General features: G+C 50.5%; 3 protein-coding genes and 1 pseudogene across 30 annotated transcripts; 2 read left to right on the top strand and 2 right to left on the bottom strand.

Annotated features, from left to right (window-relative positions):
* The first annotated feature begins 24,908 nt into the window (after positions 1-24,908).
* Positions 24,909-26,534, top strand: LOC101599261 (annotated as a pseudogene).
* Positions 26,535-43,005: 16,471 nt separating this feature from the next.
* Plec (plectin) lies at positions 43,006-121,997 on the bottom strand. 22 transcript variants are annotated; one of them, XM_012948231.2, is made up of 35 exons: positions 121,979-121,997; positions 120,375-120,573; positions 66,899-66,960; positions 66,703-66,717; positions 66,474-66,563; positions 66,103-66,138; positions 65,500-65,577; positions 65,318-65,410; positions 64,350-64,516; positions 63,193-63,308; positions 63,013-63,119; positions 62,799-62,918; positions 62,630-62,725; positions 62,247-62,374; positions 61,885-61,978; positions 61,002-61,156; positions 60,614-60,923; positions 60,453-60,530; positions 60,217-60,378; positions 59,910-60,014; positions 59,713-59,808; positions 59,368-59,493; positions 58,467-58,619; positions 58,218-58,372; positions 58,002-58,128; positions 57,712-57,895; positions 57,473-57,630; positions 57,176-57,354; positions 55,857-55,995; positions 55,413-55,769; positions 55,255-55,338; positions 54,991-55,095; positions 54,790-54,888; positions 50,463-53,843; positions 43,006-50,337 (listed from the first exon to the last, which is right to left on the bottom strand). In XM_012948231.2, the coding sequence occupies exons 2-35, from the start codon at positions 120,565-120,567 to the stop codon at positions 44,110-44,112; spliced, it is 13,776 nt and encodes a 4,591-aa protein (XP_012803685.2). In that variant the 5' UTR covers positions 120,568-120,573; positions 121,979-121,997; the 3' UTR covers positions 43,006-44,109. The 22 variants fall into 22 exon arrangements, with proteins under 22 accessions (XP_012803685.2, XP_044999095.1, XP_044999094.1 ...); XM_045143160.1 differs by lacking the exon at positions 121,979-121,997 and adding an exon at positions 121,726-121,778; XM_045143159.1 differs by lacking the exon at positions 121,979-121,997 and adding an exon at positions 121,570-121,688.
* Positions 121,998-122,184: 187 nt separating this feature from the next.
* Positions 122,185-136,632, bottom strand: Parp10 (poly(ADP-ribose) polymerase family member 10). 7 transcript variants are annotated; one of them, XM_045143172.1, is made up of 13 exons: positions 136,528-136,605; positions 136,159-136,284; positions 133,845-134,007; positions 133,188-133,366; positions 132,857-133,111; positions 132,549-132,785; positions 131,849-132,465; positions 131,528-131,749; positions 131,374-131,437; positions 130,512-131,165; positions 130,281-130,414; positions 122,829-123,003; positions 122,185-122,749 (listed from the first exon to the last, which is right to left on the bottom strand). In XM_045143172.1, exons 4-13 carry the CDS (start codon positions 133,357-133,359, stop codon positions 122,406-122,408), a joined length of 2,874 nt encoding a protein of 957 aa, XP_044999107.1. In that variant the 5' UTR covers positions 133,360-133,366; positions 133,845-134,007; positions 136,159-136,284; positions 136,528-136,605; the 3' UTR covers positions 122,185-122,405. The 7 variants fall into 7 exon arrangements, with proteins under 7 accessions (XP_044999107.1, XP_044999109.1, XP_044999108.1 ...); XM_045143174.1 differs by lacking the exon at positions 136,159-136,284 and having other exon boundaries at positions 133,923-134,007; positions 136,528-136,550; XM_045143173.1 differs by lacking the exon at positions 136,528-136,605 and having other exon boundaries at positions 133,923-134,007; positions 136,159-136,326.
* Positions 135,638-138,768, top strand: Grina (glutamate ionotropic receptor NMDA type subunit associated protein 1). Its single transcript, XM_045143179.1, has 7 exons — positions 135,638-135,760; positions 136,677-137,019; positions 137,099-137,211; positions 137,284-137,484; positions 137,608-137,736; positions 137,840-137,983; positions 138,073-138,768. Exons 2-7 carry the CDS (start codon positions 136,701-136,703, stop codon positions 138,220-138,222), a joined length of 1,056 nt encoding a protein of 351 aa, XP_044999114.1. The 5' UTR covers positions 135,638-135,760; positions 136,677-136,700; the 3' UTR covers positions 138,223-138,768.
* The last annotated feature ends 2,768 nt before the right edge of the window (positions 138,769-141,536 follow it).

The raw sequence follows: 141,536 nt of genomic DNA, 5'->3' as shown, positions 1-141,536 counted from the left end.
ACACTTCCTAGAAGCAGTGTATTGTTGGGAGCCAGCATATGGGCATTATAGCCAGTTTCCTCTTGCTAATGTTTGGCACACTGTCTTGTTCCTGTTGTCCACCTGATGTTTACCAGGGGGTGATGTCCACCCTCTGCTCATGCCATCATTTCTCCCTGCCATCATGGGAAGCCCCTCAGGTCGGTAAGCCAAAATAAACCCTTTTCCCACAAAATAAAATAAAACAAAACAAAAGTAAAAAGTGACACAAGCAGCTGGTATTCATTTGCAGCAGCAAGAGACCTAGGCAAATCCCCCCCACCCCACCCCCTCTCTCTCTCACACACATACACACACATTAAAAAACAAGAATTAGGGGCTGGAGAGATGGCTCACTGGTTGAAGGCACTTGCCTAATGGTCCAAGTTCAACTTCCCAGTGCCCATGTAAAGCCAGATGCACAAAGTGATACATGTGCCTAGAGTCTGTTTCTTTTGGGGAGGTTTTTTCAAGGTAGGGTCTCATTCTTGCCCAGGCTGACTTGGAATTCACTATGTAGTCTTAGGGTGGCCTTGAACTCATGGCGATCCTTCTACCCCTGTTTCCCAAGTGCTGGGATTAAAGGTGTATGTCACCACACCCAGCTAGAGTGCCCTACCCCTCCCCCACCTACCCAAGGTAGGGTCTCATTCTAGCCCTGGCTGACCTGGAATTCATTATGTAGTCTGAAGGTGGCCTCAAACTCATGGTGATCCTCCTACCTCTGCTTCCCAAGTTCTGGGATTAAAGGTGTGCGCCACCACACCCAGCTCCAGCTAGAGTTTGTTTCCAGTGGCAGGAGGCCCTGGTGCATCCATACTCCATTCTCTCAAAGTATACTTATTAGAGAGAGAGAGAGCACATGGGTGCATCAGCCACTGCAAATGAACTCCAGACACACGTGTCACTGTGGACGTCTGGCTCACGTGGGTTCTGGAGAGCTGAGCCAAGGTTCTTATGGTTCACAGTCAAGCGCCTTAACCACTAAGCCATCTCTCCAACTTTCCCCCAATAAAAAACCAAGATGGAACTCAATTTTTTCTTAAAAATGAATAAATAGGCCAGGAGATGGTCTAGTGGTTAAAGGCATTCACTTGCAAAAGTCTTCCAGCCTAGGTTCCCAGTACCCATGAAAGTCAAGACCTAACATTTTTGCAGTGGCAAAAAGTCCTGGTGCACCTATGCATGCACGCATGCATTTACACACAAAAATAAATAAATAAATCCAGGCATAGTGTCACATGCCCTCTTTTTTTTATTTTGGGTTTTCAAGGTAGGGTCTCACTCTAGTCCAAGCTGACCTAGAATTCACTATGTAATCTCAGGGTGGCTTCAAACTCATGGTGATCTTCCTACGTCTGCCTCCCAAGTGCTGGGATTAAAGGTGTGTGCCACCACACCAGGCATGGCTCACACCTTTAATCCCAGGAGGTTGAGGTCAGAGAATCACCATGAGTTTGAGCCTTGCCTAAGGTACAGAACGAATTTCAGGTCAGCTTGGGCTAGAGTGAGACCCTGACTCCAAAAACAAAAAATAAAGAAGGGAAAAGGTAGTTATAAGCAAAAATAATGGTTATGCTATCTTATATTTACTTATATGCATAACTATACTAGTGCTCTATATTTATTTTTTAATATTTTATTTATTTTAGATACAGTGAGAACAAGAAAGAGTTGGTGCACCAGGGACTCAGCCACTGCACTAGAACTCCAGATGCTTGTGCCACCTAATGGGCATTGCGACCTTGTACTTGCCTCACCTTTGTGTGTCTGACTTAGATGGGATCTGGAGAGAGATTGAACATGAGTCCTTAGGCTTTGCAGGCAAGTGCCTTAACCACTAAGCCATCTCTGCAGCCCCTACTTACTTTTAATTTTATTATTATTATTATTATTTTTTTGAGGTAGGGTCTCACTCTAGCTCAGGCTGACCTGCAATTCACTATGTAGTCTCAGGGTGGCCTCAAACTCATGGAGATCCTCCTACCTCTGCCTCCTGAGTGCTGGGATTAAAGGCGTGTGCCACCACGCCCAGCACCCTTAATTTTTTTTAAATATTTTATTCATATTTATTTGAAAGAGAGAGAATGAATGGGTATGCCAGGGCCTCCAGCCACTGCAAACAAACTCCAAACACATGTGTCACCTTGTGCATCTGGCTTACATGGGTTCTGGGGAATTGAACCTGGGTCCTTTGCTTTGCAGGCAAGCACCTTAAATGCCAAGCCATCTCTCCAGCTCAATTTATTATTTTATTTTATTCGTTTATTCATTCATTTATTTATTTGAGGGAGGGAAAGAGAAAGAGTGAGAGACATATCAATATTTAAGATAACACAGCAACTTTAGCAGTGAGAGTCCACTCTGTCCCTCAGGCTTGTCCCTGTTGCTTTTTGCTGTAAGTGGGCACAGCTCCCTCAGCTAGTGTCCTGCCCAGGACACGAACACTTTCTCCATGACATGGCTGTCCTGTTATCTTGGATAGTAGCTCTGCCAAATATTTTGCATAACATGGACTGTGTCTTCCTGACCACTGATAGCAGGTACCTGGCAGTGAGTCCCGACCTTAACACCGTCAGTGTCACACTCTGCACACCAAGCTCCACCTCACGAGGATAGGGTTAGCATCGCGTTGGCTGAGGTGCAGCTCTGCCTTCCTCATTCCAAGCAGATGGAAGAGCTGATCATCTGGCTCTTCCTGACTAAAGAGAGAGAGTGGTGGGGTGCGGGGGGAGGAGGCAGACCTAGCTCTGGCATTATGCTGCATAAACATTTCCTCTCTACCACACTGGCCAAGATGGGTCATATGGCCTTGATGACCACAAGGGGGTGAGGCACTGCCATCCTGCCCCATGTGCCTGGGGATGCAGGAATGTTGTTGAGCAATGCTTGTGACCACCCCTCGCCTCATACCAGCCATCACCTTTCCCCATCTGCCAGCACTAATCATAGCAACAGTAAGGGGTGTGTAGATGGTGGATCCTGCAGGAGAGATCTGCTGCCATGTGTTTAGTTCTGCTAGATTTCTGTCAAGTGAAAAATATTCTCCCTGCCTCATAGCTTTGGTTGGTTGGTCTCTTGAATCCTGGATGTCAACTCTCCAAAAGCTGAGCCTGGCACAGGTGCGGCCCATGAGCACTTTCCAGGAATGCTTTTGCTGCTGGGCTGTTCTGGGGTTTCAATGCCAGACATTCAGAGAACATATGTATCTCTCAGTACCCGTTTGGCAAAATTCATATAGGAACATTTATATTAAATCTGCACAAATCAATAAAAGAAATTTTTTGAGAAAGGATCTCACTCTACAGTTGAGGATGACCTTGAACTCCTAATCTTCCTGCCACTGCCCTAGTGCCAAGATTAAAGATATGTGTCGCCACACTTGGTTTATATGGTGCTGCGGATCAAACCCGGGGCTTCGTGCTTGCTAGGCAAGCACTCTACCCCGCTGAGCTCCATCAGGGCTGTGCTCAAACCCACAGCCACATGCACGCATGGGAGCGTTTTAACCACTGAGCTACAGCCCCAACCCCAAAGAGAATTTTAACAAAACCAAGTGTGGGGAAAGCTTTGCATCCTCATCCAGAAGCAGGAAGTCTGCTGTCATCTTCAATACTAGGAGATAGGATCTTCAATAGGAGATGCTGAGGGGCACTACACCGCAGCATGGCGTGGACACTGCTTGAAGTGCTGGCCACCCCAAAGCACAGCTGCTGTCTCCCCCACATGAGCTCCCCTTTCTACTCAGTCTTGCTGCGATGTGCACATCCAGCTGCACACTGGCTGAGACCACAGGCATCTGTCCATACTACCAAGGTTTCCCTCGGCCTCGCTCACCAACTAGTTTCCCCATATCCAAAAGAGTGTAATAAAAACAAAATATACAATCCATTATATATTATGAAGGAGCCGAGATATACATTTAAAAAAACTCCAATTAGAATAACCTGCACTCAATGGATTTCCTACAACTGGGACTACAGTTCTGGTTGTCAGAAATCTCTGTTTGAGGAGGATAAATTTCCAGGCCACTGTCCCGTGATGTCCCCAGAAGGCGATGTGTCTCAAGAGGCCCTGTCAACTGTGTGCCCAAGTGTCGAGGGCACGAGTTGTTTGAGATGATGTTAGGCCCCGAGGCCTTTGGTTCCAGGCCCATCACTCTTCAGAGGGTGCCACCTCACAGATCAAACACAATACCCTCTTTCTTCTGTTGGAAATCCAGACTAAACACCAATTGGTTGGAACAAGGCTCTCTTCTGCCATCTGCTGGACAACATGCATAATTGTTTGTTCTTCACTGTTGGCCTTGCTGACCTTTGTTAAAACATGGGATAGTGGAAATATGAAACAACTGCCTAGACTAAGGGAGACGCTGGCACGAGGGTGCCCTAGAGGTAGCTCCTGCAGCTTCTCCACTGTCCCTCCCTGACTTGGCCCGAACTGGCCTCCCCATCACAGGAGACCAGAGGGGAACAATCATGGCTCTGGCCGACCAGCTCCATCAAGAAGCGACAGGCAGGGCCTCAATTCAGGAGGAGCTGAGGGTGAAGACAGGGGCACGGTCCCCTCCATCCCATGCCCCAACATCCTCAGATCAGCTCCAAGGGAGAAGCCCATCCTGGCAGATCCAGGCATGGGATGTGGGCACGACTTGGGCACCCACGCCCAGAACGGAGAGCAAGAGTCCCAGCAATTCCTAACCATTCTGCCCTGACCCCACCTAGTTTATCCCTTAAATGGCGGTCCCACAGGGGTGGGGTGGCCTTGGGCTCAGGACCAGCAAACAGCAGCTCTGCCTGCTGCACAGACCCTCCCTGGCAGGCAGGCTGCGCAGCACTTGTGACCAGTGCTCCCAGCGAGGGGGTGGGGGCTTTGTCCAGTTCTGCCATGTGCCCAGCATCCCCACTCTGCCACCTTTCCATGAAGGGAAACCCCTGTCTGAGTGTTTGGGTACCCAGAGGTCCAGTTTGTACCAGAAAAGTTGGACATGAGCCAGATGTGGTGGTGCCTGTCTATAATCCCAGCACTTGAGAAGTTGAAGCAGGAAGATTAAGTTCAAGGCCAGCTTGTTCATACTCAGACCTTCTCAGGACAAAGACACACACACACACACACACACACACACACACACACAGAGAGAGAGAGAGAGAGAGAGAGAGAGAGAGAGAGAGAATGAATGAATGAATGGTTTGTTGTTTTTCCTCTGTTGATCGGCTTAAACATTTAGGTTGTATATTAGTTACGTTCTCCTTGCTGTGATCATCAAATACCAGACAATAGGCAACTTCTGGAAAGAAGGGAGGGAGGATTTCAGATTATAGTTTGAGGTTACAGTCAATAAGTCATGGCAGATGCTGCTCAACTCATTTTCTCCTTCATTTTTTTTTCCTCAGTGTAATCCAAGCTAATCTGGAGCTCAACCTCGTAGTCCACGATGGTCTTGAACTGATGATAATTCTCTTATCTCAGCCCCCAGAGTGTTGGAATTACAGGTGTGAACCACCACACTCAGTTTAAGACACCAGCCCATGGACTGGCACCATTCAGTTAGTGTGGGTCATCCTGAAAGAGACTCAGGAGAAAGCCATCTTCTCTCAGGCAGTTTCAGTTAGGGACAAAAGCCCAAAGAGGGAACCAGAAGATGCCACCCTCTCTTAGCAAGAATGGAACTCGTGTCTGATCCAAATTCACCCACAACAGCTGCAGCGACCCCTGCCATCTAGCATACTACCTAGGTGGGCTGGCCTTTGGGGGTCTGCCCTTTGAATCTACAAATCAATCCCCAAGTCGTCCCCTTACATTCCTGAATCTGAAACCCTTGTCAATGGACTATGAAGGCTCTCTCTCTCCTTCTCTCTGCCTTACATCTCTTGCTGGATACATGGAAATCTGGCTCACCCACCCACCCACCTGGCCTGGGGGCGGTTTCATGGCCTAGGTAATTTTCGGCCTGCCTCTGCTTTATGCATGGGGGTGACTTCTCACTTTAATTACATGTATGATTTTCCTCTGATCTCTGAGTCTACCAAGTGTTTCTTTTGCACTCCAGATCCACCACGTGGGTATCACCTCTAAACTCTGGGCTTGATACCTGTGTAAATTCTCTAAAGTCAGGGTAACCATGAGTATAGCTCTTTTTTTCTTTAAGATTTTATTTTCATTTATTTATTATAGTCAGAGAAAGAGAGGGAGAGAGAGAGAGAGAGAGACAGAGAGAGGAGCATAGCTGTCTTTACTACCGTTTTCTCATTGCCTGGCACTCTCTTTCCTACTTACTCGTAACTTTCTTCCATGGGGCGGCTCAGGGTAGATACTGTTCTTTCCACTCGAGTGTGTGTTTCTTCAAATTTCCCTACATCAGCTCCTAGGTCCTGTCTTCCATGTGCTGTTCCAGCCTCTTCCTAAACCTCCATTTCTCTTGACTGAACCTCATAAACTATGCTGTACCTTCCAAATGACAGCATGGTTCTTACCTTCCATGTGCTTGGACTCTGCTCCAGATTTTTCCTAGATCCCAGTTTCCCTTAAATAAACCCCCAAACTTGCGATTTCTCCCAAAATAATCTCAATAATTGATAAAAATAGACTCAAGAAGGATAAATTATCAATTATTTTGTTAAAAATAGAGTAAGAACTCAATATTGGGGTTCATAAATTTGGGGGGCCCTTCCTGAGCCACAAAATTCTGCATCAATCCCACTTCAATTAACCTAATTTAGAAACTTCTCGAGATTGCTCATTCAGCTGAGCTCCATGGCTTTGCTCTGCCTCTTTGCTGGGCCCCAGGGACACATGTGAGTCTGTCTTCTCACTCATGTGGGGAGAACAGCACTGTTTCATGATCTGGGGGAACTTTTCTGCTTGTCTCTGCTTTGTAGTTTGGGGTCACTTTCCACTTTGATCATGTGCATGATTTTCCTCTGGTTTCTGAATGTATCATGTGTGTATTTTCCATATACTCCAGATCCACCACATGGGTGCTCTCACCAACTCTAGGCTTGCTACCTGTGTGATTTCTTTAAACTCGGGGTAACCATGAGTATAACTCTCTTTACTACTTATTTCTCCCCAGAACTTCTTGGTCTCTGCTTTGATATCTGCCCTCTCACTTTTCCTTGAGCCTCACCCTTTGTCTTCTGAACTTCTCTAAATCATGTGGTAGATGCCATGCTGGAATTCATAATTTATCCTTTTTGAGTCCGTCTTTATTAATTCTTTATTAAAGGTAGGACAGAACCCAAAGCTTGGGGTTCATAAGTTCTGGGAGATTCCTCCTGAATTCCAAAATCCTGTATCAGTATGAAGTGGGGAAGAGAATGAATAAGGATAAAGTAATGACAGTTATGTATGATAATATAATTGAAATAGGAATTTTGGGGTTTGACCAACACACCAACAAATTTAGAGTACCCTGTAGGTTCTTGACTTATGAATTTAAAAAATTAAAATCTGTCCTAGACGTGGTGGTGCATGCCTTTAATTCCAACACTGGGAAGGTAGAGGTAGGAGGATTGCCATGAGATCAATCAAGGCCACCCTGAGACTACATAATGAATTCTAGGTCAGCCTGAACTAGAGCGAGACCCTACCGCAAAAAGGGAAGGGAGGAAGGAAGGGAGAAAGGAAGGAAAAAAGGAAGGAAGGAAGGAGAAACTTCTCCACAGATAAACCCAGAGATCTATTTCCATGGTGACTCTGAATCCTGTCCGGCTGACGACCAGAGATTAGCAGTCACAAATTAGTTTCCAGAGTCTTCTAAAGATGAGCAATTACTTAAAAAAAATTTTTTGTTTATTTTTATTGATTTATTTGAGAGTGACAGAGAAAGAGGGAGAGAGAGAGAGAGAGAATGGGTGTGCCAGGGCTTCCAGCCACTGCAAACAAATTCCAGATGCATGCCCTTTGTGTCCTGGGGAATTGAGCCTCAAACCAGGGTCCTTAGGCTTCACAGGCAAGCACTTAACTGCTAAGCTATCTCTCCAGCCCAGCAATTACTTTTTTTTTGAACTCATGAATTTAAGTAATTGAGAAACAGGTAGGGAGCTGTCCCATCTTGCAAGCACGGTTCCAACATGCAAAGTTTCTCATTCTAAGAGAAGACCAGAGCAAGCAGTGACTTCCTGACAAATGACAGATGCCCTCCTTCTGGGGATGGACTCACTGGAAACCAACTGCAGGTCATGTGGCTCTGAGGCAGCCCTGGGCCTACCTTGTGGGTAAGTTACCTGAGTCCTGAGTCCTTTGCATCTGGGAGCAGTGTCTCCGGCCACCCTGCTACAGCAGATGCTAGATACCCTTGAGGCCTGGGGCCCAGTGGTTCCTCCTCAGACCCCTGGAAGCTAATGACTTCTCTGCCCACAGGCTAGCCTCTGTTCCTTCCTCATCTCACACGTTGTTCTGGGGCCTAAAGCACAGTTGACTATGGAAAACATGGTTTCAGTGGGGTTCACGGGACTGTGGGACAGCCAGCAGGGACCAGAAGGGCCCCAGGACCAAGATCAGACCATCCAAGCCTGGGATCAATGAGAACTACTGGGAACAGAGAATTGGCTCTAGTGCATGGGAGCAAGTGTGCCTACAGAGCTGCGGGAGAACCCACCACACATGGTGGGCGGACCCTTCAGGGACAAGGCTGGTACGGTGTAACACAGTAAGCTGCCTCCTGCCCACGGTGGACACAGTCCCTGGTAGACTAGAGCAGGTGGACTCAGCCACATGCTAGCAGACTGTCCCTGAACCATGCATGTGTCCGTTTCTGGGGCACAGCATGTGCCTCTGCTCTCTGCTCCACTTGCTCCTAACAGTAAAGTATTCATTACCTGCCCCACAGTTCAGAGAGCCCAAAGGCCTGGGGCAGTCCCCTCTCTGTCAGACCCAGACCCAGACCCACAGCACATGGGAGACTATCATGTGCTGCTGGGACTTCCAGGTACCATAAGTTTTATGACTGGGGCCAATTGCTTAGACAGTAACTTTTGAACTATTCAATTGTCACCTGGGGCCTTTTTCCAACCAGAAAAATAAACAGTTGATAAAACGCCTTTGGAAACTGGAAAGAGAGAAAGGCCATCTTCACCCTGACAGAGGCAGCAGTTCCCACAGGGTCTGTGTGATGTAACCATTACAAGCTCTGGCAGGTCTGGAACTGCAGGCCATCCTTGCTGGAGCTTGTCTGCCCTGCCCAGGGCTCTGTAAATGCTGCCTTTGTTAAGCTCAACCAGCAGCTTCCTGTCAGTACAGACATGCTGTCCTTCCATTCTTTTAAAAGTTATTCACACTTTTCACATGAATATTTAATAAAATCCAGAGGCAAGCTAGAATCTGCTGCCTCTCTTTTGAAGATCAGACCCAGGCACTTGCGGGTTTTAACTTCGGTGTCTGTCTTGTCACTGTAACCCCTGCTTGTTCCTGTGTGAACAGCTCACCTGCAGAAAGTCACCAGGCTGCGTGGGTGCACAGAGTTCATTCCAACTTACCCCATATCCAAGAATATGGCAAGTGTGGACACATCTAGTGCATGTTTGTTTGTAACATCTCCTCAGAGTAGAGACATTTGTGCAATGCCAGCTACAGGGGTTATCTTTAAATAGGGTTTCTTTTTTTTTTTTTAGTAAGCTTTTTCTCTTACAAAAAGTCACTTCAAACAAATAAATATCAAATATACAAGTCATATTTAGCAGTCACCAAATCTACTTTTTCATTCCTCACAGGAATAAGTCATGAATTTCCAGAAGCTCACTCACCCGATACTACCCACATTCTTTTCTTTTAAAAAGCTATTTTAAAATAACTTAAAAAGGGGTGGAGAGGTGGTTTAGCGGTTAAGGCACTTGCCTATGAAGCCTAAGGATCCAGGTTCGATTCTTCAGGTCCCACGTAAGCCAAATGCACAAAGTGGCACATGCATCTGGAGTTCATTTGCAATGGTTAGAGGCCCTGGTGTGCCCATTCTCTCCCTCCCTCCCTCCCTCTCTCTCTCTCTATCTCTGTCTGTCCCTAATAAATAAATAAAATAAAAATAAATCCTTTAAAAAAACAACTTAAAAAGGCCAGGCGTGGTGGTGCATGCCTTTAATCCCAGCACTCGGGAGGCAGAAATAAGAGGATCACTGTGAGTTTGAGGCCACCCCGAGACTACATAGTAAGATCCAGGTCAGCCCGGACTTGAGTGAAACCCTACCTTAAAAAAAAAAAAACTTAAAAAGGGCTGGAGAAGCCCCTGACCTTTTTAATTTCTTTCTTTGTTTGTTTATTTGTTTTTTCAAGGTAGGGTCTCACTCTAGCCCAGGCTGACCTGGAATTCATTGTGTAGCCTCAGGGTGGCCTCGAACTCACAGTGATCCTCCTACTTCTGCCTCCCAAGTGCTGGGACCAAAGATGGCACCGCCACCACGCCTGGCCTTCTAATTCCTTACTATAGGCACTTAAAAGCTATAAATTTCCCTCTTAGTACTGCCTTCATTGTGTCTCAAAGATTTTGTTATGTTGTATTCTCATTATTATTTGATGTATGAATTTTTAAATTTCCTTCTTGATTTTACACTGACCTATTTGTCTTTTGGTAGTGTATTATTTAGTTTCCATGATTTTGTGTATGCTCTATGGTTTTTCTTGCTATTGTTTTGTAGTTTAACCCCATTGTGATCAAATAGAATTCAAGGAATTATTTCAATTTTCCTTAAAAAGTGGGGGGCTGCAGAGATGGCTCAGTGGCTAAGGCACTTGCCTGTAAAGCCTAAAGACCCAGGTCTGATTCCCCAGTACCCACATAGGCCAGATGTACAAGGTGGTGCATGTACCTGGAGTTCATGTGCAGTGGCTAGAGGTCCTGGCATGCCCGTTCTCTCTACCTGCCTCTCTTTCTGTCTCCAATAAATAAATAAAATATTTTTAAAAATAACTTAAAAGTTAGCTGATGTGGTATCACATACCTTTAATACCAGAACTCAAGAGGTAGGAAGATCACTATGAATTCAAGTCCACCCTGAGATTACATAGTGAATTCCAGGTTAGCCTGCACTAGAGCAAGACCCTCAGAAAAAAAAAAAAAAAAAAAAAAAACCTTAAAAATTATTTTAATTCTCTACTATGTTTATTTTGTAATTTATAATTTATTTGCAAGCAAAGAGAGAAGAGACAGAGAGAGCCAGGGCCTCCAGCCAGTAGAAACAAACTCCAGACTCAATCACCACCCTATGCATCTGACTTTATATGGGTACCGGGGAATCAAACCTGGGTCCTTAGTTTTTGCAAACAAGCACCTTAGCTATTAAGCTATCTTCCCAGCCCCTCTACTATTTTTAGCACTGGATTTTCAAAATTAGTAATCTGAGAAGATTCAAGGACCATGGCATCTAGCAATCCATCCATCCATCTATACATTTTCCTGCCCTAAGAAAACAGCATTATTAAACACAGGTATATTTAATATACAGTGACTATAACATATTTTCATTTTCCTTCTTTCTTTCTTTATTTTTATTTATTTATTTAGTTAGTTTTTCAAGGTAGTGTCTTGCTCTAGCCCAGGATGACCTGGAATTCACTATGTAGTCTCAGGGTGGCTTTAAACTCATGGTGATCCTCTTACCTCTGCCTCCCAAGTGGTTAAAGGCATGCTCCACCATGCCTGGCCCATATATATATACATATATATTTTTCAATTTTTTTTTTTGAGGCAAGCCCAACAGACTGGCCTTTATTTTATGTGAGACAGCAAGAGTGACAGAAAGAGAACTGGCACACCAGGGACTACAGCCATCGCAATCCAACTCCAGCCGCATGCGCCCCCTTGTGTGCATGGGCAACCTTGGGCTCTTGTGTCACCTTGTGCATCTGGCTTATGTGGAACCTAGAGAGTTGAACATGGGTCCTTAGGCTTTGCAGGCAAGTGCCTTAACTGCTAAGTCATCTCTCCAGCCCGCATATATTTTCTTAAAGACAACCAAACTCTGGATGTCATAATTCATGGCTATAATCCCAGCACTAGGGAGGCTGAAGTAGGACTGTCATGAGTTCAAGGCCAGCCTGGGCTACAGAGGGATTTCCAGATCAGCCTGCTCTAGAATGAAACCCTGCCTTAAAAAAAAAGGCAGGGCTGGAGAGATGGCTCAGCAGTTAAGGCTCTTGCCTGCAGAGCCTAGCCACCTGGGTTCAATTCCCCAGTACCCACATAATGCCAGATGCACAAAGTGGATCATGCATCTGGAGTTTATTGGCAGTAACAAGACACTTATTTTTTCTCTCTCTCTGTATAAATAAATATAAAACTGTTAAAACAGTCAACAAAACTCTAATATATGACAGTTATGCAGAAGGCCGACAGAGCCAGTGACCAGATTCAGCTAACTTGCCTGTTTGTCTCGCCACGTGAGGTCTGAGAAATGAAGAACATCCAAGTATCTGCCTCATTGTAATCCATCCTCAGGAGGACACCTGGAGCTTTGCCACTTCATTCTTTCCTGTGCTGGAGCTCAAACTTGAGGCCCTGCGCGTGCTGGGTAAACACTCTGCCACTGAGTTACAACCCCAGGCTGTTTCTTTTGTGAATTTTGAGACAGGATCTTGCTAAATTGCCCAGGCTGGCCTTCAACTTGAGATTGTCATATTGCTGCCTTTAAAGTAACTAGATAGGTTTATGACACCACATCTAGAATTTACTAAAGCTTCAACCATTATTCTCATTATTTTTTTATTATTTATTTGAGAGAGAGAGAATAGGCATGCCAGGGCCTCTAGACACTGCCAATGAACTCCAGGTGCCTGTGCTACCTTGCGCATCTGTTTTATGTGGGTATTGGGGAATTGAACCTGGGTCCTTAGGCTTTGCAGGCAAACACTTTCACTGGTAAGCCATCCCTCCAGCCCCTTATTATCATTATTTTGTAGTAGTACTTGGGGTTGAATCCAGAGCCTCACACATGTTAGTCAAGGGTACTACCACTGACATATATTCCCAGCCTTTTCCTATACTTTAAAAATTTTTTAATTAATTAACTAATTTATTTATTTATTTTACAGAGCAATAGAGGGAAAGAGGCACACACAGAGAGAGAGAGAGAGAACGCCAGGGCTTCCAGCCACTACAAACAAACTCCAGACACATACACCTCCTTGTACACTTGGCTTACATGGGTCCTGGAGAGTCAAACCTGGGTCCTTTGGCTTTGCAGGCAAATGCCTTAAACACTAAGCCATCTCTCCAGCCCTCCTATACTTATTTTTGAGACAGGGCCTCATTAGGTTGCTTAGGCTAGCCTTGAAATCACTGTAATCCAGGTAGGGCTTGCATTTGAGGTCCTCTTGACACCACTTCCTAAGTATTTGGGATTACAAACCTGCACCATCAAACCCAGCTCAATAAAACATTCTTATTTAACAATTTTCTGTGCAGTAGGAATACAAACCGCAGTTATTTCCAGCCAGAACAAAAGGTCATTTTCCCTCCTGCTGCCCTTTAAAAACATTTTTAAAAATCTACTTCAAGCCATTCCTGAGCTGGTGCTTTGTACTTCGTGCCAACATTCCACTTTACTAAGGCAGAAGGAAATATTAACTGTTCACAGGGTCATCCCCCAAATGACTAAGTGGATCAGAAGTTTGCCCTGTTGTGTTTTCTGGGCTACCCAGTATGTTCTGGGCTGACAGTGCTAAGAAGGTTGAAGGCCAACTCCCAGCATTTCTGGGCCCATGATCTATATTCCCATGTGCATAGAGCTCGAATTCTCTGAAACACAGGGTTATTTTGGTTCTATGTGTAAAACGTTCTTTAAATTTTGAAACTAATTTAAAAGTAGAAGTGAGGGGGCTGGAGAGATATCTTAGTGGTTAAGGCTGTGCCTGTGAAGCCTAAGGACCCTGGTTCATTTCCCCAGGTCCCATGTAAACCAGATGCACATGGTGGTGCATGCATCTGGAGTTCATTTGTAGTGGCTAGAGGCCCTGGTGCACCCATTCTCTCTCTCCCTCTCCATCACTCTGTCTCTAATAAATAAATAAATGAAAATAAAATCTTAAATATATAAAGCCAAGCGTGGTGGCACACGCCTTTAATCTGAGCACTCAGAAGGCAGAGGTAGGAGGATCGCCATGAGTTCGAGGCCACCCTGAGACTTCATAGTGAATTCCAGGTCAGCCTGAGCTAAAGTGAGACCCTTCCTGGAATCCCCCCAAATAAAAGTAGAGGTAGGGTTGGGGAGATGGCTCAGCAGTTCAAGGCACTTGTTTGTAAAGCGTTCCAGCACCCACATAAAGCAGGATGCAAAGTAGGGCACACATGTGTGACCCCCCCCCCAGACCACAGGGAGGTGAAACCAGGAGAATCAGAAGCTGGGGTCCAGCTAATCTCACATTCATCTATAGTCTAGCAGAACATTTGCTGCAGCAAGAGACCCTGTCTCAAAGAAGGTGGAGCAGATACTCAAAGTTGTCTCTGACCACCATCTGTGTGCCTACCATGCACATATGAATGAATGAATGAATAAATAAATAGGGGGCTGAAGATATGGCTTCATGCTTAAAGGTTTGCTTGCAAAACCTGCAGGGCTTGGTTCAAATCCCCAGAACCCAGATAAAGCCAGAAGCACAAAGTGGTGCATGTATCTGGAGTTTGTTTGCAGTAGTAAGAGACCCTGGTGTGCCCATTCTCTCATAAATTTTTTTGTTGTTGTTTTGTTTTTGTTTTTTTTTGTTTTTCGAGGTAGGGTCTCACTCTACCTCAGGCTATCTGGAATTCACTATGTAGTCTCAGGGTGGCCTTGAACTCATCTCAGTTCTCCTACCTCTGCCTCCCAAGTGCTGGGATTAAAGGTACATGCCACCATGCCCAGCATAAATTAAATCTTTAAAAATAAATAAATAAGGGCTGGAGAGATGGCTTAGTGGTTAAGGCACTTGCTTATGAAGCCTAAGGACCCAGGTTCGATTCTCCAGGTCCCACATTAGCCAGATGCACATTGTGGCACATGCGTTTGAAGGTTTGCACTGGCTAGAGGCCCTGGCGCATTCATTCTCTCTCTCTGCCTCTGTATCTAATAAATAAGTAAAACAATAAAAAGTATTAAAAATAAATAAATAAAAATGTAGGAACAGAATAGAAGACCCAGATAGAAGTCCAAGTAGCTACAGCCACCTGATATTCGATAAAAAGGCCAAAAGTATTCATTGGAGAAAAGACAGCCTCTTCAGCAAATGGTGAAATGGATATGTATCTGTAGAAAGATGAAAATAGATTCTTCTCTCTCTCCATGCACAAGATTTAAGTCCAAATGGATTCAAGACCTTAACATCAGACCTGAAAGTCTGAAACTGCTAGAGGAAAAGGAGGGGAAACCCTTCAACATATTGGTCTTGGCAAAGACTTTCTGAATATAAGCCCAATTGCTCAGGCAATAAAACCACAGATTAATCACTGGGACCTCATGAAATTACAAAGATTCTGTATAGCAAAGCACACTGTGAATAAAGCAAAGAGGTAATCTACAGAATGGGAAAAAATCTTTGCCAGCTATACATCTGATAGGGGATTAATACCAAGGATATACAAAGAACTCAAAAAATTAAATAATAAGAAATCAAACAAGCCAATTAAAAAATGGGCTATGGAACTAAATAGAGAGTTCTCAAAAGAAGAAATATGAATGGCGTATAAGCATCTTAAAAAATGTTCTACATCAGTAGTCATCAGGGAAATGCAGATTAAAACTATGCTGAGATTCCATCTCACTCCTATCATATTAGCTACCATCATGAAAACAAATGACCATAAATGCTGATGAGGATGTAGAAAAAGAGGAACCCTCCTACACTGTTGGTGGGAATGCAATCTGGTCCAGCCATTGTGGAAATCAGTGTGGAGGTTCCTAAGACAGCTAAAAATTTATCTACCATGTGACCCAGCTATAGCACTCCTAGGCATATATCCTAAGGTCACATCTCATTTCCTTAGAAGTACATGCTCTACCATGTTTATTGCTGTGCAATTCACAATAGCTGGGAAATGGAACCTGCCTAGATGTCCCTCAACTGATGAATGGATAATGAAGATGTGGCACATTTATACAATGGAGTTCTACTCAGCGGTAAAGAAAAATGAAGTTATGATATTTGCAGAAAAATGGATGGATCTGGAAAGGATTATACTAAGTGAGGTAACCCTGACCCAGAAAGCCAAGTGTCAAATGTTCTCTCTCATATGTGGATCTTAGCTACAGATGACTGGGCTTCTGTGTGAGAAGGAAAAATCTCAGTAGCTGAGGCCAGTAAGCTAGAAAAGAGATAGAAAGGGAAGAGAAAGGAAGGGAGGGGGTACTTAATAGGATAGTATCGTATATATGTAAATAGAAGAATAGATTAATGGGGGTGAAAAGGCCTAAAATGAGGTCTGGGGAAGAGATTGAGTAAAGGAAAGATGGAGGGACAGCTAATCAAAATCTAAGAGGATATAAATAAAACATATGTAATCCTACTTTTTTGGACAATGGAACACTGAGGAGCTGTAGATTGTTGCTAGAAAATTTTCAGTGCCAGGGATGGGATACCTTCCAGTGAGTTGTTGGCCAGGGAAATCTCTGATGACCCCAAAACATTATAGGCCATTACCAAGGCCCTTGGTTTCCCACTAGGAATAGATGTTAAGACCCTATTGCTGAAGACATATACTTGGGCTGCAAGGACAATGAGAAATCTTGCTGGAACTGAGCTGATAACCTCCTCCATGTAGACCAGCTGACAGAAAGCTGGAAGAAGCCATTCTGCATGCAGTTCGATGGGAGAAAGAGAAATCACCAGTGAAGATACTCATCAGTGGACACTGCAAACCTTATAATTGGCCAGCCAGGCCAAATGAGCCAATGGGTGCATTAGTGGCACATCTGTTATGGAGGAAACCAACTGCTCTCTAATTGGACTGGAGGCCCACTCCAAGGGAAGGGAATACATCCCTGATACTGAAAACTTAAAACAGGGGTAGTCATGAGCCCAAGGGATGTAACGTCTGCTGTTGTCTGGCCAAATGTATATACTATGTTTATCAAACTGCCCAGTAAGCACTTTTGTTAATGTTCATACCCTTATATTAATGCTACTCTCACTTTTGGTTGAGAATCTTCTCTTTTGATACTCAAAAGGTATCATGGTGATAGAAAGAAATGACCTCAGTGCTCAGTACGGCAATATCTGTATCACACCTTCCAAGGCTCAGGATCTAATGCGGAAGAGGTAGCGGAAAGAATATAAGAGCCAAAGGAAGGGCAGAACTCCATACAACATGTTCCCTCCAGACACAAAATGCCTGGATATCCATGGCTTCACAGTGTCTGACACTACCTGCATAAGACCATCATAAGAGGAGGAATAGATCAAGACATCAAAAAGTAAAAGAGAGACTGATTGAGATGGGAGGGGGTATGATGGAGAGTGTAGTTTCAAAGGGGTAAGTGGGGGGAGGGAGGGTATCACCATGGGTATTTTTTATAATCATGGAAGTTGTTAATAAAAAAATTTTTTTAAATGTAAAGAAGCTGGGTGTGGTGGTCACACCTTTACTCTTAGCACTCGGGAGGCAGAGACAGGAGGATTGCTGTGAGTTTGAGGTTGGCCTGCGATACATGGTCAATTCCTGGGCAGCATGGGCTAGAGTGAGACCCTACCTTGAAAAACAAACAAACAAAAAAACCCTCAAAGACTACAGAAAATCTGCATGGAACTAAGACAGTTAATTCTCAGAGTAGAAACAATGCCTGCAAATGGCCAAGGCACTCACAAGGCAAGTCCGTCCTCACAGCCAGCACATAGTCTCCACACGTGCGATCCCTGAGCACCACACCAAGTCCTCCGGGACATCCCAGCTTTTCCCACGCTGCTTTCTTCTCTGTAGTCACTGCAGCGCTTCGCTGGGTTCCTCAAAACATGAGGACAGTGACAAGTACACCGAGTTAGCAGTTTTGCTTTGGAGATATAAATTCTGCTGTGTGGTGTGGCTTCCTAGTACAGCTTTGAGTCATTCATTCTGGAAAACACCCTATGGAGGGTCAAGAAACCTGCAGGAGAACCTGGAAGGCATGACTCGTGTTCACACCCCGGCTTGGCGCTCCACAGTCCTAGATCACAGTCGTTTTCTGTTGTTTGACACAGGCCTCAGAGAAATCTTTATGAGAGGCAGCTGCGATGGCTCATGAGCGACCTCAGGGACTGGCTCTACTATGTTCCTGGGTAGGAGAAGCAGGGTGGGGAGGATGTCAGACCCTCACCTGACATCTCAGGTTCCCTGTGCCAGCAACATGCTCAGGGAGAAAGAGTATACATAGAGTGGAAGGTCAAGAGATCATCTACAGGGGGATTATCACCGTGCTGTGACATCTTCAATGCTACTCTGGGCCTAGAGCTCACTAATTAGGCTAGACGAGTTGGCCAGTAAGTTCTGTTATTCTAGCCAGGTCCTCATTGCTGGCAGAAATCACCCGAACAAGAGCAGCTTATGGGGAGAAAGGTTAATGTTGGCTTACAGGCTCAAGGGGAAGCTCTGTGATAGCAGGGGAAAACTATGGCATGAGCAGAGGGTGGACATCACCTCACCAACACCAGGTGGACAGTAACAGCAGGAGAGGGTGCCAAACACTGGCAAGAAGAAACTGGCTGTAATACCCATAAGCCTGCCCCCAACATTACACTGCCTCCAGGAGGCGTTAATCTATGAGCTGGGAACCTAGCATTCAGAACACCTATTTATGGGGGATGCCTGAATCAAACCACCACAACTATGGAGCCTCCTGTCTCCACCTCCCCAGTGCTAGGGTGACAAATGTATACTCAGCATTTTACATGGGTTTAGGGGATTGAACTCACACCCTTAGATCTGCAAGGCAAGCACTTTACCTACTGAATCATCTCACTAGCTCCTTGGCAGTATATTTGAAGAACATTGTCAATTTTAAATTATTATTTGAGTGTGTGTGTGCGTGTGTGTGGAGGAGGGTGGCGCACCAGGCTCTCTTGCTACTGCAAATGAATGAACAGCTGTCCAGCTTTATATAGGTGGCTGGGGAATTGAACTCAGGCTGGCAGGCTTTGCAAGCAAGTGCCTTTAACTGCTGAGCCATCACCTCAGCCCCAAGTTCCTAATTTTGGTGAAATCTGATTGATCCATAATCTTGTATAGACCACACTTTCAATGTTCAAACAGAAGGGGTTTCTGTTTTCCCTTTGGTTCCAATTATGATCCATTTTGAGATAATTTCAGACATTTCTTACACATAAACATCCAGATATTCTAGCATCGTTTGTTGCAAAGATCGTTGTCACCTCACTGGGTTGCCTTGTACCCTATTTAAAACCAGATGGCAGCGCTGCACAGGCCACTGCTGGATGTTGTGGACATACGTGTCTTTGTATGACCACACTAAGGATCTCCTCAGTGAAAATTTGTGCTGCCTTCCAGTTGATGGTAGAAGTTCTCTGAATTTACTCTTCTCCTTCAAGGTTGTTTTGTCTGTTCTTGGCACTTTACGTTTCCATGTTCTATCTTTTTCAAAAATATTCAGCCGGGCATGGTAGCACACGCCTTTAAACTCAGCAGAGGTAGGAGGATTGCCATGAGTTCAAGGCCACCCTGAGACTACATAGTGAATTCCAGGTCAGCCTAAGCTAGAGCAAGACCCTGCCTCAAAAAAACAAAACAAAAAAAATTATTTATTTGTGAGATAGAGGGAGAGGGAGGGAGAGAATGGGCACACCAGGGCCTGCTCTCACTGCAAGGGAATTCCAAATGCATGTGCCACTTTGTGCATCTGGCTTTACATGGGTACTGGGAAATCAAATCCAGGTTGGCAGGCTTTGCAAGCAAGCACTTTTAATAGCGCAGCCATCTTTACAGTTCAACATTTTAAATTGTGCTGATAGTACAGACAGGAGTCCCTATACCTGGCAGGGTTATAATTGAGCTTGGTATTTTAATCTTGCATCCCACAATTTTGCAAAACTCAACAATTCCAGTAACTGTTTTATAGATAGTATCACATTTTTTACATAGCTAATCATGTCACTGGTGAATAGTTTTACCTCTTTCTTTTCAATATGTATGCCTTTTATTTATCTTTTCTTTCTTCCACTGACTAGAACTCCTATGCAGTGCGGCCTTGGCATTTCATGGTGTTAGCTATAATTTTTCAAAGATGTCCTTTATCTGGTGAGGAAGTCCTGTCCTCTCCAACATCCTGAAAGAGTTTGTATGGAATTGGCACTTTTTTTTCAAGGTAGGGTCTCCCTCTATCCCAGGCTGACCTGGAATTCACTATGTAGTCTCAGGGTGGGCTTGAACCCATGGCAATCCTTCTCCCTTGAATTCCCAAGTGCTGGGATTAAAGGTGTGTGCCACCACACCTGGCAGCATTATTCTTTCTTAAATATTTATTCATGTTCTCCAGAGAAGCCATCTGGGCTGGATCTTGTTTTGTGGAAAGGGTTTTAGACCACATAGACCTAGAAGAATATTCAGGTTATCTACTTTTCCTTGGGTGAGCTTTGATAATGTCATTTAATAATCTTTTCCTTCCAGGTATGGTGACACTACCCTGTATTCTCAGCACTTGGAAGGTAGGAGAAGGAGGATCAGGGCTTCAAGCTCATCTTCAGCTACATAGCAAGTTTGAGGCCAGCCTGGGCTACATAACCCCTGTCTTGAACAGAGTGATGTCTTGACTTTCATCTAGGTTGCTGAGCTATCACAGAAGTGGGGACAATGCCATGCCATGAGGCCCTCAGATCAATCCCCAGAACTGAAAAAAGGTGTTCATGACATCTGTTTTGTTTTCTAATATCTGAGGGATATGCACAGATGGTGACTCTCTTCCTGATACTGGCTTTTTTGCTGATTTACTAATGTCTCAAAATTACTTTTCAGTTTACTGATCTTTTCCCCATTGCTTTTCTGATTCCTGTTTCATGTTACCTGTGCTGATCTTTGTTATATCTTCTTTTAGTTTCTTCTTTTTCTAGCTTATTTTTTATAGAGGGGTGGGAAGAGGCAGGGTCTCACTCTAGGCCAGTCTGACCTGGAATTCACTTTGTAGTTCAGAGACACCTCAAACTCATGGTGAAACTCTTACCTCACCTCCTGAGTGCTGGGAATAAAGGGGAGAGCCACCTACTCAGCTCTGTTTTGTTTGTTGATACAGGATCTCACATCTCACTCACTATGTGGTTGTGTATGACTTTGAACTGGCTTCTCTGCCTCTGCCTCCCAAGTGCTGGGGTTACAAGCATGGACCACTATGCTCAGCCCCAAACTGTAGCCCAGGCTGGCTTCAAATTCATGTTCTCCTTACCTCATCCTCTTTAGCTTCTTAAGATAAAGTCAAGATCATTGCTTCAAGACCTTTCTTCCTTCATTTTATTAAATGCTACAAAATTCTAAGCACTGTCTCTAACTTCAATGTGTTGTACTTTTATCTTAATTCACTTTGAAATCCTCTTTGAGTTCCTTTTGATTTCTTCTCTCACCAGAATTACATAGAAATATTCTACTTAGTTTCCAGATACTGGAAGATTTCCCAAGTATTTTTCTATCTATTTATAACTTAATCCAACACATCAGATAACAAACATTTTGTTTTTTAAATATATTTTATTTATTTGAGAGAGAGAAAGAGGCAGAGAGAGAGTGGGGGGTCATGCCAGGGCTGCCAGCTACTGCAAATGAACTCCAGATACATACACCACCTTGTGCATCTAGCTTATGTGGGCCCTAGAGAATCAAATCAGGATCCTTCAGTTAAGGCAAACACCTTAACCGCTAAGCCATCCCTCCAGCTCACAACAAACCACTTGTGACCTGCATTTTTTTTGCTTTTTTTCAAAGTAGGGTCTCACTCTAGGCCAGGCTGACTTGGACTTCACTATGTAGTCTCAGGGTGTCCTTGAACTCTTGGCGATCCCCCTACCTCTGCCTCCCAAGTGCTGGGATTAAAGGTGTGTGCCACCATGCCTGTTGTGACCTGTGTTTTAAAAGTTGCCGAGACTTATTTTACAACCTAAATTATGGTCTGGCTTAGTACATGTTTTATTTCCTTTCAGGTACACAAGTACAAAAGAATACATAAGACATGATCAGGACTTCCATGTCCTAACTTAGTAACTGTCTACTTAGTAGTTGAAGGGCTCTTCCACATTGTGTTTTATCCATTTGACTTTGAAGTCATAGCATTTTTGCTTTGTGTGTAGCTTTCTGAAGCACTACTTTATTCATAAAACATTTAGTTTTGATGACTATCTGCTTTGCAATTATGAAATAATATTCTTTATCCCTGACAAATTTTGTTTGCTTGTATTTTATAAGATATTAATTAATTTATTTGGCCACACTAATGCCTCTTGCCACTGCAAATGGACACCGGACACTTGGACCACATTTCTGGGTCAGCTTCTGGGTGGCTGGGGATTGAACCCAGGCCAACAGGCTTTGCAAGCAGGCACCTTTAACTGCTAAGCCATTTCCCCAGCCCCTTTACTTATTTTTTAAATATTTTATTTTTATTTATTTATTTGGGATATATATATATATATGTATATGTATGTATATATATATACATATATATATCCCAAATAAATGTGTATATATATATACACATACATACATACATACATATACATACACATACAGAAATAGGAGAGAGACAGAATAGGCACACCAGGGCCTCCAGCCACTGCAAACGAACTCCAGATGTCTGCAGCCCCTTGTGCATCTGGCTTATGTGGGTCCTGAGGAGTCAAACCTAGGTCCTTTGGCTTTGCAGGCAGGTGCCTTAACCACTAAGCCATCTTTCCAGCCCCTACTTATTTTTTTTAAATAGTCTCATGTAGCCAAGGATGGCCTCAAACTTGCCATATAGCCAAGTTATTCTTCAATTTCTGATCTTCCTGACTCCACCTCCTGATGACTGCTGCAATTACAGTTGTGTGTCAGAGCTCTCGACTTGGTAATATTCTTTACTCTAATATCTCTATTGTCCAATATTAACCAGAACAAGCCAAAGCAATCTTGAGGGAAAAAAACTCAAACAGTAGGCATCACACTGACTTCAAAACACAATACTAAGTTATAGTCATCAAAATGGAGTGATAACGACATAAAAATAGTCATACAACCCAATGGGAAAAAAACAGACAGCCTAAAAGCCAACACACACTCTACAGCCAACTGATTTTTGACAAAGGTGTGAGGAGTACCCATTGGGAAAAGAACAGTATTTTCAATAAATGATGCTGAGGACACTGGGCACATACACAGAAAAACAAAACTAGACCCTCCCTCATCTCACCTGTTACAAAAATAAAGTGAAAGTAGATTGAGGACTTACACGTGGGGCTGGGGAGATGGCTCAGTGGGTAACGTGTTTGCCACGGAAGCATGGGACCTGAGTTCTGATCGCAGGACCACGTAAATGGCAGGTGTGGTGATTTCCTCTAGTGATCCCAGCACCAGGGAGTCAGAGACAGGTATCCCCAGGGTACGCTGGCTAGCCAGTCTGGACAAATTAGGCTCTCCAGGTTCAGTAAGAATATCTGTCCCAAATACTAAGGTAGAGGGCTGGGGAGGTGACCCAGCAGCTAAGGGCACTTGCCTGCAAAGCCAAAGGACCCAGGTTTGATTCCGCAGTACCCAGGTAAAACCAAAGGTGGTACATGCATCTGGAGTTCATTTGGGGCAGCAAGAGGCCCTGGTATGCCTATACTCTGTCTCTCCCTCCCTGTCAGTCTTTCAAATAAATAAATAAAAATATTTTAAAATGAAAAAATAAAGCAGAAAGTATCTGAGAAAGACATTTGGCCTCCACATACACAAGCACACATGTGCACATACATATGTAGCCACACACAAACATGCATACAGACAATAACACATACTACACATATATATACCTGAAATAAAACAATAAATAAATATTTAGAAAAAGGCATGATGTACACACATTTAATCCCAGAACTTGGGTGGCTGAGATAGAAGGATCATTGTGACTTTGAGGCCAGCCTGAGACTACAAAGTAAATACTAGGCCAGCCTGGACTAGCACAAAAACCTACCTCAAAAAAAAAAAAAAGACTTAAAATGGAGCCAGGCAAGATGGTACACACTTATAATCACAGTACTTGGGAGGCTGAGGCAAGAGAACTGCTGTGAGTTCAAGGCCAACCAAAGCTACATGATGAGACTCTGTCTCAAACCAAAAAAAACCCAAAAAACAAAAAGCTTATTGCCATCACCACCAACAACAAAAAAAGAGATTTGCCAGGCATGGTGGCACACACCTTTCATCCCAACACCTGGGAGGCAGAAGTAGGAGGACTGCCATGAGTTCGAGGCTACCCTGAGAGTACATAGTGAATCCCAGGTCAGCTTGGGCTAGAGCGAAACCCTACCTCAAAAAAAAAAAAAAAAAAAAAAGAAAAGAAAAAAGAAAGAAAGAAAAAAAGAGATTTAAATGTTAAATGTAGGACAAAGCCAAAGGACCCAGGTTCAGTTCCCCAGGACCCACATAGGCCAGATGCATAAGGTGGCTCATGTATCTGGAGTTTGTTTGCAGCAGCTGAAAGCCCTGGTGTGCACAATCTCTCTCTCTCTCTCAAATAAATAAAATAATAAATTTGAAAAAACTTAAAAATTAAATGTAGACCCAAAAGAAACTGGGTACAGAGGTGCTTGCCTGTAATCCCCCCTAAGAAGGCTGAGGTAAAAGGATCACTTGAGCCAAGAGTTCAAGGCTAGCCTGGGCAACACAAGGAGACCTCCATCTCATAAAAGGAAGAAGACCCGGACGATGTGCAGGAGGAAGAGCACCCTCGGCCGCCGCTGCCGCCGCGACCCATGAGCGCGCGGCCGGAGAGAGACCAGATTTGATAATGGGCTGCATAAAAAGTAAAGAAAATAAAAGTCCAGCCATCAGGTACACGACTGAAAACCCTCCAGAGCCCATCAGTCCAAGCGTCAGCCGTTACGCAGCAGAGCCCTCCGCAGCCTCTCCATCGTCTGCCACCGAGGGAGCACCCGCTACCTTCAGCAGTCTGTCCATGAGGCCATTTGGAGGATCCTCGGGAATGACTCCTTTTGGAGGAACATCTTCCATGTTCTCAGTGGTGCCAAGTTCATATCCACCTGGTTTAACAGGTGGTGGTACTATATTTGTGGCCTTATATGATTATGAAGCTAGAACTACAGAAGACCTTTCATTCGACAAGGGTGAAAGATTTCAAATAATTAACAATACGGAAGGAGACTGGTGGGAAGCAAGATTGATCACTACGGGAAAGAACGGTTATATCACCAGCAACTATGTAGTGCCTGCTGATTCCATTCAGGCAGAAGAGTAGTATTTTGGCAAAATGGGGAGAAAAGATGCTGAAAGACTACTTCTGAATCCTGGGAATCAGCACGGTATATTCTTAGTAAGAGAAAGCGAAACTACTAAAGGTGCTTATTCCCTCTCTATTCGTGATTGGGATGAGGTAAGGGGGGACAATGTGAAACACTACAAAATCAGGAAACTCGACAACAGTGGATATTATATCACAACCAGAGCACAATTCGATACGCTGCAGAAATTGGTGAAGCACTACACAGAACATGCTGATGGTTTGTGTCACAAGTTAACAACTGTGTGTCCAACTGTGAAACCCCAGACTCAAGGTCTAGCCAAAGATGCTTGGGAAATCCCTCGAGAGTCGTTGCGGCTAGAGGTTAAACTAGGCCAAGGATGTTCTGGTGAAGTATGGATGGGAACATGGAATGGAACTACGAAGGTGGCCATCAAAACACTCAAACCAGGTACAATGATGCCCAAAGCTTTTCTTCAAGAAGCTCAGATAATGAAAAAGTTAAGACATGATAAGCTTGTTCTGCTGTATGCTGTTGTTTCTGAAGAGCCAATTTACATTGTCACTGAATTTATGTCCAAAGGAAGCTTGCTAGATTTCCTTAAGGAAGGAGATAGAAAATACTTGAAGCTTCCACAGCTGGTCGATATGGCTGCTCAGATTGCTGATGGTATGGCATATATTGAAAGAATGAACTATATTCACCGAGATCTTCGGGCTGCTAATATTCTTGTAGGAGAAAACCTTATATGCAAAATAGCAGATTTTGGCTTAGCAAGATTAATAGAAGACAATGAACACACGGCAAGACAAGGTGCAAAGTTCCCAATCAAATGGACAGCTCCTGAGGCTGCACTGTATGGTCAATTTACAATAAAGTCAGATGTCTAGTCATTTGGAATTCTGCAGACAGAACTGGTAACAAAGGGGAGAGTGCCGTATCCAGGGATGATGAACCGTGAAGTGCTGGAACAGGTGGAATGAGGCTACAGGATGCCCTGCCCTCAGGGCTGTCCAGAGTCCCTCCACGAGTTAATGAATCTTTGTTGGAAGAAGGACCCCGATGAAAGACCAACATTTGAATATATTCAGTCCTCCTTGGAAGACTACTTCACTGCGACAGAGCCACAGTACCAACCAGGAGAAAACTTATAAGCCAAGTAGCCTGTTGTGTGCACAAATCTGCTAAAACATACTGAACGTGTGTGGGGTTCCTCACAGACAGGAATCAGGAGAAGATAATCTTCACTCTGCATGTTTTTAATGGTAAACTGGAATTACAGACATGGTTGCACAAAACCACTTTCCCCCCAAGTGTTAAACTCTATAAAGTACCAGTGAGGCATTTTCCAACTTCTTTCAGGGTCCAAAGACAACAGAGGTAAGACTCTGCTGGTGTGGTTGCGAGCATGGCAAGGACGAACAAGACCACTGTTGGTTGACAAGCCACTTACTTCTCTTCTTCCCCAAACTCAGAATCCTTACAGAAAACTGTTCATTGTTAGTGACAAAATTTAGGAGGTTATACCACAGTAAAATCTAAAATTAGGATTCTTGATGGGACCAAATAATTCCATTCCAGGTTTTTAAAATGTCTTGCATCGATCTTGAAGGTTTTTCTGTGTTGAACAGTCAACATGCAATCTTAGCATATGCCTCCTTCTGTGTGGAAATGGGCCAGGCCTTTCTAAAGCAAAACATGGATTATAAACAGCATTTAAATGTGATTAAATGTTAGACCACAGCTGTGGTATTTGAAAGTATAATGCACTGTTCATACTCATATTAATAGAACTGGAAAGTAGAAAAAGAAATTTTTTTCACTTCAGTGAAATTGTTCAATTTATTGTTAAATTAATTGTTCAATGTAAAATAATGAAGGCAACTAGTAAGTGAGTTAATCTCTTGTAAGGTTGCATTGATTTTCCTAAAGGCAGTATGTAATTGAAAATATACTATCTAGGGCTGGAGAGATGGCTTAGCGGTTAAGCGCTTGCCTGTGAAGCCTAAGGACTCCGGTTCGAGGCTCGGTTCCCCAGGTCCCACGTTAGCCAGATGCACAAGGGGGCGCACGCGTCTGGAGTTCGTTTGCAGAGGCTGGAAGCCCTGGCGTGCCCATTCCCTCTCTCTCCCTCTATCTGTCTTTCTCTCTGTGTCTGTCGCTCTCAAATAAATAAATAAAAATTTTTTTAAAAAAAATATACTATCTAATCTGAGGACATCTCTTAATTTTTAGATAGCATGAAAGATAAAACCCAGCATTTAAGCAGTCCATTAAAAAAAATAGACTTGGTACTGTGAGATGTTGCTGATAGGTTCTTCTGGTGATGGGTGCCACACATAGAAAGTGTCACTAGATCAGGGACTTGAATGCACTTTGAGCTTGTTTTTGAATATAGAGTAGGAGAAAGGAAAATGTATTTAAAAGAATTATGAGAAAAGAAAATGTGAAAGTTTTACAGGCAGAGGGATGGGTGGAATACAATGTTTGGTGTTGATATGGACAGGCAGCATGGCCTTGCTGGCACGCAAAGCTCCCTCCTCACATGGCGGTTTGCTTAGACTTTAAGAGCTATCAGGTACGACTGCCACACTAAGTTTTGTTAACATACAAACTACATGAATGTTACATCCTCAAAATAGTGAAGAGAAGTCTTTACTAATTCCAGTTGACCCAGCTTTTATACAGAACCTTCTTTGAACTCCACTTTTCAAAACCCCATTTGAGTCTTCCCTTCTATCTTAATGGTTGTCATTTTTCCCTTTTGGAATGGAGTTGATGTGAGGAGGTAACCGTACTCTGAGAAACTAACTTAGAAGGGGGAAGTATTGGCCAATTTAAAATTCACAAGTAAAACATACAAAAAAAAAAAAACTGGTTTTTCAGACTAAAATTCTGAAATGAATTTGAATAGCAGCATTAGTGTTTTAAGATTTTAGCAAAGTACAAAATCAAGTCTAGTATTTATGTTTAAATGCAGTGTTTATAGCCACACTTAAAAACATTGTGTAAAGTGCCTGTGTTCTCAACATATGATTTTTCTAAAATTTTTATTTTTTTAAATTTTTTTTAATTTATTTATTTGAGAGTGACAGACACAGAGAGAAAGACAGATAGAGGGAGAGAGAGAGAATGGGCACGCCAGGGCCTCCGGCCTCTGCAAACGAATTCCAGATGCATGCAGCCCCTTGTGCATCTGGCTAACATGGGACCTGGGGAACGGAGCCTCGAACCGCAGTCCTTAGGCTTCACAGGCAAGCACTTAACCGCTAAGCCATCTCTCCAGCCCACAACATATGATTTTTAACTACCATCACTTTAATCCTTAAATTTAAAATAGCTGTGCCATGGTATATATGTTCAAATTTAAACCTTTTTAAAAGTGTGACACAAGCCGGGCGTGGTGGCGCATGCCTTTAATCCCAGCACTCGGGAGGCAGAGGTAGGAGGATCGCCATGAGTTCAAGGCCACCCTGAGATGACAGAGTTAATTCCAGGTCAGCCTGGACCAGAGTGAGACCCTACCTCGAAAAACCAAAAAAAAAAAAAAAAAAAAAAATTTGTTTGCAGTGGGTGGAGGCCCTGGCATGCCTATTTCTCTCTCTCTGCCTCTTTCTCTGTCTGTCACTCTCAAACAAATAAGCAAATAATAATAATAACAATAATCAATAAATAAATTACTTTAAAATTTAAAATAAAACAAAGTGTGACACATGAACTTCATCCAAGTTGGCAAAAGTTCTGGTACTAAAGATTATACTTGTTTCTTCTTTTTACGTAACGTGTTTAGTATTGCATCCTCTACCAGGAGAGGCTTCCTAAGGTGAGTGACGTCATTATTTGTCCTAATGTCTACAACCTGTGATAGGAGTTTTTTAAAGGGCTTCATGTGAACTATATTGTAGTGTTTTTCTAAGTATTTTTAAAAAGGTAACAAAGTTATGTTTATGTACTAATTGTGATCAGAAAAGCCAGGAAAAGTTGATGGTATTCATTAGGTTTTGATGAAATTGATCAGTTCCTTTTAACCATTGTATACTAAGGATAAAACACTAACTTGTGTATTCAATTTAAATTGTTACGTATTTTTTAATTGCCAAGAAAATAAACAGTTTTTGTACATTTGAGGATTTTTTTTTCCCCAGCAGCCTCCATCTGTATTATTTTACTGTGGAGCTTTCCTGTACCAAAAAGAATGTTGGCAAAAGCAGCTTTCAGCACAAACACTTTTTTAAATGAATAATGGTAGCCTAAAACTTAATATTTTTATAAAGTGTTATAATATTGTGGATAATTGAAATAAAAATCTCATTGAATGCAAAAAGAAAAAGAAGAAGAGGATACTCAAAACAATGAAACTACTAGAAGAGAAAGAGAGAGAAAGAAGGGAAGAGAAAGAAAAGGGCAATAGATCAAAGTAGACATCTCTCAAAAGAAGGCATATGGGCTGGAGAGATGGCTTAGCGGTTAAGCGCTTGCCTGTGAAGCCTAAGGACCCTGGTTCGAGGCTCAGTTCCCCAGGTCCCACGTTAGCCAGATGCACAAGGGGGCGCACGCGTCTGGAGTTCGTTTGCAGAGGCTGGAGGCCCTGGCGCGCCCATTCTCTCTCTCTCCCTCTATCTGTCTTTCTCTCTGTGTCTGTTGCTCTCAAATAAATAAATAAATAATTTAAAAAAAAAATTAAAAAAGAAGGCATATAACTGGCCAATGGGTGTTTGAGAAAAGGATCAGAAGAGTACATCAGGCAGACAGACTCAGCTTCCAGCAGCCTAGCAGCTAGTACCATCAATACCAGGCCTGCTGGGAAGATGCTTGTTACTAATGACCCTAATGTGCCACCATTACAAAAAAATACAGGCTTGAACTTCTGGTTAAGATGACGGCTTAGGTACCACACCAAAGCAGCCTAGGGGGAAAAAAGACCAAAAAAACTCAGCAAAATACACACTTTTACTAAAAAGTGAGGTGTATAGGAAATCAAAATGGCAGTGGAGAAGTAGAAGAGATCCAGAGCCCGCACAGGCCAGCAGAAGCGGCCCTGGCAGGTCCGCCGACTGTGGTGGTGGCAGTGCACCAGGAAGCCGCCAGACTCGGCTCCAGCCGCAGGAAAAGCCAGGTGTGGGAGCTTCCACTCACACCGCGCTCTCCACAACTCAGGAAACGTGAAGGGAGAGCGGCAGTGAGCAACGGAGGAGCAGACCACGAGGTAAAAGAACATGTGGAACAGCGAGAGAACTAGAGCAGCTGTGGCTCCCTCCCCTACCCCACCACCTGTGCCCAGCTCCAGCGAACAGCGGTCCCGACCTGGCCACACCAACTTGAGCAAACAGCGGGACCCAAGCAGGAGCAGGGTCCCGCAGCAACATCAGCGGCTCTGGCCCCAGCAGTGGCAGATCCAGCAGCAGCAGCTTCAGAGGCACCAGGTGCAGATCCAGCAGCAGCAGCAGTGGAGGATCCAGCAGTGGCAGCTAAAGCAGCAGCAGCAGGAGCAGCAGCAGTGGTGGACCCAGCAGAGGTGACAGACCCAGCAGCGGCAGCATTAGCAGCAGTTTAGCGGTTCCAGCAGCAGGGGTGCCGATCTGCAGGGCCACAGCTTCCAGGCTTGGTTTGCACTGCAGGAAAAGCCAGTGCCCAGCTCCAGAAATCAGAACAGCAGCCCAACAACCCAGCCAGCAACTTGACTGAGGCCAAAATCATCCAAAAAGGTAACTGGGACTGATTGTACCAGGGAAGGGTCTCACTTGGTCACAAGCTGACTTGGATCCCTCAACAGACCAGAAATCTTAACCTCTTTGTTGCTAGAGGATCTGGTTGTTATAATAACTACTCTTGCATAAATATTCAGTGCTGTTTTTGATTGAATGCGTACAGTGTTTAGTTAAATTTTAGAATCTACCTATATTTTATTCCACTCAGCCTACTTGAATACTCCCATAGCAGGGAAACTCAACCCCTAGGAACACCTTTGTAGATACTCTGAGAGCCTTAAGAGCCACACCTAACACCTTAAGCTCCTATCCTGAAGATATATAACATCAAATCCATTGATACAGCTAAGAATACCTATCTAGCTAGAAAATCCAAGCATTAACTTAATCCCAGAAGCAAATATATATACACATTATAACACAAGAAACACTAAAAAGCAAGACAATATAAATCCACCTAACAGTATTAATGCATCAGAAATGACCTCCAGTGAGAACAAGTTAGAGGAAATGCCTGAGAAAGATTTCAAAAGAATGATTACCATGGGATATATTTTATAATCATGGAAAATGTTAATAAAAATTAAAAAAATAAATAAATAAAAAGAATGATTATAAATATATTCAAAGAGGTCAGAGAACAAATCAAAGGAGTCAAAGAGGAATTCAAAGAGGAAATCAAAGGAATCAAAGAAAAAAATTCAAAGAGGAAATCAAAGGAATCAAAGAGGAAATCAAAGAAGACGCAGGACACCAATTTCATGAAATAAAGAAGGCAATACAAGACATAAATAAGGAAATAGAAATAATAAAGAAAAACCAGTCAGAATTACTAGCAATGAAGAACACAGTTAATGAAAGAAAAAACTCTGTAGAAAATCTCACCAGTAGAATGGATGAAGGAGAGGACAGAATATCTAAGCTAGAAGACCAGGTGGCAGATCTAATACAGTCCAACAAAGAGAAAGACAAACTTATAGAAAAGTATGAGTGGGAATTTCAAGATATTTAGGACACTATGAAAAGATCAAATATAAGAATTCAGGGAATAGTAGAAGGAGAAGAATTCTACTCCAAAGGCATAGTAGGCATCTGCAACAAAATCACAGAAGAAAACTTACCCCAAATTGGGAAAGAGGTGCCAATGCAGATACAGGAAGCCTTGAGAACCCCAGCCAGACAAAGCCTGGAAAGAACCTCTCTTGTCATATTATAATCAAACTACCAAACACACAAACCAAGGAACAAATATTGAAAGCAGTTAGAGAGAAAAATCAAGTTACCTACAAAAGCAAGCCCATCAGGATTACAGCAGATTATTCAACACAAACAAAAGCCAGAAGGACTTGGAGTGATGTATTCCAAGTTCTGAAAGATAACAACTGTCAACCACGGTTACTTTATCCTGCAAAGCTATCCATTCAAATAGACAGAGAAATAAGGACATTCCATGACAAAAGCAGGTTAAAGGAGTACTTGAAGACAAAACCAGCTCTACAGAAAATACTTGATAGGATCCTCCATGCTAAAGAAAAGGAAAAGCACACATATAAGGAACCTGGAAAAAACAAGCAATACTCAAAAACTAGTTAACACAAGAAAGCAAAGGTAGAACCAGAACCACAAAAAAAAAAAAAAAAAACACATAAATATGCACCTTTCAATAATATCTCTTAATATCAACGGCCTCAATGCCCCAACCAAAAGACATAGGTTTGCAGACTGGGTTAAAAAGCAGGATCCTACAATTTGTTGTCTCCAAGAAACTCACCTTTCTACAAAGAATAGACATTATCTTAGGGTGAAAGGTTGGAAAACGGTGTTTCAAGAAAATGGGCCTAGAAAACAAGCAGGGGATACTATCCTAATATCTGACAGGGTAGAGTTCAGTCCAACGTTGGTCAAGAAAGATAAGGAAGGTCACTTTATATTGATTAAGGGTACACTCCAACAGGAGGACATTACAATCCTAAACATATATGCATCTAACATGGGGGCTCCCAAATTCGTCAAACAAACACTATTAGAACTAAGGTCACAGATAACACCAAACACAGTGGTGGTGGGTGACTTTAACACCCCACTCTCATCAATTGACAGGTCATCCCGGGAAAAAATAAATAGAGAGGCATCTGGACTAAATGAGGTCATAGAAGGAATGGACCTAACAGATATATACAGGACATTTCATCCAAATGCTGCAGAATATACATTCTTTTCAGCAGCACATGGAACATTCTCTAAAATAGACCATATATCAGGACATAAAGCAAATCTTAACAAATTCAGGAAAATTGAAATAATTCCTTGCATTCTCTATGACCACAGTGGAATTAAACTACAAATCAGTAGCAAGAAAGGCTATAGAGCATACACAAAATCATGGAAACTAAACAATACACTATTAAATGATGAATGGGTCAATGAAGAAATCAAGAAGGAAATCAAAAAATTTATAGAGTCAAACGATAATGAGAACACAACATACCAAAATCTCTGGGACACAATGAAGGCAGTTCTAAGAGGTAAATTGATAGCCTTAAGTGCCTATATTAAGAAATTAGAGGGCTGGAGAGATGGCTTAGCGGTTAAGCGCTTGCCTGTGAAGCCTAAGGACCCCAGTTCGAGGCTCAGCTCCCCAGGACCCACGTTAGCCAGATGCACAAGGGGGCACATGTGTCTGGAGTTTGTTTGGAGTGGCTGGAGGCCCTGGCACGCCCATTCTCTCTCTCTCTTTCCCCCTCTTTCTCTCTCTGTCGCTCTCAAATAAAAAGTAACAAAAAAGATTAAAAAAAAAAAAGAAATTAGAAAGGTCGCAAGTAAACAACCTAATGCTTCACCTTAAAGCTTTGGAAAAAGAAGAACAAGGCAAACCAAAAATCAGTAGATGGGAAGAAATAACAAAGATTAGGGCAGAAATTAATGAAATAGAAACAACAACAACAAAAAAAAGCAATCCAAAGAATTAATGAAACAAAGAGTTGGTTCTTTGAAAGGATAAACAAGATTGATAAACCCTTAGCAAACCTGACCGAAAGAGAGAAGAGACACAAATTAATAAAATCAGAGATGAAAAAGGTAACATCACAACAGATTCCAGAGAAATTCAAAAAATCATAGGGACATACTATAAAAGCATATACTCCACAAAGTATGAAAATCTGAAAGAAATGGATGATTTCCTTGATTTATATGACCTACCTAAATTAAATCAAGAAGAGATTAATCAAATAGACCTATAACAAACATGGAGATCTGAACAGTTATCAATAATCTCCCAACTAAAAAAAGCCCAGGCCCAGATGGATTCACTGCTGAATTTTACCAGACCTTTAAGGAAGAACTAACACCATTGTTTCTTAAGCTTTTCCAGGAAACAGAAAAAGAAGGAATTCTATCAAACTCCTTCTCTGAGGCCAGCATCACCCTGATACCAAAACTAGGCAAAGATAGAAAAAAAAAAAGAAAATTACAGACCAATCTCCCTTATGAGCATAGTTGCAAACATTCTCAACAAAATATTGGCAAACAGAATACAAGAGTATATCAGAAAGATCATTCACCCTGACCAAGTAGGCTTTATCCCAGAGATGCAGGGATGGTTCAATATACACAAATCTATAAATGTAATACATTATATAAATGGGTTGAAGGACAAAAATCACATGATCATCTCATTGGATGCAGAGAAAGAATTTCACAAAATCTAACATCCCTTCATGATAAAAGTCCTACAGAGACTGGGAATAGAAGGAACATATCTCAATATAATAAAAGCTATGTATGACAAGCCTACAGCCAACATATTACTAAGTGGGGAAAAACTGGAAGCTTTTCCACTAAAATCAGGAACAAGACAAGGGTGTCCACTGTCCCCACTTTTATTTAACATAGTTTTGGAAGTCTTAGCCATAGCAAGAAGGCAAGAGACACACATAAAAGGGATACAAATTGGAAAGGAAGAGATCAAGTTATCATTATTTGCAGATGACATGATTCTATATATAAAGGACCCTAAAGACTCTACTAGCAAACTGTTAGAGCTGACAAAAACCTACAGCCATGTAACAGGATATAAAATAAATACACAGAAATCAGTAGCCTTCATATATGCTAACAACAAACACACAGAGGATGAAATCAGAGATTCACTCCCATTCACAATTGCATCAAAAAAATAAAGTACCTTGGAATAAGCCTAACCAAGGAAGTAAAGATTCTCTACAATGAAAACTTTAAAACACTCAAGCGAGAAATTGCAGAAGACACTAGGAAATGGAAAAGCATCCCTTGTTCCTGGATTGGAAGAATCAATATTTTGAAAATGGCAATCTTACCAAAAGCAATCTACACATTTAATGCAATCCCTATCAAAATTCCAAAGGCATTCTTCACGGAAATAGAAAAAACAATCCAAATATTTATTTGGAATCACAAAAAACCTTGAATATCTAAAATAATACTGAGCAACAAAAATAAGGCTGGTGGTATCACCTACCTGATTTTAACCTATACTACAGAGCTATAGTAACAAAAACAGCATGGTACTGGCACAAAAACAGACATGTAGATCAGTGGAACAGAATAGAGGACCCAGATGTAAGTTCAGGTAGCTATAGCCACCTGACATTCGATAAAAATGCCAAAAATACTCATTGGAGAAAAGACAGCCTCTTCAGCAAATGGTGTTGGGAAAACTGGATATATATCTGCAGAAGGATGAAAATAGATTCTTCTCTCTCGCCATGCACAAGAATTAAGTCCAAATGGATTAAAGACCTTAACATCACACCTGAAAGTCTGAAACTGCTAGAGGAAAAAGTAGGGGAAACCCTTCAACATACTGGTCTCGGCAAAGACTTTCTGAATACAACCCCGATTGCTCAGGTAATAAAACCACAGATTAATCACTGGGACCTCATGAAATTACAAAGATTTTGCACTGCAAAGGACACAGTGAAAAAGGCAAAGAGGCAACCTACAGAATGGGAAAAAATCTTTGCCAGCTATATATCTGATAGAGGATTAATATCTAGGATATACATAGAACTCAAAAAGTTAAATAAGGAATCAAACAAGCCAATCAAAAAATGGACTTTGGAGCTAAATAGAGCATTCTCAAAGGAAGAAATACGAATGGCATATAAGCACCTAAAAAAATGTTCTACGTCACTAGTCATCAGGGAAATGCAGATTAAAACTACATTGAGATTCCATCTCACTCCTGTCAGATTGGCTACCAGCATGAAAACAAATGATCATAAATGTTGGCAGGGATGTGGAAAAAGAGGAACCCTTCTACACTGCTGGTGGGAATGCAATCTGGTCCAGCCATTGTGGAAATCAGTGTGGAGGTTCCTAAAACAGCTAAAGATTGACCTACCATATGACCCAGCTATAGCACTCCTAGGCATATATCCTAAGGACTCATCTCATTTCCTTAGAAGTACATGCTCAACCATTTTTATTGCTGCTCAATTTATAATAGCTGGGAAATGGAACCAGCCTAGATGTCCCTCAACTGATGAGTGGATAATGAAGATGTGGCACATTTATACAATGGAGTTCTACTCAGCAGTAAAGAAAAATGAAGTTATGAAATTTGCAGAAAAATGGATGGATCTGGAAAGGAGTATACTAAGTGAGGTAACCCAGTCCCAGAAAGCCAAGCACCACATGTTCTCCCTCATATGTGGATCCTAGCTACAGATGATTGGGCTTCTGCGTGAGAAGGAAAATACTTCGTAGCAGAGGCCAGTAAGTTAAAAAGGAGATATAAAGGGAAGAGAAAGGAAGGGAGGAGGACACTTAATAGGTTGATATTGTATATATGTAAGCACAATGATTGAGATGGGGAGGTAATATGATGAAGAATGGAATGTCAAGGGGAAAGTGGGGGGAAGGGTATTGCCATGGGATTTTTTTATAATCATGGAAGATGTTAATAAAAATTAAATAAAATTTTAAAAAGATTAAAAAATACAGGCTTGTCATCACGGTAATATTTACAACGGTAATATTTCCAAAAAGCCTTCCAGCCCCAAGCGGTATGAAAGAAAATGAAAATAGATCATTTTACAAATGTTAAACATTCGTTTAAACCACTTAACTCAGAATCTCACTGTCTCCAAAGACAGCTCCCCTGCTAAACTCTAACTACAAGACATATCAAGCAGGGAGAAGGCAGCCTTGGCCAGCCTGTGTTCGTGCCCTGCCCGTTCTTCTTCACTGATCATGGCTGAGCGGCCAGGGAAGGAGCAGATGGGGATGGGGCAGGGAGAAGAGAGCTGATTTCCCCCAGGGGAAGCCTGGTAGGACAGCAGAACTGGTGACTTGAGGGGAGGGTCCAGGCCCCAAATCCAGTCACTGCTGGAGGAGGAGGAGAAGGAAACGGGGGTACTTGCTGTCCATGTGGTGCTTATTTATCTTGAAGAACTTTCCTCCTTTTCTTCTTCTTGTCTATCATCCTTCTTGGGCCTACCATGTCAGGAGCAGGCACAGGGGCCATGGGGGAGGTGGTGGGTATGGGGGAGTGTAGGGCTCTAAAGGTTGGCATCCTGCCAGCTGCGGCACAGGATAAGGGGCCTAGCTGGAGGGAAACCTGGACCCCTCCCCCACTGCCAGAGCTCCTGAGTGATTCACAGGTGGTAGACAGGCATGACTGGAATCTCCCAGGCACCTGACATGGGGGCACGGTGTGAATTTGGCCCTGGATGTTTGGCATTGGGATTCCATATTTGGATGTTTACCAAAGTCCTTCAAAGACCACCTGGGGTTGGTCTGTCCTTACAATATATTCCTTTTTAAAAAATATTTATTTCCAAGCAGAAAGAGACAGAGAAGAGAGACATAAGAGAATGAACGTGCCAGGGCCTCCAGCCACTGCAAAAGAACTCCAGATGTGTGTGCTACTTTGTGCATCTGGCTTTATGTGGGCACTGGGAAATTGAACTTGGGTACTCAGGCTTTTTAGGAAAGCACCTTAACCACTCGGTTGTCTCCAGCCCCCACAGTATATTCTTTATTGAATAGTCCTAGAACCCTAGGTCCTTGTGGTCAAATTCGGCTTCTGTCCTTTGTAATGCTTGTGAAGCTTGTTTTCCAGTGTGTGGTGAATGAGAATCTTGAGAGGGGGCTGGAGAGATGGCTTAGAGGTTAAGGCGCTTGCCTGCGAAGCCTGAGGACCCACATTCCACTCTCCAGATCCCACATAAGCCAGATGCATGAAGGTGAGGCTAGCACAAGGTCGCATATGCCCACTAGGTGGCGTAAATGTATGGAGTTCAATTGCAATGGCTGAGGTCCTAGCACGCCAACTCGCTCTATCTTCTGTAAAATAAAGAGGGGGGGGAGAGGGTCCTGGAGGTATTGGTTGGGGGTAAGACCTCCAGATAACACTGATGGTTCATGCCATCAACCAATATCAATGTGGGACCATGTGAACTCAATTTCACTGAAGACAGTGCTCTGTCCCCCTTGCTGCCTGTCAATCAGTGGTGGTTTGATCCTAGGCGCCTCTAAGCAGGGTGCTCTCCAGAGCCACACCTGAGATTATAAATGCTCAAGGGAGGCAAAGCCCACGCAGTACACTTCCTTCCTGGCACCAATGCCTGCCACTGAGTAGTTTCTGTGGACCCACATTCCATGTAGCATCTTCCTACTCAGCTCCAAGTCCTCACTTGCAGCTCCCAAGGATCTGTTAAAAATCCAAGGTTTGGCCAGGCATGGTGGCACATACCTTTAATCCCAACACTTGGGAGGCAGAGGTAGGAGGATCGCTGCAAGTTCGAGGCCACCTTGAGACTACATAGTGAATTCCAGGTCAGCCTGGGCAAGAGTGAGACCCTACCTCAAAAAACAAGAACAAACAAAACCCACAAATTTTCCGGATTTTTTAAAAATTGAATTCTTTTTTGTAAAATTTATTTATTTCAGAGGGGAGAGAAGAGAGAGAATAGGCACATCAGAGCCTTCAGCCACTGTAACTGAACTCCAGATGCATGTGCCACCTTGTGCAGCTGGCTTACATGGGTCCTGGGGAACCAAACCTGGGTCCTTTGGCTTGTCAGGCAAATGCCCTAACCACTAAGCCATCTCTCCAGCCAAATTTTCAGTATTTTTGTTTGCTTATTTATTTATTTATTTGCAAACAGAGAATTAGAGAAGGAATGTGCATGCCAGGGCCTCTTGACACTGCAAGCAAATGCACTCCAGATGCATGTGCCACTTTCTTTTTTTGTGTGTGAAAATGAAAAATATTTAATGCACAAGAGCATGTGCCACTTTCTGTATCTGGCTTTATGTGGGTACTGGGGACTTGAACCCAGGCGGTCAGGCTTGTTTGCAAGCAAGTGCCTTTAACCACTGAGGTATCTCCTTAACCCTAATTTAACAGATTTTTAAAGGGTGCCTATAGGATTCCAGGTTCTGTGCTAAGGACTTTGTATACATAATCATGTTTAAGATGTTGTGAAGGAATGAAGTTGTAGCTCAAAAGCGACACTCTTGCCAGGTGTGGTAGTGCACACCTTTAATCTCAGCCCTCAGGAGGCAGAGAGGCCACCCTGAGAATACATAGTGAATTCCAGCTTGGGCCAGAGTGAGACCCTACCTCGGGGCAGGGGGGAGGGAGTGACACTTTTGCCTAACAATCACAATGTCATAGGTTCAGTTCTAGACAATGGGAATTAAAAACACTGGAGAGAGCTGGGCATGGTGGCTCATGCCTTTCATCTCAGCACTGAGGAGAGACAGGAGAGTCGCTGTGAGTTGCAGGCTAGCCTGAGACTACATAGTGAATTCTACATCAGCCAGGGCTAAAGTGAGACCTGACCTCAGGGAAAACAAACAAACAAACAAAACCACCAAGGTTTGGGGCTGGAGAGAAGACTTAGCAATTTAGGCACTTGCCTGCAAAGTCTAAGGACCCAGGTTAGATTCCCCAGTACCCACAAAAGCCAGTTGTACAAGGTAGCATATGTGTCTGGAGTTCAATTGCAAGTAGTTAGAGACCCTGATGTGTCCATTTTATCTGCCTCTTTCTCTCCCAAAATAAATGTGTGTGTGTGTGTGTGTGTGTGTGTTGTTTTCCAAGGTAGGGTTTCACTCTAGTCCAGGCTGACCTGGAATTCACTATGTCGTCTCAGGGTGGCCTTGGAACTCATGGCGATCCTCCTACCTCTGCCTCCCAAGTGCTGGGATTAAAGGCGTGTGCCACCATGCCTGGCTAATAAATATATTTTTAAAATCCAAGGTCTCAGCATCTTCCTCAGGGACAAGTCAGCCACTGCACTCAAAGATTTCCTTTTCCTTTGTGACACAGGTAAGCTTCTGAGAAGGCACCTTTCTTAGGGTGTGCTCAGGTTATCTGGAGCTGTCATTTGGTTATCACAGAGCTGTCACTAGGGAAAGTGTGGCTGAGGATCCACCTGCTGCAGAGGTGGGACTCCTTTCCCTGGCTGCTTACTGGACACTCACCTTGCCCTTCTCCAGACAACTGCCCTGGACTGGCAAGTGTGGCTTCATCCACAGATGCCTGGGAGCCACTTGTATGGCCCCACATCAGCCAGTGGACACTTGCTGGCTGATGTAGAGGTGTTAGCCCAGATGCCTTTTTTTGTTCTTTTGGTAACTTTTTGATTTTTTTTTTTTTTTTTTTTTGGTTTTCTAAGGTAGGGTCTCACTCTAGCTCAGGCTGACCTGGAATTCACTATATATTCTCAGGGTGGCCTCGAACTCTCGGCAATCCTCCTACCTCTGCCTCCCGAGTGCTGGGATTAAAGGCGTGCACCACCACACCCAGCTTGGTAACTTTTTGAGAGTGAGCAAGTGAGAGAGATTGAAAGGGAGAAAATTGGTGCACCAGGGCCTCCAGCCACTAAAATCAAACTCCAAACATGTGTGCCACTTTGTGCACATGTGACATTGCACGCTTGCATCACTTTGTGAATCTGGCTAACGTGGTACCTGGAGAGTTGAACATGGATCCTTAGGCTTCGCAGGCAAGCGCCTTAACCACTAGGCAATCTCTCCAGGCCCCAGGTGCCATTTCTGCATAGGACCGCCTGGGGAGCAGCCCACTCCTGCGGGCTATGGAGTCTGTCTACAAGAAACTACATCTTGAGGGCTGGAGAGATGGTTTGCCTTACCAGTTAAGGTGCTTGCCTATGAATCCAGGTTCAAGTACTCAGTGCCCACATAAGCCAGATGCATAAGGTAGTGCATGCATATGGACTTCATTTGCAGTGGAAGCCCTGATTCACCCTTTCTATTTGCCTTTGCCTCTTTCTCTCCCCCTCTCTCAAATAAAGAAAAATTTAAAAGAAGGAAAAAAAAGAAAGAAACCAACCACATCTTGAGCTGGGTGCAGTGGCACACACCTTTAGTACCAGCTCTTGGGAGGCTGAGGTAGGAAGATCAATATGAGTCTGAGGCCAACTTGCGCTACAGAGAAAGTTCCAGGCTAGCCTGGGCTACAGTGAGACCATGCCTCAAAAAAAAAAAAAATTGTGGCAGACTTTTTGCCCTCACCTTCCTCACATGAGCACCTCCTCAGTTCCACCTCTAGGGGCCTGGCTTGAGTAAAGTTAGATCCAGTATCACCCTGGAGAGCCCAGTCCTTAGGAGGGGGACTGGGGTCAGGATGCATTCTGGTTGGCAGGTAGTAAAGAATTCACCTCTGGAGCCATCTAAGACAATGCAATGACAGTAATGCAGACTGGGAAGAGGGTGGGGCCCACAGGGACTAGATGGACCAGTGTTCTGCTCCAGCAAAGGGATTCTTTTTTGGTTTAATTTATTTGACAGAGAAAAGGGAGGGAGGGAAAGAGGGAGAGGGGGAGCGGGGGAGAGAATGGGCATGCCAGGGCCTCCAGCCACTGCAAACAAACTCCAAATGCATGCGCCATCACTGGGAGTCAAACCTGGGTCCTTTGGCTTTGGCCAAAGGCAAACGCCTTAAGTGCTAAGCCATCTCTCCAGCCCAAAGGGATTCTTGAAACTGTGGTTCTCAACCTCTAGCATTGGCAAGTACCTAAGGGGCTTCTTAAATATGAACTGCTGCCCAAAGGCTGGGCTAGTACATGCTGGCAACTCAGAGGCTGACAACCGAGGCTTTCCCTAGGTAGGTCCAGTCCTCAAGGCAGCACACCCTGCAATGGCCTCCAAACAGAGGGTAAGGCAGCTGGCAGGAGTGACCCTAAGCACCAAGAGCGTATAGATTCTAACAAGCACATGCTAACTAGAACTCGGCTGCCCAGGCTGGATAGGCATGCCCCAGACGAAGGAGGGCTCCACCCAGTAATGTTCCTGGAGCCAGGGGCTGCAGCAGGTTTTCCCACTCCTGCAAGTATTCCCAGACAGTACTACCAACGCAAATCCTGGCACAGTTGAATCCAGAACCCACTGACCTTTGCCTGTGAAGCAGGTGGCCTGAAGGAGAGACAGATGCAGTAGAGGCTGGCAGTGCTTGGCCCCTGGCTGCTACAGGTGCTGGCTGCTGAGGCTCCCTTCCTGTGGCCAATGGGCACCAACTTGCTCTGCTCCTTCCCCTGGGGACATAGCCACTGACTAACATGGAAGTATGTAAGTACCCACCTGCGAGAACCACGAGTGCCAATCACGTGACTTAGTGACGGACAGGTTATCTCCTGGAGCACAGGCATGCCTCAGCTGGCCCACCTCAGTGCAGGTTGCCCATCTTCCACTGCATCCTCTGCCTGGGGCAGCTCCAGTCAGCACCTCGGTTTTCTAACTTGTGATGTCCACCCTTAGGCCAGTGTCATAGGGTACCATGCCTCCACCCTACCCAGGACCCAGTTGCTGAGCTCAGAGCCTGGAGTCTGTGGTGGCTGCAGCCTCTACACTTGCGTGAACACACAGAAGACCTCGAACCAAAAGACTAGCCAAGACCCACAAGAAGGTTGGAATTGCTTTTATTGAGGGGCGGACACTGCAGGGCCCCGCCCATGGTCAGGTTAGTGTTCTGCCTGGTGCCCCTACTGCCGCCAGCCCAAGGTTAGTGGGACATGCAAAGCTCATCAGAGGGTGGAGGTGGGGTGGGAGCCACCATGGCCGGGGGAGGCCAGACTGGAGGGGTGCTTTCAGCAGTCCCTGGGCCATGGAGGGGTAGGAGCTCCCTGGCAGCGAAGTGAGCAGTAGCATCCATGGAAGGGTTCCACAGGCTTGAGGGGCCACTGGGCCCATGGAGAAGGAGAGATCTGAGACACCCCCCCAAGCCCTACCCAACCAGATGTCCATCTCCCACCCTGGGTCTGGGTCCTTAGGGCCGGAGCACAAGGAAGGACACAGAAGGCACTTACAAGGGGAGCTGAGGCTGAAGGCTGAAGCCAGAGGCTGGGGTCTTGGGAGAGTGTCAGGGGCAGTAAGCCATGAAGCTGAGCTCCAACAACTACAGGAGCTGGGCAGGAGGCTGGGTCAGGCCCGGGCCTCATCTTCCCATGGGGAAGGGGCTTCTCTGGGCAGGCTGGAAAAGATGGTTGGCCCGGGACCCTACCCTTGCCAGCAAGACTGAGCAGGCCATTCAGGGAAACACTATGGGAAGAAGCCAGCCCAGGCCCCAAGAGGACTGAGGACTGAGAACTGTCTGATGGGACTGACCCCAGCTGCCCTCAGTGGCCATCCAATGGGATTGGCTTGAGGAACTGAGGCCTTTCCCAGATAGAACCCTCTTAGGGGAATCAGGGGCAGTAGGCTGGGTACCCAGCTCTGGACCCTCCAAGGCACCTGGCTATGGTGAGTAGCAAGTAGAAGGGAGTGGGGAATCTGAAGGAAGTGAGGTGGTCAGTGGAGCTGGGCCAACCCCATTAAGACACAGGCTATCTAGACAATAGATATAGATATGTAGATATAGATATATATTAATGTGTTAGTCTGGTCTTTTTGGTTAAACTTTAGGCACCGCTTGGGAGGAAGACACCTTTACACTTTAGAGAAAGACCCCAGCGCCATGGTGGGGAGCCTGGCCACATGCAGAGCGGGAAGACAGGGTGCAGGTAGGGGGTCAGGCCACCGCAGATTCAGGGCCCCCCAGGGAGGCTGAGGGTCCTGAGGCATAACGACGGCCATAACCCGAGGAAGAGTAGGAGGAAGAAGAGAAGGTCATGGAGAAGCCAGAGCCAGTGGCGTCAAAGCTGCCACGCCGAGATCCGGCCCGGGAGCCGGTGCGTGAGCCAGTGCGTGAGCCAGTGGTGGAACCCGAGCCACTGACACTGTAAGGGCTATAGTATCCCTTGCTGGACTGGGCAGAAGCCTCTAGCAGCCGTAGCCCGGTGCCCTCCTCCACCATGCTGCGGTCCAGCGCATCCTTGTAGGAGATCTTGAGCTTGGTCTTGGGACATGTGAGGTATTTGGAATAGGCGCTGACATCACGCAGCTTCTGGGCTGTGCGGGCATCCACAGTGCCACGCTGCAGAGCCTCATCAAGGGTCACACGGCCAGGCGTGTCAGGCTCTATCAGGCCACCAGTCAGGTACTGCACCTCCAGGAAGCGCTGGCCCGCCTCATAGTACAGCCAGCCCTTCTTCAGGGCCTGGGCAGCCGACATCTTGGTTTTGGTGCGTGGGTCCTCAAACCCACAGAAGGCCTTCTGGGCCAGGTTGATGCGGTCTACCATGATCTTGTCCACCAGCCCCTTGTTGACAGCCTCGGTGACTGGGAAGCGCTCGCCAGTGCTGGGGTCAATGATACCCCCGGTGCAGGCCTGTGCCTCCAGCAGCCGCTGCCCCGTGATGTTGTCCACCAGGTTGCGGTGCATGGCCTCTGTGATGGACACCTTCTCTAGCGTCTCTGTGTCCAGGATGCCAGCCACTGGGCCTGTCTCCTCAGTGGGGTCAGACCATGAGGTCAGCTGGGTCCTGGAGACAGCAGGGCTGATGGGGTAAGAGGAAGAAGACCCCACCGAGGAGGAACGGGAGCGGAAGCCGCCAGCATTGCCAGACAGCATGTCAGCAAACTCGGTGATGGAAAGCGTGCCGGCACGGTACTGATCCAGTGCCGAGCGGTCAATGAGGTTCTTGGTGATGGCATCGTCGATGTCATACTGGCGGCCTGAGCGGCGGTCGATGATCATGGACTTGACCACGCCGTCCGAGGAGGAGATGGTGATCTCCTCCCACTCGCACTCCTGCTCCGACAGCTCCAGGTACGTCTGGTGGTCAATGAGGCCCTTGCGGTAGGCCTCGTACACGGACATTTCCTTGCCTGTCTCCGGGTCCACAATGACCACTCGGCGCTTACGCACCGATGACTTGGAGGATGTCTTCCGCTCCCGCTTCTTCTCTTTCAGTGGCAGGAGGCACAAGCCAGTCTGGGGGTCAGTGACACAGCGCTCCATCAACTGCAGGTAGGTGAGGTTCTCTTCGGTGTTGGGGTCAAAGAAGCCCTTGGTGTCATCTGAGGGGTCAGTCAGGATTTCGTTCATCTCTTCATCGAAAAGGCCACGCTTATAGGCCACCTCCACAGGGAGCCGGTGGCTCTCCTCAGGGTCGATGATGCCACCTGTGGCGATCTGAGCCTCCAGCAGGCGGATACCATGGTCCTTCAGGATTAGGCCCTTCTTCATGGCCTGGAAGAGGGAAATGAGCTTCCCTGAGTAGGGATCCTTATAGCCAGTGACGGCACGCTCAGCTGACAGCAGCTTGTCCTTGAACTCAGGGCCCACAATACCCATCCGCACAGCCTCCTCCACAGTCAGTTTGAGCCCTTTAATGGGATCGATGACATAGCCAGTGGCTGCCTGGGCTTCTAGGAGCTCAAAGGCTGTACCAGGGCGGATGATGCCCTTCTTCATGGCCTGGTACACTGAGAGCCGCTCCTTGGTGGCATCAACAAAGACACCAGCGATGCAACTGGTGCCCTCAAGGAACTTCTGCAGGTTCTTAGTGACTTCCTCAACGGAGGTCAGGCCCTCCTGCAGCTGCAGCGCCGTGGCCTCGTCCAGGACCTGTGAGCGCACTAGTTCCTCCACAGTGATCTGCTTGCGCAGGCCACGGAAAGTCAGTTTGCGGGTGTCCGAGAGTGGCAGGAGCATCTGGCCACTCTTCTCATCACGGCGGCACCGCTTGAGCAGCTGAGTATAGCTGAGACGCTCGTCAGTGGAGGGGTCCACATAACTGCGCACCTCACTGGGCTCTGAAAGCTGGTCATGAGTGTCCTTGTTGAGGTAGCCCCGCTGGTAGGCCACCTCCAGAGGGAGGTGGAAGCCCAGGCGGGGATCCACAATGCCCCCTGTGGCCAGCTGGGCATCCAGCAGCCGAAGGGCCTCCTCAGCAGGAATTAGCTCCTTCTTCATGGCCTGGAAGAGAGAAATGGTCTGCTCGGTGTAGGGGTCTCGATAGCCAGTAACAGCCCGTTCTGCAGAGAGCAGCCGGTCATGCAGCTCAGGACCCACCAGGCCCTTCCTCACAGCCTCATCCACAGTCAGTCGTTCACCCTTCACCGGGTCCAGCAGGAAGCCTGTGGCTGCCTGTGCCTCCAGCAACAAGCGGGCCACCTCAGCATTCAGAAGCCCCTTCTTGAGGGCTTGGTAGATAGTCAGTGTCTGCCTGGAGCCAGGCAGGTAGACACCAGCCACTGAACCTGTGCCATAAAGGTAGCGCCAGGCAGACTCCATCTCCAAAACCTCACGGAGGTTCTTGGTGCCCTCCCGGAGCAGGTTGTACATCTCCAGGGAGATGATCCGGGCCTCGTACAGGTCCTCGGCAGTGAGGCGGCGGCGCACGTAGTCGTAGGAGGCCACGTTCTGCTGGCGGATGATCTCCGTCTTCTCAATGATCTCGATGATGATGATGATCATGCGTTCCTTTGTCACACGGCCAGCCTGGAAGTCAGCCATGAGGCGGGACCGCTGGTCCTCAGGGATCAAGTTTGACTGCATCACCTCCCAGAGGGACATGGTGGAGCCTCCGTGGCTGCCACCACCAGGGATCTCGATCTGCGTCTCCTCAAATGCCTTCCGGGTCTCCTCCTCAGTATACACCTGTGTCGTCGCCACCACCTCTGCCTTTTCCTCCTCCTCTGCTCCTTTTAGCGGCAGGAGGCGCAGACCCGTCTCAGGGTCCTCCACACAGCGCCGCAACAGCTCAAGGTAGGTGAGGTTCTCGTGCGTGTTGGGGTCAAAGAAGCCCTTGGTGTCATCGCTTGGATCTGCCAGGACACGGCTCATCTCCTCATCAAAGTAGCCACGCTGGTAGGCCACATCCACGGGAAGGCGGTGGCTATGTACAGGGTCAATGATGCCACCTGTGGCGATCTGGGCCTCCAGCAGGCGGATGGCATGCTCCCTGAGAACCAGGCCTTTCTTCATGGCCTGGAAGAGCGAGACGGTGGTACCTGAGTAGGGGTCCTTATAGCCAGTGACTGCCTTTTCAGCTGACAACAGCTTCTCATGGAGCTCAGGACCTACCACTCCTGCCTTCACGGCCTCATGGACGTACAGGCGTTGATTACGCACAGGGTCCACCAGAAAACCAGTGGCAGCCTGAGCTTCCAGAAGGAGTGTGGCTGTGCTGGGTCTGAGCAGGCCCCGGCGCATGGCCTCATAAATGGTCACTTTCTCCTTGGAGTCCTCCAGGTAGATGCCAGCCAGGCAGCCACTCCCCTGCAGCAGCGTCCGCACCGAGGCCACCTCGGAGAGATCCTTGACTGATGTCTTTCCATCCCTGAGCTGATCAAACTGGGCTCTGCTGAGGATTTTAGCATCTAGGAGCTCACTGGCAGGCACAGGGGCACGGAGGCCACTGAAGGACAGCCGCTCCTGCCGTTTGGTCTCCACTTCCTCCACAATAGTGATGAGGATCTTGATGACCTTCTCCACAGTGACTTTACCAGTTCGGAACTGCCTCAGCAGCTCTTGCCGCTGCTCCTCTGTGAAATACTCAGAGCTGATGAGCTCCCACACAGTCATTGTCCTGCCCTTAAAGCCACCCACGGGGACCTCAACTGTGGCCTGCTCAAAGGTCTCACGGGCCTGCAGCTCAGAGTAGACCTCCTCCTGCCGGGCCCTGGCAGCCTGCTCTGAGAGTGGCAGCAGATGTAACCCGGTCAGCTGGTCAGGCCGGCACTGCTGCTGGAGCTGGCTATAGGTGACTGGTGCCCGTGTGCTGGGGTCGAGGTAGGCTCTAGCATCGTCCTTGGGGGCTGACAAGGCCCTACTAGTCTCTTTGTCCAGATAGCCCCGGGCACAGGCAACGTCCAATGGCACACGATGGCTCTTGCTAGGGTCCACAATGCCACCAGTGGACACCTGGGCATCTAGCAGGCGCAGGCCCTGCTCTCGAGGAATGAGACCCTTCTTCAGGGCCTGGAACAAGGAGACGCTTTGTCCTGAGTACGGGTCCCTGTAGCCTGTTACAGCTTTCTCAGCTGACAGGAGCTTCTCGTGCAGCTCAGGGCCCACCAGACCAGCACACACAGCCTCGTCCACAGTCAGTCGGGCACTAGTGGTGGGATCAATGATGTGTCCAGTACCAGCCTGGGCCTCCAGCAGGGCCACAGCCACGTCTGGTTGGAGCAGGTCTTTCTTCAAAGCCTCATAGATGCTCAACCTCTGACATGCTTCCTCCAGCCACACACCTGCAATGACGTTGGCACCCCTCAGAGACCGTCGCACACTGTCTGCCTCAGCCACCTCCTGCACAGAGCACTCACCCCGCTGCAACTTCTGGTAGAGGTCATGGTTGATGACCCCACTCTCCAGAAGCTCAACAGCAGGCACGAGGGCACGAAGGCCCTCAAAGCAGAGCTGGCCCTTGCGCTCATGCTCCTCCACCACGGTGATAACGATCTTAATGATCTTCTCCACTGTGATTCGGCCTGTACGGAACTGCCGTAGCAGGTCCCGCCGCTGCTCTGCTGTGAAGTACTCTGAGTTGATGATCTCCCAGATGGTCACAGTCTTGCCCTGGAACTTGCCAAATGGTGCAGACACAGTAGCCTTCTCAAAGACATCACGGGCTTCCGAGTCAGTGTAGACCAGCTCACCACCTCTGGCTGCCTTGTCTGTGAGCGGCAGGAGGCGCAGGCCCGTCTCAGGGTCCTCCACACAGCGCTCCAGCAGCTGCAGGTAGGTGAGGTTCTCGTGCGTGTTGGGGTCAAAGAAACCCTTGGTGTCATCACTTGGGTCGGCCAACACATGGTTCATTTCCTCATCAAAGTACCCACGTTGGTAGGCCACATCCACGGGCACACGGTGACTATGCACAGGGTCGATGATGCCGCCCGTGGCGATCTGCGCCTCTAGCAGGCGAATGCCGTGGTCCCGGACGATGAGGTCCTTCTTCATGGCCTGGAAGAGCGAGATCTGCTCCCCAGTGTAGGGGTCCTTATAGCCAGTGACGGCACGCTCGGCCGCCAGCAATTTGTGGTGCAGCTCAGGGCCCACAACGCCCTCCTTCACCGCTTCATTGACAGTCAGCCGCCGGTTCCGCACAGGGTCCAGCAGGAAGCCGGAAGCTGCCTGGGCCTCCAGCAAGATGACAGCTGTGCCAGGGCTCAGCAGCTGTCTCTGAAGGGCTGTGTAGATACTCAGCTTCTCATTGGTGGGCTTCAATAGAAGCCCTGCAATGCTACTGTGGCCTTTCAGATACTGACGCACATCTTCCCGCCGTGTGAGTTCAGCCACTGTCGTGTGGCCCTGTGCCAGCCGCTGCAGTTCCTCTGTACTTAGGATGCCTGCCTCCTGCAGCCTCTGGGCTGGGACCCTCTGACGTATGCCCTCAAAGGTATGCTCGGGCTCCACCTCTGCAGCTGGGCCATCAGGTGCATCACGCCCGTTAGGCAGGGCCTTTGTGGCAGCAGCCTGAGTGGTGGCAAGCTCCTCTGAGTGTGCCAGTGCAGCCCGGTGCTCTTCCTCCAGGCGCTGCAGCCGCTCCCGCAGCCTCTGGTTCTCCTCAGCCAGTAGCTTCTCTTGCTGTTGCCGCTGCTGTTCCAAACGCTGCAGTTCCTCTTGCTTGCGCCGCACACCCTCTTCTGCCTCATGCTGCCGTCGCCGGGCCTCCTCCATGCTGGCCACCAGTTCCTGCTTCTCCCGCTCCATCTGCTGCTGCCGCCGCTGCTGTTCTTCACGCAGCTGCTGCGCCTTAGCCACCTCATCCTGGAAAAGCTGCTCCAGCTTGGCCTTTTCCTGCTCAATGAAGCGCTCCCGCTGTAGCAGGCTGTCCTTCTCAGAGAGGAAGCTCTGCTGCAGGGCCTGTGTCTCCTGCAGCATCTGCTCCTGCTGCACTGTCTGCATCTGTGGGAGGTAGGGAAGGAGAGCAGCCGTCAAAGAGGGTGGAAACCCTGAAGTACCCAGCACCCCACCCGAGGGAAGATTCCCCCAACCCAGGCCTGCCCGCCTGCGAGGACGGAGGGCGGTACCTCCTCAGACTTGAGCTGTAGCAACTTGGCCTCCTGCTTGAGCTTCTCCTTCTCACGCTCCAGTTCTGCAATGGCCTCCCTCAGGCGCTCAGCATCATGGTCGCTCTGCTGCCGCTGTATCTCCAGCGTCTGCACCAATGTCACCTTCTCCTGGGTGGCGAGTTCAGTACGGTGCAGCTTCTCACCAATCTCCTCCGCCTGCTTCCGGAAGCGCTGGGCATCCTCCTCGGCACGGGCCTGTGCTCTGCTCATCTCGGCCATACGCAGCTTGAGGCGCTCGGCCTCGGCGCTCATCTCCAGCTGTCGCTGCCGCTCAGCCTCCAGTGTCCGCTGGAAACCCTGAGTCTCCTGTGCCAACTGCTGTGCCATTTGCTCTCGGTCCTCCTGCAGCCTCCGGGCCTGCTCCTGTGCAAGCTCCTTCTGCTGCTGCAGCAGCTCAGCCTCGGCCTTGAGCCGTGTGGCCTCCTGGACTGCCTGCATCTTTTCCTTGAGCATCTTCTCAGCCAGAGCCCGCTGCTGTGCCAGGCCCTCCTCAGCCAGCTGCCGCTGCCGCGCTGCCTCCTGAGCGGCCACACTCAGCCGGGCGGCCTCCTCCGCCACCTGTTTCATCTTCTCAGCTTCTTCCTCCAGGAAACGCTGTGTGTTGTCCTTGTCACGCAAGATGAGGGCACGGTTCTCAGCCTCAATGCGTGCTTTCAGCTTGCCCAGCTCTTCCATTTGCACACGCACAGAGAAGAGCTCCTCCTCTACCTGGCTGCGCTGCCGGGCTGCCTCGGTCACCTCGGCTTTTAGCCGCTGCAGCTCCTCGTCCAGGATGCTCTTCTGATGGTCAGTCTCCTCCAGCTTCAGCCTCAGTGTTGTCAGCTCCTGCTCTACCTGGGCCTTTTGCCGCAACGTTTGCTCGGCGAACTTCTTGTGTTTTTCCATCTCTGCATCAGCGGCTTGCTTCTGCTTCAATGCAGCCTGCTCAGCTTGCGCCCGTCGTGCTGCCTCCTGCTCGGCATCCTTGCGCAGCTTCTCGGCGGCAGCCTGTGCCTGAGCCCTGGCCTGTGCCTGCTCCTCCGCAGACTGCTTCAGCCGCTCAGCCTCTTCCACTTGGCGCCGAGACTGTGCCGCCTCACGCTCAGCCTGCTCCCGAGCCTCCTCGGCCTCCTCGGCAGCCCGCCGCGCTGCCTCTGCCTCACCGCGCAAGCGCTCTAGCATGCTCTGCTCCTGCTGCAGTGTCTGCTGCAGCTCCTCCTCCCGCTGCTGCACCGCGAAGGCATGTGCCTTCTCCTCCGCCTGCAGCCGCTTCTGGGCAGCCTCCTGTGCCAGCTGCAGCTGCCGTGCCGACTCCTGCTCGGCTCGCTCCCGCAGGCGCCGTGCCTCCTCTACTTTGGCCTTGAGCCTCTCAACCTCCTCCAGTGCAGCCTTGCGCTGCCTTGCGGCTTCCTCCTCAGCTGCCAGGCTCTTCTGCACGCGTTCCTCAGCCTCGCGGCGCCGCTGCTCCTCCTCAGCCGCAAGCTGCCGCTGCCGCGCCGCCTCAAGCTCAGCCTGCTCCTTGCTGCGCAGGGTGTCCTCGGCATCGCTACGAATGCGCCCCAGCTCCAGCTCCAGCTCCGCCTTGCCGGCCGCAGCCTTCTCAAAGCTCACCTTCAGCGCCATGATCTCTTCCTCCACCTGGCGCCGCTGCCGCAGTGTGTCTTCCACCAGCCCCTTCTGCCGCTCCAGCTCAGTCTCCGATGCCTTGCGGAGCTGAGCCAAGCGCTCCTCGATGTCAGCCTTGTGCAAAGCAGCCTGCTCCTCAAGCCGCCGCCGCTGGAAGGCCTCGTCCTCAGCCAGCCGCCGCAGGCGCTCATTCTCCGCCTCCTTCTCTTTGAGGGCGATCTCCGCCTCAGTCTTGAGCCTTGTGGCCTCACTGATGGCAGCCAGCTTCTCAGTGAGCACCCGTTCCGCCTCAGCCCGCTGGCGGGCCGCATCCTCCTCGGCCAGCTGCCGCTGCCGCTTGGCCTCCTCAGCCAGGGCACGCAGACGGGCAGCTTCCTCAGCCAGCTCACGAAAACGGCCCGCCTCAGCCTCCAGCCTCTGCTTGGACTTCTCGCTGGTGGAGCGAGACTCTTCCTCAGCTCGCGCCTTGCTGGCCAGCAGCACCTCCATCTCGGCCCGCACCTTGGCCAACTCCGCCTCCAGTTCCTGGCGCTTCTGCGTGGCTGCAGTGGCCTCACGCTGTAGCCGGGCCAGCTCCTCCTCCAGCAGCTGTCGCTGCTGTTCCCCCTGCTCTGTCTCGGCCCGCAGGCGGATCAGCTCCTGCTCTGCTGCCAGGCGCTGCTGTGCAGTGCCTTCCGCCAGCTGCCGCTGCCTCTCGAGCTCCTGCTCGGCCAGCTCTCGCTGCCGCACAGCCTGCTCCTCGGCCTTGCCGCGGCGCCGGGCCTCGCGCTCGGCCTCTTCCTTCTGTTTCTCGGCCTCGGCCTGAGCCAGGCTCTTCTGCTGTGCCACCTCTTCTGCCTGCAGCCGCAGGCGCAGCGCCTCGTTGGCCTTTAGCTGCCAGCGCTCCAGCTCTCGCTCGGCCTCCTCCCGAGCACGCTCCGCCTCGGCTTGCTGCTGCGCCCGCCGCTCGGCCTCCTCTCGCAGCTGGGCCACGGCCACATGTTCCTCCTGCAGGGTGCGCTCCAACTGGGCGGTCTTCTCCGCGAAGGAGGCACGCTTGCTCTGCAGCTCTACCTCTGCACTGCGCTGAGCTGTCTCCAGAGCCACCTGCACTTGGCGCGCCCGCTCAGCCTCAGCCTGTCGCAGCCGCCGTTCAGCCTCCTCGGCTTGCAGCTTCAGCTCCTCCAGAGCCTGTAGGGCCCGCTGCTTCTCACGAGCCGCCTCAGCCTCGGCCTTCACGCGCAGGGCCAGCTCTGCTTCAGCCTGCCGTTTGCGCTGGCTCTCGTCCTGCACCTGCCTCCGCAAGCGCTCAGCTTCCTCCTGAGCCTGCCGCTTCTGTGCTTCCGCCTCCTCAGCCCGGGCTCGGAGAGCCTGCAGCTCGCCCTCAGCCCCACCACGCTGACGCTCAGTGGTCTCCAGCTGCAGCCGCACCACACGGATCTCCTCTTCGATGCGCAGCCGGCTGCGCTCGGCTGCCTCCACCTGCTGGGCCTTGGCCTGGATCTCTGCCTCGGAGCTCTGCCGCAGTTGCTGCAGCTCCTCCTGAATGCTGCGCTTCTGCTGCTGTGCATCCACTGCTGCTTCCTCACGACGCGCCACCTCCTCCTGCATACGTCGCTGCAGCTCCTGTGCCTCTAGCTCTGCCTGTGCCTTGGCCTGGGCATGCGCCTCAGCTAGCTGCCGCTGCTTCTCAAGCGCAGCTTCCACCTCAGCCAGTCGTTCCCGCTCCTCTGCCCGCTGTTGCTCAGCCAGCCTCTGCGGCCACGGCAGAGAGAGGAAGAGAACCAGAGACAGTGTGAGCATGGGGCAGGTGCCAAGTGCTCACATGACATGGTACCACCACAGTTCACTTGGACGGCACAGTTTGGGGGACAAGGGAGAACAGAGGTCCCAGCCCGGCCAAGGAGCGTGCACCCGCCCAGGGCAGCGAGCAGAGCCAGACCCAGTGTGCTCACCAGCCTGGGGAAGGAGGCCCAGACATCCTCCCCTCTTCCCACAGACAGGCAGTGGAGACGATAGACCAGGAGGAAGAGAGCACAAAGCAGGAGGCTTGTAGGCCCTGACCACCACCATCCTGCCTGGGTTCTGTAGACCCCACATGGCCCAGTCCCCGACGAGGAACCCCTCTTCTCCCACAGGGGGCTGTTCCCAAAGCCCAGTGGGGTGGGGCAAGGTGAGACAGCCAGAGTGGTGATAGCAGTGGAGACCCCAGCCAACTCAGAAGGTCTCTCAAGCTGGCAATCCCTAGCAGAAAGGAGGCAGGGTGGCAGACGAACCAGTAACATGACCAAGGAGGCAGAGAGGAACTAGACAGGTGGCATCTTGCCTGGCAGAGGTATCCCGGAATGTCTCTCTGTAGCCCCTGTAACCCAACATCCCAATTCTTCCCAGAGCAAGAGGCCAAGTGACACCAACATAGAATCCCCAGGAGGAACACATGTGAGAGCCAGGGGGACGCAGGTATGGACGCTCGCCAACAGGACAGGGGGCACCAGCCACCATGGGGAGAGCAGTGCAGTGCCAGGTCAAGGTGGGGGCCACAGCATTGTGCAGACAGCTCGGGCAGCCGTGCTGGGGGGCAGCACCAGGCAGGAGGAAGTGGGGTGAATCACAACAAGTGGTCTCACACAGGTTCCTAGGAGCTGCATTTGGGGTGGGGTGGGAGGAGCTCCCTCACCCAGCCCACATGGCCCAGCCATACCTCCTCCTCCTCCATGCGGCGCAGCGTCTCGCTGATGAACTTGATGTACTGACTGGTGAGCGTGGTCAGCTCACTGTAGCGTGTACGCAGGTCCACGTACTAGTGGGGGAAAGGAAGCTGGTCAGTCCTTCCATAAGCTGAAGCCCAGTGTGGCCCACCCAGCCCCACATCTTCTTTAGGATTGGCCCAGTCTCACCCTACCTCCTGGATGACACTCTCCGACCCAGACTGGACCTTGGGCTTCTTAGCTGGGGAGGCCACGGGCTCCAGCTGCGCCTTGTAAGTGACCAGCTGGAGCTCATAATCCTGTGGGCAAACTCTCGTTAGCTACTGGCTCCACCCTCTGCATGCCCAGGCCTGCCCCAGGCTCACTTACAGGCTTTTCCTGGCCCAATCCCAGACTCCAATGCCACCACACTGGGCAAGTGTGCCTAGGTTATTGTGTTGGCAGCAGGGAAGCCTCACCTTGATGGCATTGATGTACTGCTTGGCAAACCTCTGGCACTCCTCAACCTTCTCACCATGGCGCTCGATCTCCTCCAGTAGAGCCTGAGAGGGGAGAGTGGTCAGCACAGGACTACAGGGCCACACCATGACACCTGCCCTACCTACCCCAGGCCTACCTTCTCTTCCCGCAGTTGCTCCCGCGCAGCCTGGCTGTTGGCCATGGGCACAGCCTGGATCTTCTCCTGCCGCTGCTTGGCATCCTGGAGCCAGGCACTCAGTGGGTCTGCGCTTTCACGGTAGTAGCGCAATTGGCGGCCCAGCTGATCGAGCTCACGCTGCCGCAAGTCGGCCTGGGCCAGCACGGCTTGCCAGCGCTCCAGCAGCTGGGTGATGCGCTCTCGCCAGCGGTCGACTTCCACATCCCTCTCTCCATGTCGCTGTTGCAGCCGCTCACCCACCTCCTGCGCACCCCGCAGCTCATCTCTCAGAGTGTCGAACACAGACTGCTGAGCCTCTGCCTGGGCCCGCAGCTTCTGTTGGGTGCAGTAAGGTGGGTGCCATTTCAGTAGGGGCCCCTACTGCCCGCAGCCCTCGGTGAGGCACAAGCCCCGTTACAGTACCTTCAGTGAAGCCTTGGTGGCCTCGAGCTCTGGGAGGGTGGCCGGCACAGTCTGGGCTTCTTTGAGATGGTCTTCATGGGCCTTCAGTACTTCCTCAGCCCCCTGAGTGCTACGGATCACCAGGCTGATGGTCTTGAGCCTGTGGGGGAGAGCAAAGCTTAGGGCCAGGGTGCATGGGAGCTCAAGCAGCAGCCCTTGGTCACGAAACTAGAGCCACTGAGTGACTCATACCAAGTCCAGACCCGCCCTGGCCAGAATCGCAATGGGCAGCTGGCCCCCATGATCACAGGAGTCAGGTGGAATGTCAGACTTGAAAAGGTGGTCAGAGCCTCTTGGGGTGCTTAGGCTCTGGCTTGAAGACTTGGAAGGAGCATGCTCCAAGCAGGAACAACTACCCCAAAGCCCTGGGGCAGAGTGGAGCTCTCAGAGTTCCAGGTCAAGACCAACCAAGCAAACCCCAGGCAGAAGGACACCATGTGCCCGACAGTGGTGCTTCTCTCAAATGGTGAGTGGCATTTGTGAACAAAGAGGTGGATATACTATTTGTGACAAATAGAAAAATGCCAGAAATAAATGCTAGGGGTCTTGGAGCCAACACCAAGTCAGGAATGGCTCAACAACTCAGGGAGACTCTTCAATATGCTCTGAAAATCAGCTCTCTGACTACAATAAAACCAGCACAACTTTGCCCCTCAAATCACTGAAGCTGGGCACGGGCAGAAAGGATTGTGCCCTGGAAGAGACCTCATACCACCAACACTCAGGTGAGGGAAGAGTCTAGGTGGGGGGAAGCCTGGAGAGCCTCTTCTGACCCCGTCCCTCCATGATCTCACTCACCGCTGCCCCCCTGCCTGCTCTTTGCAGGTCTTTGTCATTCCCCCACCCAGAAGCTCCTCTAAGGCTCTCTGAACCTACTGGGCTGGTTACTGCCTCCTGACATCCCTGCCATATCTGTGCTCCCTTCTGCCCACAGCCACCTTCTGCTCCAACCCATGCTCTTCCCTGGCTCCTCACTGGGATGGCTGTCTGCTGGGACCCTCAAGTCCATGGCTCCTAAGTCTTGGCTCGCAGAGAGCAGCACCCACGTCTCCCTACTTACCACACCTCACATTCCCATCATTTGGATGCTCTCCAGACATGACCTTCCAAACACACCAGCTTAGAGATGCCCATAGGTCCGAGCCTATTCTCTCTTGGCCAGATCACTCAACAGCCCCCAACTCCCTCAGCAACCCTCCTCAGCTCAGAACGTGCCGAAGATCAATCCCTTCTCCATAGCCTGGCCTACACAGGCCCTTACCCTGCACAGAGGCACTCACTTCTCCAGGTAGATGGCAGACAAGCTGCGGACTTGCTCCAGCTTGCCCAGGGTCAGTTCCAGCTCCGAGCGAAGAGTGGGAGCAGCAAGTGACGGTTCAGGAAGGGCCAGGACCTTCTCAGCCTCTGTAGAAAGCCGGGCAACGCCCTTGCCCAGTCCCTCCACCTCAGCTTGCGCTTTCTGAAGAGAGACCAAGCAGGAACACACTGAGTACCAGTGCCCAACATCCAGCAGCCCTTGAAGAAGAGGGGGGTGAGGGTGCATGGAGGACTGAGATGGGAACGGGGATGGCGCCTGCCTGCTGCTCAGCAATGCGCTGGGCGCACTCCCGCGCAGGCTCTTTGTCCAGTGGCAGACGCAGACGGTGCACAGTGCGAGTCTCACAGGCCTCCAGCTGAAGCCGGATGTCTTTGAGTTCTGAGATGCAGCGCTGACAACGAGACTCTTCCTGCTCACCTACAGGAATAGCCCAGTCATTCAGCTGTTTGCCTACAGCATGCTCACCTGCCACCCCACCAGACCCTGCCTGCCCCATACCCTGCTCCAGGCTTTGCAGAAGCTGCTGGTAGTGGCGGCTACAGGATCCGTACTCGCGCTCTGCTGCCAAGCGGTCCTCTGGCCCAAAGCCACCAGCATCCTGGCTATCGCGGAGGAAGGCCTGGTAGTGCAGCTCCAGGTTGCGCAGGGCCTGACGCTGCTCCTCCGGCTTCAGAGTCCGGAACTGGGGGTGGCATACAGACCTCAGACTGGGCCAGGCCATCTGGTGGCCACAAAACATCACCTTCCCTCCTTCCCCAGTGCCTATGGCAAGCAGCACACAGTCTTACCGTGACCAGGGACCAGGAGCGGATTAGCTGCACGTCACGGGTGAGGCTCTGCCAAGCCAAAAGACTCTTCATGTCCACATGCAGCTGGTGCCACAGAGCAACCAAGGCCTGGTGCTGGGCCTCCAGCCTGGTATGTAAAAGCCACAGTCAGGGTGTCTAAAGCACTCCCCACTGTCTGCAGATCCCTTCCAACCATGAATCCCTTGAGCCATCTACCTGGTGACGGCTTCCTGGGCTTCCTGGTTGGGCGGTGGCACAAGAAAGCACACAGAAGGCACGGCGGCCTCACTGCCGGAGCTGCTGAGCACCTTCCAGTTGGATGGCTGTGCACGACCCACCAGCTGGCACTGGTCACCCTTGTGCACGGTCACCTGAGATAGCCAGAGCAGGTGTTGATGTGGCCATGCCTATACCCTTACCTAGCCAGCCCCCACCTGCTTGAGTGCAGCCTGGCTCAGCCCTTACCTCCACCTGCTTGTAGTCACACACAGCCTGCAGGGGCACATGGCCTCGAACAGGGTGGGTGGGGTTACGGGGCTTTAACTGCACAATGGCCTTGGCTCGCTTGGCCAGGCCTGAGAGGTGTCCCTTGTACTCGTTGAGCTGCTCCTTCTCGTCCTGTGAGGGGAGAGGCTCAGGGCTAGCTCATCCAGGTGTCCAGTGATGCCCGGCCCAGCCAGCAGCAGCACCCCTAGCTCCCAGGACAGGTGGGGGGTCCTAACTAATAGTGGGAGTGGAAGGGCACTTGAAGGCAGGTGTGACTGGGACAGGGCACAGGGCTCTACCACAAGGAGGGCTCACCTTCCTATCCACCCCACAGCCTCTAGAGAAGGGGTTAGGGCACCTATCTCTCCCCTAACTACAGAAGACTGTCCTCCTCCACTTGGCACAGGGCCAGTCCCCACCAAGGACTGTGGAAGGCAAGGTGGTCAAAGTCCACCCTGGGGCACCAGCCTCTCCAGCAGGTGCTATAGCTGAGGAACCTGCCTTTGCCAACCACAGACCCAACTTCCTCTCCCTTAGTGACTTCTGCAACCCTCCTGGGTGCCCCTTAGTTCTGCCCCAGGGCATATTAACATCACATCTAGCTGCCAATCTGCCCCTAGAGTGCTGGAGTCTGTGCCTTCTATAGACTTTAGGAAGGAAGCCAATGCCCGTCCACAACCAAAGGGCTGGTAACTCCAGCTGACTCAGGCAGGCTCCAAGGTTGGGGATCATGCCAGCCAAGGACCTGCTGTCAGCCTGTTTGCCACTTATCCCAATGTGCCTTCCTAGCCCCTGCTGGCCCTCCGTCCCACCCACTGGCACCAGCCCACCCCATGCTCTAGCCAGTCTGCCCCCACGCTCCTGCTCACGTTTGCCTCACCTGGGCATCCTGCAGCAGGTCCTCAAGCCGGGTGACAGTGATAGAGCGGTCACAGCTGTACTTCCTGCGCAGCGTCTCCTGCAGCTTCTGCAAATGTTCCTCCGCCTCCCGGACATCTGAGAAGAACTGGGGAATGGGAGGGGGGCGTGGTTACACAGGGCTGACTAGGCTGGACGTCTAGGCTAGTGCCCCAGGAGAGGTCTGAGGGTGTGGTGGAGCCCCAACACACAGAGTACTGGGAAGGCCCAGTGCCTGGCGATCAGGGCCACACATCTGCCAGGCCCACTGGGGGTTCTTCCAGGGTGCTTTAGCTGAGTACAGGGGAGGAGAGGCCTCAGCCCTCACCTGGAAGTAGGCTGTGTTCTCCTTCAGGTGAGCCTCGATGCAGCAACACAGCTGCAGCATCCAACTCCACTGGGTCTGCAAGGCGGCCTGGAAGGACTGCAGGACAGCACCATCCTCAGGTGCCAAGCCCACCCTCAATGGTCCCCGAGGCCTCACCCGTACTGTGGCCCACAGTGGCTCTCCAGGCCTTGCCTCACCTCTACCGTGGGCCGTGCAGGGTGGTCTTCCCGCAGCAGCCGGTCCCCAGTGCTCTGGATCTCCTTGATTCTCCTTTCCTTCAGCTCCAGCTCCCGCATCAGGGCCTGACACGGGGCAGAGAGCTTCAGGAGTGGTGTCATAGAGCTGGCACATGCAACCCAAATACTGTGCCAGTCTCCATGGAACCTGGAGCAGGACCTGACCAGCCACCCAAGGGGCTCCCAAGAGTGGGGGACAATAGAGAAATGGTGGAAAGGGCAGGGGGTCCAGGCTATGAGAGTACTATAATGGGGCAGGCTAGCTCACCGAGTAGCTCTCCTTCTTGGCAGCCATGTTGGTATTGCGGTCACTCCAGTCGAAACCCACCTCCTCCTCCTCTTTCTCATTCAGCCACATCAGCTCCTTGGTGGCAGCTGCCACAAAACCATGCAGGCTCTCCAGGGACCGGAGACGGGCCTTGGAGGAGTTCTGTGGGCAGGCAGGAAACCAGTCAGCAGGCTACTGCCACCCACCTTTCCTACCCCCTCCAGGTCCCAACTCACCAACAGCTTAGCATACTGCAGGTCAAGTCGACCCAGGCAGTCCCGATAGGCACCCCGGGTGGCAGGAGAAAGCTGGCCCTTCAACAAATGAAGAGGAGTGAGACCTATAGTAGCCATGGCTGAGCCCACAACGCACTGAAAATCCCACAGGTGCTGCCCACCTCATCACTCCGTGCCCGCTCAATCTTGGCCCGAAATTCCTCAATGGACTGGTGCAAGCCTCGGTGGCTGCCCAGCTGTGCCTCCACACTGGGCAAGTCCACGCCCCACTCAGCGCTGTCCACCCGGCGCTGATTCTCCTCCACCCAGGCCAACAGGTCCTGCAGGTAGCGTAGAGTGGAGTCCTCTAGCTCTGGGCGCCTCTGTGTGCTTTGCAGAGTCACTTGGGTCACAGTGGTGGTCACTCCAGCCTTTAGCCTCAGGTTATATTCAGTGCGGATGGCTACCAGGCGCTCATGTAGACGATACACCCTGAGGCAGCAGAGCAATCAAAGGGGTGAGACAGGCACCAGGCGTGTAGGCCCAGACTGCTCAAGGTATGATACATACCTCCGGTACATCTGCTCACCCTGCGGGTGCCGCCCATCCTTAAGGGTCTGAACATCATTGAACAGCAGCCGGATCATCCCATCTGCCTTGTCTAGGTCTCGCTCCACTTCCCCAGCCCGCTGTGCCACCTTGCCTGAGGCCAGCAGCCGAATATCCTGGAAGACAGTAATGTGTGACTGGGCCAGGCTGAACCTCCTGCTTACCACTCAGGGTCCTCCAGCAAGGCTGCTTCACATCCACTGCCCTGGTCTGAGAACACGGCTGGCTTGCAGCTTTGGGTTTGTCTTTCCCTTTTCTCCTTGAAAACCTTGAGAGTCTTCCTGGCATGCTTCTGGATAAATCTGTAACAGGTAGCTCTGGAGGACCAGGATCCCATCCACAGGAATCCCACAAGGTCCGAGAACAGAGATCTTCAAAAACATGTCACTGGGGACCCGGGTCCTCACCTTCCATCATCTATCCTACAACTTCTTCCCTCAGCAAGCTCTTGTCCAAACCTACACAGCCCCGTGTATTTTGCCCTCTGGGCCCCACCAATAGCACTCAGCCAGCAGCAGGTCACCCACTCCCCAGTGAGTGAGGATCTTTGGAGAAGAATGCCATGCTGGGATGAGGGAGGGGAAGCAGGGAGTCCTGCCAGGTGCCCAAAGGCCAGCTCAGGCCACATCAGGAGGTCAGAATTGGCAGCACAGCAGAGAGGAGGCACCCCTGCCAGATTTTCCAAACCACAGTGCCACACACTGCCCACTAGCAGGCCACACCCCTGGCCACTGAGTAAGCAACTCAGGGCTCCTCCCACCTCCCTCAAGCCTGGAGGGGGGCCCATTCCAGCCCCTTGTCCTGCTACCCCGCCCCTCGCCCCGCCTCTCCCCCTCCCCCTCACCGACTGCAGCAGGGCGTCGGCCTGGTTCAGCTGCTCCTCACACAGCCCAGACTCCATCTGCAGCTTGCTCACAATGCGCTGAAGACACTCCAGCCTATGGCCCCCAGCACCCAAGAGACGCGTAGTGAGCAGCTGAGCTCATCACCCTACAGGACCTGAGAGTGGTTTCCTCTGCTCCACTCTCACTGCCTGACTGGGGCCCACTGTCCTGCTGGCTGAGCACTAAAGCTTGGGTTCCTCAGCCTGAAGGAGGGGGGATTTCCTCCTCAGCAGTGACTCACCCTCGGGTGGCTCCCCTGCCACCACAGGGCCCCACCCGTCTGCTGCCTCCCACACCGCCTGCTACCCTTTACACTGCCCACCTCTCAAACTCGCTCCGGAGCTGCTTCTCCCGCTCCAGGATGGCCACGTGCAACTTGCCCCATTCCTTCTCCACATCCAGAGGGTGGTAGCCAGGAGGAACCTTGAGCTGGCCTGCTTGTACTGGCCCCTGTAGGGGTGAAGTCAGGTGCAGGCCACTGGGAGTCCCCAGTTCTCCCCTACCTGAAATAATCCTGGCCCCTGAGCTTTAGGCAGGGAAAGTCATACTCTGGAGGAGGGATCCTGGAACTCAGGAGGCCTAACTCACCTGCCCAGGCGAAACCAGAGAACCCCCCCTCTGGAAGACAGCCCACAAACCTCCCCAGGGACACCCCACTTGCTTTGCTAAGGAACACCTTATTTCCCTAGGGCACACTCCACTGACCTCCAGGGACTGGTAGATGCCCTTAGACCGGTTCTTGTCTGCCTCCTTGGCAGGAAGCTCTGTCTCCTTGAACTTCAAGAATTGGCACCATAGAATCTACAGGGACAAGCAGTATGAGCAACCACACCGGGGCAGGCAGAGGACGGACGGCCTGAGCGGGGAGGCCCACCTCAATCTCTTCAAAGCTGGAGGGGAACTTGCGCTCCTCGAAGGCAGCTGTGTGGTGCCGGATCCACTGCAGCAACAGCAGCACAAGCTCCCGGTACTCCTGCCAGCGAAGCTGCAGCTCCTAGGACATGAGTGAGAGTCAGCCAACAGCCCTGAAAGGCCAGGCCAGGGCCAAGGCCAAGACCGCTATCCACCCTCCTCAGGCCACCACTCACATTGGCTCTCACCCCATCCTGCGCGCCGGGCACCCGGGGCATGGCGTCATACAGGGACGAGACATAGGTAATGATGGACTTCTCATCAGGCTGAGGCACATCCACATCTGCAAGGAAGAACTGGGTCAGCGGAGCCTGAGCAGCAAGGCTAGCATGGCGGGGAGGGCCAGTGGCACAGACCTTCTGGGTCCAGGAGCCGTGTCACTCCCAGGTCTCGCTCTGCCACAGAGAAGGCCTGGTCCAGGTTCTCCAGGTTGCTCTGACGGTACACCTTGTTCATATCAATGAGCATGGGCCTGCAGACAAGGGAGCAGTGAGGTGCACTGAGCAGACCACATGGGCAATCTCCTCCACACAACCTGGCACTTGGAACCCCACCCCACACTGTCTGAGATGCACCACCCACTCCCCCAACACCTTCAATCCTGCCACGAGGACATAAGTAAAAACACAGCTGTCCCACCTCCCAGGACCTCAAGGGGCCTGCAGTGGGCGCTGGCACAGGAGCAGTGCACTAAGGGCAGGCGCCGTCAACCTGCGCTCCTGCAGTGGGCGCTGGCACAGGAGCGGTGCACTAAGGGCGGGCGCCGTCAACCTGCGCTCCTGCAGTGGGCGCTGGCACAGGAGCGGTGCACTAAGGGCGGGCGCCGTCAACCTGCGCTCCTGCTGTGGGCGCTGGCACAGGAGCGGTGCACTAAGGGCGGGCGCCGTCAACCTGCGCTCCTGCAGTGGGCGCTGGCACAGGAGCGGTGCACTAAGGGCGGGCGCCGTCAACCTGCGCTCCTGCAGTGGGCGCTGGCACAGGAGCGGTGCACTAAGGGCGGGCGCCGTCAACCTGCGCTCCTGCAGTGGGCGCTGGCACAGGAGCGGTGCACTAAGGGCGGGCGCCGTCAACCTGCGCTCCTGCAGTGGGCGCTGGCACAGGAGCGGTGCACTAAGGGCGGGCAGGAGCGGTGCACTAAGGACGGGCGCCGTCAACCTGCGCTCCTGCAGTGGGCGCTGGCACAGGAGCGGTGCACTAAGGACGGGCGCCGTCAACCTGCGCTCCTGCAGCCTCTGTCCATCAAGCAGGCCCACGTCAGGGGTTCAAACAGACAAGACCAGCAGCTTAACCACCCTCTCTCTAGAAGAACACAAGTGTTTCTGAAAGGTCCAGGCAGAAGTGGGTGAGGCCCTGCCGTTGCACCTCCCAGAGGAGGCTACTGGTGCTCAGCTCATCCCTGCAGGAGCCAGGTTCCTGCAGGACACTCTTCCTGCCACCTCGCTGCCCTGTTTGAGGTTGCCTGGCAGAGGTGCTCCCGCTCTGAAGCCCCCTCTGGCCCCTTGGAACCACATACTTGTGCCGATGGATGATGGCATTGAAGAGGCGGCCGTCACGCCAGCTGGAGGAGAAGTTGTCACAGCGCAGACCCTGGTAGCCCTCCACCATGCGCTGTGACCACAGAAGCAGCTTCTCCTTGGCTGTCATGTCCTCAGATTGCCCGCTCACCTGGATGTCTGAGATCTGCCACACAGGAGCTCAGCTGTGACCTCCAGACCACCACAGCACCAGGCACCTGACCACTTCAATGATGCTTGAGTATCCCCGCACCCTAGAGTCCCAAGGCTGCCTGGGGCACAGTGATGCTCGGGGGCTGGGACTTTCCACATCTCTGTTTCAAACCTGCTTGCTCCAGCTGGCAGTTGCCATAGGACAAGTTTAAGTTCCTAGCCCCTACTGCTACATAGTATGTGCTCGAGGCTCCCCTGAATCTCCAGAGGCCATCACACAGCAAAGATGGTGGACAGTGGGCACAAGAAGGGTACGTGCAAAACTGACCCAGCTACAGCAGGGTGGGGTATAGGGGTGGGGGCCAAAGTCTCTCTCTGGATGCAGGCCAAAATGGAATCTCAGGCCTGGATCTGCCAGTCTGCCTGCCTGGCCCTGTGTATCTGTTGGCCTGCCATCCCATGTGACTTGGACACTGTGCCAGCCTGGCTTTTAGGCTCGAGATCTCAGATTTGTGGCTTCCTGTGCAGCTAGCACAGGCAATGGGTGAGTAAGCCAGAGCTGCCCTGAAGCTCCAGAAACTTCGCCAGGCAGCCATCGGAAAATGCACTCCTCTACAAGGAGGCTCTGCTGGCCCTACCCACGGAGGCCAGAGGGCATGGGACAGGAAGGCCTTGGGGAGAGGCTTGCACATTCGGGCCACAGAGCCAGCACAGGCTGGCAGGAAGAGTCAAGGGTGCCACCTTCTAGGCCACACCCCAGCCAGAACTGCCAGCCATGGGCCAGTCCACCAGCCCAGGTGGGACAGCCACCCACCTGGAAGTGCAGGATGATTGTCCAGATGAGGCCAAGGGTCAGCTTGGGATTGCCGTCAGCAATGTCATCATTCCTGATGTTCACCAACTTTACCTGAGAGTGAACAGCCAGCCAGTCACATCCCTGGGGCTGCGGGAAGGGGCTGGGAGGCCTGGGCCCTGAGGGTCAGTGAACAGCCTTACCTGGCGGTGCCGGAGGTAGTCCAGGGCAATCTGGACATTCTGCAGCTTGTGGAACCGCATTCTCCCCTTCTCCCGGGGCTGAAAGGAGGCAAGAAATAGTGAGGTCCACAAGGCAGCTGTAGCTCCTAGCCCCCCCCCCCAGTTTCCCTAAAGCAGCAGCAGTAGCAAATGAAGCAAGGATCTCCCCCAGTGTGACAGAAGTCCCTCCCACATCCTGGGTTTCCCCTCCCCAGCTGGATGACCATCAGTCCAGGGACCAGGCCCAGCAGTGGCTTGGAAAGCCAGCAGCACAGGCTATAGGAGGAAGGAAGGAAAGGGGTGGGAGGAGACAGTAGCCAGGAAGCCATGGCTGAAGGCACTGGCTCTGGAGGTGGTCCTCTGCGGTTGCCACTGCAGCTTCTGCTGGGTCCCAGGTCTAGCCCCAGGCAGGCAGCAGGGGCTCGAGATCTCACAGCAAGCAGCTTGCTGCACAGCCGTCCGCCCACCCAGAAGCCAGATGTGGACCAGACTGGATGGGCCGCCAGCCCGAGGTGAGCTGGGTGGGTGGGCTCCATGGTCTCGGGGAGCTCACATGCCATCATACCAATGGGCACAACCACTCACCAGGCGCAAGCTCCTGATTAGGTCCCGCTCCCTCGGCTGCCCAGCCAGAGCAGGACAAAGGGTAAAGGGCAGAGGTCAAGATTCAGAGTCCAAGCAGCAGAGAAACCAGAGCAGAGCAGAGCATGAGGTTACTGTGTTAGGCTCCACTTCGGAGGACAACAGGGCTGATGGCCACTCACAGGCCAGGCCCTCAGAGGTGATGCTGACCCCCTGACCTGAGTGGAGCAGTTGGGGATGGGTGGCAGAGTCGCAAGAGGGAGCGGAGCTGGACACTGAGTGGACAATCAGGAAAGGCCCCAAGGAAGGAAGCCAGGCAGGGACATCCAGGGAGAGGCAGACTAGGCTGTAGGGAAGGGCAGGGGTACACATACCAGGCTGTCCCCCGAGAGGACCTCCAGCAGGGAGATGAGGTTGTGGCCATCGCGGAGGTCTTCATACAAGTCACTGATGTGCCTCTGGGCCTGTGGAAATAGAAGGGCCAGGATGGCCACAGATTCCCCAGAGCCACTAGGGGCAAGGGACAGGGCAAAATGCTGGGCACTGCCCAGGGGCAAAGAGGCAGGGGCACAGGGCACACCCCTGCCCCCTGCATGCACCTACCTCTGCCCTCCAATGCTACACCAGAGCCCAGGAGAGACCAGAAAGAAGAAAAAGACAGGCGCAAGCGTGGGAGGAAAAGGACAGAAAATAACAGATTTCAGAGATGAAAGAGGAGTTTAGCCAGTGTGAGAATATCCTGGGAATAGGTGAGCTAAGGTACCCCCTCACACACAAATTACAAACAGGTGGCACTCACCTTGATGAGGTGTTTGTTGACCCACTTGGTGAAGGTTTTCTTCTGCACACGGTCCCGTTCATCTGGGGGAGACAAGGTCATCTTACCTGGAGCCTGGGAGAAGCCCAGGGGACAGCCCAGGGGTGAGCACCTTACAGACAGCAGCCTGGTAGGCCAAACCTAAGAAACTTCCCCAGAGCAGACTTGAGCCTTTTCTAGATCATACAGACCCAGGTTCCCCAGAAACTAGCCCCACCAAAGTACCCTCAGACCCAGCCAGCCCTACTCCAAGGAGGGAACAAGGCCCAGCAATATGCTGCTGTTCAAGATCTCTATTGTCTCCAGAGCAGACGTGAGGTCCAGAGCCACCGCACCCAGAGCCACAGTGCACAAGTCCCAGCCTGCCCCACCCCACATGCTGCCTCCTGGGCTGAGCAGCAGAATGGCAGAGCTGTTGGAGGGGGAAGGCAAGTCCTCCTGACAGGTTAGTGGGCCTTCTTAGAGGCAAACATGAAGCTCAAAGGCTAAATGGTGCTGGGCACGGGTTACTGGCCCCCATCTCCAAGTCTGCCCCCCAAACCCAGACCCTCAGAGCTAGGGCCCCATCCCTACCCCATGCCAAGGCTTTCTGCCACTGGAAGGGCCCTTCCTGTAGCAGAGGCCCTGCCCAGCAGGGGTGCCAGCTACCTTTCTTGCCCTCAGAAGCCCTAAGCACAGCCAGGTAGAGGTTGTCCTCCGAGCTGGTTCTCTTGCCACCCAGGCCTTCAGGCTCTGGCACACGGAGCCGGTGCTGAGACATGGTGCTGTCCCTGCTCCTTCGTCACCCTGTCCCTCAAGCCTCAGGTGCTGTGCTCAATTTGAGTCGCCCCTCGTGGCACACACTGCTGAAGGCTGGCAACTGTCCTGGACACTAACTCCGCACAGGCTCAACTCAGAGCTGGAGTCCCAACAGTCAGCCACTCCCTGCCTGCAGTATTCCCCAGCAAGGTTGGCCCGCCTCAGGAGTCTTACCCCGCCCTACCCGCCCCCCAGAGGGGAGTGTCAAGGCGGGAAGGAGGAAGGCAACCCCTCCCCCAGGGCCACACCCTTAGCCACCAGAAACAGGAAACTGGGGTTTCCTCACCCACCCTAGCAGCAGGGGTAGAGCCTGAGCCTAGCTATGGGGGAGAACCTAGCCCTGGAACCAGAACCACAGGGGAATACATACTATTTACATGCCCACCCAGAAGAATCCATCACACAGCGAGAGGGCAGGAGGCCCCTTCCATAAAGGGGTACCAGGATGTAGCAGGAGCCAGGTTCAAGGCCACACCTATATCTTCAAAACACACCTCTTCAGCATGCCTACCTCCTCTTGGAGTTTGATTCTAGAAGAAACCTCTAACCTATGGAACACCTGGGTAAGGGTTGGACAATACCAGCTGCCTATTGCGTGTAGGCTCCCTAAATCAGACCCCAAACTGGCACAGAACAGGGACCATAACCTACCCAGTTGTCCCCACAGCTGCTAGGTTCTCAGGGTCTGCTGAAGAGCCCCTGACTTTGGCAGGACCCCCTCAGAGTCCCTTACAGCCCAGCCCAGCCAGACAAAGCACACCTTGGGGCAAAAGCGGCCCATAGCTGAGCTGTGACTCATCTCACATGGCCGCCCAGCCTGAGCTGAAGACACCTCCCCAGGGTGGGAGTGGCAGAGGGGAGCACACCACGGGAGCACATCCAGTGAGTCAGGGCTGAGGAAGGGGCCTGGATGCTGTGACTCACTGGAAAGGAAGCCGCACCTTGGGGCAGGCAGGATGGGGCTGTTCGAGGCAGGGTAGGGCTGGCAGATAGCAGCTGTTCAAGGTTGTAAAGGTGGAAGACCCGGACAAAGGGCACTAGGGCCCCTGTGACCAGACCTGTCTCTCAGGGACTCTTACTCCCTCAGGCCAAACAGATGGAGCCACCTATGTCCAGCATCTGGGACCAGGCTGCAGTGGGGGGAGGGTAGAAGTACCACCCTGCCACAAGAATTTTCCAGCCCTGCACTTGGCTTGATGCAATCCAGCTGTGAGCTGCTGAGGACTAACTCCCTTCCCACAGGGCCTCTGGCGTTTCTATTCCAGGAAAAGCTCACCCCATCCTGTCCTTGCCGCTGCCCTCTATGGCCACAAGAGGGCACCAAAACCCTCTGGGGCAGGGGAGGGGCCCTGAGCCAGGAAGGAGGCATTAGGCCCTGTCTCTACAGAAAGACCCACCTGCCTCTACCAAATCTTAAACTTGGGCCTCCAATGCAAGACCTTCCTGCTCTGCCTCCTCCAGCCCAACAGACACCACAATCCACTAGGCACGACTCTTCGCCCTCCAGAGTCCCAAAGCTAAGCCCACACTGGTCAGTGCTGAGGACAGTTTGCCTGAGAGCATCTAATGTGCCAACACAAGCCAGACCAGTGGCCCTCCCAGTCAGGACGACCGTCCTTCAGAGAAGAAACCTGTGCAATAAAAGGGGGACTGGGTCCTGGTGAAGCAGGCTGTCACTCTGCAGAGTAGACAACACAGGGTAATGGTAGTGGGCCAGGAAGTGGACACGGGAAACCCTCAGACCTACCACAACTTGGGGGAACCAGGGCCTGACTTTCAGAACATATACAGGCCCTATCAAAGACTCCAACCCTGCCACCATGAGCCTCTAGTGATGCTACTGGGCAGAGCTCCAGGCGGAGGCCTCCACCTCTCTAGGCCAGCTACAGCATCCCTCCCTCCATCAGCACACGAGCCTTTCAGGGTCTCAAAGCGCATGCTCCCTCTCATCTCTTGCAATCCTGCAAGTCCCTTGCTCCTGGCTGAAGACGGCCTCATCCCTGGGCCATCCTAGTAACACTCAAGCGCTACTCCAAAGCTGGCTCCAAGTGGGCCAGGCCCACTCCTCAAACGCTGCTGCACACCTCGGGGATCTTTCCCACCTGACTGACCCACCCCGAGGCACCAACCTCCAGTACTGCATTGCACACCTCTAGAAGGCAGCTGGCCCCCAGCACCAGCTCAGTCCCTCAGGGGAGGGAAGTAACTATGGCCCACTTAAAAGCGTCATCACACACTTCTATAGACGTGCAAACAGGCTAGCCAGCACTGTCCAGGGATGGACACCTCCAACACTGAGAAAGAGTACGAGTGGGAGGGCCTAAGAGTCCACCCTCAACACCTTCCCACCTACTCCTTCCTCCCTCCTGGACTGACGGCTGGCGACCAAAAAAAAAAAAAAAAAAAAAAAAACCTCTGCCCCGCCCACCTACCATCCTCCTCTTAAGGAAAGGCTACCCCGGAGGGAGCCAACCCCAGCCTAGGAAACCCCGTGTTTACTGAGCTTGGAGGCGGAGCTGTACCTGGAGCAGGTAGCACCCCACCCGGCCCTGCCCGGGGTGAGCGGCACCCACCTACGCAGCACAGCTGCCCGTAGAGGTAGCCCCTGCGGGCCTGCGCGCAGCCCCCGTCCAGCCAGCACGGCCGTTCCAGCACCAGCTCCCTGTGGGAGGCGAAGGCGCCCCCCGCTGCCCACGCGCCGGCCATCCCCGAGCCCCGGGCTCTGCCGGAGGCACCGCCGCCCTGCGCGGAGAGCCGAAAGCCCAGGCTCTTCCCCGCCCGCCAGACGAGAGGCCCAGACCCGAAGAACCTGCCCCGGGTGCGCCCCGCCCAGCGCGGGCCAGGAAGCCGCGCCCCAGCCCACGGGGCGACTCGCTGGCTGGCGGTAGCTCGCAGGGTGGGGGTGCCCGCTGGGACACAGAGCCCTGGGAACTCTCCAGCGGGCTGAGCTCCCCGCTGGCGGGGGGACCCCGGACGCCCACGCAGCATGGGGAAACTCCCTGCACTGGCGGAGGGAAGCTCACCAGCGGGACACGGAAGGGCCACGGGCCCAGGGGCGGGGAACACAGCCCAGAGCTACTAGGCCTTGTCTGGCACGGGCGCCCCTTCCTCATCTGGTCCCAAACCAAAAACTGTGCCAGGGGAAGAAAGCCCTCAGCTTGTGCATTTGGATGTTCTTCCCCATGGCTGAGTCACTGGCTGCTGGGAACCCACGCCTGGAAGGCCAGTCAGGACTCAGACCTAGCACTCTCGCACGGGGGCCAGGATCAAGCAGGCCCACTAGAGGGCACCCGTCCCGCCCCTCCCACACCCGGGGTAAGGTAGGCTCCATTAGGACAGTCCCTCTGGCCAGAAGCGCTGGTGCAGAACTGCCCAATCCCCAGGATCCGTTCACTCGGCCCCACCCTATCCTGTGGTGGCACGGCCACCTGGGACTACAGCCCAGGAGCTGGTGACTTTGAGGAAGACGGGGCAGGGCACAGCCTAGCTGTCTACTTCACAGCTGCTTCTGCCTCCAGCGACCTGTCACAGGACACTGGGGCACCTGCCTTACGTCTGTGTACGACTCATGCCACACACTGGTGTGCAGGAGGGCCCCTGGGCAGGCCTCATGCTGCCCTCATCCAGCCCTGGATAGAGACCTTTCATCAGAGGCCAGGCTTTCCCAGAGACCCACCCCTCAGCCAATCCAGAGTTCACCCCTAACCCTCCTTCCACCCACCTAGTCTTCAGGCTAAGTAAAGGCGCAGGCTCCGCCCCTGCCACGCCCCAGGAAATGTTGGGGTCTTCAATGCAGGGTAAGCCCCCCGGAGCCAAGCACTTTCACAAGTGTGGTGTGTAGCGAGGAACGGGAAGAGGCGGCAGCCAGGGAGGCAAGGGGCGGGAGGGAGGCGGACCCTCCGCCCCGCCCCGCCCCCGGCTGCTGGCAGGGGTGGTGGCGGTGACAGTGGCAGAGGCAATGGTTCTTACCTTGCTCATCCCGTGCCTGCCGATGCCCCCTGCGCCAGTGCCACACGGCAGCCAGGGTGACGACATGACCCACGACCACCAGGGAGGGAAACAGGCCGCCGGATGGCTCCATGGCTGCCATGCAGAGCAAGCAGAGCCGGCCTCTCTACACCAAGGCTCTGCTGCTGCAGCCAGCACCTCCCCCGGTGGAGTATGGATGAGGAGGTGCCCCAGGAACTAGAGCAGACCCTGTCTGTAGCTGCCCTGCTTTCAGGGACAGCCCTACCACCCCATCTGCCCGGCAACTGGGGACAACATACAGTCCCCTCGGCACCAACTGCGCTCCTGCCCAGCCTCCTCCCAGCCTCCTCCCTCTGTGGCTCTTGGCCGCTCCCCACTCACACTCTGCACGGCCCAGCTCAGCTGTCCCTACGTAGAGCTGCCTGCGCTCAAGGTTAGCTGGAGCCTTAACCCCTGCCTACCCACAGCCACACCCGCCAGGAGGAGGGGCCTGCAGCTAAAGGGGCCAAGCTGCAGCCCCCAAGCATAGCCTGGGCAGACTGAACACAGGTCCTCCCTCCCAAGTAAGCTTATCCAGCAACCCCTACCCTCACCAGAAGGAGGGTCCCAGCCCCCATTCTACCTCCAAGGGTGCCCTCTGGGGACAGCTGCCTGGCACAGTGTCCTGTCCCTCACTGCCCTCTCCACTTGGGACTGCAACAGACCCCACCATGTTCAAAGACATATGGGCTCCTCACAAGCCCCAAGCTCCCATGGGGGCCTTGAGTAGTGTCCCAGGAGAGGCAGGGCAGCTGGCTGTGTACAGAGGAAGGACAGCGGCCCTTGCCTCCAGCCTGGCTGCGCTCACAAAACATTCTCAAGGGATGCCCCACCTACCGGGCACGATCTTCATTAGGGACAGCGACAGGAGCCCACAGGGCAGACAGGGAGCGGGTAAGGGGTGTGGGGAGGGTCACAGGCCCTTCGGAGGTGGCAAGCCCAGCAGCGGCGGCGGCGGTGAGGCGGGAGGAGGGCACGGCAGAGCGAGTCCTGTCAGCAGTAGTTGGGGGGAGGGGAGCAGTGGGCAGGGGGCCCAGGGGGATATAAATATCTGAGGAGGGCAAGCAAGGCCCGTCACTTGTCCAGACTTAGAACATGACGTGTGGAGCCCAGGCTCACTGGAGTCCCCTCTGGCTGGGCGGCCCCACAATATGCACATCCCTGGCTCCCATGGGTGATGCTATAATAAGGAGCCTCCTGGCATCTGGATCTATCATGGAAAAAGGCAGAAGGCATTTATATTCATGTCCCCTTGGGAGGGGATGCTGCCCACACCCTGACCATCTCCTGGGGTGCTCTTGGGAAATGCCACATGGGTCAAGGAGATGCCACTCCTCTTTCTCCCAGAAAGCCCTGCGCAAGTCAGTCAACACAACACCTGGCCCAGGGTGGACAGGACAGCCTCAAGGTCACATTGCTGGACAAAGACCCAGGCAGCCCCAAACTGGGGACCAAGCCATATAAGCACTCACCCACTCCCACAGCACCAGGCTCTGCGTCCAGGCCCGGACCTCCTGGTATCCCCAGGAGTGCTGGGATAGGGAAGCCCCCACCATGCCCTGGGCCCCAACAACCCTGGTCTGTGGAGGCACAGGGTCCGAGGTCAGCAGGCAGGCCCATAACACATCCGCTGCATCCGGTGCTGACCAGAACCCCAGTGTTCCCTGGGAAAACAGGATGCGTGTGTACATGCATCTGCGTAATGGAAGACACAATCCCATCGCTCTCCTCCCATAGAACCCAACCACAATGGACCAAACTGTTGGACCCTGGTAGACAGGCAGCTGAGGAGTTGGAGTCTATGCTCCACTCTGTAGCACTTCCTGTGCCACACACGATTCCATCATAATCCTATAAAGTCGTGTACTGTGAACACACTCTCCAGATGAGGAAACCAAGGCATGGTAATAGTGAGGAGCTGGCCTGCAGGACTACAAGGTCATGTGACTCTTCGATGTTGGGTCATAACAGCAAACCAGCCTTGGCCCCCAAATGCTGGGGTGGGGCACCCTGACCACACTGGGCAGATGAGTGCATGATGAGAAGGCTGGCCACAGCCTCCTGCTCTCCAGTGCCACGTTCCAGAAACTTATTTCTGAATAAAACTAGCCTGCAGCGGCCAGCTCAGGGCAACCAAGGGTTGGACTAAGGGACATTGGCTTATCCAAAGTCAGGCCAGAGAAAGACCAGCTAGCCAGCAGTGGACAAGGGCTCAGCCAAGCAGGCACAGTTCATCATGGGCACAGGAGTCTCGGAGGAGCCTGGGTCCCCACAGCCTAGGTGAAAACTAGCCCCCAGAGGCAGAAGTGTCCTGGCTATGAGCAATCCCTCCACCACCTAGGCAGGCCTTGGCCTCTGGGTAATGCCATCTCTACATCCTGGGTTCTGACATATGAGGTCATGGGAACTGCAGGCAGGGGACACTCAGGCCCCTTACACATGCATATGCATGCGCACACATACATGCACACATACAAGACAGGCAGATGCAACAGGGAGAGCCCAACCCCAGCTAGAGACCTTGCTCCTGCCCCCCATTTCCCTTCCTCTGCCGCCCAAAGCCTCCACTACTGCTGTGCCCTACCTTGGCCCAGCTGGATCAGCTCCTCCATGCTATACCTGTCCATAGCTACGGGTCAGGCTGGGCTGCTCCAGAGCCGGCAGAGGGAAGCATGGCAGGAAGGAGGGAAGAGGCGGGAGGCAGGCGGAGGGAGGGTTCACTTGGGCTCTAGTCTCCACACCCAGCTCTGAGAATGGAGGCTCCTCCTCTCTGCTGACTAAAGGGTCCCCACAGTTGTCCTGCCCAGGAGAGCCCAAGCCTGGGGACCAGTACCAATGGGTCAGAGCAGCCTAGGTGGACCAGTCTAGTGCTACAGGAGATAGGCCTGCCTCAGTCCCTGAACTTTGCAGTTCCAGCCACTAGTCTTCTCTACTGACCTTCCAGAGGCCAGTCTACCCTACCTCACAGTCTCCCCTTCCCTCCACAGGCCTCACTAGTCCCACCCTGTCACTCCACCCACTCACATTCCAGGCATCCATGTGCCTAGCACATTCCACATAGCCATGGGGAAGCAAGAATTGTGCACCCCTCTCCCCATAGTGCTGGGGACAAACTCAGGACCTCAAATGTGATGGACAAGTGCTCTACTACTGAGCCACATTCCTATAACCCCAGCTCTTGCACTCCCCCACCCCTTGTACATACTGACCTTTTTCTCAGTGTCCAAAGCTGACCCCTTCCCTTGCCTAAGTCCCCCACAGCCTCAAGCAGTGCTCTCTAGTCTGGGCAAACTTGATACCTACTAGGGTGCAGATAACTGTACACAAGCTGGAAAATGCAAACCTAATCACACCAAACCTCATTCAAAAATCGCCACAGTTCTTCAGACTTCCGCCAGCAAGCAAAGAGATCCATGTGCAGAGCTGGTGGTCACCCCTAAAACCTACCAAGACTCTCAGCACACCTGAGCAGGCACTGCACAGCTATGAGGAAAACAAGGCTCCCTCCCAACCCCCCTACACACAGCAGGGCCACAGCCATGTGTCCTCATGAAAACTGGAGAATCAGCTAGGCATGGTGGTGCACACCTTTCATCCCAGCACTTGGGAGGCAGAGGTAGCAGGATCACCAAGTGTTCGAGGCCACCCTGAGACACATAGTAAATTCTAAAAAACAAAAAACAAAGAAAAAAAAAAAACCAAAAAAAGAGCCAGGTGTGGTGGCAGCTCACACCTTTAATCCCAGCACTTAGGAAGCCGAGGTAGGAGGATCGCTGTGAGTTCAAGGCCATCCTGAGACTACACAGTGGGCTAGAGTGAGATCCTACCTCAAAATAAAAATAAACTGGAGAATCGATGGTTTCTTGCCTGGTAGATATCCCTCTGCCAGCACATATTTGTTCAGAGACATTTTCTCCACACACTTTTGGGTCCATTCTGAATTGTGAGCCAGACAAAACATTATCTTTTGGAGTGCAAATGAAATTCACATACAAAAGCAAACTCAGAAGCTGGACACGGTGGCACACTTGGGAAGCTAAGGTAGGCAGATCACCCGGAGTGCTAGGCCAGCCTGGCTCTACAGAATGAGTTCCAGGTCAGCCTGACTAGAGTGAGACCCTGCCTCAGGGGGGAAAAAAATCAACAATTTAGCAGCTTTACCAGGCAAGGAATTTCCATGTCCTCACCTCTGACCCACTGCCCTCTACAGAGCTTCTCTGGACAGGTCAGATCCTCCTCACCGGTCAGACACAGCTCCCTGACTGCTCCTGAAGCCACCTCCCATCCCATGTTCCTCACCTAGTTGGTTCCCATGTCTGGGGAGGAGGAAGGAAGGCTGGAGCAGTCACTGGAGACTGACAGGTGCTGATGTCCTCAACATGGGTGTGCTAACTGGAGTGCAGGGAAGGCTACTCCATAGACAACAGACCACCAGGGCATGAGATCTTAGGGGCCTCATAGGCCAGCAGGCACTCCCCAGTCCCCTTGTCATATTTCTGGTTCCCTGGCCAGGTCTGGATAGACAGAGATAACACACCTGACCAGGGCCATGCTATGGCCAGCACTGCTATACCATAGATTCCTGCAGGCCACTGAAGGAGCTGTGCTATGGAGAGAACAGGTGAGTGTGGCTCATTACTTGTTCACTAGATAGATGAAAAAGAGGCAGAGAAAATGGGCACACCAGGGCCTCCAGTCACTGAAAACACACTCCAGATGCATGTGCCCTTGTGCATCTGGCTTACGTGGGTCCTGGAGAATCAAACCAGGATCCTTCAGCTTTGCAGGCAAACACCTTAACCACTAAGCCATCTCTCCAGCCCCTACTTATTTACTTTTAAAAAATTTACTTATTTATTTATTTGACAGAGAAAGAGGGAGAGAGAGAGAGAGAGAGAGAATGGGCACGCCAGGCCTCCAGCCACTGCAAACAAACTCCAGACGCATGTGCCCCCTTGTGCATCTGGCTAACATGGGTCCTGAGGAGTCGGAACCTGGGTCTTTGGCTTTGCAGACAAACGCCTTAACTACAAAGCCATCCCTCCAGCTCCAACATCCCTCCAGCCCCACTTTTTAATAAGTGAGATGCTGGGGCTGCAGGGATGGCTCAGTGGTTAAGGTGCCTGCTTGCAAAACCTAATGACCCACGTACAGCCAAATGCACAAAGTCGTACATGCATCTGGAGTCATTTGCAGTGGCTGGATGCCCTGGCATGCCCATTCTGTCTATCTCTCTCTCTGCTTGCAAATACAAATACTTTTTAAAAGAATGGTCTTAGGTGGCATTAGAACAGCCTCAGCCTGTGTGGGGCACCATCATGCCCCTGGCCCCGCAGCCACACCCAGCAACCAAGGCTCCAGGCTCCAGCCCTGAGGGTCACTGGAAGGGAGGGGGCCCGCCTGGGGCACTGACTCAGCCTGAAGCTGGGGCTCATTTCCTGTTGGAAACTCTGAGCTGCTGCAGGCGGCTTTGGCTCAGAAGGGAAGACTGAGTCACCTCCGTCAGGGATGGGGTGCCCCCCTCTCTGCCCACTGCAGCCACACCCAGAACCCCTCCTTGGCCTGATGCCAACTACCCGCTAAACTGGCCCAGCCTGGACTCAGACAAGGAAGGAAGGCTAAAAAAGAAGGGGAAGCCTCCCTCCCACTCACCACACCCAAACCAGAACCAGGCTGAGACAGTCATGGTCACAGGGAAGCTAGAGAACCCCCGACCTGCCAGAGGCCACCTTCCATATGGCAACCTATCAATACACATACACTCATTCAGCAAGGCCTTAGCAGTCCCACCCAGAAAGGCCAGAACTGATGCTCCTGCCCAGGCAGCTATGCACAACACCCCCTAGAGAATGGGCTGCTCCCTAGGGACTAAGCTACAGAGAGGGAGGTGGGAGTCATGCCTGCCTGGTGCTGAGGTCCTGGGATGACCTAAGCAGGCACTGAAGGGCAGTATGCCCCAGGAGAGTCTACATGAGCCCACTCACTTCCTGCAGGTACAGGTAGGGGTTTCGGGCAGCCCTTGGGCTTAGGATCATGTCCTATCCTCTAAGATCTGGTTCCCTACTAGAAAGATCTTTGCTCAGACCACAGGCCAGGCCATTAACCCCATGGCCTGACCTTTCCCTGCCAAGGGATGCTCCTGGCTTCTGCCCTTCTCATCATCCTGCCTAGAGACAGCCCCACTCTAGGCCATGGCCAGCCCACTTATGGGGAAGCCGCTCTCCATGTAATGCAGAATCTGAGCCACAGGAAGGGTGCACATGTCACACACAACATGCAGACTCCAGCCTCAGTGGCTAAGCAGCTTGCCTGGGCCACAGTACTGGAAAGTCCCATGCCATCAACAGCTCTACACAGATGCCCACTACTGAGCAGAGTGGTCTCCAAAGAGACCACTGGGATGGGTAGAGGAGAGGCGGGGGTGAAGGCAAGGACAGTGCTGGAGAGACAGGCCCAAGTAGGACTATGCCAACAGCTGGCCCTGCCAGTCCAGGGCCCGCAGGCACCACCCCCACCAGGATGAGCCTGGAGGAGGAGGAGGAGCCCTGTGGGTCTATTGGCCAGAGCACCCAGCACCCTCTAGCAGAGAGGGCGCCACCTGCTGGTATGAGCAGAGCCCCCTTACTCCTGCTGCCCACCAAACCCCACCAGACCTAAGCCTGGACACCTAAACATCCACATCCCCTTCCCACCCATCTTGACCTGGAGCCAGAATGCAGCTGACCTGTGGCTGGGGCAGGCTCTGGGCCTGGCCTTGCCAGGGTCCCCACAGTGGTGGCAGACACCAGAAGGGTTTCGGGTGTCCCCTCCTCACGCTCCTTCCGTCGGTAGACTTTCCGCTCCTCACGGGCAGGGTCCTCAGCTGGCAGAGACCCTCGCTTTGGCGGGCAGCTCAAGGGACCCTGTACAGCCTGGACATGAGGGGAACGACGTGCAGGCATCACCATGGCAACAGGACGGCGTACACGCTGCAGAGAGGCAGGCACAATCTCTGGCGGCAGGTGCAGATACTGGCGTAGGTGAGCAATGCCCTCATTGGTAAGGTACCAGTAGAAGTGGCGCCAGGCAAAGGTCTCCCGCACCAGGCCCCGAGCCCGTAGGGAGGCCATGGCGCGCATGACCTGTAGGTTGGTGACGCCAGGCACATGTGGATGCATGCTGCGGGGCCTCCGGTCCTTCTTGGCCACCATCACCCCCTCACGAAAGAGCACCTCGTAGATGGCCCGCAGCTGGTCCAGTGGCATAAGCATGCCAGCCACCATGGCTGCTGGGAGCTGGCTTGTCAGCACAGGGGTGAGGGCAACAGGCGGCACACAGCCAGGAGGCTGATGAGGCTCCCTTGGCACAGGGGTGACAGGGGCCACTGGCAAGCAGGCAGGAAGGCCCTGGCTCTAAGCACAAGGGTACAGGCTCAGGGGCAATGTGGCTCTGGCGCCTGGCTCTGAGGATTCCTTGCCGGCACTGTCGCCTGCCCAAGCCTCCCGCCTGCCCGCCCTCCAGGACGCCTGGGCCGGCCCCCTCTGACTCAGCAGCAGGCCGGCCCCTCCCACCCACAGCCCACAGGGCCCCTTGCAGAGTGGGGGGCACTTTCAGGCAGCAGCCGCTGCTAGGATGCCCCCGCCCCTCCTAGGCCACACAGCTCCAATGTCAGAAATTATATCGGTTTCTAAAACATTTCTTCAAGGTTCCCAAGACTGTGTAGGGAAGGGCGGGGTGCAGTATAATATGGATAAGAATCAAAAAAGAAAAGAAAAAGTGACAGAATGGGTAGAAAGTAGAGAGCTGGCAGGACAGGAATGGTCCTCAGGAGCCTACTTGGGTGTGGCTCCAGGGGTCTTGGACTCTCAATGATCTGAAAAGAGGGTTGCTGGGTTTCCTGGAATTGGGGGACTGGAGGGGAGATAGCTAGGGCCCAGGGAAGAATTTGGGATCTTGGGAAACAACCTAAAGAGGAACACTAGGGGCAACTGACGGAGCCCATGGACAGGTAGCTACCGGAACTACTGCTACTGTCTCTCAGGCAGGCAGAAGGGCTGAGCCCCCACCTCCAAATGCCTGGCCTGAAGGCCACAAGATTTAACACGTCCATGCCAGGCTACATTCAGGGCAGTCCAGTAACAGCCACTCCCAGCCCAGAATACTCTGAGTACAGCACAGGATGAAGGGGCTCTGGGTGGGGCTTCTATCCACCCACATTTCTGGGACAGCTGTTAGAGGCCAGGGACTCCCAGCTGCCACAGGGAATCAAAGTCACCAAGTCCCTGCTGCCACCCCAAGCGTGGTAGCTCTGCCTCCCACAGACTCCCTATCCTAGGCAGCTTGAGTGTCCGCCTGTGACCAGAGGAGCAGAAGCTGGGAAAGAGAGTGCCAGGGACACAAAGGAAAGGAAGAGGAAACTGCCACGAGAAGCCCTGAGGGCGCAGCCATGGACAGCCTGTACCTAGAGGGAAACAGCAAGGACAGCTCCCAGAGCACATGGCACCCCAACCCCATGCTGTGCCCCATCAAACTCCCATGGGATGCAGGCTCTCCCTAAGCTGACACACCCATTCCTACCAAGCACTCTAAACCCAGGGACTGATTATAAGTAGGGCCGGGGTGGGGACCCTGCAGTGGGAGGCTCTGGCCAGCGGCAGGCAGGCAGCCAACCAACAAAGCAGTGCGTGGGGCGGGTTTATAGACTGTCACCATGGCGCTCCAAGCAGGCTCCAAACACAGACACACACAGGGCGCTGTGGCTGGTGGAAACTCCAAAGGCCCAGCCAACAGTTCCTGAAGCCAGCTCACTGCGGCAGGGCAGGGCTCTCCCGACACCCCGCCCCTCGCAAGCCCCGATGAGAAAGCCACCTTGGTCTCTAGGAGCCCAGCCTTCAGAGCTGTGGACAGTGGGGCAGCACCGGAGGGGGCAGCACCACAAGGCCTCTCCACACCCCCGGACTATGTCTTTGGAACCAGAGCCAACCTAGTCCTGTGCCCATACAAGTTCCTACTCTCTTGGTCTGTCAAACACTCAGAAACCCCAGCCCTCAAGTAACCGCCTAAGCTCACTCTATCTTCCTGGCATGATTTTCTAACCTAATACCCTGCAAATCTTCAGGCCCTCCCCCAACCAAACCAACTCATGCTACCCCCATACTCACCACAAAGAAGCCCCAGCATGTCACACCCAAGGCTTCTGTTTCTAAACCCATGGACCTAAAGTCTCTACTGCATAGACTCACATGAACTTGAATGTCTGACCACCCTCTACAGTGGCCAACTCACCCAGCCTATCACCCCCATGCCAACCCTAGGCAGGAGAGGGCAGTCGTTTCCGGCTTCAGGGCAAGGGGGCGGGGCTACCAGTCCAGCACCTGCGAGCATGGGGCCACAGAGAGGAGCCTGGAGCAATGTGCTAGCTCACACCTGCTCCCACGTGCTCAGGCACAGACATCTCCCTGGTCTGGATCTGGTGTCGCCAAGGTCCCTGGGCTTGGGAGGACACCCCCGGCCCACACAGCACTCAGCACCTCAGAGAAGCTGCTGATTCAGCACTGGGAGGGTCCAGCAGCTCTCTCGGCCAGCCCCTCTCCAGGCCCCTTTGGGTTTCCAGGGAAACCAATCAGGCCTTTGGGCAGCCCCTAGCACCCCCCACACCCTGGACAAAGAGCTGCAGTGTGGCCTTCCCTGAAGCCAGCCCGCCTGGCGCCTTTGCATGGCGATCCCCACGGCCCTACCCTGCCCCCTCAAACGCCAGGCTGCAGGGCATCTGGCCCAGGCGGAGGAGTGGACGGCAGGCCGCCCTCGGGCACAAGCTCTCATCCTCCTACTGGTACTGCCCCGCCCCTGCTTCAGCCCGCCCTGTCCCCCAACACTCACTGCAGGGCTGCAGGAAACCCCTGCAACTGGTCTGGGGAACCTCAGCACGAGGAGGAGCCCTGGCAGGGGAGTACGGGTCCCAGGTCTCCAGGTCAGCACCCCTCCATGTTACCGTGAAGACAGCCAACCCGTGATTGTGGTGGGTGGGATGCTGCACCCAGCAGAGGTCACTGCCTGACCTGAGCCTCCAGGCCGTACCTTTGAGAGAGCTGATCTCATGCTGGATGGCTCTAGAAGGGTCCATGTCTTCATGGGGAAGGGGGGCCCGAGGACAGTGTCGCTGGGGCCCCAGAGCCTCCAGCCCCCCGCACAGCACCGCACTGCCCAAGGACAGCGCCGCAGCCGAGGGAGGAGCAGGGAGGTGTGGGGCGGAGCTTGCCTGCCGGAGGAGGGGTTTCGGCTGATCAATGCTCTGGACACTGCTGCCCCAGCGCATGCTCGGGGCCACGCACCGCCCCTCCAGTCCCTCACAGCCTACATGAGTGGTTGACTAACTCCAGCCACAATACAGGGCCACAAGACCGGAAGCCACTTCATGGTATCTGCTCAGCCACCTGGAAGCCGCAGTAGGAATGATATGGGTCACACCTGCACAGGTGCTGTCCAGAGCACTGAAGCCTCTCCACCTACCCACTCCCCACAGGAGGCACATGGGGCTAGATCGCACCTCCAGCAGGGTCTTAGAAGTACGTTCCTTCCCCGCCCGGCCCATGCCCAAGCTCTCCAGTGTGCTCTTGGATCACCCCACCATCCCCACTTCTACGTCCAGGTGGAGCCCAGCCTACCCCAGGCTCTGCCTCTCCAGCCAAACTGTTCGAATATTCTGTCTGCCCAGCTCTGTGGAGCCAAAATCTTGAGGTCATTGACCCTCACAGCAAGTCCCACAGGGCCTGCTGGCTCTGCCATTCTATCTGTTCGCTCATCACCGTCTCTACTGCCACGGGCATGATGTGCATCTTGAAATTGCCACATCCAACACCCCTGCTCCTGACCCACCACCAAGAACCCAAACGCCACAGCCTGACATAGTGGAGTGTTTATAACTGACCACCTCCTGGGGGGAGGTGACCCCATTACCAAGTGAGGTCAGCTCTGCCTCCCAGTGTGCCACAGGAAGTCACAAGAGAACATGCAAGCCATGCCACTGGTGTGCATCCTGGGCCCTCAGTGTTAGGTGAGCAGTGAGGCAAAGGACTGTGTCCAAGCCTGCCTCAGGATCCCACCAGACCCAAGTATGCATCCTTCCTTTGTCCTCAACCCAGACTCCCTACTGACCTCTCAAGTCCACTTACTGTCAAGCTGGCCGTCTCCTAGCGTACTAACCCTTTCTGCAGGCAGGCCTGCAGAGAGCCAGGCCAGAGACAGCAGCACCCACAGGTACAAACTAAGAAGGAGCCACATGCCAGTTGACCTGGGCTCTGGAGCCCCTCAGCCTCCATTCCTACCACCCCCCCCATATTCAGCTAGTGCAGGGCATGCGTGTGTCTCAGGAAATACTGGTTGCCAAACTTGAGGAAAATGGTGAAGAACTGCAACATAACTGTGAATACTAAAATTTCTGCTTTTTACTAAGTTATACTTGGCTGGACAAGCCTAGATTTGGCCTGTAAGTAAAATGACTTTTTACAAAACAGACTTTCAGTATGTAGCCCCAGCTGCCTTGAACTGTTCTTCTACCTCAGTTTCCCACATACTCCAATTACAAGTCTATTACAGAAGGGCACCACACTTCTAGCCCAGTACTTCCTCATTAAACCTCAAACAAAACTGATAAAAATTCACAAACAGGGACTGGAGAGATGGCTTAGTGCTTAAGGTGCTTGCCTACAAAGCCTAAGGACCTATATTCGACCCCTGTAAGCCAGATGCACAAAGTCACATGTGCACAAGATCACATGTGGGCACAAGGTGGTGTACACATCTGGAATTACAGCGGCTGGAGGCCCTGTCTTGCCAATTCTCTTTCTCTTTCTTCTTCTTCTTCTTCTTTTTTTTTTTTCCTGGTTTTTCGAGGTAGAGTCTCACTCTAGCCAAGGCTGACCTAGAATTCACTCTGTATTCTCACGGTGATCCTCCCATCTCTGCCTCCCAAGTGCTGGGATTAAAAACGTGTGCCACCATGCCTGGCTTCTTTCTCTTTCTCTCTCACTTGCTTTCACTCTCTCTTATTAAAAAAAAAAAAAAAAAAGGCTAGTCTATGGCCGGGCATGGTAGTGTATGCCTTTAATCCCAGCACTCAGGAGGCAGAGGTAGGAGAATAGAGTGAATTCCAGATCAGCCTGGGCTAGAGTGAGACCCTACCTCAAAAAACCAAAACAAATAAACAACAACAATAACAAAAAGACTAGTATATTGGGCTTGCTGCAAAAAAAAATATATTACAAACAGGTTTGAAATCTATAGGGAAGTTTACATGTACAATCACTCTAATGCATAAAATTAAATTTTATGAAATCAAACTTTTAAGCTAATGCAAGGTGAAGGCAGACAACAGCTTTGAGAAGGAACATCTCAAGCATCTACCTGTACCAACTCTGCTCTTAACTTCCACTCTCAAGTCACACGGCTCAGCTGTGTGTGGCCACCTGAAGCTATGGGGCTTGTGGCCTACAATCTCAGTGTTGGGAAGAGGGCGGATGTAGTAAGATCTCAAATTCAAGGCCAGCATGGGCTGTACAGCCAGTTCAACGAGGCCAGCCTGAGCCATGTACACAGTGAGACCCTGTGTTGCTGGACATTCAGAGAAAAAAACCTCATCAGCCTGCCCTGTCCAGGTGGCACATAGCAGCAGCCACATGGTGCACACTTGGAGGTCAAGGCCACATGACCCTTGGGAAAGGTTCCATAGGTCATATGAAAACAGGCTTCTTAGTTTCTTGCTGGTAGGTAGGAAGGGGCCAACTAAGTGGGGAAGAAAGTTAGGTTGCAGCTGGCCAGCAAAGGAAAGAGACACTGTGTGCAGAGGCTCTGAGGTAAGAAGCAGCCCCCAAGCATGTAGGAGTGAGTGGCTAAGGTCCAAAGTGGGTGCCACAGGTACAGTTTTAGAAGGACAGGCAGATCCTGTGGTTGGCAGCAGAGAAGTCTAGGAGCAAGACAGGTGACAGAGGGCTGGGGAGATGGCTTGGCAGTTCAAAAACTCTTGCTTGCAAAGCCTGATAACCTGGGTTTGAATCCCCCATTACCCACATAAAACCAGATGCACAATGTAGTGCACATGTCTAGAGTTCATTTGCAGTGGCAAGAGGCCCTGGCATTCCCATTCTCCCTCTCTTTCTCAAATAAATAAACAAGCAAACCTCTTTACTTAAAAAAGTTAAAAGGGAAAGTTGGGGGGGAGGGTATTGCCATGGGATATTTTCTATAATCATGGAAAATGTTAATAAAAACAGAAAGAAATTAAAAGGGCTAGGAAGATGGCTCAGAGGCTAAAAGTGCTTGTTTGCAAAGTCTGGCAAACTGGGTTCAATTTTTCAGCACTCATGTAAAACCATGACATACATCTAGAGTTCATTTGTAGTAGCAGAAGGCCCCAGCATGCCTATACACCCTCTCTCCTCACAAATATATAAATAAAAATGTTTTCTAAACAGAGAAGTGGCAGACAAAGCTGAACAGGGAGAGACATTTTCTTTAGTCATGTAGCCCTGCTTAGCTGCCCATGCTCCAATAATCATCCCCATGCACACTCAGGCAAACGATCTAGTTAAATTCAGTAGGTCACACACACAAAAAGAAACAAAGCCATCCAAGTAGAAGGACTACTTGAGAAGTAGAAGTTAAGCAGGAGAGGGAGGAGGACAAGAGAGACAGTAATGGGAGGTAAATATGATTAAACTTGATGATAGGGCTGGAGAGATGGCTTAGCAGTTAAAGCACTTACCTGCAAAGACAAATGACCTTTTCAATTCTCCAGGACCCACGTAAGCCAGATGCGCAAGGTAGCACATGCATCTGGAGTTTGTCTACAGTGGCTGAAGGCCCTGGCGCACCCATATTCTCTATCTCTCTGTCTGTCTCTTTCTCTTTCTCTCAAATAAATAAAATAAAGTAAGTCAGGTGTGGTGGCACACACCTTTAATCCAGCACTCAGGAGGAAGAGGTAGGAGGATCACTGTGAGTTCAAAGCCACTCTGAGACTACATAATTAATTCCAGGTCAACCTGGGCCAGACTGAGACCCTCCCTCAAAAAAAAAAAAAAAAAAAAACCCAAAAGCTAGAAAAAAATAAATTTTAAAAACTGATGATAGACATTATACAAACTGCCAGTAATTTTTTAAAAAAGAAAATACTGTGGCCAGGTGTGATGGCACATGCCTTTAATCCCTGCACTTGGGAGGCAGAGAGGTAGGAGGATCACTGTGAGGTCAAGGCCACCCAGACTAGTGAATTCCAGGTCAGCCTGGGCTACAGTGAGATGCTACCTCAAAAACAAACAAACAACAACAAGAAAAGAAAATGCTGGACACCCCTGTTTACCTAGCTATGGCTGAAGAGAAGCCAGCCTGGCCCCTCGCCACAGTGCTCAGCTTTTACCGCCTGACTGCCCAGATCTCTTGGCTCTGGATTCCTGGCAACCTACCAGTGAATTACAAAGAGTTTAACTGACAAAGCCATGGGTCGGTAAGTCCATGGACACCCAGTGAAGCTGGACTCCACAGCACCAGATGCATCAGGAAACCCTCAACCTCTACCCGTGGAGGCCTCCAGAGGGTAGATTAACCTGACCTGACACAGTTTACCGAAGGTCCCATCACATTCCCTGGTCTGAGGACTCATGTCCTGAGCAAAGCAAAGTCCTCTTGAAGCTTTCTGCCAATCCCAGAAGACAGTGCAGAGCCCAGGGGACTTCTAGGACCCAGGTCAAGCAAAGCCCTCCTTCCTGGGAACACAGAACCTTTCCCCACGTGTCCCACATCCCAGGCAGGCTGAGCCAGAGGGATTCCTGCTATTGCCCACACACATACATCCATCAACACATCAGATGGTTCCCCCTGAAGATACCCACTGCCTGCCATCAGTCTGGTGCTCCCCTCAGGGCCACCCATCTTTAACCTGGCCCATCCCCAGAGGCAGCCTCCTCTACAGGGCTCAGTGATGATGGAAGGGGTCAGTGAGAGGGGCCCAGGTGTTGTAGTGGAGGGTCGTAAACTGTGACCACTGTTGCTGAAGCAGCCATCATCTATCCAGGGAGACTGGACACAGTGAAACTCACTACAGACTAGCTGCAAGTGACATCCCCACAGACAGCTCCCTGTTGAACCCACCACCCTGACCACAGTCTACCTCTGAGGTGCCATGGCACCTGGGTGGAAAAGAGTTTCCTACATGTGGAGGGACATCCCTGTGCTGGACAGGAATGCTGAACTCTGATGAGCCAGGCCCACCCACTGCCCTGTGGGGCTCCAGAACCTGTGCAATCCAGCACACTTCTGGGTGGGTGCCCACCAAGGATCCTGAAGTGCCCAGAAGACACAGAGATTACCCCTCCACATGCTGCCCACCTCTTTCCCCAATAGCCCAACCTGTACCGGGTCCACCAGAAACAAAACTGGAGGGAAGGCCTGGATGTTAGCCACTTGTCCTGTCCTTCCAAGTCTCTCCAATTTGTCCTCTTCCCACTGTCTTCATTGCCAGCCTGGGCCTGCCTGCCGATCATCTTTCTCACCACCAGCCCTGTCCATGTTCAAGCTCTGAGCCCATGGCAGTCAGGGGGGGATTTCAAGCCTAAGCCAGGTAATGCCACCCACCACCCTCCTCAGGGACTGCCCCTCCTGCAGGCATCTGCTTCACTGAAGCCTAGAGGACCCATCTCCAGGCCTCTGCAGAAAGCTATCATTGTCCTGGCCCATTACACTTGATGACTACCTTGTTCAATTCGAGAATGTGTCACCACAGGATTCATGGCCCAATAAAGAAATGAATTCTTGGAGTCCAAGAAGGGCGCACTTCTAAAGAACCCCACTAATAACCTATGACTTTACTAGTAGATTAAAGAAAACTTGCAGATGATCAATCTCAAGGAGAGTGACAATTCATAAGTTTTCTGGTCTGTTTTCGTTCTTGTTTGTTTTTCTTTTCTTTTTTCTGGTTTTTTTGAAGTAGAGTCTCCCTCTAGCCCAGGATGACCCGGAATTCAGTATGTAGTCTCAAGCTGGCCTCAAACCCACAGTGATACTCCTACCTCTGCCTCCCAAGGGCTGTGATTAAAGGCATGTGCCACCATGCCTGGCCCTCATTCTTGGTTTGTGTGTGTAGTATTAGGGGTGAACAACCAGGACCTCGCCCACACTATGCAAGAGCTCTACCACCAAGCTACTCCCTAATTGTCTATCAGCTCATCTGGTAACAGTCAATCAGTATTTGTTTGTTTTATTGTTTTGTTTTAAATGTTTTATTTGAGAGAGAGAGAATGGGTGTTCCAGGGCCACTAGCTATTGCAAACAAACTCCAGATGCATGTGTCACCTTTTTTATCTGGCTTTATGTGGGTACTGGGGAATTGAACCTGAGTCCTTTGGCTTTGCAAGCAAGCATCTTAACCACTAAACCATCTCTCTAGCCCCTTTATTCTGTTTTGTTTTGGTTTGGTTTGGTTTTTTTAGGTAGGTTTCACTCTAGCTCAGGCTGACCTGGAATTCACTGTGTAGTCTCAGGGTGGCTTCGAGTTCATGGCGCTCCAACTACCTCTGCCTCCTTAGTGCTGGGATTAAAGCCGTGTGTCACCATGCCCAGCTCCCATATTCTGTTTTTTAAGGCAGTTAAAGGCCCTTGTTTGCAAAGCCTGATGGCCCGGGGTTCAATTTCCCAGCACCCACATAAAGCCAACCGCACAAAGTGGTACAGTAGTCTGGAGTTCACCTGTAGTGGCAGGAGACCCTGGTGCATCCATTCTCTCTCTCTCTCTCCCTCCCTCTCTCTCTTTCTGTGTCACATAAATCAATAAGTAAATATTAAAAAAAAAAAAAGGTCAAGGTCCAGTAAGTTAGAGATCCTAGCAGCAACCAAGGCTGAGGCAGAAGGACCATAGTTTGGGCCCATCTTGACTACACCATGAGACCAAAGGAAGGAAGATGGAGAGCGAGAGAGGAGGGAAGGAGTCCAGTTAACTTGGAAAGACAGTAAGTATGTTGTTATTAAGGAGAATGTTCTTTTGAAATCACAAACACAGTCCCAGATGTCTCCCCACCACACAATTTCTGGAGGCTGCTAGCAGGAGGGTATGTGACTAAAAGGAGTCAGATAAGTGTGGTTCTTGCCCCTCCCACACCCAAACTCACCCCACCACTGACCAGAACAAGTCACACTGGAGCGGCTGACTTCAAACCCATTTTGAAAAGACAAGAGTCAGGCAAAGTAGCATACACTGTAATCCCAGCACCGGGGAGCTGGAGGCAGAAGGACTGGGAGTACAAGGCCATCCTCTATTACATGAGCAAGTCTGAGGCCAGCCTGGGCTACATAAGACCATGTCTCCAAAACAAACCCAAGAGATTTTTCTTCTTTCCTTTTTTTTTTTTTCTGGAGGGAGGTTTGAGGTAGTGTCTCACTGTAGCCCAGTCTGATCCGAAATTACCTATGTAGTCTCAGGATGGCCTCGAACTCACAGTGATCCTCCTACCTCTCTCCCAAGTGCTAGGATTAAAGGTGTACACCACCACACCCATCTTATGCCCCCCCCCTTTTTTTTCTTCTGTATTTTTTTTTCCTTTTTTTGCGGTAGGTTCTCACTCTAGTCCGGGTGACCTGGAACTCAACTCTATAGTCCCAGGCTGGCTTCAAACTAATGAGGACCCTACTATCTCAGCCTCCTAAGTACTGGGATTAAAGATGTGTGCCACCACTCCAGGCTTCTTTAGATTTTTAATTTTTTTTATTTGTTTGTTATGTGGGGCAGGGAAGGGCATGTCACTGTGTCTTACCACTACAAATGAATGCCAGACACATGGACCACTTTTGTGTCCAGCTTTCTCTGGGTGATGCAGAGCTGACCCCGGCTGGCAGGCTTTACAAGCAAGCACCTTTAACTCTCTCAGCCATCTCCCTGGCCCCTCTGTTTTTGTTTTTATGTTTTTTGTTTTATTTATTTATTTTTGTTTTTGTTTTTTGAGGCCAGGTTTCACTCTAGCCCAGGATGATCTAAGACTTGTTCTACAGCCCAGCTGGCCTTGAACTTACAGCAACCTGCCTGTCTCAACCTCCCCTGGTCACAAGAGATTTCTTATAGGCCACAGAAATTAGTAAGCAAAATACAACGGGAAAAAAACCTGCATCAACAATGTAAAAATAAAACATTCTGGGATAAGATAAATAAAAATCAGAACTTGAGGGCTGGAGAGATGGCTTAGTGGTTAAGACACTTGCCTGCGAAGCATGAGGACCCAGGTCCAATTCCCCAGTATCTACGGAAGCCAGATGCACATGGTGGTGCATGCGTCTGGAATTCATTTGCAGTGGCTAGAGGCCCTGGTGCACACATTTTCTCTCTCTCATAAGTAAACAAAATAAAACATATAAAATATGATAAATAGGGTTGGAGATATTGCTCAGTGGTTAAGATGCTTGCCTGTAAAACCTAAGTACCCGGGTTCAATTTCCCAGTATTCACATAAAGCCAGATGCACAAGGTGGTGCATGCATCTGGAATTCATTTGCAGTGGCTAGAGGCCCTAGCATGCCCATTCTATCTGCCCCATCCTCTCCCTCTCTTTCTCTCTCTCTCTCAAATAAATAAATAAAAATTTTAAAAATGAGAAATCACCAGGCATGGTGGTACATGCCTTTAATCCCAGCACTTCGGAGGCAGAGGATTGCTGTGAGTTCAAGGCCAGCCTGAGACTACATAGTGAATTCCAGATCAGCCTGAGACCCTACCTCAAAAATAAAAGTAAAAGATAAAGTAAACAAAAAATCAGACCTTAAGCACAGAGACCCTGAGTCACTAAACCCTCCTCCAGATGCAATGGCCCCACCTCCCAGACTCCTCCACTTCGCAGGCTGACCTAAGTGCAAACCCTAACTGCAGCTCTGGCCGCCCCTCCAGCTGTTTTAGAGAGAAGACTGAAGTAGTACTGCCCCATTCACTCTCTTACGCCATGGTAAGGCCGCCCTCTTTCTGTGAAACTGCAACCCTGTGTGTTGGGCAGGTGTGAGGAGTCCATCCTTTCAGCACTGCTGGGGAGAAAAACTGTAATTCCAGAAAGCATCTTAGAAATGAGTTAAAACAGTCCAACAGAGGGCTGGGGATGTAGCTAAGTGGCGGAGCATTTACCTAACATGCACAAGGCCCTGGCTTCAAGCCCCAGCCCTGGCCGGGGAGGGGTTGTTTGGGTAGAAAACTCCTAGTACTGCAGAGGTGGGTTATCAAAACTTCAAGGTCATTCTCAGCTACACAGGGAGCTGGAGGCCAGCCTGGGGTAGAGACCCTCTCCAGGGAGGGAGAATACTCACCTGAACGGAACATGGCATAGGCCGTGGATAATCTTCTTCCTGTCCTGCCCCTCCCTGCCTCAAACACTGTATGAAAATCACTTTGCTTACTATTTATTCCTTATTAAGAAAAATCAGGTAAATTCAAATGTATTCTTGGTTTTTCCTCCCTACCTCAGCCTGTTTTTTGGTATGTACGCGTGTAAGTGTAGGGGATACTCACACATATGTGTGCCTGTGTATGTGGGAGCTAGAGTTGAATGTTAGGTGTTTCATCTTATTTTTATTTATTTATTTTGGTTTTTTGAAGTAATGTCTTGCTCTTGTCCAGGCGGACCTGAAATTTACTATGTAGTCTCAAGGTGGCCTTGAACTCACAGTGATCCTCCTACCTCGGCCTCCCAGTGCTGGGATTAAAGGTGTATGCCACCACACCTGGCTTTCACCTTATTTTTTTGTTTTTCAAAGTAGGGTCTCACTCTAGCCCAGGCTGACCTGGAATTCATTCTATAGTCCCAGGTTGGCCTTGAATTCATATCAATTCTACTACCTCAGCCTCCTGGGTTCTGGGATTAAAGATGTGAGCCACCATGCCCAGCTCCAACTTAGTTTTTTAAATATTTTATTTTATTTAAGAGGGAGGGAAGAAGAGAATGGGCGCGCCAGGGCCATCAGCTGCTGCAAACGAACTCCAAACACATGTGCCACCTCGTGCATCTGGCTTACATGGGTCCTGGAGAATGTGAACATGGGTTCTTTGGATTTCCAGGCAAGTGCCTTAATCACTAAACCATCTCTCTAGTCCTACAACTTATTTTTTAATTAATTAATTAATTTTCAAGGAGAGAGAGAAGAGAGACAGACAGAATGGGTGCATCAGGGCCTCCAGCCACTGTAAAACTCCAGATGCATGTCCCACCTTGTGCATCTGGCTGTATATGGGCACTAGGGAATGGAACTCAGGTTGTTAGGCCTTTCAGGCAAGTGCCTTAACTGCTAATCCATCCCTCCAGCTCTCCACCTTATTTTTAAAAACAGGGTCTTTCAATGAACCAATTTGGCTAAACTAGTTGGCTAGCAAGTCCCAGAGACCCTGTCTTTGCCTCCCCCATGCTGGGATTACAGCTTTTACAAGGATTCTGGGGAATCAAAACTCAGGTCCTGAGCTAGAGAGATGGCTTAGTGGTTAAGGTACATGCCACAAAGCCCAAGGACTCAGGCTTGATTCTCCAAGTCTCACATAATCCAGATTCATACGGTGGTACATGTGTCTGGAGTTCATTTTCAGTGACTGGAGGCCCTGGCACACCCCTTCTCACTCTATCTCTCTGTCTCCCTCTCTGTCTGTAATAAATAAATAAAAATAAATCTGGGACTGGAGAGATGGCTTAGCGGTTAAAGCGTTTGCCTGTGAAGCCTAAGGACCCAGGTTTGAGGCTCGGTTCCCCAGGACCCACGTTAGCCAGATGCACAAGGGGGCGTCTGCATCTGGAATTCGTTTGCAGTGGCTGGAGGCCCTGGTGCACCCATTCTCTCTCACTCCCTCTCTCTCTCTCTCTATCTGCTTCTTTCTCTGTCACTCTAAAATAAATAAATAAATAAAAATAAACAACAACAAAAAAAATTAAAAATAAATCTTTGAAAAAAAACTCATGTCCTCCTGTTTATGTAGCTAGGGCTTTCCCAACTGAGCCATCTTCCCAACCCTTGGTTTCCCCTCCTCCTTTTTTTTTTTTTTTTTTTTTTTTTTTGTTTTTCAAGGTAGAGTCTCACTCTAGCTCAGGCTGACTTGGAATTCACACTGTTATCTCAGGGTGGCCTCAAACTCACAGCAATCCTCCTACCTCTGCCTCCCAAGTGCTGGGATTAAAGGCGTGTGCCACCACGCCCAGCTCCCCTCCTTCTTAATTATTATTATTATTATTTATACTTATTTGAGAGTGACTGACAGAGAGAGAGAGAATGGGTGTGTCAGAGCCTCCAGCCACTGCAAACAAACTCTAGACGCATGCACCCGCTCCCTTGTGCATGGTCCTGGGGAATCAAGCCTCTAACCAGGGTCCTTAGGCTTCAAAGGCAAGCGCTTAACCACTAAGCCATCTCTTCAGCCCATTATTTTGTTTTTTTTTTTGAAGGTAGGGTCTTACTCTAATCCTCTACTCTAGGCTGACCAGGGAAATCCTTCCATAGTCCCAGGCTAGCCTCAAATTAACAGCACTCCTCTACTTCTGCACTCCAAGTGCTGGGTATAAAGGTGTGTGCCACCATGACCAGCTGGTCCCCCCCTTTTGGGGGGATTGAGGTAGGGTCTCCCTCTAGTTTAGGCTGACCTGGAATTCACTATGTAGTCTCAGGGTGGCCTCAAACGGTCATCCTCCTATCTCTGCCTCCCAAGTACTGGGATTAAAGGCGTGTGCCACCACATCCAGCTCATGATTTTCTCCTTTTTAACATGAAAGGTGAGGTCTTACATACACAGTTCTGCCCCCGGCTTTTCCACAAACCCTATATTTGGCAGTCTCCCTACGTTACCCTATGTTACCCTACGTACATGAGTAGACACACAGATGGTAACTTCTGTTTTCTACCCCTACACATATTGCACTGGATAGATACCTTCACAGACCTGGTTCCCATGGCCTCATCAGGTCAAAGAAGTCCAGAGTCTTGGATATTCACCAACATTACAGTTGAAGTTTTGTGTAAATCCTAAATTTTGAAAACCAGAAACTCTAACAGTAGTCACATGCTGTTCATGTAATGAGAACCTTAATGCTCTGAGGGAGGGAACTGGTTTAAATCTGATGTTTACTACTATGGCTTGTCTCCACCAAAATTCGATTTGAGGCTTGTCTCTTCCTCACTGTAAGGTTCTGAGGTAGCTGTAGAAATGGATTAATGCTGTTGCATAGGAGTGCTAACTCTCATAGGCCAGCGCCGACTGTTCTAAATAAGCCTAGACCTTCCCAGATTCTCTCTTTCAAAGTCACTCCCCGCTCTGCCACATGCTCCTGCTATGTGATGCTATTAACCAGGCTGTACTGCAGCCCCAGGCTCCTCACCAGAGGTTGACCAGATGGGGCCACCTGATGCTAAACTTTCGACTTTGAACACGTCTCTTTTCTTCATCAAAATAACCAGTCTAGGGCTGGAGGGGTTGCTTAGTGGTTAAGGCACTTGCCTGCAAAGCCAAAGGACCTAGGCTCGATTCCCCAGGACCCACATTAGCCAGATGCACAAGGTGGTGCATGCATCTGGAGTTCATTTGCAGTAGCTGAAGGCCCTGGTGTGTCCATTATCTCTCTCTCTGGGCTAGAGTAAGAACCTACATCAAAAAAAGTTACAAAGACCTAAAATACTTTATAACACTAAATTATGAAATTATAAGTAAAACACATCAAAAACCACTGTGTGCACTCTTTAAAACTAGGACATAATAAAGATGTCTAAGTTTGACATCAATCAACCACTGGATGGAGTAGGGGCCAAGTGACAGAACCCCCAAAAGATACATTCATGTCCATGAAATTCATAAATATGCCCTTACTTGGGGGCTGGAGAGATGGCTTAGTGGTTAAGGCACTTGCTTATGAAGACTAAGGACCCAGGTTCGACTCCCCAGAACCCATGTAAGCCAGATATACATGGTAGTGCATGTGTCTGGAGTTTGTTTGCAGCAGCTAAAGTCCTTGTTGCACCCATTCTCTATCTCCCTCACTTTTATAAAGAAATAAATAAATTAAGCCAGGCGTAGTGGCGCATGCCTTTAATCCCAGCACTCGGGAGGCAGAGATAGAAGGATCGCTGTGAGTTTGAGGCCACCCTGAGACTACATAGTGAATCCAGGTCAGCCTGAGCTAGAGTGAGACCCTACCTCGAAAAATAAAAATAAAATAAAATAAAATAAAAAGAAATAAATAAATTAAGAAACTGGGTGTGGTGATGCACGCCTATAATCCCAGCACTCGGGAGGCAGAGGAAGGAGGATTGCCGTAAATTTGAGGCCACCCTGAGACTACATAGTGAATTCCAGGTCAGCCTGGACCAGAATGACACCCTACCTCGAAAAAAAACAAAATCTAAATATAAAGTCACCCTGGACTAGCTGAGTGGGTCCTAGATCCTTATATGTCCTTATAAGATATGAAGAAAGGTAAAAATTGGAGGGATACAGTGCAAGCCCAGGACCAGGCATCTGGAGAGGCAGAACAGGTGCTACCAAGTGTCTCCAGAGGAAGCACAGCCCATTAATTCTTGGACTTTGGACTTCTGGCCTTCAGAGCTGTAGAAGGATAGGTTCCTATTGTTTTGGACCACACTATCTGTGGTAATTTGTTCCAGCAACCACAGGAAATTAATACACTGTAAATGTTACCAGGTATGGAGTGCTATTGTGACAAGTATCTAAAAATGTGGAAATGGCTTTGGCATTAGATAATGCATAGAGACTGAAGAATTCTGAAGAACATGATAGAAAAAGTCAAGATGGTCCACCCAGGTGTTGCAGGGTTGGGGTTGAAGTTATATGCAGGGACATGCAGATACAATCCTAGCTACTTGCAAGGCTGAGGCAAGGAGGACTGTTGAGCCCAGGGATTTGAAGCCCTTGTGAGCAACACAGTGAAGCCCTTGCTGACAAGGAAGAAGAAGAGGAAGAAGAAATACAGGGCTTAATGATGTTGCTGGTAAGGAAATGAGATGCTGGTGATGTATCCGAGTTGGCAGAATGCTTGCCTAGCATGCATGAAGCCTTAAATTCAATCCTAGCACTGTATAAACAGGGACATAGTGGTATATGCCTGTAATCCCATCACTGGGGGAAGAAGGCTGAGGCAGAAGGATCGGAAATTCAAGGTCATCCTCAGCTACACAGGACTCTGGTTCAATAATAAAAAACAAATAACAAATTAATTAATTAAACTAGAACTGAGCTGAAAGCCTCCTTCATTCTTGCTGATTAGCTGTCATAATGCTAGAAAGTGCTATGCAGCCTGCTGGGGAGGGGGGAATTATCAACAGTCAACCAGCAGTGAATCCTGAAAGCTACACAACTGATTAGATCTAAGACTTGTTCCACAGGAGAGAATTCATGCCTGGTATTGAAAATCAAGTCAAAAGCCTATGGCTGGGGCAGTTATAAGCCCTAGTGGGAAAGTTACAACTGTTGTCTGGCTACATAGATATATTATGCCCACAAAATTGTCCTCTAAATATTTATGTTTATGGGCTGGATAGATGATTTAGCAGTTAAGGTGCTCGCCTGTGAAACCTAAGGACCCATGTTCCACTCCCCAGATCCCACGTGAGCCAGATGCATAAGGTGATGCACACAAGGTGGCTACACATCTGGAATTTGATTATAGTGGCTGGAGGCCTTGACGCACCAATTCTCTCTCTCTCTCATTCTCTCATAAAAGAAAAAAAAAAGGCCAGTCAGGCATGGTGGTGCACACCTTTAATCATAGCACTTGGGAGGCAGAGGTAAGAAGATCGCCATGAGTTCAAGGCCATCCTGAGACTACAAAGTGAATTCCAGGTCAGTCTGAGTTACAGTGAGACCCTACCTCAGAAAACCAAAAAAAAAAAGGTCAGTTGTCAGTCTTTTGCACTTGCCTCAAAAAACAATTTATTTTTATGCCCATATATTAGTACTGCTCTCACTTTTGATTAGAGAACATTTTTTTTCAGATGGCAGTGACTACTAGGGAAACTCAAAACTCATCAACGTGCTGAGAAGTGACATTAGGGGCCTGGAGAGATGGCTCAACAGTTAAGGCACTTGCTTATAAAGCCTAACAACCTGGTTCCAATTCCCCAGCATGCATGTAAAGCCAGATGTACAGTGGCACATGCATCTGGAGTTTGTTTCCAGTGGCTGAAGGCCCTGGTGTACCCATTCTCTCTCTGTGTCTCTTTTGTTTTTATCTCTCTCTGCTCTCAAATAAAGACATGGAAATGGCCAGGTATGGTGGCACACGCCCTTTAATCCTAGTACTTGGGAGGCAGAGGTAGGAGGATCACTATGAGTTCGAGGCCACCCTGAGACTACATAGTAAATTCCAGGTCAGCCTGGGCTAGAGTTAGACCCTACCTTGAAAAAATAAATTAAAAAAATGTTTTTTAAAAGAAAAAGAAGGGCTGGAGGGATGACTTAGTGGTTGAGGCATTTGCCTGTGAAGACAAAGGACCCAGGTTCAATCCACCAGGACCCACATCAGCCAGATGCACAAGGGGGTGCACGCATGCATCTGGAGTTCATTTGTACTGACTGAAGGCCCTGGCACACCCATTCTCTTTCTCTCTTTCTCTGTCAAATAAATAAGCCCAGCATGGTGGCACATACCTTTAATCCCACCACTCAGGAGACAGAGGTAAGAGGATCACCATGAGTCTGAGGCCACCCTGAGACTACAAAGTGAATTCCAGGTCAGCCTGGACTAGAGTGAGACCCTACCTGAAAATAAATAAATAAATAAATAAATAAATAAATAAATAAATAAATAAATGTGTGTGTGTGTGTATGTGTGTGTGTGCATATATATATGTGGTGTATATATATACATACATATACATATATATAAAGAAGTAACAGTAGAGTGCTCTGCACTAAATGAGACATCTCTATCACACTCTCCAAGGATCAGGGTCCACTGCAGCAGAGGTAGAGGACAAGAGGTTGGGAAGGAAGCTCTGGAAGGTTGTCCTCCCAGACACAAAGCCGCCACTGCATTCAGTCCCCACAACAGTTGTTACCTGCCCAAGACCTGCATAATATTGAGCCCATTAACCTGTTATCATGGATGATACAGGAAAGAAAAAAATGACATTAAAAAATAAGAGGGACTAGTTGGAAAGAAGGGGCTTGGTGGAAAGGGAATGGGAAAGGGGGTACATGAGAATGTAACATGATGAAGGAATTATGATCAAAATATACTACATTTATATCTGAAAAAAAAATTAAACTTTTTTTATATTTATTAGAGATGGGGAGGAGCCAGAGAGAGGGAGGGAGAATGGGCGCACTAGGGCCTCCAGCCACTAGAAACAACATCCAGATGCTTGCATTACCATGTGCATCTGGCTTACATGGGACATGGAGAATCAAACCTGGGTCCTTAGGCTTCACAGGCAAGCCCCTTAATTGCTGACACATTTCTCCAGCCCAAAAATATTTTTTTCTCAATTTTTATTAACATTTTCCATGATTATGAAAAATATTTCATGGTAATTCCTTCCCCCCCCCCCACTTTCCACTTGACATTCCATTCTCCTTCATATCCCTTCTCCATCTCAATCATTCTACTTACATATATACAATACCAACCTATTAAGTACCCTCCTCCCTTCCTTTCTCTTCCCTTTATATCTCCTTTTTAACTTACTGGCCTCTGCTACTGAGATTTTTCCTTCTCACACAGAAGCCCAATCATCTGTAGCTAATATCCACATATGAGAGAGAACATGTGGCGCTTGGCTTTCTGGGCCTGGGTTACCTCACTTAGGATAATCCTTTCCAGATCCATCCATTTTTCTGCAAATTTCATAACTTCATTTTTCTTTACCTCTGAGTAGAACTCCATTGTATAAATGTGCCATATCTTTATTATCCACTCATCAGTTGAGGGACATCTAGGCTGGTTCCATTTCCCAGCTATTATAAATTGAGTGGCAATAAACATGGTTGAGCACGTACTTCTAAGGAAATGAGATGAGTCCTTAGGATATATGCCTAGGAGTGCTATAATTGGGTCATATGGTAGATCAATCTTTAGCTGTTTTAGGAACCTCCACACTGATTTCCACAATGGCTGGACGAGATTGCATTCCCATCAACAGTGTAGAAGGGTTCCTCTTTTTCCACATGCCCGCCAACATTTATGATCATTTGTTTTCATGCTGGTAGCCAATCTGACAGGAGTGAGATGGAATCTCAATGTGGTTTTCATCTGCATTTCCCTGATGACTAGTGACGTAGAACTTTTTTTTAGATGCTTATACGCCATTAGTATTTTTTCCTTTGAGAACTCTCTATTTAGCTCCATAGCCTATTTTTTGATTGGCTTGTTTGATTCCTTATTAGTTAGCTTTTTGAGTTCTTTGTATATCCTAGACATTAATCCTCTATCAGATATATAGCTGGCGTAGATTTTTTCCCATTCGGTAGGTTGCCTCTTTGCTTTATTCACAATGTCCTTTGCAGTGCAAAATCTTTGTAATTTCATGAGGTCCCAGGGATTAATCTGTGGTTTTATTGCCTGAGCAATTGGGGTTGTATTCAGAAAGTCTTTGCCAAGACCATAATGTTGAAGGGTTTCCCCTACTTTTTCCTCTAGCAATTTTAGAGTTTCCGGTCTAATGTTAAGGTCTTTAATCCATTTGGACTTAATTCTTGTATATGGAGAGATAGAAGGATCTGTTTTCATCCTTCTACAAATACATATCCAGTTTTCCCAACACCATTTGCTAAAGAGGCTGTCTTTTCTCCAATGAGTATTTTTGGCATTTTTATCGAATATCAGTTGCCTATAGCTACCTGGACTTACATCTGTGTCCTCTATTCTGTTCCATTGATCTACATGTCTGCTTTTGTGCCAGTACCACACTGTTTTTGTTACTATGGCTCTGTAGTATAGGTTAAAATCAGGTAGGTGATACCACCAGCCTTATTTTTGTTGCTCAGTATTATTTTAGGTATTTGAGGTTTTTTATAATTCCAAATGAATTTTTGGATTTTTTTTTATTTCTGTGAAGAATGCCTTTGGAAGTTTGATAGGGATTGCATTAAATGTGTAGATTGCTTTTGGTAAGATTGCCATTTTCAAAATATTGATTCTTCCAAACCAGGAACAAGGGATGTTTTTCGACTTCCTAGTGTCTTCTGCAATTTCTTGCTTGTGTGTTTTAAAGTTCTCATTGTAGAGATTCTTTATTTCCTTGGTTAGGTTTATTCCAAGGTACTTTATTTTTTTTGATGCATTTGTGAATGGGAGTTATTCTCTGATTTCATCCTCTATGTGTTGTTAGCATATATGAAGGCTACTGATTTCTGTGTATTTATTTTGTATCCTGCTACATGGCTGTAGGTTTTGATCAGCTCTCACAGTTTGTTAGTAGAGTCTTTAGGGTCCTTTACATATAGAATCATGTCATCTGCAAATAATGATAACTTGATCTCTTCCTTTCCAATTTGTATCCCTTTTATGTGTGTCTCTTGCCTTATTGCTATGGCTAAGACTTCCAGTGCTATATTAAATAAAAGTGGGGACAGTGGACACCCTTGTCTTGTTCCTGATTTTAGTGGAAAAGCTTCCAGTTTTTCCCCATTTAGTAATATGTTGGCTGTAGGCTTGTCATAAATAGCCTTTATTATATATATTGAGATATGTTCCTTCTATTTCCAGTCTCTGTAGGACTTTTATCATGAAGGGATGTTGGATTTTGTCAAACGTTTTCTCTGCATCTAATGAGATGATCATGTGACTTTTGTCCTTCAACCCATTTATATGATGTATTACATTTATAGATTTGCGTATATTGAACCATCCCTGCATCTCTAGGATTAAAGCCTACCAAAAATATTTTTTTAATGTCACACATGGGCTGGAGAGATGGCTCAGCAGTTAAGATGCTTGCCTGCAGAGCCTAAAGACTCACATTCAAGTTCGACTACCTACATGGAGCCAGATGCACAAAGAGGCACATGCATCTGGAGTTTATGGGCAGTGGCTAGATGCCCTGCTGTGCCCATTCTCTCTGTCTCTCTTCTCTCTTTACTTGCAAATAAATAATATTTTAAAAATGTGACGCGGCAGAGGTATGTAGCTGCAGGTGACAAGATCCCAACAGCCTCAAGACTGTGACACCTGGAACCACAGTCAGTATCAGCAACTTCAGAGATGAATTCCATGGATTTTAGGCCACATTCCTTCCCCCCACCCTTTTTTTCTTCCTAGGCAGGGTCTCACTCTAGCCCAGACTGACCTGGAATTCACTCTATTTTCAGGTGGCCTCAAACTCACGGGGATCCTCCTACCTCTGCCTCCAGAGTGCTGGGATTAAAGGTGTGTGCCACCATGCCTGGCTTCCCTCCCTCGTTTTGCTACCTCAGCCTTAAGGGAAGCAATAGCATTCTGCAGTTATTGAGCACTGACTGTCCCTTTGAGATGCCAGGCAGGAGAGCACAATGGTGATGACATAAAAGACAAGGGCATCTACAAGCAAATGATCTGGGTTGCCACCAGCACTGCCAACTACTGCTGTGTAAGGTTAAGGAAACTCCTCAATGACTCATAGTCCCAATTTTGTCTTCTGACTGAGGGAGACAATAATAGTCTCTGTTCAGCAAAGTTAATATAAGAGGAAGTGCTTAACATGGTGCCTCAGAAAATGACAGGCATCCCTGTAGACCAGCTAAGAGGAAGCTGGAAAAAGCTATGCTGCATACAGTCCTATGGGAAAGAGAAGTCATCAGTGAAAGTAAACAACAGTGGACACTGCAAGCCTTAAGTTTGGCCAGCCAGGCCACATGAGCCAACGGGTGTAATAGTGACATGTCTGTTATGGGGGAACCAACCACTCAATTGGACAGAAGGCCTGCTCCACAGGAGGGAATACATGCCTGGTACTGAAAACCTATGATGGGGGAGGTCATGAGCCCTAGGGGTATAACACTTGCTGGTGTCTGGATAAATGCATATATTATGTTTACCAAACTTCCCAGTAAGCACTTCTCTTAATGTTCATACCCACATATTACTACTCTCACTTTTGGTTAGAGAAGCATCTCTTCTCAGATTGCAGTGACCTTGGGATGACTCAAAAGGCACCATAGTGCTGAAATGAAGTGACAGAGAAGTGCTCAGCCCTGAAACATCTCTATCACACCCTCCAAGGCTCAGGGTCCACTGTGGAAGAGGTGGTGGGAAGAATGTAAGAGCCAAAGGAAGGGTAGAATTGCTTTCTTTTTTTTAAAATTTTTTTGTTATTTTTTATTTATTTATTTGAGAGCAACACAGAGAGAGAAGCAGAGAGAGAGAAAGAGAATGGCACACCAGGGCTTCCAGCCACTGCCAACGAACTCCAGACACATGAGCCCCCTTGTGCATCTGGCTAACGTGGGTCCTAGGGAATCTAGTCTTGAACCGGGTTCCTTAGGCTTCACAGGCAAGCACTTAACCACTAAGCCATCTCTCCAGCCCTAGAATTGATTTCATTGCAATCTTTCAGATACAAAATGGCCTAGATACCCATGACCTCGCAATGGCTGGTGCCACCTACACAAGACCAGTATAATAGGAGGAAAATATGATGGCATCAAAATAAAAGAAACTTATTGAGAGGGGGAGTGGATATGATGGAGAGTGGAATTGTGAAAGGAAAAGTAGGGTAGGGGAGGGAAGGGAATTATCATGGTTTATTGTCTATAATTACCGAAGCTGTCAATAAAATAAGTGAAAAGAAAGAAGATGGGTGTGGTGGCACATGCTTTGAATCCCAGCACTTGGGAGGCGGAGGCAGGAGGATCACTGAGAGTTCGAGGCCACCCTGAGACTACATAGTGCATTCCAGGGTAGCCTGGGCTAGAGTGAAACCCTACCTTGAAAAATTTTAAATAAAAAAAAAGAAAATGACAGGCATTATTTTAGTCATGCTCCTTCATTTTTTTTTTTTTAATTTGAGAGAGAGAGAGAGAGGATGGCAGGCCAGGGCCTCAGCCACTGAAATTAAACTCTAAACACTTCAGCCAGCTAGTGTGCATGTGCAATCTTGTGCTTGCCTTTGTGCATCTGGCTTATGTGGGATCTGGAGAGTTGAACATGAGTCTTTAGGCTTTGCAAGCAAGCACCTTAACCTCTAAGCCATCTCTCCAGCCTGCTCCTTCATATTTTATAGCCCATCACCCATAAGGGCTGGGGTAATGACTCAGTGCATAAAGCACTTTCCATGCAAGTAGACCAGAGTTCAGATCCCCACTATAAAGTTCAGGTGGATTTGGTGGCCTCCTGTAACCCTGGTACTCAGGAAGTGGAGACAGGGGATCCTAGGGCAAGCTAGCTTGCTAGACCAGCTGAATTGGTAAGCTCAAGTGAGAGACCTGCCTCAAAGAAGATAAATATCAACACTCCAAAGATAAATAAAATAAAGAAAATGAAGAAACAAGGAAACAAAGAACCTATCCTTGGACACTGGAAACAGCTGACCCTTGCCACGTGGCAGCAAGCGCTGACTTGACTGTGCCCTACCGTTGGGTGCAGAACTCCTCCACTGTGAACATGGACACTTAACGGAAGAGCTTTCCAAGCAAGCTGTGGCTCAGCTTCCACTTGCTGCTTACCCTTAATTTTTTTTTATTTTTGGGCAGAGGGATGGCTTAGCACTTAAGGCACTTGTCTGCAAAGCCTAAGGTTCAATTCCCCAGGACCCATGTAAGCCAGATACACAGAGGCACACATGCTGCAGTTCATCTGCAGTGGCTGGAGCCCTGGCGTACCCATTTTCTCTTCCTCCCTCTTTCTCTCTGTCAAACAAATAAATAAAAATATTTTAAATATATATTTTTAGGGGCAGAGAGATGGCTTAGTAGTTAAAGTGCTTGCCTGCAAAGCCAAAGGACCCGGGTTTGATTTCCTAGTACCCATGTAAACCAGATATACAAGGTGGCACATGCATCTGGTATTCATTTGCAGTGGCTGGAAGCCCTGGCGTGCCCATTCTTTCTCTCTATCTGCCTCTCTCTCTCTCTCTCTCTCTCTCTCTCTTTCTCAAATATATAAATAAATTTTATTTAGTGCATGTGTGAGAGCGGAGAGAGTGTGGTACGTGTGCAGGAGTGCACATGCCATGGCATGCATGTGGAGGCCAAAGAATGAAGAAAGCTCAGTCCTCCACTTCCACCTTGCTTGAGGAAGGGTCTCTCGTTGTGGGTTACTGATCCTAGGAAACTCTTCTGTTTCTAACCCCCCACCACACATACACTGAAATCACAGAAGCCTACCAGGGTTTCCAAGTTTTATGTGGGGTCTTAGAAGATAAACTCAGAATTACATGGCAAGTACTGAACCATTTCCCCAGCCCCTTGGTTGCTTATCTTAAAGTACAGAAAGAAATTGAGGAAGGAATTGTTAAGCAAAAAGGAACCAGAGGGGCTAGGGAGATGGCTCAGCAGTTAAAGGTGCTTGCTTGCAAAGCCTACAAGCCTAGGTTCAATTCCCCATCACCCACATAAATCCAGATGTACAATGTGGAACATGTGTTTGAAGTTTGCAGAAGCAAGAGACCCTGTCATACTCATGTACTCTCTTTTTACACATACACATACACAAATAAATAATTTTTTTAAAAAAGAAACTCAGAAGGAGCTAGAGATTGTTGCAGTTAGCAAGACACTTGACCCATAAGCACAAGTGCCTGAGTTCAGACCCCAACACCCTCATGTAATGCTGGGCATAGCAGCATGAGGGCCTGAGTTCAGACCCCAACACCCTCATGTAATGCTGGGCATAGCAGCATAAGTGTCTGAGTTCAGACCCCCAATACCCTCATCAAATGTTAAGCTTAGAAGCCCAGACTCCACATAAAAAGCTAGATTTAGCGGTTAAAGGCACTTGTTTGCAAAGCCTGTCAGCCCAGGGTTCAATTCCCCATTGCCCACATAAAGCCAGATGTACAAAGTGGCACATAGATTTGAAGTTCATTTGCAGTGGCAAGAGGCACTGATGTCACCATTCTCTCTCTTTCAAATAAATATAAATAAGTATTTTTAAACGCTGGGTGTGGCAGTTTGATTCAGGTGTCCCCCATTAACTTAGGTGTTCTGAATGCTAGGTTCCCAGCTGATGGAGATTTGGGAATTAACGCTTCCTGGAGGGAGTGTATTGTTGGGGGCGGTCTTATGGGGGTTATAGCCAGTTTCCCCCTGCCAGTGTTTGGCATACTCTCCTCTTGCTATGGCTCACCTTATGTTGCCCAGGGGGTGAAGTCTACCCTCTGCTCATGCCATCACTTTCCCCTGCCATCGTGGAGCTTCCCCCTTGAGCCTGTAAGACAAAATAAACCACTTCTTCCCACAAGCTGCTCTTGGTTGGGTGAGTTCTACCAGCAACGTGTACCTGACTGCAACAGTAAAGCGGTACTGAGTGGGATTGCTGCTAGACACCTGACTGTGTGGCTTTGGCCTTTTGGAGCTGATTTTCAAGAGGAATGTGGAAGGATTTGAAACTCTGGCCTAAGAGACACCTTCCAGTGCTATAAGTACAGCTTGATGAACTATTCTGGTCAGAGTTGAAAGACCTGAATGCAGTAAGAGCTATGGACTATGAGGTTTGATTTATGAGGGTGAGAAAGAGCTTTGCCTGGACTGGGCTGACAGTTTGTGTGAGAAGCTTGCTCTTATGCCCATGTCCTGAGAAGTTGTGCAGGGCTGGGTTTGCCTAGAAATGAACTGGTGTGAGCAGAGGGATATGGCACAGAAAAAATAAAATCTTTGGGTGAACTGCTGCCCATTCAGCTGCAATTAAGAGATTACAACCTTTGAGATTGGGCCAGCTGACCTGCACTAGGCCAACAGGAAGAATGTAGATTCTTTTGAAGGGGACTGAGTGCTCAAGGAGTGTCCTGTTTTTCAAAGTCTGCTCTATTTTCCCCCTGGATTAACAAATCGGCACCATACCTAATATTGTGGAGTTTAAGAAATTAAGGAAAGAGAGGATCACTGAGTTTGCCACAGAGTCTTGTGTTTTGGAAATGGCCATGGGTAGTGTGAAGCAGGTTTGCTGGATGCCTGCATGGAGATACCATGGAGCCACGAGGATGAACCATGGATTGCAGTGGAGACCCAGTGGAGCTGCCGGGACCACAAGATGGCTGCCAAGGAGAGCTGCCAGCCCAAATGAAGTTTTCCAGGACTGTGAGTAGTCTAACTGGAGGGGCAGAGTTGGAATGCCAGACACTTGTTGCTGGTTAGAATTACTGGACTTGGAAATTTGTCACCTACTACAGTCGTTGGACTTGAAGCTACAGAGTTTGATGTTTGCCCTGTTTAAATCCTGTATTGGTTGAATATTTCTTTGCCCAGTGCCATCTTTTGCAGTGTGAGTATTTATTCTGTGCCATTATGAGTTTTGGGGGGAATTTTTGTTATTATGGCTCAGTTAGAAGATCTTGGACTATGGTGATATATGAACATCATTGGAATTGATAAAAACTATGGGGACTTTTAAAGGTGGATGAATGCACTGCATTTTACATCATGTATGGTTATCAGTTTATGGGTCCAGGGGTGGAATGTGGCAGTTTGATCCAGTGTCTCCCATAAACTTGGGTATTCTGAATGCTAGGTTCCCAAGTGATGGAGATGTAGGAATTAATGCCTCCTGGAGGGAGTGTATTGTCAGGGTTGGGCTTATGGGTGTTATAGCCAGTTTTCCCCTGCCAGGGTTTGGTATACTCTCCTGCTGCTATGGTCCACCTTGTGTTGGCCAGTGGGTGATGTCCACCCTCTGCTCATACCATCATTTTCCCTGCCATCACGGAGCTTCTCCCTTGAGCCTATAAGCCAAAATAAACCCTTTTTTTCCACAAGCTGCTCTTGGTCAGGTGTTTTCTACCAGCAATGCAAACCTGATTGCAACACTGGGTTTGGCCACACATGCCCCAGTCCATGGTAGGCACAGACCAGAGAATCACTGGGGCTCGCTGACACATGGGGTAAAAAAATAAGGCAGGGGGCTGGAGAGATGGCTTAGTAGTTAAGGCGCTTGTCTGTGATGTTTAAGGACCCAGGTTTGATTCCCCAGTACCCATGTAAGCCAGATATACAAAATAGTACATGTGTCTGAAGTTAATTTGCGGTGGCTGGAGGCCCTGGCATGCCTGTTCTCTTTCTCTCTCTCAAACACATAACTAAATAAAAATAGTTTAAAAATAAGGCAGGGAGCAATTGAGGAAGCTCGATCTCTGGCCTCCACCTGCAAATGCACATGCATCCACATATGGATGCACATGTGCATATGAACAAATATACACAATCAGAAAACAAAGGATCCAGCAATAGTGAGTGGGGCAAGCCAGTCTATTCAGACCGCAAAAAGATGTGAATGTTGGGAGATTCACTGTCTGGACAGAGAGCCCTGGAAAGCCCCATGTGACTGGACAGGCCTTTGCTGGAGATTAGGAGTATGACTCATGGGTCCATTCAACTGTCTCTGCAGAGCCAGTAGAGATTACCCAGAGAAGCCCTGGGGTGAGCACTCTTAGTGGCCTGGCTTCCTATGACACAGAAGGGAAACTCACCGATTTATGAAAATACTATACCAGAAACAAGCCTGGACTAAAGGGACAGAGATGGAAGGAAAAAGAGGTACTGAATTGTCAAAACTAAAGCTAGGAACAGGATGGTGTACCCAATTAGCTGCAAGCATGCTACCTTTCAAAAAACAAGGCAACAGGGCTAGAGAGAGATCTTAGCCTAGCCGTTAAGGTGCTTGCCTGTGAAACCTAAGAACCCAGATTCAATTCCCCAGGATCCATGTAATCCAGATGCACAGGATGGCACATGCTTTTGGATTTTGTTTGCATTGTCTAGAGGTCCTGGTGTGCCCTCTCTCCCACCCCCCTCTACCTCTCACTCTCTCAAATTTTAAAAAGTAAAATAAATAAATAAGAAGGCAACAAAGTGGCCTCCCTCCTCCTGAGCTTGGGTTCCCCTTTGCCTCAAGAAAGCAGTAGACCTCCCTGTCAAAAGCCAACTACCCAACTGAAAAGCCCTTCCATACACAGATTAAACCACAGTCCAAGTTCTATGAAGATGAGGAGAAAGGAAGGACTCACCACATCTTTCTCCTGCACTGTCCTCCACAGCTTCCCACATAATCCTTAGCCCCAGGAATCTGACTGCACCCCAGGATTGCCTGTCTGAGGTCCCAGATGTTCCTCATCTACTTTTTCCAGGTACTCTTCAGGCCTTTGTCTGCTCTCAAATCTCACATCTAGACAGCCATCTCCTGCCCCTTCCTCCTTCATGAGGCCACTAGCACCAGTGATATGGCTCTGCCCTGCCCAGTCCCCTGCTCTGTGTTCTCCCAGCCCCTAAACTTGGAAGGGCTCAGGCTCACAGCACAAGCCTGTGGCCTTCCCTACTGGTGTGCCTCCCAAGGACTGTCTCTCACTCTGCTTCACCCTGGCATTCTCCAGCTTCCAGCCTCTGTGCAGACATGTCCATCTGTCTGTCTTCCATCTTATACATGCAGCACCAGATCCTGTTCTAGCTTTCCTGACAGACATACCACCTCCATCCCCAGCTGCTTTCATCTCTATTGCCACCTTGGCAGTTTCTTGGGGGAACCAAAGGCCTTTCCAAGAAAGATAGGATGCCTGTGAAGTCCATCTCAGAGTCCACTTGTCCTTCCCAGCTCTCCCGGAAGGGCTCAGAGCTACAGAGTTGCAGGAAGATAAAGACCCTGCTCTCATAAAGTTGAGTTTGGTAAGAGAAAAGATAATTAAAATCTTCCTGTCCCCTATAAGCCTACCTCTAGATCCCAAAGACAGAACACTCAGAGTCTTCTAACAAAGTTAAAAGTAGAGCTTTTGGGCTGGATAGATTGCTTGGCGGTTAAGGTGTTTGCCTGCAAAGCCTAAGGACCCATGTTCTACTCTTCAGATCCCACATAAGCCAGATGCACAAAAGGTAAAGCAAGCGCAAGGTTGCATACGCCCACTAGGTGGTGCAAGTGTCTGGAGTTCAACTTCAGTGGCTGAGGCCTTGGCGCACCAATTCTCAGTGTGTCTCAGTCACTCTAAAATAATTTTTAAGAAAATTTTTTAAGTATAGCTATTCCCAGGTATGTTGGTAGATGCCTTTAATCCCAGCACTCCAGAAGCAGAGGTAGGGGGATCACTGTGAGCTTGAGGCTACCCTGAGACTACATGGTGAATTCCAGGTCAGCCTACCTTGGAAAAAAAAAAAAAGAAAAAGAAAAAAAGTAGAGCTGTTTTTAAAAAAAGGACATACCAGTACTGGGAGAAATTCTACATGTTTGTTGTTTGTTGTGGCAGTTGTTTTATTTAAAAAAAAAAAAAGCCATTCAAAGCATAGCACAGAATCAAAAGGTCAGAGAATAAGGGTCTGGCCAGGCATGGTGGTACACACTTGTAGTCTCAGCTGCTCGGAGGCTGAGGCAATCACTTGGACCCAAGAGTCTGAGATCAGCGTGGGCAACATAGCAAGACTCTTTAGTGCCAGCCTTTTATTCTGTGACCTTTGGAGTCTATGAAACTGCCCAGGGTAGACGGAGACCTGTCCCAAAAAACAAACAAACAAAACTAACCAGGGGCTGAAGAGATGGCTTAGTGGTTGGAGCATCTGCCTGCAAAGCCAAAGGACCTCAGTTCAATTCCCTAGGACCCTCATAAGCCAGGTGCACAAGGTGGACCATGTGTCTGGAATTCATTTGCAGTGGCTGGAGGCCCTGGTGCACCCATTCTCTCTCTCTCTCTCTCTCTCTCTCTCTCTCTCACTGCCTTTTTCCCTCTCTCAAATAAATAAATAAAAAATTTTTAAAGCAATCAGAAAAAAAAATGTGGAGCTTACATAATGCAATAGGATATAAACAGTATCCTCACAAGTTAATAAGATATTTTTAAAAATCTTAACACAGAGGGCTGGAGAGGTGGCTGAGCAGTTAAGACACTTGCCTGCAAAGTCAAAGGACCCAGGTTCAATTCCCCAGGACCCACCTAAGTCAGAATCACAAGGTGGCACATATGTCTGGAGTTTGTTTTCACTGGCTGGAGGCCCTGATGTGCTCATTCTCTCTATCTGTCTCTCTCTTTCTCTCGAATAAATAAAAATATTTAAATTCTTACACAGAAATGAACACTTTGGGGGTTGGAGAGATGGCTCAGCAGTTAAGGTGCTTGCCCATAAAGCCTGACAACTGGCATTCGATTCCCCAGTACCCACGTAAAGCCTGACAACTGGCATTCGATTCCCCAGTACCCACGTAAAGCCTGGCAACTGGCATTCAATTCCCCAGTACCCACATAAAGCCTGGCAACTGGCATTCAATTCCCCAGTACCCGCATAAAGCCTGGCAACTGGCATTCGATTCCCCAGTACCCATGTAAAGCAGATACAGAAATGAACACTTTTGAACAAATGGCTCATAAAAAAGCAAATGATCAGGAACTTGGAAGCTTGCCTTCATTTATGATCAAAGACTACAGACTAAGTCAAATTAGACTATTTTCAAGACTGAGGAAAGTCTGTCTTATATTTTCAGGGCTTATCTATACTGGAGAGCAATCTACAAGTACGGCCTTCATAGACAAGTCAGTGCTCATCTAAAAGGGTCAAGTAAGTAAGTGGTGGTACTTCCAAGGAGTGGAGTGTTTGGAGCCTTTGAAAAGCATGAGTTGGGCTAAAGAGATGGCTTAGTGGTTTAGGCACCTGCCTGTGAAGCCTAAGAACGCTTGTTTGACTCTCCAGGTGCCACACATCTGGAGTTCATTCACAGTGGCTGAAAGGCCCTGGCGCCCACATTCATTCTCCCTCTCTCTCTCTCTCTCTCCCTCTCTCTCTCTCTCTCTCTCTCTCTCTCTGCCTCTTTCTCTCTGTTAATAATAATAATAAACTTTTTTTTTTTTTTTTGGTTTTTCAACGTAGGGTCTCGCTCTAGCCCAGGCTGACCTGGAATTCACTGTCGTCTCAGGGTGACTTCGAACTCATGGCGATCCTCCTATCTCTGCCTCCCGAGTGCCTTTAATCCTGGGATTAAAGGCGTGCGCCAGTACACCCAGTTGATGCTTTTTTAAAGTTTTTTTAAAATGTTTTTTATAGCCAGGTGTGGTGGCGCACGTCTTTAATCCCAGCACTCGGGAGGCAGAGATAGGAGGATCGCCATGATTTCAAGGTCACCCTGAGACGACATAGTGAATTCCAGGTCAGCCTGGGCTAGAGTGAGACTCTACCTCAAAAAAACAAAACAAATAAAAGCATGAGTCTGTTAATACCATTCAATAGGGAAAGAATCTTTTCAACAAATAGTGCTGGGACAAATGAGTATCTACATGCTTAAGAATGGGTTGGGCCTCTACCATATGCATATACAAAATTAACTCAAAATGAATCAAAGACATCAACGTACGAGCTAAACAGATAGGAAATGTAATGCCACTGTGGTAATGTGAATGCATGGCCCCATGGACTCAGGTGTTTTATTAAGATTGAACTTGCAGCTTCAGTGCCCAGCAGGCAGACTCCTGCTGGGGTGGGGGAGCATCACTGGGGGCCAATCTGAATTCCAGCCCAGAGGTGTGCAGAGGTGTGCTCTAGAGGTCCTCGCTTGTGGTGCTGGCTGTTTGATGGTGTCTCTCTGCTTGGATTTATGACTGGAAGCAGCTTCTTCCACCACGGATAGAACTCCCTGGATCTGTGAGCTTGATATAAGCCCCTTCCTCCATGAACTGTGTCTGGTTTGGATGTGCATCCCAGCAACATGAAACTGACTACAACAGTCACTCAGTAGCAGAGCACTTCCTTCCTACAAATACACCCTGGGTTGGATCCCCAGCACCCCCCCACCCCCACACATACACACAAAAGAAGAAAAAAAGGCATAAATCTTTGTAGCTTAGGCAATAGCTCCGTCTTCTTTCTCATATGTGTGTGTATGGAATATGCACACATGTGCGCTTGTGGAGGCCAGAGGAGAATGCTGGGTGTCTTCTTCTATTCCTCTTCTGCCTTATTTCCTGGAGACAGTTTCTCACTGAACCTGGTGCTTCCCTTTTTTTTTTTTTTTTTTTTTTCAGTTAGAGCAATCCTCCTTCCTCCACTCCTCACCCAGTGATGGGGTTACAGGCATATGCAGTGACACAAGACATTTTTCATGGTGTTGAGGATCAACTCAGGACCTATGCCTGTGCAGTAACCACTCTTACCCACTGAGCCATGCCCCCAGCCCAGGCAACGGTTTCTATATGACATCAAAAACTCAAGCAAACAAGGGGGAAAAAGGGAAAAGAAATCAGCTTCAAAGTATGCTATCAAGAAAATAAAAAGCCATGTAATGGGCAAGGTAGCATGGTCAAGATCTAAATGTGCCAGCATCCTTCAGGCCCTGGGTTCCAACTGCCACTGTACCTCTCAAAAAAAAAAAAAAAAAAAAAAGGAAAGGAAAGGAAAAATTGAGAGAAAGCAGGAAGAAGAAGATGGGCTGAGGGGCAAGGAATAAGCTGGAAACACTTAATACATTAATATTTGGAATGCAGACTACTGCAGCTACTTTAAAAAACAAGCTACTATTCTTCAAATGGTTAAATATAGAACTCCCACACGACCCAGCAATTCCACTTCTAGGTGTCTACCCAAGGGAAAGGTATTTGTCCACACAAAAACCTGTATGTAAATATTCATGAGTGGCATTAGTCATAAAAGCCAAAAAGCAGTTACAACTCAAATATTCATCAACTGTGAGCATCTTTAATCTCAGCATTCAGGAGGCTGAGACAGGAGGATCACTATGAGTTCAAGGACATCCTGGCCTACATAGTGGGTGGTGGTTTGAATTAGGTGTTGTCCCAATAAGAACCTAGAGGTGTTCTGAATGCTAGGTCCCCAGCTGGTAGCAATTTTGGAATTGGAACCTCCAGGAGAAGGTGTGTTGTTGGGAGGGGGGGTCTTATGAGTGTTACAGCCAGCTTTCCCTTGCCAGTATTTGGCACACTCTCCTGCTGCTATTGCCCACCTGATGTTGGCTAGGAGGTGATGTCCAGCCTCTGCTCATGCCATGGTTTCCCTGTCATCATGCAGTGTCCCCTTGAGTCTGTAATCCAAAATGAATAGCTTTCCTCCCATTGGCTGTGTTTGTCCAGCACTGTAAAAGTAACTGCAACATAGTGAGTGAGACCCTATCTCAAAAGCTCAAAAACTACTGACATGTGTGTCCATATGACACATCTGTGAATCCCGAAACACTACACTAAGCAAAACAAGGCAGATGTAAAACTACAGATGACTCTAAGACTATAAATAGTCCAAAAGTATACATGTGAGTCTTATTTTTTTATTTATTAGATTTTTTTTTTTGAGGTAAGGTCTCACTCTAGCTCAGGCTGACCTGGAATTCACTCAGTAGTCTCACAGTGGCCTTGAACTCACAACAATCCTCCTACCTCTGCCTCCCAAGTGCTGGGATTAAAGGTGTATGCCACCATGCCTGGCTCAATGAGTCCATGTTTTGATGAAATATCCAAATCCAGGGCAATCTATAAGGAGTGAATACAGATCAGTGTTGCCAGGGGCTAGGTGACAATGATGTTCTGGAATTGACTGTGATGACTGTATAACTCCAAACACATTAAAACGCACTGGACAACTGTAGAGATGCCCAGGCACTTGCCTGTAAAGCCTAACAACGCAGGTTTGATTCCCAAGTACCCCATAAAGGCAGATGCACAAAGTGGCGCACGTGTCTGAAGCTCACTTGCAGCACCTTCCTCCCATCTACTGTGTCTGGCACAACCATTCTATCCTCTCTCTGCTTGCAAGTAAATAAAGTATTTGAAAAAATTTCAACCAATTAGATTGCACACTATTTTAAAGTTTTTAAAAATACTTTATTTATTTGAGAGAGGCAGATAGAGAGAATGAATATGGGTGCACCAGGGCCTCCAGATGTATGCAGCACCCTGTGCATCTGGCTTACATGGGTACTGGGGAAGCAAACTTGGGTCCCTAGACTTTGCAGGCAAGTGCCTTAACCACTAAGCCATATCTCCAGCCTGCATGTACACTTCAGATGAGTTAATTATATTATGGCATGCGAATTACATCTCAATAATAATAAGCATGAGGTCAGCTTAACTAGGGTTGGAGTGGAAAGCCAGAAGCTCCAAAGGAAACCAAGGTCTGAGAGCTAGTATCCACTCTGCCTTTCTCTCTTTCAATGTGACTTTTACCACTTTTTATTTAGGTAGTTCCATAATGTTTGACTTTTTTTTAATTTTTTTATTTATTTATTTGAGAGCGACAGACACAGAGAGAAAGACAGATAGAGGGAGAGAGAGAGAATGGGCGCGCCAGGGCTTCCAGCCTCTGCAAACGAACTCCAGACACATGCGCCCCCTTGTGCATCTGGCTAATGTGGGACCTGGGGAACCGAGCCTTGAACCGGGGTCCTTAAAGCATGTTTTACTTTTGGTAGCAAATGCAGACCATAAGCCCTCTCTAAAGAACCTCAAGCCACTGCCTGCCTCCACCCCTGCCCGCTGGGCCCTAGCCCCTGCAGAGGACATCCTTCACATAGCCACTGTCATCCATGCAAACACTGCAAGTGTTCGCTGGGGGGAGGGGGAACACGCGAGTTCCAGGGACACAAATAACGGAGCTCAGAGTCCAATGTAGGAGAGGAACGCAGAAGAGAGGGATCACCCACAACAGCACCGGGCAGGCACGGCCTTGGAGGGAGGTGGGGTCCCTGGCCAGTTCTTCTTTTGGACACACTGGCACACCTTCCAGACCTTCTCCAGCCTGCCTTTTCCCAGCCCACTGTGGACTGCCCACATAGGTGCTTTCTGCAGACTTTCAATCCCAATCCCACCCACTCACCAGAAGTACTCATCTCCCATACCTACTGCCCCCACTGGGATTGCCTAGCGGTCTGATCAATACCCCCAAGCCTCACTTTCTGCCATCTATGCTGTCTGTTGCTAGCAGGTGCCCATCCCTGACAGAGCAGCCTTGAAAGGCTCTACTCCTGGCTGCCCTGGCCATCAGTTCCTGCCTTGCTTCTTATGCCATGGCCCTGTGGAGGCCCCTGGCCCACAGGGAGGGACTCAAGCTATTCCTTCTCCACTTAACATCCTACCTCCCTCAACTCTTCCCACCTGCTTCAGGACCTCAGGTCTCTCTAGCCTCTGTGAGCTGTCGCAGCCCAGGCCTGGGGAACCAGAGGTCAAGATACCCCTCACCAGTAGATCAGCTGTCAGTAAGTCACCAGCCCACAGCTCCACAGCAAGGGAGGTCTCCTCCCTTAGTGAGACACCCAGAGCTCTCTAGCCACAGACCCCAGAAGTCTCAGCCCTGCGGGGATCTCCATGGATAGAAGGGAGGGTAGATGGAAGGGCTTAGGGGGTCAGGCAGACAGGAAGTTTGGAAACTTCTGAAAGAAGCAGCGTCCTATAGCGAAGAGCGGGGATTTCCAGGAAAGCACTGGGAATGACTGCCCATCAAGAGCCTGAGAAGTTGTAAGGGAGAGGGTGAAAGTTAGTTAGTTAGTGGGGTGAGAGTCAGAGAGCAAGGGTAGCATCTCTGTGAGGGAGGGGTTCGGGACAAGAGCCAACACGAGGACGAGGTCAGAGCCTTTCCTCAGTTCAGGCATGGTTGGGCAGGGGTTCCTGAGGGCAGGTGGGCCTCTCTGCCCTTCACAGAGCCAGCTGATGCTGAGCTCCACCCAGAAGATGGGTCCATCCACCTCTTGTGCCCTAAATGGCTAATGTTAGGCACCATGCCCTCTGTCTTCCTCACTGGGGACAATCCCCTTGCACCCCAGGGACAGTCCAAGGGGCTCACTGGGGTGGAGTTTCAAAGAGAAACAGGACACAAAGGGCACCTCTGGCCTCTTCTAGGCTATTTCTGGTCTCCAGACATGGTTCCCAGCCCTCTCCTGTCCCTGCCTCAGCTACAGCCAAGGAAAGTTGGCTATCTAACATGCTCAAAAGCTTGTTTGTTTAGGTTTGGGTTTTTTGTTTTGTTTTACTATTTTTTTTTAATTTTTTTCTTTTTTCCAAGGTAGGATCTTGCTCTAGTCCAGGTAGATGTGGAATTCACGATGTAGTCTCAGGGTGGCCTTGAATTCTGCCTCCCCGAGTGCTGGGATTAATGCACCACCATGCCTGGCTTTAAAAAAAAAATTTTTTTTTTTTTGAGGTAGAGTCTCAGTCTCTCTAGCTCAGGCTTACCTGCAATTCACTATGTATTCTCAGGGTAGCCTTGAACTCACAGTGATCCTCCTACTTCTGCCTCCTGAGTACTGGGATTAAAGCCGTGTACCACCACGCCCGGCTTTTTAAAATATTTTAATTATTAATTTATTTAAGAAAAAAAGAGGGAGAAAGAGAAAGAATGGGCACACCAGGCCTCCAGCTGCTGCAAACAAACTCCAGATGCAGGTGCCACCTTGCACATCTGGCTTACATGGGTACTGGGGAATCGAACCTGGGTCCTTAGGTTTTGCAGGCAAGCACCTTAAACTGCTAAGCCATAACTCCAGCCCTGTTTTATTTTTTTAAAGCAGGATCTCACTGTAGCCCAGGCTGAACTGGAACTCACACTGTTGCCCAGGCTGGCTATGAACTCACGGGGTTCCTCCTGCCTCGGTCTCCACAGCATGGTGATTAAAGGCAGGCGCCCCCATGCCCAACTACAGAAGCTTCTGCTCTGGGACCCCAGCACCTGCTGTCCTGCTTAGCCACTCAGCTACTCTGAGGCTGGTGGGGCGCATGTGCACAGGCAGCTGCACCATCACATGACAGCCCACTCCAGGCAGCACTCCCACACCCACAGCCCTCTCACCAACCTCTAGCACCCAGCCAGAAGCATGGGCCAATACAGTCCAGTATGTCCAACAGCAACCTCAGCCTCCAGTGAAGCTGGGTTGTGAGATGACACAGTTGAGTCCCAGGAACCTCAGGATCTGTCAATCCGCACCTGCGTGAGCAGGAGGCCCCTAAGCCCACAGAGGAGAGACAGCCTCTCAGGGCAGGATGGGTAGGCTCTGACACTGCACTTCACAGCCTAGTGGACCCGGCCAGCCTGAAGAGGATCTGAGGGGGAGCGCTCGTTTGCACAGCCAGCTCCAATTTAGACAGTGCATAAACAGTGCTGTTCTGGGGTTTTCCAGGAGTGCTGGGGCCCAAGTAGGTGGCCACCTCCCTGCCCTGCACTGTCCTTGTAGAGGCTCTAAGGGTGGTAGCACAGGAGCATCAGGACTCTCCAGGGTTACAATGGTCAGGCTCAGAAGCACACTGTCACCAGTTGACCCAGGTGAACTGGTCACATGCAAAGAGGCCAGTCACAGCACTGGCAAAGGTCCACACAGCACATTCACTGTGCCTATAGCACTGTGAAACCTACCCGCCTGGATGAGGTACAGAGTGGAGAGCAGCCCCACCCGCTCCAGGCAAAGCCCTCCCAGGACTTCTCTCCCTGAGCTGCCCTTGGGGGCAGAGCCAGCAAAACCAACGGGGTGGAGCTGGAGCCTGCTCTGCCTGGGGCCACCACATTGACCATGCCCAGTGGCATGCACCCAGGCCTCTAAGCCTTAGAGGGCTGGGAACCAGGGCCATATATCCATGTCTACTCAGAACTCAGAGAACTGGACTGGAGAGAAGGCTTAGCAGTTAACGTGTTTGCCTGCAAAGCCAAAGGACCTCGGTTCAATTCCCCAGGAGCCACAAAGGCCAGACACACAAGGGGGCTCATGAGTCTGAAGTTCATTTGCAGTGGCTGGAGGCTCGGGTGCACCCTTTCTTTCTTCCTTTCTTTCTTTCTTTCTTTCTTTCTTCCTCTCTCTCTCTCTCTTTCTCTCTCTCTCCTTTCTCTCAAGGAAAGAAGGAGGAAGGAAAGAAGGAAGGAAGGAGGGAAGGAAGGAGGGAAGGAAGGAGAGAAGGAAGGAGGGAAGGAAGGAAGGAAAAACTCAAGACCCAACCTCCAAACCAGGGGCTCTGGTGTTTGAGCTTTGAGTAGCAGACAGTGTCCAGGGCCTGGGTGGGTTCAGGGTTCCAGAAGCACATGGAGCAGTCAAGGGGGTCTGTCAAAGCCATAGACAGAGCTGGAGGGGCACTCTGGGGTTCCTCTAGAAAAGTGGAAGGGCTGTACCAGGGAACAAAAGGCAGGGTGCAGTGAAACTCCCTGCCAAGGGAGGGTGCAGCCCAGCCCTGGCCAGTTTGGGGAGGTGAGGAGAGGCTGCAGCTATGTGACCCACTGCCAGGCAACAGCAGCCACCCCGACCCACAGGCAGGCGCCTTAGAGAGGCAGTGGATGGCTCAGCCTTGACCCACGTGTCTTCTGGACATTAACAGGGACACTGTCCCAGACTGCAGGACCCTGACAAACCTTGTGCGCCCCTGCCCCCGCTAGGGGCCACCCCACCCACCCGTGCGTCGCGAATGTCCTATTAAGGTCATGGACGCGGGGGGCTCAGCGGAGCGCACCCGACCGTTCTCTGGGTGCCCAGGACCGCAGGGGGCGAGACAGGCTGGCAAAGCCAGCAGATGTCCGGGCTCTGTCCGGTCAAGACAGCAGCTGTGGGCACAGTCGTCAGCGACGGGCTATCTGGCTCGCCGACCTGGTGAGGCCTCGCGCGCCCAGTCGGTGAGCGAGGGTCAGGGCGCATACCTTTGTACTTCTCCCGCACCTCCTCGTAGGCCTGGATGAAGTCCTGCTCGTCGGGCGCCGGGCCCGACGTCAGCAGACCGGCCATGCCAACAGAAGCCGAACGCCGCCGGCCGGGAGCGCAAGGCCAGCCTCCAGCCCGGCAGCCGCTCTGCCCCCGCCGCCGCGTGCGGCGCTTAAAGAGGCCGCCCCCGCCCCGCCCCGCACCCAGGATGCCCCACGGGCCGGGCGGGGCGGGGCCGGGCCGCCGGCGGGCCTGGGAGCTGCCTGGGGAACTGTGCCTGCTCACAAGCTCCCCTGGGGGAGATCAGTCTTGTTCCCACGCGCTACCAGGCCGGAGTACCCCGCTTCCCTGTTTCTGACCCGGACACTGCCATTCCTCCTCACCTAGGCTTCAGTCCCGAGGTGACCGCCTTCAGCGTCCTAGCCCTGGACAACTTCACCTGGCCCCCTCCCTTCGCGTTACTTAGAACTCTCCCGTGGCCACAGTGGAGACTGAGTTGGTATCGCCAATATATAAAGAGGCTTTAACACCCACACCCACGCTGCACATAAGAGATACAGAATTGATCATTTACAGGAGAAAAATGCTCAATAACCTCCTGCTCCATGAAGAGAAGTCCTGCTTCTTGAAGTCAAGAGTCATCCGCGAACACAAAGACCTGCAAAGAGCGGCACAGCCACAGCAAGGTACCAGCAGAGGACCCTGCAGCTCCTACCCCACCCCTCCTGTCCAGCCCAGGGGTGGGGCTGGGGAAATGGCTTAACGGTTAAGGCCGTTTGCCTGCAAAACCAAAGGACCCTGGTTCAATTCCCCAGGACCCACGTAAGTCAGATACAGAGGGTGGCACACACGTCTGTAGTTCGTTTGCAGGGCTGAGGGTCCTGACGCGCCCATTCTCTTTATCTGCCTCTTCCCCTCTGTCTTAAATAAGATATTATTAAGGCCCAGGGATGAGGAAAGACATGCATAGATCCAAACGGGGAAATGACCCCATTCTTTAAAATGCTATGCGATGTGAAAAAAAGCACAGGGTGCCAGGTGTGTTGGCACATGCCTTTAATCCCAGCACTTGGGAGGCAGAGGTAGGAGGATTGCTGAGAGAGTTCGAGGCCACCCTGAGACTACATAGTGAATTCCAGGTCAGCCTGAGCTAGAGTGAGACTTTACATACAAAAACAAAAAGCACAGGTAGTGAGAGCCTGTCCCTTGTCGGCCCCCATCTCCACAAGCTGCTGCTGTGCTTCTAACAAAGTTCCTCACTACACTACCTCCATGCAGAGCAGCCAGCCTCTCCACCCGCCCCCCACGCCTTGGTTCACCCTTCCAGCCTCCAGCATCACCCCACCCCGTCTTTACTATGTCTCACCATCCCCCAGGAAACCCTCGTGGGTGAAATGGGCTCAGTACCTTTCCCAGCACATCCTGCCTCATGGTCTTCAGTCCTGGGTGACCCACCTGCCAAAGGGTCACCTGCCCTCCAACTAGCCACCCTTCAACTACCTGCTTGTCTCCCGCCGTGCCTTTCAATGGGTGCCATTATCATCAAGGAGCTCCTGGAAGGCACCAGCCGAACCCTGACTTAGGGGAAGGTCTGGCTCTATCAAAGACCAAGCATCCCTTCATGTTCTGCTCCTATGCGCTCCCCAGCCTTAGGTGGCAGCCAAGACTAAGGGAAGCAGTTTGACCTCAGGAGCCTGAAAAATTATCCCCATCGCATCTGGGACCCAAGCCATGAAAGCCATTGATCCGTGGCCCAGCAAGATGGCCAAACCTCAGACTTCCTGCGGCTGCCTGGGCAGGGCCAGCAGGTGGCGCTGTGCTGTCTGAGCGCACCTGAGACAGGAGAAGCCCTCCCTGAGGGCACATGGCCACTGACCTCTCTCACCCAGTCCAAACACCTGCACACCACACACAGCAGATGCTCAATCAACAGCTGTGCTAATGGGTGAGGAGTCCGGACCCTTTCCCATTACCTGCAATGCGGATCACTGCCCGCTCTGCGGGATCCAAGACACTACCATTGCCCCCAGAGCCACCTCCACTCCGCCGGCTTCGCTGTGTTTTCCCAAGATTCCAGGGCAGCGTGTCCCCTGGGCTGGGAGAACCGCTGCTTCCATTGGAGCTACCTTCAGCCACTGGCCGCACCTCAGCATCCTCCCCCGACATGGCTTCCTGGAGGGAGAACAGAAATGGCTCATGCCTCTGCCTGTGGGGAGAGTGGATGCTGCACACTGGCCCTCCATCTCCTTAACCTAGACACTGATAGCACACCCTGTCTCACCCACATACTGACCTCTGCCACTTGCTTAGCTCAGACTTCTACCCCATTCCTCTCTAGCCTCACCCCGCTCCAGCTCCACACGCTTCCACCACCTTCTCTTAGTTACCCAAACACTGACCCTCCTTCCATCCCCCTCACAGGACACTTACTCCATCTTCCCCCATGTCAAATGGGGAAAAAAGGTCACTTATAACCTTCACGCAGACAATGAGACAGACTCCCTCATACCCTGTCACTGGCTCCGACTCCCTGCATTCCAGTCCTGGACTCCCCCGCCTTTAAACCCTTCAGCGGGCAAACACTGGCCAGGGCCCCTACTGTCCCCATCTTCAGAAAAGGTCCCCAGCCCCCCATGCCCTGGACGCTACACTCTACCTCCAACCGATTTCAGTCTCTAGGATTCCCCCATCACCCCACCCCACCTCCAGCCCCGCACGGTCCCACCTCGATCTCTGCAGCGAAGGCCTATAAATAGCTGGAGCCGCAGCGGCGTGGGCCGCGGGAGCTCGGCTGCAGCAAGGCCTGGAGGAGCCCGGCGGCCACTGCAGCAGCCCACCCAGCTCGCCACAGACGCAGCCGAGGAGCACATAAACCCACGCCCGTACACGCCCCATCTCCCCGCCTCCAAGAGCCCTGGCGTGCGAGAGGTGAATGGGGCTCTGTCTCAGCGGGGGTGGAGTGGTGTGGGGGCACAATGTGGGTTCTGTGCCTCCACCCTCGGCCAAGGACTGGGAAGGAGTCAGCGGGCACTGAGCACCCGCACCCCGCAGGCTTAAACCCGCTCCACCACGGGCCCCTCCGCGGGCCGTCTCTGCTCTGGCCCCAGCCCGGAGCGCCGCGGTCCGCCGCGCCCTCGCAGCAGCCTCTCCACCCACGGACCCCGGCACCTCTAGTCCAGTTCCGCAATCTCCGGCGCGCGGGGAGGTGTTCTCCCGACTGGGTGGGCTGCGATGCGATGCAGCGCCTAGTTCCGGGTGGCCTAAGGCCGAAACCCCGCCGCATCTCAACCCCGCAGCTCGCGCTCGCCTGGAGCCGGTCCTTACCCTCCCAAACCCCTAAGTGCCGGGCGGCTCCGCTCGCCTCCTCTCGGGCCGACGCAGCCGGACTGCCGGGACTGGGAGAGCCGCGGAGGCAGCGCAGGCGGGGCGAACCCGGAGCCCCGCCCCGGCCCCCCAGCCCGAGCGGCGCTGCGCGGGCACCGCGGAGATTCCTGCGTGACTGGGGCCCGCGCGTCCAGGGCCCCGGAGGATAGAGCGGGAGCCCTGGGGTGAGGAAGAGCCCGACGCGTGCGCACACCTCTGCGGGGCGCCGCCGCTCCCCTAGCGCGCCCGGTCGACCGGGAATCGTTGCAGGTGATCGTGCGTGAGGTCGCTGGACTGCGCGGGGTTCCGCCCCGCGCCCGGGTGCCAGGTAGTCTGAGTCAGCCGCCCACCACTTCGGGCGGCCAGCCCAGCTCCGAGCACGTGGAGACCCCGCACGCCCCAAACAGGTCGGACTCGGAGTAGCAGCAGCCCCACAGGTTTATTCCCCGGCAGAACCGCGCCCCGGCAAGGTCCCACCCAGGCGGGTGTGTCTGCCCAGCGAACCTCCCGCTGTGCTCTGCTGACCCCTGCTGGTGGCGCTGGGCCCGATCTGGGCCTCCTGGGGAGCTGCGGTCCAGGCCCTCTAGCTAAACGCAGGGCGACAGTCTGCGGAGTCAGGACCCAGAGGCTGACCTCTGGGGTTAGGTGTCCAGGGAAGGGTCAACGAAACCAAAGGAGCTCTCGGGGGAAGCCCGGGGCATGTTCTTGCAGGTGATGAGGTGAGTGGGCAGGGCCTGGGTGTCATGAAAGATCACGAAGATGCTGGGCTGGTGGAGGCAATCCACAGCGCTGTCGTAGCGCAGGAGCTGGCCAGAGGGCCGCAGAGGAGGCGCCCGAAGACTGCGGCTGCCCTGCCCGTAGTCGCCGGTCAGCACCCGCGCCACGAACACCGCCTTGTGGCCATCTGCGTCAGGGGGCGAGTAGCGATCCTGCACTGACAGGGAGGCGCGCTTGGCGAAGTACACGCCCTTCCCATAGAGTGTGCCTGCAGGACAGGACAGGTGTGCCACGTCAGGATGGTCAGAGTCAACACAACCCAAGCCCCTGCCCTCATCAGGCCTTACCATTGCGGCCACAGTAGCTGCGGTTGAAGCCGTGGGCGCAGATGTCAGACACAGCGGCTGCTGATGTGCCATGGTACAGTACCTGCTCTGCCTGGCGTTGCTCGCAGCGCTGTACCATGAGCTCCCGATGCAGCTGGTACTGTTGCTGCAGCAGCGGGTTCAAAACCCGCTCCACCTGCCAAGGTGCACGATAGTCAGGACACAGTTATATGGAGTCTCTCTCCTTACACCCATATGGGCTAGCCCAGGAAAGAGCTGAGCTCAGCAATCAAGAGCTCTCTGGTGAAGAACTTGCAACCCCATCGAGCTCTATTCAGCGACAGACATTAGTCATCCTTGTGGACTAAGTGGTATGGAGGGCTGGCTTCCAGGGAGGCCTCTAGGAATCTCTGCAGTGGGTGGGCAAACCCTATCCACTCACTAGACTTTAAGACCCTCAGCCAGGCCTCTGCAGTAAAAATAAATAAATAAATAAAGCAAGCAAGCAAGCCAGGAGCCTCACTGCCCTCAGGACTTCACTCCCAACACCCACAGAGGAGCACAGGCCTCTCAGTGATGGAAGACTCGGAAGGGAGAGGAGGCCTCCAGGACCAGTCCAACAAACTCAGGATCCCAAACAGAGCTTCTAAAATCCTTTTTTTAATGATATTTTGATTTATTTTCAAGCAGAAAGAATAAGAATGAATGCACCAGGACCTAGTGCTACTGCAAACAAACTATAAACACATGTGCCACTTTGTGCATCTGATTTTGCATGAATACTGAGAGACTTAAACCCAGACCATATGGCTTTGCCAGCTATTAACTGCTGAGCTATCTCTCCAGCCCTTATTTTATTATTTATTTATAAGACAGATAGGGAGAGAAGCAGATATAGACACAGAGAATAAATAGGCATACCAGGGCCTCCAGCCATGCAAACACACTCCAGACGCATGTGCCCCCATGTGCATCTGGCTTACATGGGACCTGGAGAATCAAACTTAGGTTCTTAAGCTTCGCAGGCATGTGCCTTAACCGCTAAGCCATTTCTCCAGCCCGCATTTTTTATAATTAAATTTTAAAAATATTTATTTTTATTTATTTATTTGAGAGAGAAAGAGAGGAAGAAGCAACGAGAGGGAGAGAGAAGAGAGAATGAGTGTGCCATGCCAGGACATCCAGCCATTGCAAACAAACTCCAGATGTATATGCCACCTTGTGCATCTGGCTTATGTGAGTCCTTTGGCTTTTCAGGCTTAACTGCTAAGACATCTCTCCGGCCCCCATTTGTTTTGTTTTGTTTTGTTTTTTCAAGGTAAGTTCTCACTCTGACCTGGAACTCACTCTATATTCCCAGGCTGGCCTCGAACTCACAATGATTCTTCTACCTCTCCTTCCCAAAGGCTGGGATTAGAGGCATGTGTCACCATACCTGGCTAGTCCCCATTTAAAAAAAAAAAAATTTTTTTTTTCAAGGTACAGTCTCACTCCAGCCCAGGCTGAGCTGGAACTCACTATATAGTCTCAGGGTGGCCTTGAACTCACAGCCATCCTCCTACCTCTGCCTCCCAAGTGCTGGGATTAAAAGTATATACCACCAAACCCAGCTTTTAAAAATATATATATATATATTTTTTGCAAGCAGAGAGAGAGAATTTTCATTTTTTTGTTTGTTTGTTTATTAAGAAATTCTAAGCTGAGGTTGATGGAGCACACCTTTGGTTCCAGCACTGGGGAGGCAGAGGTAGGAGGATGGCTGTGGATTTGAGGCCAGTTTGGAACAACAAAATGAGTTCCAGGTCAGCCTGGGCTAGAGTGAGACCTTAACTTGGAAAAAAGAAAAGAAACTGGCCTGTAGACATGTAATGAAAGCATAATGAAATATATCTAGATACTGTGATACTATATAATAAATATGTATTGTATCTTTTTAAAAAAAGAGACAGAGAGAGAAGAGGGCTGGAGAGATGGTGCTTGCCTGGGAAGCCTAAGGACCCATGTTCCACTCTCCATATCCCACTTAAGCCAGACGCACAAAGTGCAAGGTACATGCCCACTAGGTGGTGCAAGCATCTGGAATTTGACTGCAGTGGCTATGGCCCTGGCATGCCAATTCTTTCTCTCTCTCTCTCTAAAATAAAATAAATTATATGAAAAAGAGAAGAAATTCTAATTAGTCTCATCAAAGGGATGCAGAATAATATTATAGCCATAAAATAAGACTAACTGCTATGAAAACACTTGAATGTAAGAAACAGTATACCAAGACTGGGATTGCTGGGGAAGGGGACAAGAGAAGATAGATGGAATGGACTAGGATCAAAATACATGATATACGTGGATAAAAATTGTCAAAAAAGAACAGGATCACTGGGCAGGAGGTGCAGCTCAGTGGTAGAGTGTTTGCCTAGCAAATGTGTTAGATCCCCAGTACAAAAAAGAAGGGAGGGAAGTTGAGGAGGGACAAAGAAGATGAGGAGGAGAGGACTGTAGGATTGCTGGCTTGAATTCTGTAAGCAGGCATATAATGAAATGTTAAAGCTTAAGGTCCAACTAAATGGTCTAGATAGGCTTAGAAATTGGCACACGGGACTAAAAGAAAAAAGAGCCGGGCATGGTGGCACACACCTTCAGTGCCAGCACTCGGAAGGCAGAGATAGTAGGATGGCCATGAGTTCAAGACCAGCCTGGGACTACAGAGTGAATTTCAGGTCAGCCTGGCTAGAATGAGACCCTACCTTTAAAAAAGTAAGAGGGAAAAAGAGAGCTGGGGATATTGCTCAGTGGTTAAAGGCACTTGCTTACAAACCTTGATGGCCTGGGTTCACACGATGTGCAAAGTGGCACAGGCATTTGGATTTTACTTGCAATGGCAAGAGACCCTGGCACTCCCATAGTCTGTCTGTCTCCTTCATGTAATATGTATCTATATTGTCGTGTGTGTGTGTGTGTGTGTGTGTGTGTGTGTGTGTGTGTGTGTAGTTATATATATATATATACAGTTTTTGTTTTTGTTTTTTGAGGTAGGGTCACACTCTAGCTCAGGCTGACCTGGGATTCACTATGTAGTCTCAGGGTGGCCTCAAACTCATGGCAATCTTCCTACCTCTGCCTCCCAAGTTCTGGAATTAAAGGTGTGTGCCACCATGCCTGGCAATAAAAATATTTTTTAAAAAGAAGCCATGAGAGGACAAGTGAGAACCTGAGGCAGATGGAGTGTAAGCTGTGCATCACAGACACAGCACAGGAAGATGACAGACATGGGTGGGGCAACTGGGGACACATGGGAAGATACTTTCCTGAGCTGAGGGCAGTATCATCAGATGAAGAGACCCATGAAATGCCAAGACAGTGTGAGAGACATGTCCTTGGCACAGATCTAAAAGGAAAATGTCTACTTTTTTTTTTTTTTGACATAGGGTCTCACTCTAGCTCAGGCTGACCTGGAATCCACTATGTAGTCTCAGGGTGGCCTTGAACTCACAGTGATCTTCCTACTTCTGCCTCCCAAGTGCTGGGATTAAAGGCATGTGCCACCATGCCCGGCTTGAAGAAATCTTATATTGGATTTCTCACTACCAATACTGGACATTAGAAACCATCAAGCAGCCTTACGTGGTGGTGCACACCTTTAATCCTAGCACTAAGGAGACAGAGGTAAGAGGAGTGCCATGAGCTCAAAACTGCCCTGAGACTACACTGTGAATTCAGCCTAGGTTAGAGTGAGACCCTACCTTGAAACACTTAAAGAAAAAAGAAACCATCAAGAAATTAACTTTTCAATAAAAAAAAAATTAAGAGGGTCTGGAGAAATGGCTTAGCGGTTAAGGTGTTTGCCTGCAAAGCCAAAGGACCCAGGTTCGATATGCCAGGACCCACGTAAGCCAGATGCACAAGGGGCACATGCATCTGGAATTCGTTTGCTGCAGCTGGAGGCCGTGGTGTGCCCATTCTCTCTCTGTCTACCTCTCTTCTCTCTCTCTCTCTTTCTCTTTCTCTCTCTCTCTCTCTCTCTTCCTCTCTCTCTCTCTGCTTGCAAGTGAATAATTAATTTTTTTTTAATTTAAGAGGGACGAAAAAGAGCAATGCCATAAAAAATCCAAGGAAAAATATATTTTGAATCTAAATGGTGTATCTCAGTCAAGCCATAAGTAAAGACATTATCACATGAAAAAACATACCAGCCCATACAGATTCACTAACACAGCTTGGTCCCCACAAATAATACCAGTAATCCCACCAATGAAGATGCTCAGTAGAATTGGGGCAGGTGAGAGGGGATCTAAGACTGCAAACTTTTGCTGGGCCTGGAGGTACATGCCTTTAATCTCAGCACTCGGGAGGCAGAAGTAGGAGGATCACTGAATTCGAGGACAACCTGAGACTACATAGTGAATTCCAAGTCAGCCTACCTCAAAAAAAAGAAAAGAAAAGAAAAAAGAAGTACAAACTTTTTTTTTTTTTTCAAGGTAAGGCCTCACTCTAGCTCAGGCTGACCTGGATTTCATATGTAGTCTCAGAGTGGCCTTGAACTCATGGCAATCCTCTTACCTCTGCCTCCTGAGTGCTGGGATTAAAGGTATATACCACCACACCTGACTAAGTACAAACTTTTTATTAAAAAATCAGTACATTTAAAAAAGAAAAAAAAAGAACACATCAATATTACAGTTGCAAAACCCTTCTAATTATAAAAGGCATACACTTTATTTATTTCTGAGTGGAGGATGCACCAGGATCTCTTGCTGCTGCAAACAAACTCCAAGCACATGTGCCACTTTTGGTGTCTAGCTTTATGTGGGTATTGGGGGATGGAACCTGGGCTGGCAGGCTTTGCAAGCAAACACTTCTAACCACTGAGCATCTTCACAGCCCCTACTTTTTTATTATTATTTTTTTGACATATAGCTTACTATGTAGCCCAGGCTAGCTTTGAACTCATGTAGACCAGGCTTACCTCACAACTTCAGCAAGTCTCGTGCTTCAACCTCCAAAGTACTGGGGTTGCCAGCATAGGTCGCTATAGTAGTTGGCAATATAAACTTAGTAGCCAGAGGTGCTCACTGCCCATTCATAGATACCCCTGCTCAATGGAAGAATCTACACAGCAGGCTGTCAGGGGGCAGCACAGCCCAGGAGTGAAGCATGGCTCAGACAGAAAAAAGGAAAGGCAACAGTACAAGACACGCGTTAAGCCTGGAATCCACAACACTCTCCTTCGTGCAGTGTAGCTATGATGAGTCGCATTCACCTGGCTACGCAGCAAGGGTGGGTACTTATTTCAGTTACATAGTACCTATCGGCCTACAGCCAAAGTACCGACGCTACAGTATGAAGTTTGTTTATGTACCTTCCCTACGCAGTAAAAGCGGTGTGACTGATCACACTGGGAAAGGGAAGAAGGAGGGAAAGGTGAAAGAAAAAGAAAAGAGGTCCATTCTCATCCTTGTACAGGCAAGACAAAAGTCTCTAAAGTGATAAAATACCCTCAAAGGGCTGGAGAGAAGACTCTGCAATTAAGGCACTTGCTTACAAAGCCTAACAACCTGGGTTCAATTCTCCAGTACCCACATAAGGCCAGATGCACAAAGTGGTGCATGTGTCTGGAGTTTGTCTACAGAGGCGGGAGGCCCGGAGTGCCCATACTTACACTCTCCTTTCTTTCTTTTTTTTTTTTTAAATTTATTTATTTGAGAGCGACAGACACAGAGAGAAAGACAGAGGGAGAGAGAGAGAATGGGCGCGCCAGGGCTTCCAGCCTCTGCAAACGAACTCCAGACGCGTGCGCCCCCTTGTGCATCTGGCTAACGTGGGACCTGGGGAACCGAGCCTCGAACTGGGGTCCTTAGGCTTCACAGGCAAGCACTTAACCACTAAGCCATCTCTCCAGCCCTCTCTTTCTTAAATAAGAAATAAACCCTCAAATGTGACATCTAAAGCCATACAGGCATTCTCTAGAAGAACCAAACCAGGAAACCTAACTAACAAAATCAGCAGGTATGGTCACTGTGCTTTTGGACAGTGGTATTATGGCTGGTGGTGCTGGTGGTATTAAATGGTGGTGGCAGTGGAAAGTGTGGTTGTAGTGGGAATGATAGGAATTATGGTGAGTGGTGACTGTTGGTGAGACCAGGTGATGGAAAACTTTCCTAACCTCTGGAAAAGAGCAGAGCTAGTGCATTTCCAAGTGACTATGTGGAGGCTAATACTGCTGGCCCACCCGTGAGCATCAAAACTGGAGAGTGCCCTGCCCAGTCTCAGGGATCCTGGCTTTCCTGGACACGTGACCTGTCATGGCTGTCCTGGGGAGTCCTTCCTCGTCTATAAGCACACTCAGTCTTCTGGGTGAGAGGCTGCCATCTATCCTGTACCCCCTATAGCTTACTTGCCATCTCTTTGCCAGGCTATTCTCAAGAGCTGTCCCTATTGTTGCCTCTCTTTTACTCGTTGTTCCCTTGCCACACACAACAGCAGACCAGCCTGACTGATCCTACCTCCTCGGTCCTTCTTTTAGAGAGGACAGAGCCTGTATTCCCTATTCCCCTAGCACACTACCTTGGCCTGTGTCTCCTGTGACTTGAGGTGCCCTCACTTCCCTGGCTTCCCTAGCTCCTCAGCTCTTCTTTTCTTACCTACCTGGACAGACTGGGGCCTCCTAGGGCTTCACTCTGGCTCCCAACTAGTCATTCTCAGCATTTATTTGACATGTTCAATTTTATGGTTTGCCCAATTTAACAAGAGTACAGGACAAGCAGCCTTCATGGATATATGTATATAACATGTATGTATATTTTTTCTCAGGGCTGTGGATTGAACATGTCTGAGCCAAGGCAAATGATCTACCACTGACCTACATCCACAACCCCACAGATGCAAACACTTTTAGAAAGACAGAGAGAGTGTGTGTGACTCTGCCACGCTGCAGTTTGCCCTAGGTATTGCCCAGCTCAAGAGATAGATGACCCTCCGGATTACAAATTTTGCTTTTATAGGGCTATGTAATCCACACAGTAGCCACAAGAGGGCATTACCACTCTATGTGCCAACAAGGAAACTGAGGCATAGACATACAGTTCCTGGTAGGAGACTTATCAGATCCCAAACTTCACCAACCTCTATGCCTTTCTGTTTCCCCTACTCAATTTACTTATTTATTTATTTAGTCAGTTAGTTAGTTAGTTAGTTGACAGTGATAGAAAGAAGCAGATAGAAAGAGAATGGACGTGTCAGGGCCTCCAGCCACTGCAAATAAACTCCAGATGCGTGCGCTCCCTTGTGCATCTGGCTAATGTGGGCCCTGGGAAATGGAGCCTTGAACCGGAGTCCTTAGGCTTCATAGGCAAGTGCTTAACCACTAAGCCATCTCTCCAGCCCTCTCCTACTCAAATTTTGTGAATGCCCTGGGCAGAGACGGGGGCTCTCCCATCCCATCAGCTTTCAGCCTGCTGCATCCAGCAGCTCTAGACTCACCCTGATGATGCAGATTCTGCCGTGGGAAGTATCCAGGGTGTTGTAAAAGGCCTGTACCACTTCCTGGAACTCCTCAGTGCTCTGTGCCAGGCCCTCTAGCCTGCCCATGGGCCCCTTTGGACTCTGTCCTGACACTGACATGCAGGGAGAGAGGGCATTAGGGTCATGCTTGGGGCACTAGACCAATACCCAGTCCATTCCACCCTCTGCAAGCCCAAGGCACAGACTCACAGGTGTTGCTTGAGGGAAAGGCCAAACTCTGATCCTTGGGGCCAAGAAGGAGTGCAGTTAAGTGGCGGGCTGCACGGGCAGGCTGGGCCCCAAAGCCATGGAGGACAATGCAGTCACCGTGCAGGGCAACACTCACACCATGGCATTGTTCTAGGCGAGCCCAAAGCTCAGCAGGCAGCACACGGCCCTGAAGATTCACTGTCTCCTCCCGAAAATGTGCCTCCAAGGCAGTTGCTAGGGCCTTGTCCAGTTCATCCATATCCTGCTCAAAGGGTGCGTGTACCACCAGCTGGGCCCTGCCACCAATACTCCCATCCAGAGGCTCTTTGGCCTCTAGCAGGGGCTGCTCCAATAGGGAGAGGGCCAGGGCTTGCCTGAGTGCAGTAGCCTCTTCCTGCTCAGCCACCTGGCCTTGAGGATCCAGTGACTGGTGGATGGCCAGCTGCAGTGTGACTTCCTCCTCTAGCCACCCAGAAGCTCTGGTGCTGGGAGCCACAGGTTCCTCCCCAAACTCAGGTGTGGGCTTTTCCTTCTCCAGCCCTGGCAGGGCCTCCTCCTCTGGCTGTTCCTCAGGGTCCTTCTCCCCTAGCTCTGGAGGCATGCAGTCCTCCCCATCTAGGACCTCTAGGGTGGTCAGCAGCTTTCTGACTTCCTCTGGGGGCAGAGAGAAGCTACTGGGTCAGGGATCAGGCCTAGTCAGTGGGCTGGTGGGAAGGACAGGATAAACTGGAATGGATGGAAGATGAAGGTTGAGTCTGTGGATACAGGGTAGGCCTGGGAAGGTCACAAGAATAGGTGGGAATGCAGGGCAGGCAGAGGATTGTCAAAGTCAAGACCTCAGGACATCCCCGGGGAGTCCTACCTAGACTCGTGTTCTCCTGGTCACTGTGGCTGGAGAGGACTTGAAACGCCTCAGTGAGATCTACCTATGGGAAGAGAGTGTCAGGGTCATAGTCTCAGGGAGGGGGTAGAGGCGGCATCTGGGACTGGGTATGAGAAAGGCACTCCATGTCTACCTTTGCAGAGTCTGTGTTCAGTATAGCACTGGCCAGATGGTCTGTCACAAAGACACACTGGAACTGAGCCTCCAGCCCTTGGAGAAGGTGCTGCCCTTCCATGCCCAGCAGGAACCTGGCACTGCCTGGGTGCTTCAGTCTCAGCATGTGACAGCTAATGCTGCCCAGCAGACTCTGTAGCAACTCCTGGGCTGCCTGGCATGGGACTCTGGCTCCACAGAGCTGCAGAACAATAGGGGAGGTTCAATCCACAGGAAAAGTGCCCACCCAGATCCCCAGTGACAGAAGGGGCAAAGTGAGGAAACCTGAGGTGTCACTCACCTGAAAGCCAGCCACATCCATTCCTTCAAGTGGGAAGAGGGCAATGTCATCTAGGCTGGTGAGAAGGTCCTCGTGATAAAGCTGTAGAAAGCGCATGGCGCCTGGCTCCATGGAAACCACCATTTCCACCAGGCCCTCCTGCCCCGGCACTTCTGGGGATCCTGGACCCATGACTTGCCCCAGCAATTCTGTAAAGCTTTCTACTGGGCCCACTGAGTCTGCAGACTCCATGAGACCCTGGCTCATGAACACAGACTGCTCTGGAGATCCAATACCCAGACTTATGGGTCTGTCTTGCTCCAGAGACCCCATGGACCCTGAGTCAACTGGCACAGCTTGCCCTGAAGTCCCCACAAGATTTGCTCTTAGAGAGGCTCCTAATTGTTCTGGTGCCTCTTCAGGGTCCACAGGCAGAGTCTCTACATCTATCAGGACTTCTGCCAGCCCTCCAGCTCCCTGGAGAGTATGCTCAATGGCCCCAGGGCTCTGCGTGGTTGGGTGGTCCCCTGCACCACTGCCCTCGGCAAGCTCCTCTGGTTCCAAGACATCGTAGTGGGGGACAAGGCTTAGCTGGAAGCCGTTCAGCCAATGGTCCTGTTGTAGCACCCGTTCAGCCACTTGGAGGAAGGGAGAAGACAGAAGGCTTGTCAGGTTTCTGGAAGGGAGGTCAGGTCCTACTGGACCCGTCCAGCCCACTCACCCTGCCACTGCTGGAAGGAGACAACTGTGCCCAGTTGCCTGGGCAGGTTGCGCAGGCCCTCCAAGGTGCCGCCACCGCTGCGGCGCTCACTCTCCATGTACAGCTCCAGCAGCAGCATGTCCACAGGAGGGGTACTTGCCACCACACGCACTGCTTGGGTTTGGGGCACCCAGGTCACAGACACTGAGGCCCCATCCAGTCCCACATTCCGGGCCTGCTCCTCCAGGAAATGGACCTCTGTGGGTAGTGTGTGAGTCAGCTCAGGCACCTTCCCTAATTAGCACCTAAGCCCCAGCCCCACCTCTCACCTGCCTCAGAAAGGGGCATTGACAGCTGGACCAGGGCACGATCCTGCCGGGGGCTGTCCAAGGCACGGCAAGCCTGTATTGGGTGCCCCGTGGCACGCAGCAGGGTCTGGACATGCTGCTCCAGGCTCAGGGGTGAAGTGCCAGGTGGCAGTCCTTGGAGAAGCACACGTGCAGGGGCGCGTGGTGGGGCTGATCGCAGACTCAGCCTGGCACCATGTAGCCTATGTTCTGCCTGGGCCAGGACCCTCTCTGCGTCTGTGAGTGGGCACAGCATGTCAGGACTATCAAAGCTGCAGAGCGCTCAGGCTGCCCCTTGGGCCAGCCTTCTCACCTGCAGGCTCTTGAAAGGTAAGGATGCCCCCACAGCCAAGTCTCTGCCAGCTCAACACAGGCCCCCCACCAGAGCGTCGGCGGTTCTCAAAGTAGAGAGTGAGCAGTTCATCCGGCACGTCAGGGGGCAGCCCCTGGAGCTCTACAGCAGCCCCTGTCTCCACCTTCGCCATCACAGCCCTGAGGTGGGACACGTGGGAAGGGAAGAGGCCCACTCCACCCCTTCTGCTCTGCCCGCTCACACTCCTCTAGATGCTCCCCGGCTGTGGCTCACCTACATTCCACACTTAAGCTCCCTCTCTGCCCAGACTAGGACTCCTGCTCCTGCTGGGCAGAAGGCCTGGGACAGGAAAACAAAAGTGAAACTGAAGGGAGGGGAGGAGGAGGGGGGAGGGAGGGGCTAAGCCAGTAGCTGCAGTGAGGTGCTTCCTGCCCAGCTCTAGCCTTTGACCCTTAGGCCACAGGAAATTTCTCAGGCCCTCCTGTGAGCCCAGCCGGCCTAGCATGATGGATGGGTATCCCTTGGCCAGCCTCCATTTCCTCAGCTGATCCCTGTCAATCACTGTACCAGTCGGTGCTTTGCCACTGAGCTATTTCCCCCACTAGATGCTGAGACATCTCGCTGAATGCACGAGGGGTCCAAATCATTGTCCCTCACCCAGGGTCTGCAGACTTCTGAGCAGCAAAGATGCCTCATGGCCGGCCGTCTGTGGCTTCCTCCAGCTCTAACACTCACCAGTCCTTGCATCAAGTTCTACCTCGGCTCTTCTTAGTCATCACCATAACAAAGGCACAGAAGATATGCCTTGCTGACATGCATCCTTGCCACAGAAGGGGAAGTAGAGGCACAGTCAGGACCTAGTAGGTCTCACACCAAGGCTGTGCCTTTTTAAAATTTTATGTTTATTCTGAAATAAATATCACTAGGCTAGTCTTGAATTAGTGGTGATCCTCCCGACTCAGCCTGATGGGTGGGATTACAGGCATAAGCCACCATGCCATGCTGTTTTCTTTTTTCTTTTTAATAATTTTTTGTTTATTTTATTTATTTATTTAAGAGCGACAAAGAGGCAGATAAAGAGAGAGAGGGAGAGAGAGAGAATGGGCACACCGGGCCCTCTAGCCACTGCAAACGAACTCCAGACGTGTGTGCTACCTTGTGCATCTGGCTAATGTGGGACCTGGGGAATCAAGCCTCGAACCGGGGACCTTAGGCTTCACAGGCAAGCACTTAACTGCTAAGCCATCTCTCCAGCCCTATTTCTTTCTGTCTTTCTTTTTTTGTTAAAGACATTTTAGGGCTGGAGAGATGGCTTAGCGGTTAAGGCACATGTCTGTGAAGCCTAAGGACCCAGGTTCAATTCTCCATGTCCCAGGTAAGCCCGATGCACATGGTGGCACATGCATCTGGAGTTCGTTTGTAGTGGCTAGAGGGCCTGGTGTACCCATTCTCTCTCTCTCTCTCTCTCTCCCCCCTTCTCTGTCTCTAATAAATAAATAATAAAATCTTTTTGTAAAAGACATTTTATTTGAGAGAGAGGCACAGAGAAAGAAGCAGAGTGGGTATGGGCATACCAGGGCCTCTTGCCACTACAAAGAAACTCCATACTGGGAGCGAGGGGCATACGCATCTGGCTTTTTGTTGGTACTGGGGAATCGAACTCGGGCTGTCAGGCTTTGCAAGCAAGTGCCTTTAACATCTGAGCCATCTCTCCAGCCCCAGGCTGCTGTTTTCTTCTGACAGGACTCATCACCTTCTAACATACTTGGGCCAATTCCTGCTATAAAGGGCCGGCCATAAATGAGCTGTTAACATGGTCACAGCTTGAAATCAACCATGGTTGGAGTGTTTAAATTAAGGGCCTGTATACAAGCTACATACAGGTCAAGCTGGGCATGGTGGGAATGCTTTTAATCCCAGCACTGGGGAGGCAGAAGTAGGAGGATCGTCATGAGTTTGAGGCCACCCTGAGACTTACAGGTCAGCCTGAGCTAGAGTGAAGCCCTACCTCAAAAACAAAAAAAAACAAAAAAAAACCAACAAAAAAAAAAAACCCTACAGATCAAAGATTTCCTTCCCTAGATGTGCTTGTGGGTACAGGAGAGAGCCTTTTCCCAAACACTGCCCACCCTGGGGAAGGCCAGGGAGGCACTGGAAGGGCCCCAGAAACCCAGGAAACCATCAAGGAGACACCCTTTCTTCTGAATTTAGGAATTAACTCCCTTCCCGGAATAGCGAGCCGAACTGACCAGCACGGGCCAGTGCCTCCGGAGGTCTCCAGGTCCCAGACCCCACCCCAACCTTCAGCCAACGCTGCAGCGACGCGGAGCCCGCCCGGGCCGCAGCACGCCGCCGCCGAGGCCTAGCTGGAGGTCTGCGCAGAAGCTGCCCGCGCCCCGCCCGCCGCAGCCCCACCCGCCGCAGCCCCGCCCCGTCACAAGGCCCGGCCGCGTCTCCCGCTGCAGGCGCCAGCGAACTAGCCGGCCGCCGGCGGGTGCAGGTGCGGACGCCCGGCCATCACCGCGCGGCCGCGCAGCGACGCCGACGCCCCGGCCTGCGGCTCCTCGGCAGCGGTGAGTGCCCGGCCCGTCGCCCGGAGCAAGCCTCCCCTCCGCAGCCCCGCAGCCCCTCGCAGGGTCAGCCCGCCCAGTCGTGCGTAACCGGGGCCGTCTTCGGTCATTCGGTCCGGCCAGGGCGCGCGGCCGGGGTTGGCAGCGGCGGTGGGGGTGGGGAGCCGCGGCGGCCGGGACCGGGAGGGAGGGAGGAGGGGGCGGCGCACTGCGGCGGGTCAGGACCTGACCTCGGCCCGGAGCCCCCGACCCGACCCGGCAGCAGGGCCCCCAGCCCTAGGCGTGCGTTCTGTGGCCGCCGCCCCCTTCCCTTGTCACCCCCACCCTTGCTTTGTTCCTTGCACGCCCTCTGGTCGCTTCCATCCCCCACACACCCCCGCACCCCGCTGTTCCTGGCGTACCCCACTAGCAGACACCCTAGCAGCCAATCCGGGCCTGCCCCTCGCACTGGGAGCGAGGGACATTCGGGCCTCGCGCTTGGGAGGAGGGTCAGGACTCCCGTTGGTCACAGATGGCCTGCGGATTTCCTGGGATAGAAATAGCCGCTAGCGCTGGTCCCGTCAAGCTGCTTAAGGGGCGGGATGTGAAAGGGAGGGCCCGGGCACATCTCCGCGCTCCCCCAGCCCCCTCCTGGCTGAGCTGTGACCCGAAGGGTGCCCTCGGCGGTGAGAAGGCAACTCCAAAGCCCCAGACCCCGGGCTAACAGCCATCAGCCCTTCCCCTCCCTTCCTCCATCCCTAGGTCGGCCTACAGGGGTCCACGCCACTTACTGGTCCCCACCCATCTCTCCTGGCCTCCTTGCTCAGGGACTCCCGCAGCCTAGAACAAAGGTCACAGTCCCCATTTACTGCTGGGTGTCTTAGCAGGTAGGGCAGTCACTGGTCCTCTGAGGGCTAACTGTTCTCTGTTTCTCCTCTAGGGGCAGCTGGCAGAACCTGAGGCCATGTCCCATGAAAAGAGTTTCTTGGTGTCTGGAGACAACTACCCTCCTCCAAACCCTGGATATCCTGTGGGGCCCCAGCCCCCCATGCCTCCTTATGTTCAGCCTCCCTATCCTGGGGCCCCTTACCCACAGCCCCCTTTTCAGCCCTCCCCCTATGTTCAGCCAGGGTATCCCCATGGTCCTAGCCCCTACCCCCAAGGGGGCTACCCTCAAGGCCCTTACCCCCAAGGAAGCTACCCACAGGGGCCTTACCCACAGAGCCCCTTTCCCCCAAATCCCTATGGACAGCCATCACCCTTCCAGGCACAGGACCCTGACTGTGAGTGTGGGAAAAGGTGGGATGGGGCAGGGGTACAACTGCCCTCAAGAACCATTAAACGCAGTCCCTGTGCCCCCAGCACCACGGCATGGGAACTACCAGGAAGAGGGGCCACCTTCCTACTATGACAACCAGGATTTCCCCTCTACCAACTGGGATGACAAGAACATCCGGCAGGCCTTCATCCGAAAGGTGGGGTCCTTGTGCAAGTGGGAGGGACTGGGGGGCAGCAAAGATGGGAGCTCTGAATCGCCCCTTTTCCAGGTGTTTCTGGTGCTAACCCTGCAGCTGTCAGTGACTCTGTCTACGGTGGCTGTGTTCACTTTTGTCCGGGAAGTGAAAGGTTTTGTCCGGGAGAACGTCTGGACCTACTATGTCTCCTACGCTATCTTCTTCATCTCCCTCATTGCCCTCAGCTGTTGTGGGGACTTCCGGAGAAAGCATCCTTGGAACCTTGTGGCACTGGTAACCCCTGAACATGAGGCCAGTTCCCCCCGGGCCAGTGGAACAGGGAAGGGTGTGGGGGGGGGCACAGGGTAGGAGCAGCTCTGCACATCCAGGGCCTGGCGTGGTCCTCTTCTCCCACAGTCAATTCTGACCATCAGCTTGTCCTACATGGTGGGCATGATCGCCAGCTTCTACAACACAGAGGCGGTCATCATGGCTGTAGGCATCACCACAGTCGTCTGCTTCACAGTGGTCATCTTCTCCATGCAGGTGAGCCCCACCCCCACCCCAGGCAGAGCTGCAGCCCCAGGGCCCCTAGCCTGTCCCAGGCCTGGGCACCCACATCCTCTGCTGCTCCTGCTTCTCATTCCAGACCCGTTATGACTTCACCTCGTGTATGGGCGTGCTCCTGGTCAGTGTGGTCGTGCTCTTGATCTTTGCCATTCTCTGCATCTTCATCCGGAACCGCATCCTGGAGATCGTGTACGCCTCACTTGGCGCCCTGCTCTTCACCTGCGTGAGTGACGGGTGGCAGGCCTTTTCCAGGGAGATGCTGGGGTGAGTGGGTATGCTCTTTCCTGGCACTGCCATGTTTTCACCCCCCAGTTCCTGGCAGTGGACACCCAATTGCTGCTGGGGAACAAACAGCTGTCCCTGAGCCCAGAGGAGTATGTGTTTGCAGCACTGAACCTGTACACGGACATCATCAACATCTTCCTATATATTCTTACCATCATTGGCCGTGCCAAGGAGTAGTGCCAGCTCCCCAATGAGGTGGCATGGCTGGTCCGGACCCTGCCCCTGGCATGGCAGTGCCATCTGTACTTCCCTCTCTCTGGTCCGCAGGCATGGCCTGGGACAGAAGGAGCCCCTGTCCCACCCTTGTGTATGTACACTGCAAATACTTAATTTGAACCTGCTGTGGTCACAGCATGGCCCCTTTTAGCCTTCTTGCCCCTGACGAGGGGCAATGGGACTGCATTTGTGTGACACCACCTGTCCAGTCATTGTTGCATGAGCCCTGTCTGCCAGCCCACCCCAGAGTCTGGGAGCACCACCAGGTCTTAGAAGATAGGGATCGAGCCAAGAGCCGAGGGTGCACGTTTTTCCTCCAGTCCCAGCTCCCCCGGCATAGAGTACCCTCTTTTCCTCCCCACCTTGCCCTCTGGGGGGACATGCAGGGTGGAGTCTCACTCCTGTGCTGAGCCCTGAGAGCAGAGGGGATGGCATGTTTCAGGGGAGGAGCTGTCTTCTCATGCTGTTGGAATTAAAATTCCAATAAAGGGTACCTTCTGCTCTCTGTTCTCGTCTCACTTCACTGCCACTTTTTGTTGTTGTAATTTTTTGGTTTTTTTGAGGTAGGATCTTGCTCTAGCCCCAGAATTCACTATGTAGTCTCAGAGTGGCCTCGAACGCATGGCGATCCTCCTACCTCTGCCTCCCACATGCTGGGAGTAAAGGCGTGCGCCACCATGCCCTGCTCGCTGCCTTTGTCTCTGTGAGGTGTAAAGGCTGCAAACCCTTCACCCTGGCTGCACATGAGCCCAGGACGGGCACTGACATTGGAGCTTAATGACAGGAGCTAACCCTTTCTCTATGCTTCCATCACCTCCCTTGCCATCTTACCAGCAGCATTTCTTTCTTTCTTTGTTTTTCGAGGTAGGGTCTCGCTCTAGCTCAGGCTGACTTGGAATTCACTATGTAGTCTCAGGGTGATCTTGAACTCACAGTGATCTTCCTACCTCTGCCTTCCAAGTGCTGGGATTAAAAGTGTGTGCCACCACACACAACTTACATTTCAAAATGTGTATTGGGATCTGAGCGGGTGGACAGAGACCTGAGATACCTGGGCATGGTGCCAGCCATATGATGGGAAGTAGCCTGGCGCCATGTACCACTCCATCTTGAGGATGACATAGTATAACAATTGGTCTTGTGAGCTCCTTACATCTCTGCCCAGAGGCCACCAACATGGCTCATTGACATAACCCTGACAGAGATAAGGCTCTGCCAGGCAAGCTCCTTGGCCTCCCCCTGACACATGGTACCAGACCCTCAGGCCTAGGCTCAGCCTGTTCTGCAACCCTCTCTTTGCTCTTGCCACATCCCTGGAGCCTCACCCACTCAGCCCCCTGGCTATGTAACCCACTGTCTGAATCCTCACCCTCCTGTCAAAGGTCCCTTGATGCCTAGAGCACAATTCTGTCTGACCCTCCAGGCTCCTGTACCTCAGGGTCAGGCCAGTCTTGACCCTGTGCCCTGCCTTCCTGAGGATGCTACATCCAGCTTGACATGGGAACCTCCCCAGGGCTCCTGCTCCCCTCCAGTCTATGTGTGTATGCTTGCTTAACTGGCACCAGGACCTCACATACATGAATATGAATGTACTTGCACCCACACCCCACAGACCATCCAATGTCCACGGGCCCCTCAGCTGTAAAGCCACAAGTACCTTCCCCAAACCTGGGGCTCTGTGAATGTACTTGCACCCACACCCCACAGACCATCCAATGTCCACGGGCCCCTCAGCTGTAAAGCCACAAGTACCTTCCCCAAACCTGGGGCTCTGCATTATCTTCCCCAGGCCAGAAGTGGCTGTCCCCTTCATCTTACCTCTTCCCCCATCCACCCTCCTCTGCCTCTTTTAGACCAATTCATGACTACCAACCCTCCACCAAACTGTGAGGTGTGAGCTACCAGTCACGTAGCCCACCTACCTAAGACCCTCTTACCTGGTACCCACAGGATGAAGCCCACATTCCTTAGTATGTCCCCAGCTGTCATCTGCCCACTGGCTGTTCCAGCTGCCCTCCTACTTTCAGCTCCAGCCCTGACCTCATACAACTAAAGTCACAAGAAGGCTTCACCTTGCAGGGCTGTCACTATTCACAGCCCTCCTCCAGGGACAGGGATGCACTATCAGGGGCCCCTTCAAGTTCACCTGACTCTGCAACAGCTAACAGTCAACTGCTGAGTACCACCCAGGTGATATCCCCCGCCTCCTTCTATCATATCCTTGAACAGGTCCAGTTTCTAGTACAAAATGCTGTGCCAAGTCTTTGTAAGCATGCTGACTAGAAGGGGCCAGCATAAGGGTGGGGATCTTGCTCAATGGATAAGATTTTGCCTAACATGTGCAAGGCCCTGGGTTTGATCCTCATAACAGAAAAAAAGGAAGGGAAGAGGGGGTGGGGAAATTATTAGAGAGGAGAGGAGAGGGAGGAGTGGGGGAAAGGACATGAGATTCCTCAGAGTTTCATACCAAAGAGGAAAGACCATGACATGGTCAGGAACGTCCTGGTAGGAGGAGGAGACCAGGCAAAATCACAAAGGATAGTCAACAGGCCAGCGTTTCCTGAGAACATCCAAAGACAAACTTGACTGACAGATGGGGTTTCCTGGGGACAGCTAGGGTCTGGAGGTGAAAGCCAGGGCCAGGGGAACGGAAGCAAAGGCCCTACTCCAAGAAAATAGTCCAGGGCCAAACAGAAGGGATTGGACATGTTTTGGAAGTGAAGGTCTCTCAGTAGGTGCCACTGGCTGGGTTTGTATTCAAGAAAATAAACCCAGAAAGGGGGGTGCAGGAGGTCTGTGGCTGGGTCAAGGGAAGAAAGCAGGAGAGAAGCTACTGAGATGTGCCAGAGAGAACTGTAAACAGAGAACAGATCAGTGCTACAGAGTGTACTTTGGTAGGACCTCCACCCACTGAGAAAGGCAAGTGAAATGAGCTCCTGAGGCTAGGTGGTTGAATAGGTAGGAGTGCTCACATGGGTACATGAAGCTGTATGAACTCAGGTCACAGTAGGGATTTTTCAGGTAAGAAAGATGAGGAGGTCCAACACTTGAGAGACAGCCTACCCTATCTGCAAGGCCTTGGTGCAGCTAGGAGTTGGCCTGGCACTCATAGATAGAGGGATTGGTGTTTTTAGGAGCTGGCCTGGAGCTCACAGATAGAGGTCTCAATGTGCTGTCTAGAAGTCAAAACAATTTCACAGAACATTGACAGCAGGCCTGGTCACTCTGTTACCATAATGGAAAAGACAAAAACAAGGCCCCTCTGTAATCATGTC

This window comes from Jaculus jaculus, chromosome 2 (genome assembly GCF_020740685.1).
Source record: "Jaculus jaculus isolate mJacJac1 chromosome 2, mJacJac1.mat.Y.cur, whole genome shotgun sequence".
NCBI lineage: Eukaryota > Metazoa > Chordata > Mammalia > Rodentia > Dipodidae > Jaculus > Jaculus jaculus.
This window is presented reverse-complemented; position numbering and strand designations above follow the sequence as displayed.

What these genes read in the sequence shown, in the direction of transcription:
- Grina (XM_045143179.1), top strand. Translation starts at nt 136,701, where the DNA reads ATGTCCCATGAAAAGAGTTTCTTGGTGTCTGGAGACAACTACCCTCCT. An exon ending in GGCAGGCCTTCATCCGAAAG is followed by an intron (nt 137,212 to 137,283) that starts GTGGGGTCCTTG and finishes CCCCTTTTCCAG; the next exon opens with GTGTTTCTGGTGCTAACCCT. An exon ending in GCGCCCTGCTCTTCACCTGC is followed by an intron (nt 137,984 to 138,072) that starts GTGAGTGACGGG and finishes TTCACCCCCCAG; the next exon opens with TTCCTGGCAGTGGACACCCA.
- Plec (XM_045143156.1), bottom strand. Translation starts at nt 78,984, where the DNA reads ATGGTGGCTGGCATGCTTATGCCACTGGACCAGCTGCGGGCCATCTAC. An exon ending in CTCCGGAGCGAGTTTGAGAG is followed by an intron (nt 61,979 to 62,246) that starts GTGGGCAGTGTA and finishes TGGGGGCCATAG; the next exon opens with GCTGGAGTGTCTTCAGCGCA. An exon ending in AGCGCATTGCTGAGCAGCAG is followed by an intron (nt 57,355 to 57,472) that starts GCAGGCGCCATC and finishes GTCTCTCTTCAG; the next exon opens with AAAGCGCAAGCTGAGGTGGA.
- Parp10 (XM_045143171.1), bottom strand. An exon ending in TACCTTTCAAGAGCCTGCAG is followed by an intron (nt 133,112 to 133,187) that starts GTGAGAAGGCTG and finishes GCCCACTCACAG; the next exon opens with ACGCAGAGAGGGTCCTGGCC. An exon ending in CAGCTACTGTGGCCGCAATG is followed by an intron (nt 122,750 to 122,828) that starts GTAAGGCCTGAT and finishes CCTGTCCTGCAG; the next exon opens with GCACACTCTATGGGAAGGGC.